Genomic DNA, 131,741 nt, shown 5'->3' on the forward strand with positions numbered 1-131,741 from the left:
TCTGTACATCTCACAGGCAGATGCAGCATGACCTGAAAGATCTGACCTGGCCCATCCTTAGATTTCCCACCTGCTCTGTGGTGAAGTAAAGCAGCAATGCTGGAGCAGAGTCCACGTATTGGTCAGGAGTTTGCAGCTCCCCACGACTGCCTTTGGAGCCCTGTGGAGCTGAGTTTGCATCATTGTAAACTAAGCTCCAGCTGAGGTCAGAGGGCAGGAGTTAATCTGTAAATGAACATTCTTCAAACTCTAGTTATGCATTGGATCTTTGAGATCAGCTCTAACAAGCGTGATGCAAACTGGATTAGTTTGTTGTATGCCACTGGGAAATTAAATGTGTCTTCCAAATTCTTGTCACTTAAAATTTGCGGTGACATTTACTGTGTTTGACAAAATGCAGGAAAAAGAGGTTCTAATTAACCAGGATATGATATGGTGTGGATAGTGCAGTTTATTTTGGAGGCATGATACTCCAAAAGGTCAGTGTCTCAGTCAGCTGACCTCAGTCGTTGGCAGCTTGGCTGTGGCTAATGAGCACTCAGCTCAGTCCATAATGGGAGCTTTATGGAGGGCAGCTCCAGATAATGGATGTTTGTGGGCAAACTGGCTCTTTCTGATAGCTGGCGAGGGGAGGGGGGGGGGGTGGGGGGGTGGGGGAGGCGAGGGGTGGATTTGCAAACCCTCTCTAACATAGGGAAAAAGGGACTGAATGCAATGTTTAAGAGCCAGGAATGCCACCACAAAGTCAATACCCTCCCACCTGAGGGGAAACTGTTGCTGTCTTAGTGCTTCTGCTTGGGCTTGTGAACTGCACAGAGCCATGTGTAACAGGATGGTGGTTTTAAGCTGGAGCAGAGTACGAGCTCCTTGGGTATGGTAAGTGGAAATGTATTGCTCCATCCACACAGTGCAGTCACTGCTGACAAAGCCTGGAGGAAAGATGGCCAAGTCTCTTGATAGGCTGTTTCTTCAGCTGCTTTAAATGTTGGTATCAATCAGTTGCAAGTAACTCATTATTTGTACCAAAATTCATGGCAGCTGCTGGCCCTTAATGTGGGCTGCTTCCAGTGTCGGCACTGGGCTGTAGTATTTCTGCCTGAAAAAACTGACAGTTTGAAAATTAGACAGTTTGGCAGAGCTTCTATAAATTATGCTGCATTTATACCAAATTGACCCCCAGCAAACTGTTAAACTGCCAGTAACCTTCCCTTTTTGCTTAAAGCTTTGGGTGTTCAGGTAAAAAATGCGTCATTTTTCTCTATCCCAGCAAAACCATGTTCTACTTAAGTTTTTAAATGCCCTGCAGCTCACAGTTTTTTTCTTCTGTTGTTAGGTGTAGCCTGGGGTAGGGCAGTGCTGGTTGGCAAGTGGTGGCTCTTGGAGGTGGTTAGCCTTAATGCAGCCCACAGATTTGAACACCCCTGGTGTTGGCTGAGTGCTTGGGAATGCCCATTTGATAGAAATGAAAAATAATTTAAAATACTGCTGGAATCTCTCTGAACTTTACTTATTTAAGAGGTAAGAATGAAAACATTCTTAATTAGATAGTCCTGCTTGTTAACGCTGTGTTTTTTTTCCTTTATTGAACTTGATTCCCTGTATCCATGGTTTCAGAGGAGTGTCCAGCATGTACCTGGAATATACTGTGCTGTGAACAAGGAATCCTCTAGGCGACCTCTAGGATTTACCTTCTCTGCTCTCTACTGGGCTCTGTTGAATTCACTGGGAGTGGAATTCCAACTTCCACTGGAGTTGGGAGAGGGGAGGAAACAGTGAGAGTACAGTGAGGGGCCTGGGAGAAAGCTTGGACTGTTGTAAGTTGGTGGCAGTAGGATCACAGGCCAGAGTAAGAATAAGATAGTTGCCTTGAATTTCTGGGAGGAAATAAAAACAAGGACTTGGAATGGTGGAGCATGATACTGTCAGGCTTTTGGCTGAAGCAGACTTCCTGAGGCACAGTGCGAAAGAAATAATTTCTCAAATTAAATAGAACTCCCTGCATAGCTGAAGTCATAGCAACCAAGTGACCTCACTGCAACTTTACTCCCCCCTCCCTGTAGTTGTTTCTTTAATTTTGTACAATATGTTATTCTTGTTGTTTGGAATCATGGGGAGGAGGGAGAGAGGGAAAACCAACCTGTGTAAAAATTAGCTTTGAGTTATTCCATCTGTGGACTCTTAATTTTGTCATGAAAACAGAGAAGCCTGGCAGGAAGCGAGCTTGTGACTGGCTCCATGTATCCTCTTGTCTGGAGCTGGGTAAGAAGTGTGGCATTTAGAATGAAAGCAAAAGCTTCATTTCTGGAACTCTGAGTGTTTGCCCAATTCTTTGACCATCTGTTTTTGTTGACAACCACCTCTTTGTGTTGTGCCAAATTTATTTTGGCTTTCATAATTTGTAGATGTGCGCGCACGCGTGTGTGTATGGTGGAGTGGTTGTGTGTGTCTCTGTGTGGATCATTAAGGTGCTGCTGACTGGGTCACACTGGGGGAAGTGGGATGTGTAAAAATAGTTATTTTGTGAGGAGTGAATTACCAGGAGAAATACAGTGAGTAATCCTGGCTTCTTTCAGAGACACTTGAGTCCTATCTGTGTTACCCTGTCAAGAGCTGCCAGCTTCTATTGGCTGTCCTTAAGTAACTTTGATTGCATCACAGCCATTTAGAGTAAGGAAGTACTTGCCTCAGAAATCACTGCTGGGATGAACAGTCCTAATGGAGAGCCTAGCAACTGACTGAATGTGGATAGCAGATGTGCTCCGTGCTGCTGGCATGGAGGTGCTCAGCCACCTTAGCCTCTCTTGAGCTGTGCTTCTCTTCCATTCTTGGTGTCAATTAGGGGGTATTATTCATTTCCTGTATCCTTCATATGCTGATTCTATCCCCAACCAGTATGGATTGGAGATACACTGGAACAGCTGATGTTGAGAACTCTAATCATGAACTGCAAAAACACTTGGAAATTCAGCCTCAAAACGTAGCATGAGACACCTTTTTGAACATATATGTATGTTTCTAAACCTGCATTTTTTCTACATTGTACTAAAATGTCTTGGTTTTCTTCTGAAAGCTATGTGACCACTGACCACTTTCTGTGCTGCTTACCACAATAAGTTTTTCCTGCAGTGCCCTCTGAACTCTTGTTGGTATGAGGGTAGGCTGGAGTAACATCTACAGCCCATGACAGCAGCAAAATGAGGCTAACAAATATCCTTCCAAGGATGCAGCATGACAGCTTCATCCATCCCGCTGCATTTGCATCAGGAGTGTGGAATGGCTTTGTGTCATGGGCCACTGCCACTGCACACAGTCATTTATTTAATAACCCATGCACAGGCATTAAAGGGGAGCCTGCAAGACATTAGTGTGGTGGAGACAAATAAGAAATTAAGAGATGGAAGCATTTAGACAAGTCTGGTTTGTGCAATTCCATCATCGTAACTTTCTGTTCAGCAGTGCTTCAGGTATAAAGTGAATGCAGATTTTATGGACAGTAGCAAGGCATGCACTGTGGTGTAGCACAGGAGATTCCTTGCATTTTTTGCTGTGTTCTGTGTTTGAGGGTGGCCTTTTCCAAAGGTAAGCTTGTTCCCTAATAAACTGTTAGAGTTAATTATGCAGCTTACATGAGATGTTTCTGGTACATGAACCAGGTAGATAAAAACTGCTTCAAATCTAGATTACTTATTTTCCTCCAGAGCATCATTAATTCCCACAAATCTGAGTCTCTTTGTTAGTCAAGATTTTTGAAAAATACCAAGTGCTGCAATTCCTTCCTGGGGAGAACTGATTTAAAGTGGAGTGCCTTGAAATCCAGCTTCTTAACCTAGAGAGAAAAATGGAGTAACTGAAACACATGGAATCAGTAGTCACTTCTGAAAATCTGTTCATAGGCATAAAATGAAAATCCTTCTGTTATTTTAGATGCTTTTTCATGGATTGCCTTCCAGTCCTGTGTTTCTGTGTGCAAACAAGGTGTCTGAGGTCTGTGAGATGTGTTGACTTGTACAAATGCTTCTGGTGAGTGCTGGTGCAGTTGGCAATGAATATGTTATCTCAGAAACAAAACTGGAGTTATGGTAAGAAGACCAGGACTGAATTTGGGTGGGGACAGTATGTCATGCTGAAAAAAGGGAACAGTGAATGTTCTGTGCATGTATAAATAGATGATGGTTTTTGTGAAAAATACCAGGCAGGTTTTTAGAGAGTAGAGTCCAGATGCAAAATTCCTAAACCCTGTGCAGGCACTTAAAATGGATGCTTTTTACTGCAGTGGGAATGAAGAGTCCTTAATTTTTCTTCAATTTTAACAGCATAAAAAAAATTTCATGTTGTCTGCTCCAAGAATAAGTCATCAGATTAAGTAGAGAGGAACACCAGAGGTTGTCAGTCCTTCTTAGCATCAGGGGTGTTTTGCTCACAGCCAGGCTAGTTCTAACCCTTCAGTTCTCGTTTGCAGAACTCACTCTGTGCAGGAAATGTCTCTTGGGTCACTTTGCTTAATAGCAGTTAAAAATAAAGGGCCTTGGAAGTGTAGTGTTCAAAGCATTTCTGTTTTTAAAAGGCTGGAGAAAAAGATGTTTTAAAAATAAAAAACGCCAAGGGCAGAACCTGTGTGGAAGAGTAGAAAAAAGGCTCAAGGAAGAGGGATGACTGTTCTTTGTGTTCTCACTGACCTAGAACCCTGTATTTCCTATGTTGTTGTTTTTACTATTATTGCTGCCACTGCAGTACAGGATGGCTGCAGAGGTTATGACTGCCTGCCTGGTAGGAGAGCGAGTGTCTCAGTCTTATCTAGAAACTGGGGTAACTCATCAGCTGCTTGTGTGCACAGCTAGAGAGAAAGGGGACCTCTTGGTGGGGAAGGGTCACCTGTCTGTGCATGCCAGACACCTGAGAGGGTTCTACTGTTGGCACGTTGCTGAAAGGTGGCACACTGGAGGCTGAACTGCAGTGTCATGTGTGTCTGCAGTCACTTGCTTGGGCTGCTTAGAAACACCAATGTGAAGAAAAACTTGCAAGCAGGGTTGGCCACTTGTGCCCTCTCCATACCTGGAATACACAGGACATAAAGAGAGCCTGCTCTGCAGCTCTAGGAGCCCATACTTCGTCATTGCTCAAGCTGTCTGTTGGTGTAAATGAATGCCACCTCATGGGTTTCAGTGGCATTATCATCCATGAAAGCAAGCAGAGGTGGCAGTGTTGGAGAAGGCATGTTACAAAAAAACCCCCAAAAACGTTCCTGTGGAATTCTGTGTAGTTTTGTGGTGTGGCCTTCTGGTGATACTTAGGGAAGACTGATATTTTAGACCGCCTGTGTGTTTTCTAGATGGCTAAATAGTTTAAAAAACAAAACAAAACAACAACAACAACAAACAACCACAGAAAAAACAAGAAAGGTGCCATATACTTGATGGACAAGAAAAAGCCTGTACTTAAAGCTATGTGTAAACGCTGAGTTCTGCTCACTAGAATAATAGTTCATTTATGTTGCAATGGCAGATTGTTTCAAGGGTCAATTTCAAAGCAGAGAGCAGCGCAGAAGGAAAGGATGAAGGGCTCTCTGCCCATCAGTCTGGGGTGATGGGTGGTGATCCAGTTTGGTGGTACACAGGACCTGCTTTTCTGACTGCAGTTTTGTGACTTTGTGGTACCCTCTTTTTTTTAGGCTGCTAATTTGGGCAAGATTTCTAGTTTTCAGCATTATCATGAGACGACTGGTAACAGCTGAGCACAGCTGATGCCTTATGGCCACTATCACTACTTGGAACTAACAAATACCTAGTTTGGAAAGTACATGGATTCAGTGAGGTACGAGTTGCTTTCATAAGATGTAATGGACTCTTCAAAGGTTTTGTTTTATGGCTCTTGGGATGTGTTTGATGCTATGACTCCAGCTTGCCTAGGAGCTGCAGTCTGGACTGTGGAATATTTCAGACCCTGATGGGTTGGTTTGTTTCTCAGTTTCTGTTCAGACTCCTTCCCATGGCTGGACTGGGTGGAAAACCTCATCTTTTTGCTTTACTTATATTGGCACCTACCCAGACTTTCCAAAGTTAATGGAAGAAGCTAATGCAAAATACTGGAATTGTAGAAGTTCTTTGGAGATACGTGGTACCATCTGATCAGAAAGAGTTAAAAGTGCAGAAAATTCTGCTTTGAAGAAGGGTGGGCTGAAAGACCCTTTTAAGCTTCCTTTCAGCTGTAATTCTTTGGATTTATTAGTCTTATTCGAAGCATTCTTTGTCACTAAGGAAGTATTGGAGACTGTTTCTAATTCTGGCCGGAAAGCTTGTTTTGGTCTGCAGAAACCTTGCCTGGCATTTGCTAGATGCTTGGTGATGTATGGGAGAGGCTGATTGTTTATCAAGGGAGACTTCAGGATTTGAAATCCAAACCCCAGTTTCTTCCAGAAGGAATAGAATGATCCCAGTGTGTGATGACCTTGATAATTTTGATGAGAATTCTACATTACAACTGTCTGATCTTGTTAGTGTAGGACTTTTTTCCCCTGTAAGTTTTAAACCTGATTTAAATGAGATTGAGTAGATAAATTGTGGCAGGCCTATCTACTGCTCAGTTCTGGAAGCTGTAGAGCACTTAAGGGAGGTGGTGTCCTTAGAGGTGTGAGTAGCTTGTTGAGTCAGGTGGGACTGTTGATGATGAGCCATACAGTGTGTCCAGCTGAGAAAAAGAGAGCAGCCAGGGAGCTCTGGGGGAAGGAGGCATTGTGGAGTTAGTTAGGAGGATGGGAGGCAGAAGGGGATGTATGAAAAACAGCAGCAGCAAAAGACAAAAGCCTATGTATTGTCTTTGACTGCATAAGACATTGATGGAGTAATCTCTAATATTTACTGTTTTGGTTCTGGGTGAGTGCTGGGTGTGTGCAGAGGAGCAAATGAAGTTAGGGGAAGGCACACAAACCCTGTTTTTAAACTTTGAACTTGTTCATGAAGCATTTTGGGTTTCTGTGCAGGTTAACAGCCTTATTGGGCAGAAAGTCTGATTTGGTGTAATTCTACTGCTAAAAAAAGCTGTCTGTTTATGCCACTGGGGCATTATGTGGTGGTTAAAATGCACTTTACTTGTAGCTCCAAAGGGGTTAAAACGGTTTGAGGTGAAACACTAGATTGGCAGTGTTTGATTAAATAAAAACAAAACAACCGGAGGGGAATATTTGTGCATGTGGATAAGTGGAAATGCTCTTTTGTTTCCTTTTTCTCATGCTTCTTAATGTGTAGAGTGGCATGGAAAAAATGCTAGATTTCTGTGATATGTGCTCATGCTCTACATCCCTTAAATCCATCTGTGGCTGCAGAGCTGTTGTTACACACAGGCTCTGAGTGCTGCTTATTTTGCAAACAGCTACACCTACTTGAAGGCAGCACGAGGCATTTGGACTGGGAGTGCCAGGCTGCTGGATGTGCTCGGAGCCCACAGGCAGTGAAATGCATCATTCCAACCTGAGTCACTGCTTTGGCTGTGTGGCATCAGAATGTCCTCCCGTGGTGGGGGCAGGGGCAGCACACTCTGTGTCTGACTGGAGAGTTTAATGGGGAAGGGTTAATGAAGTCACAAGACAGTGAGTGAAACTGCAGTGCAGGGCTCTCGCTGTGCCTGAGGGTGTGCACGGGGATGGATGGAGGCAGGTGTAAACTCAGCTTGGAGAAATCAGAGCTCTCCATCTATGCCATGTCCTATTGGAATATTTGTCTGGTTCATTCTGTCTTCCCCACCATGGATGTGTTGTAAGAGTAACTGTGCTCCGCATTCTCCCTCCCGCCCCTTCCTTTCCCCCCCCCCCCCCCCCCCACAAGCTGGAGGGCCAGAAGGTGGGGTGGTACCTCAGGATAATGGTAGCAGAAGGCGAAGGAGGCAGACAGCTGGCAAGTTCTGCCCCAATATGCTTCTCTGAAAGAGGCAAGGAAAATGCAGAAGATGTGATGCCTGAATGGCTCACTTTGCTGCAAAAAGGAAGATTAAAAGTAAAATTAGTTAACATCTTGCTCATTTCAAACCACCACACGCCATCTCTTTGCTTCCCTCCCCCCCCACTCCCCTCCATCCATTTCTCTGTGGCTTTATATTCTGAGGGAAGGAGGGAAAGGTTCCAGGCAATCCTGGGATTTTGCAGAAATCTATGTAGTGAGCAGTACTGCAAAAAGCCTGAGCTCTCCTGGTAGCCCTTGTGTTATCTCCCTGTCATCTGTATGAGCCTGGGCAGCTGGAGCAGACAGGCAGCCACAGGCCTCTGCCAGGAGCTTCTGTTCACTCTACTGACACAACAGTAAAGGAGTGTTCAAAGGCAGAGGGTGAGGATGGAGGCTGGGGTCCTGCAGTGGGTCAGTCTGGGAGGAGAGTTCCAGAAGCAGGGTGTGGATGCTCCTGAGGGAATCTGGGACCATAGAGATGTTGAGTGAGAGAGATGTTGCTGCTGTCTGCAGCTGCTAAATGGAAGGGTGAGAGAAGACAGAGTCGAATGCTCCTGGAGGTGCCCTGTGAGAGGGACAAATGGAGCAGTGGGAAATCCCATCTTGATGGAAGGGAGAAATTAATTCCCTGGAAGGGTAGTGAAGCATTTGAACAGGGGGCTGGAACTTAAATGAATGATACCTTATGCTAAAAGGTTTTTATTTCAACAGCTACTGCTGCTTTGGACCATCTGACCAGCACACTCCTTGCTGGCAGGGAGCTCCAGGTGTGTGGTGGGCTGGATATGCCAGTACTGCTGGGAACTCTGATTCAGGAGAGGATTTCCTTGTGCCTGTTGTGTATGGGATGGGTCCCAGTGATCTGAGGGTCCAATTTCTTTGTTGTGTGGTCAGCTTTTGAAGAGGTTTTTGGTCCAGCCAAACAAAACTCCATAGAATGTCATGGTGGTTGGTTTTATGTAATGCTGTTCAAGCAGAACCTGGGCCCTCAGTGAAGCAAATGGCAGCTTATTGAGCAGCCATGAGCAGAGGCTGGATATTCACTAGACTCCTCTAGCAGCAGCACTGTGGGATTTACTCCTGACACCTAACTTTGCCAATTAGTCCTGTGAAAGTTGTATCTGTGACATAAGACTGGAACAGTGGCTGTTTGGCTCTGAGTGGTTACTGATCACCAGCAGAGTCTGCAAAGTAATGGACAGGAACTGGGAAAATGATCATGTTTAATCCTTCCATCTCTACTAGGAATACTAATTAACAAGCCTTAAATGTGTACAAAACACTTCTGTAGAAACTTAGTGAAAGTTCAGCTAAATGATCGTGCAATTATTGTAGAAACATAATTTTTAATACAGTTGATGCAGTTGAGGACAATTCCTTTGGGTAAATGTTGTGGTTGGTTAATGGAACAGAAACAGATAGATGCCAGTGCAGACCCCTTTTGAAAATTCCTTTGTTACCAACACCCCAAATCCCATGTATTGCTGTTTTCAGTACAAACCAACTATGCTAGGAGTTGGAGCTGGGGAAAAGCACCTTCCAAATGCTGTTTGGTTGGTTACTGTTCATGGCAGAATTTCTCACACAGACTCCTCAACTATGTGCTCTGGCTTGCTGTTGCACATTAGTTTCTATTCCAGCTGGAATGTAACTCTCATCCTGTTTGCTGATTCTTGCACTGGACAGGAGTCCTGTGGGAAAGACAATGAACAAGGATGTTAATTTTTTTACTGGTTTTGGGGCCTAGGTCTCTGAGGTGTTTGTCATTCTAGGTGAGGGATGATGGTGCTCCTTTATGTCAGCCTGATTTCTGTTGTAGCCCAGGGGTGCTGCTTAGTCAGCACTTCTCATGGCTCTAAATGCTTTGGGCTGCTAAGCACAGTTCACACCCAGGAGTTCTTGTTCTTAAATATTCACCTGCAGCACTAGTTCATTAACTGCTTTTCTCTTTCTTAATCTCTTATTTATAGAACAGGCCCAAATTATTGGTGGCCCTAGGAAATACCTGAGATGCCTCTAGTGAGGCTTCTTGTTTATCTTGTCTGAGCAGACAGGACCTTAATTCCCTGGGTGTGACATTTTCACTGCCAGTATTCAAGTATTCCATCCCAGGTTTTCAGACCTTGTTGCTGTTTTGGTGATGACTCAAGTGATGTGTCTCAGGTTACTGTAAGCAATGGGTTTTTACTGTGATGTGTACATGACTGTTGACATCAGGATGAGTAAAAGAAAAAGCTTGTCACTTGCAGGCTACCCAACGTAGTAGAGGTGGCTTTGAAGTACCAAGTTCCTCAGCTGCATGTGTATTTTTTATATATCATATATTTGCCTGTATACCTCTAACAGGGTGAGAAAGAAAGTACAGCAATGATGGGAAGTTATTTAGTGCTGCATGGAGTTAATTGCTTCTAATCAGTGCTTACATCCGTCTGGTTTTATGGGAGACAGCAAGCCTTCGTTGGATATGCTCATTAGCCATCCTGTAAATCACAGGGGTGCTCTGGCATCTCTCGTATTGTGTGCCTGTTAGCTGGGTTGTGTTTCCATGTAGCCATGAAAAAGGAATGGTATGCACTGGGATGGGGATGGATTTGAGTCTTCACTTAAGGTACCTTGTAACAATTTGCAAGTAGAAGTTGTTTCCCTGTTGGCCATTTAAGTCTTGATGAGGGAGTTCCCTAGCTCTGATGAGTTCTGTGAGAGCAAATCAGGTGTCAGGAGCTGCTTTCCCAGCAGATGTGAAAATGGTGCTCAGAGCGGCATGGTCATTGTATTGATACGCAGTGTGAAAGTGCAGGCACTCGTCCTGGGAGCAACCCCATCCTTAAAAAGAAGTGTTTCAAAAATTCAATGCAAAGGAGCTTCTCCTTTTTGTCAAAATAAGCAAGTTGTGTCAAAGAATCTATGTTCTTTGCATGTCTTGGTAAGAACTCAGTAATGCTGGTAAGAGGTTTTGGCTCCTCTGTTCCAGGATCAAGTTAAATAATGAGCTGGAGGACCTGCCTTCTGCAGCTGCAGAGGTGCCCTGTCCCCAGGTGTGGCAGAGCCCTGCCAGGCCCTGTATGTGCTGCAGTGTGATGGATGTGTGTGGGGTGATGAATGGCATGTGTCTGGGCACCCATTAGCGCTCAGGCACTGCAGGAAGATTAATTGGGTCAGGTTGTACCGGCATCTTTCAGGGCTCAACGCATTGGACATTTATCTATCCATCCTCCACTTTAGTTACAGCACTTTGTGCTCAAGTCAAGAAACCTCCTTGTGAGTTAGAGCTGTGTGCAGTCAGAGGGGGGCTGTGGCTGTCTGCCGCAGCTCCTGCTGCCGGGGCACTGTGAGCTCACTGCAGGCAGAAAGAGCGTTAGTCTTGGATAGAAACTCAGCTGCCACATTCCGGGTAATCGTTAGTCTTTTCTCTTAAATCTCTCTACTCCCAGCTCTCTCACTAGGTGGCAGCCTCCAGCATGCCACTCTGGGATCCTGGGACGTAGGAATCTGAGCCTGGACTGTAAATCAGGACAAGAAGGAGGGGAAAAAAAATTCCAAAACTTAAGCTAGTGTCTGCTTCTGGATTTTTTAAATGTTCGGGTTTTAAAAGTTTTTCAGAAGCTGCTACCAGGAGAGTGAGCAACTTGTTGGCTTTTTATTATTATTATTATTATTATTATTTTTAATTAATAAAAAAAAATTGAAATGGCATTGGGAACAGTTTTACAATCCTGTGATTGTAGAAGCCAATGCATACAGCAAGAGTGTAGATGGCCTGCATCTCTTGAGTCTCCACTAAGTGGAGGCACAGACAGCTCTGCTCATCCCTTCAGCAGGAAGTCTGTGAGTGGAAAATTATGATATGGGTTGGGATAGGGTGGTTGAAGTATGCTGGAGACAGTGAAAATGGGAGAGCAAAAGGAAGCAGTGTCCAAGAGCAATATATTTGATAAAAAGAAAGTCACAACAAGAGAGAGAAGAGAATGAGGGTAGGGTGCAGGGAGTGGACTGCCTGGCTAATCCAGTCACCAACCAGTGAAGGTTTCCAGGGGAATGAAGAGATTAAGGAAGTAACAGCTCATTGTATTCTACATGCCTCATGGGCTTAGCTCTATCTTTATCATTGATTAGCTGCCAAAAAACATGTGTGGACAGTTGTGCTTGCTCATGTATCAGCTCTGATTACTTGGCTGATCTGGGATTGCTTAGAGCCTCAGCAACAGAGGTAAAGAAAAAGGCAGGAATCCTAAATCCAGATCTCACCTTCTTTGCTGGATGTATGGGAAGCCAACAGGTTGGTAGGGCTCTAGGAAATTATACTGTGAAGTCCATGTAAGGCTAAAGAAGATACCTAGTTTGGTTCCACATCAGGCAGCCTGAGAGAGATGTGCTTGAGAGAGAAGTGATGGAAACACAGGAGATGGTAGTAACCATTTTGGAAGAAATGGCGTTTCTAGCTTGACTGTGAAGATGTAGGGCTTGCAGGCTCACATGACAGCACCATCCAGAGGGTTCTCCCCCTGTGCTCTGAGTCCAGTGGATGTATTCACCTGTATTCACAGGTGCAAGGTTTGCCTTCCTAGCTTGGCATATAAGGATCATGTGGCCACACATAGGGAAAAACTTGTTCTTGGGATGAAAGTTTTGAGCTGCTGAACATCTTGGAAAATAAACTACTTACACAGTTGCCTTTTTAGGAAATGATTGTTGGGAAAGGTCTCTTGTGCCTAACGGAGTTCATGTGTGGGTCCATAATCCAGAGTAGGGCAGGGCAAGATGGAAAGCCGGGGCATCAAAAGTTTACAAATATTGCTGTGGCTTCTGTACCTGGATTTCCCTAGCCAAGCTCACTCTCCCAACCAAAAGCATTCAATATTAATATCTCTCCTGAGCTGCTGGGTTTAGCAAAGCTCTGGAGTTTCTTCCTCTCCAGTGTTTTGGGTCTTTTTTTTTTTTTTTTTTTTTTTTTTTTTTTTTTTTTTTTTCCCTGCCTGCCTGTCAGGCAGTCTGGACTCTTGGAGTGAATTCCTGTGCCTCTGTGTGCAGCGCTGCTAAGAGATGGCTGCCTGCACTGATGTGATGTCTCTGTCCCCTGCTCCTATTACATGCATTTACAGTTTAGTGTGGATGGCACAGTTGGTGCCAAGCCCTGCATATCTAAAGTCGTTTGGTGAAGGAGTCCATTATGCTTGTGGCTCGCAATGATAAATTCCCTGTGATGGTGGCAGCTCACAGTAGCCTCCTCTCATAATGGCATTCTGCTCCTGTTGGCAGCCTTCCCTGGGCAGGAGACACTGCCCTGAAATAGCACAAGTGATGAGAACAGAAATGGCTGTGCAACTCCGGGAGACCAAAACATGGAGCAATCAGCAATTCCTTTCCCAGGATTGCTGTGTTTAAGGGAACTTGCAGAGGAGATGGCAACCAGGCATCCAGATGTTCCCAAGGCAAAAAGCCATGGTGGATTAACCCAAGAGACCCATTCCTGAGTATGAGGGGCTGAATACAGTTCTCAAAACTAGATCAAAGGGTCCAATGTTCCCTACTGCAGTAATTTCACAGAAGAACCCTTTGGAACTTGTTTTTAAGATGTAAAGGATGGAGCAGGGGTCAGCTAGCAGTCTGGGAAGGGGACACAGGTGACACATGTGAAATAGAAGCAGCTTCAAATTATGTATTCTGTCCAAATCCTTTTGGGTTTTGTATATTGACTTTGGGAATAGCACACCAGCCCTTTGATGGATTTGTGCCCCATTGATCCCAATCTCATTAAAACAGCACTTGCTACTCAGCATGGGCCAAAGTGCAGTGGGGTCAAGTGTATGTCAGTAATTTAAGGATTTAGTTATTAGGCTGTAAAATGATAATCAAGAAAGCTGCCTCTAGTGGAAACAGTTCAGTGCAATGGGTAAAACGCTGTTGGAAGATCCTGATGTACCAGTGCTGTTACCAGAGACATTTGATACATTCTGCAAGGGATTTATACATGAGAAAGAGTTCCCAGGGAATGGCTGGAGGAGGGTTTTGTGCATGGACCAAAACAGTTGATGGAGGACTTACCTTCCTTCCTCTCCTTTCTCAAGAAGTCAGCCTGGTTATCCTAGATTCAAGCGTAGAAATCCACTTGAATTTGGGCAGGCAGGTTTTTGTTTGCAGACATGTGGACTTAGAGCTCTGTGAGGCAAATGAAAATGCAGCTTTAATAACCAGGAAATCGTTGATACTGCTGAACTCATTAGATACCAGTCACTTGTAGGGTGTTTGGCTGTCTGTTTCCTAATTGTTAATGTTAATTAGCTGCTTATCTACTTGTATGGTAGATACACAGTGGTGGGGAGCCCCTGCCACAGACCCAGGCCCCCAGCTGGGAAGGGCTGGATGGGCTAGTGTGGATGGACTGCCTAGATGGGCCAGTGTGAGGAAAATGAATTCATGGCCCGTGCCAGCCTTGAAAGAGGTAGTTTGAGTCAGTGAAGGGAGCAGTGGGTTCCTGTGCTGACCATTTTGTGCAGGCCCCTTACCTGGGCCCTGGGGTGAGGCACAAAAGAGCTACAGAAGTAAACCCACTGTCAGTTACTTTGGGGTGTTTTTAAAGGCTGTTCTGCACACAGATGCGTGCAGAGCAAGCACACTTTTTTGCTACCCAGTTTATTACTAGCGTGGGTACTTCTTTTACTGGGTTATTTGCAAGTCCCTTGCTCCTGTCATTTGCCCTTGACTGTGGTATAACCGTAAAACATTTACTGCAAGACCATGAAGAATCCATATGTCCATGTGATCTGTCAGGCCACCAAGACGCCAGGGCTTGTGGGGTAGCATAAGGATATCTGAAGGTGACACATGCTGTCATTTGATGAACAGAGATGCAGAAGGGGATTCTGGCAGCCTCTACCTTGGCCTTGACAACTTGTGATGGTGACCAGGTGGGGTGTGTTATCTTAATAGTCTGGAGCTCTTGTGAATTATTTGCTGATAGATGTAAACAGCTGTTATTCTTGGTAATGGAAAGCAATTAGAAACATCTGTACTCTTGGCGATGAGTAATGCCTCCCATCTTCACTGCTCCCAAGTGCCAATTGGAAATAACTAGATCATCAGGATGGGCTGGCAACCCTCACTGTATTATGGCCTGGTTTGTACTGAGCTGTGAAGAACAAGAGGTGAAGCACAGTGGAATGAGCCTGTATCTGAGCTTGTTTGGGTTTGTTTCCCCCTTCAGGAGGAGCAGAGGGAAGCCAGGGTGCTCCATCGCTCCCTGTCAGCCTGCAGGTAACTCAGTGTTCCAGACTTTTGGGCTGGTATGGCTTCTGGAGCTGGAAGTCTGTGATGGAACTAAGGCTATCCCTGAGGCCTCAGCCAGGCACCTATGTCCATCTCAGGGCTTGCTGACAGCTGGAATGGAGTCCTGGTTTGGAGACTCTTTAGTAAAGGAAAGACCAGGAGAAGCCCAAGAGCTTGGGATCTAGCAGCTCTGGTAAGGCTTCTCAGATATGCTCAGAAGGCCTTGGTGACAAACAACCTAGTAAAAGTGAAGTGTTTTGTGCAGAGAGGCTTGTTTTGGCCCTCAGTACCCTCTGAGGGGTGTTTTTGAAGAACATATGGCCTGGAGTCTTACAGGTTGTCTTTATTTCTCCTTGTAAATTACAGAAAACTCATTCTGTCTTCCTGTGCCTTCTGAATCACAGAATTACACCCTTGATGTCCCCAGTTGAGAGTAGATGAGTTGTACTTAACAAAACAAAAAGTTGGGATAATTTAATATAAAATCCTTATCTTTCAGGTTTTTTAGTGTGTGATTTTTATTCACAGTTTTCCAGCAGTTCTGGGAAAGATAAGAAACCAAAAAGGCCCCAGAATCTTGATGTACAGAGTATCTGCTTTAATCCTTTGGGAGCAGATCATCTTTAGGTAGGAAGGATTGTTAGCAATACTTCTGAAGTATTTGTGAGGAAAAGGGACTGACAGAGCTTGATAGTTTGGTGGTATTTGGTCTGTGATGGATTTTTTTTTTCTACTTTTAGTTGATTTTTGTTTGTCTCTGTAATTTAAAAAATAAAATTAAAAAAGGGTACATCAGACAGCACTTCCCGATTTGTTAACTGCCCAGGTTCTTTTACTTCCTGACAGTTCCTCTTGGTTTTTTTTTTCAAAGTCAGAGTTAACTTGTTTTCTGTCATTGTTTTCATTGTGCAGGAGTGCATAATTTTATGTCTTTCATGTGGTTTCAAAAAAAGAAATGCTGAATTTCCTGGTTGTAGCAGCTCTGTAGCATCCTGGTTAGTAAATTGTAGTCTGCTCTCAGAATGGGACAGATCTGTTTAGTTCCTAAATTGTAGTTTATAAGTGGAGAAGAAGCACTAGATGAGCAAAATGGATAGTAGAGGTGTATAGCAGGTTTCTTGCTGTTCATTCTCACAGGCTATGTGGGTTAATTCCCCCACCACATGAAGAAAAGCAAAGAAGTAATTAACACACGAGACAGAAAATAAGAACTGCGATTCTGTGCAGAGGCATTTCATGCTTTATTGGCTTCATGAGAAGGCCAAGGTGCCAGAACAATAATTAATATATTGAAAGAAGACAAAATAGATAAATTATGCAAGATCAGGGCATTTGTTTGCTTTGCAAGAGGGAGAATTGTACTGAAGTGTGTGGTACTTGCAGCATGGAGAAGCACTAGCTGGGCTTTTTTGCTCCCTTGGTGTGGGCTGGAGGGCTGCAGGGCTGCAGGTGTGGATGGTCTTGGAACAGGCTGTTACCCTGATGCCAATAGCTAGGCAACAGAGCAGCTCCTTTCCTGTGGCTGCTGCTGAAAGGGGTGTTTTGGAAGGACTCTGAAGTGTTGGAAAGGCCATGCTTGGAAAGGAGTACTCAAGAGATTTATACAGCACAGTCTAAATTCTAGTTAGAACATGAGTGGTTGTTGTCCCTCCACCCTCCTGGGTTCCAGTGAAATCAGAACAAGTAACTTGTGTGTGCTGCATCTCCACACACAGCAGGGTGAAATTCCCTTGTGATGCTTTGCAATGCTAAGCTGCTTACATGGGGATGTTTCAGTTCATGGTGAATCAAGTTAAAGTTTTCTTGGTTTCAGATTATCTGCAAGGAAGAAGGAAACCTTCAGCTTTCCTTGTCCTTTGGTGCCTTTGAGCTAGGTGGGTGCAGAGTTCATATCCATGTCATGGTCCCAAGTGTTCCTTGAAGTGGGAGCTAGCAGAAAGTCTTCCTTTTGTGTGACTTAATGAAAAGGAGTGAGTGGAGGAGGTGGCGTTGGCCCTTTGGGTAGGAATCTTTAAACAGCACCTGTGAGTGTCCTTTGATTAGTTTCTGGAGTGCCGCTGGCTGTGGTACCCCTGCACAATGGCATGTATGCTAATGGAGAGACCAGGTGGGTGCTGGGGAGGGCAAAAAGAACTTGAATGCTACCTCTGGCTCTCAGCTGGGTTGGAAAAATTGGGAAGCTGATGGGCAATGTTGGGGGAAGAGCACAAGTTGTATGGATTGATGTAGCTGTCCTAGGGACCAAGATTTGATCAGTACAACTGTGGTTGTATGCCAAGGACAGCTGCTGGATGAAGGATTAGGATGGACTCTGATTGCTAGGGTTTACTTTACAGATGTCATAAAAAGGCCTTCTTCAAACCTGTTCATTCCTCCAGTGCTGCTTTTCCAGATGGGAATTACAGAGCAAGATTCAGTGAAATCTGCTTCTGTGTTATTTAACAGAAAAAAATTATAGTAACCTTTTCTAATCCTTTCATTTCAGGTTTGATTTACCTGCTGTACTTTGATCAGAAATTTGTGTAGTTTTACAGGATTAGGTATTTTCATGTCCAGTTGTGGAATGAGTGTAGTGTGTAAAAAAAATTTATGGTTATTGTATTTTGAAAGCTGGGATTAACCTGTGATTCTTCATTTAAAAGATATTGTACAGGATGAGGGTGGGTACTGAAATTGTTGTTTAGCTTGTGTCCCTTCTTGTTAGGAATAAAGCAAAACTGAAGATGTTTTCCAGAAGGTATGCTAGCAGAATAGAGAAATTTGGAATTAGGGAAGGTAGAATTGTTTTTACCTATTTAAACACTTGGGGTTTCCTTGTGAACAAAAGAATGGTTGGTAACAACTAGGCCTTTGCTTACTGTGTCTAATACTGGGAGATGGCAGTGCTGAATCTGTGTCTACTCTCATGTTTTGTAGCTCTGCTGAGGGTGGCATCAACCTTCTCCAAGTCAGGGCCTTCAGTATCCAATGGAAAGCCCCTCATTAAGGCCAAAGCTGATTGGTGTTCAGCAAGCCTCAACAAAAAGGTAGGCTTGTGCAAGATGTGTTTTTCTGTCTTGGTGCAAAATGGCAGGGAAGGCAGTTCTTAAAAAAAGCCCTTAGACACAGGTGGAAGAAAAGGTGCCGTGAGGGTCAGCATTACCTGCTACTGAATGTGGGATACACAACGGCCACATGGCTGAAGGGATGGTTTGGAATCATGTGGATACAAGGAATACTTCCCTATGTGTGTTTAATATGCAAATATATTTTAAAAGCCTAAGTGTTTATATTCTACATAGAATTGTCTTCAACCTAGTAGAGAAGTGTTAGGACTGCTGTGTATATTTTACATAGAAATAAGGAATAAATCCATAAAATGTGCTCTATTTCAATTGAAATCCACCTAAAAGTATTTTTTGGTTCTGCTGCTGTTCCTCCCTTGAGTAGGGGCAAAGCAAATAGTACAGGTCTCCTTTGCTTAAAACTGTTGTAGGAATTTTGATGGCATGATAGCTTGGTGGATATCCATGGCTATATGAGGGCTGGCTTTGTTCTTGGTCACCCTTTTTAGAGAACAACCAGCATTTATGAAGGAGAAGGTTTTTGTAGGTTTGTGAATGAACAAAGGGCAGTCTTTCCTTCAAGATCAAGGCACTGCCTAGTGGAGCAGGAAGGAAAGCAGCTTTGGCTGTGGGCAGCTTGTTAAGAAGAGGGCTCTGGTGGATAGGTTTCCCTTGAAGAACAGCTTTGTGCTTTTTCTCCCCTTAAAGCTGTTGTCCAGATATTGCTGCTAACCACAGATAACACAGTCCTGTTGTGGATGCAGGAGTCAAGGGGCTAAAAACTAATTGCTTTTCTCCATGCTGGGTATGAAAGATGTGGTCCCATGAAATCCTTCATGAGAAAAACAGGAATTGAGGGCAGGCTGGAGTTGTGTGCTACCAAATGATACAATCCTGGCTGAACTGGAGCATAGTGTGCAAAATCAGAGTCTAAGTTCCAAATAGCAATTATCAGGCAGCTTGGTTAACTCTCTCTTCCCTAGGAAATCACTCTCAGGATTATATGGTCTCAGGAAAGATTAGTGAAGCTGAGGAATCTTCAGGTTGATAAATAGGAAGATTAGATGGAAGCAGTGGGAAAGCTACTTAGTACTGAAGTCTTTGCCCTTAGAGCCAAAAGAAAAGCTTTTAACTAAGCGCATTTGGAAGGAGCAAGCCTGAAATTGTAAGAAAAGATGGCATAAGGAGGCAAGATGACAGCTGGAATCCAAAGGAGTTTTATTTGCTTCTCCTTGCCATTGATGGCAACTTAACGGGAACTAGTACCAGGAACAGACAGTGCACCATAACCCCTACTGGTGCTGTAACTGAGACTATGCACAGGCTAATCCTCCATGGCACAAGGCTCTAGGGGTTAGAGGAAGGATCAAGCCTCAGCTAGACTGGAAACTGAGGGTACTGAATCATACAACCCAGATCCCTGATGCAGCAGGAGAAATGTTTCTGTTCTCTATTCATAATGGCAGCCTGTTTGCAAGGGTGTTCTGAGCAGTAAATCTTGGTAAAGCCTGTGAAAAGCAAAATTTCAGTTCAAATGAGTTTTTCAATTTGATTGCCACAAACAGTGCAGTGACGTAGTGCAAGAAATAGTTTGTGGTGAGAGCTTGGTTTGGTGTTTTAATGTTTCCAGGAAGTTAGTATATTAAAGGATTTTCTTGGGGCCATGGACTTTTCCATCCTTCATTGACAACAAGTTGTGGTGAGGCATCTATTTGTCTGCAGTCTGAGCTGCACAAGTGGAAGGCCTGTTGTTTCTCCCTGAACACTCTCTCTTTCTCGAGAGTTATGTGAGGTCAAGGTCAACTTCCCAGTTGGGCTGCAAAAGTTGAGGTGATCTGGAGCTGAGATGTCTTGCTGCCAGGACCCAGGATACCATCAGTCCCCAGGGCACTCTCCCAGGTCTGTGCCAGTTTTGCTGCCTTGCTGAGGGATGTGCTTGGATCCCTGAGGCTCTGGGATGTCACTAAAGATGGAGTTCAGGGGTGGATCGTAGCTGTGATGATCCTAAGGAGAAGTACAAGCAGAGGAGCTGGGAAATATTTTTGTCCTCCTGTATCTTTCCTTAGTACAAAGCTGGAAACAACAGGATCACTGGGGGTCTGTAAAATACTGCGTAAAACTGATAAAAAATGAACTTTTCTCACAACTGAGGAGTTTTCACTTCTGTCCACCAAATGTGAGACCAGTGGTAATTTTTAAAGGAATTCTGTTTCTCCCCTGGATTTCCACTGCTTGCTTTGTAGTTTATAGATGCTTTTTTAACTTGTTCATTTAACATTACTAGTGATCCATGGATACCTGGATATAGCAATGTGATAAAATTAATGTCTTGGAAGTGTCGTATGTTCTGTATACTTGTGCTGTCAGGAAGTAATGCAGCAGAAACATGATAACATTACACTGAATGATGTGGCAATCATCTGACTTCTTGCTGGTGATAAGCAGCCCAAATATTCCAGGGAAATATTAAAAAGGAAAAAAAAAAGTTCCAGAAGGGGAAGTTGCAAAGTGACAGAGGCCGAGTGGTAAAACCAAGTGTGAACACATTTGATGTGTAATGATAGGTGACTATTTTTAAAGTCTTGCTTATGGCACCTGAGATGGAAAAATGTGTAATTGTCCTGGTTTTATTATAAGAACAAAGTTGGACACAATGAGTTTGAAGGACAAACAGCAAAAATACAAAAAGTATTTTCATCTTGAATTTCTGTGGCTGCCTTTCAACTTTGCTGAGTGTAATCATCTCTGTCATTTTCTGAAATGATTGTGTGTCATTAAAGGAAAAAGCTCAAATCTGAGTCCCTTAATAGGGCACCTGTGCTCACATTTGTGTCTGGAGCCAGGTTTCATTATGACTTCCAGCACACTTCTCTGCTCTTTGTGTCTGTACCATTACAGAGACAGGTTCCTCGTCTTGCTGTCCCCAAAACTCTGGCCATCAGATCTGCTGTAAGTCTCTATCTAGGATTTGGCACAGGAGCATTGACATTACTAGTGCCAGTTCTCATTACTTACTGCTGTAATTGTTTTGTCTTTCATCTATTTGTGCTCCTCAAAGTCTTCTATAGGTTGGACTAATCCAAATGAGTTGCTATTATCTGCATAGATTGTCACCTCATTTCTCAGCTTCTTCTCTAAACCATGACTAATGACTGTAAATAACTCTGGTCTTAGTGTCTTGGGGCACCTCCTTGTTAATCTTGAACCATTGTATTAATTGAGTATTTGATCCTCATCTCTGCACTGCCCCTCCCATCATCCCTCAGACTAACTTGCAGCCAGAATTGTCTGTCTTTGCACAACTGCCCAATATTTTCAGAAGGCTTGATGAGATGCTCAGAGGCTCTTTGGGAGCCCAGGATAAGATGTCATCACACACATCTTGGTCTCCTGCTTTGATGCAATTGCATTATGGCATGATTTTCCACACTCTTCCCAGACTCACTGGTGATTCATTGCACCACTGTGGCAGCTGCTGCTGTTGCTTCTTTTGGTGTCTTGTTGGCTCTACAGAGGGGAGGACTGATGTGGAGAAAGAACTTGGGGAGGTGTATGTGGCAGGGAAAGGCAAACAAGCCCTTTTTCCTACTTCCTCACACAGTGTTTCTGCCAGCATGTTTCCATGTTATCTTAGAAACAAAAGTGGAAGTGAGAATTGATTTAAGTCATTCCTGATTGGAATAAAATAAAGAAACTTACTCTATAAGATCATGTACAGGTCAGTGAGACTCTCCTCTGTTATTCACTCATCATTTTGCTATAAAGCAGATTGTAAAAACTGGCTTTGCCTATTCTGTGTTTCCCAGTTGCTGCATATTGGGAAGTGGAAGGAGAAGTTTAGTGTTTCTTTTTTATCTGTCTCAGCACCAATCGGGCATGTTTTAAATGCTAAGATTCCAGGATATCTGCATAGAGAAATAAAAATCTTTTTGGCATTTCAATTTTCCCCCTGAAGATCTTGTTTTGATGCACATGTGCTGAGGAATCCTGGGAGCTTCTTTGGTTATTGCTGCCTTTATGAAAGCAACTGTTCCATCAGTGCTGTGAGTTTAGTGTAGAGGAGGAGGGTAGAGGAGTACAGATGACAGCTACTGCACTCCAGTGCTTGTGTACACTGCATGTTAGTGATGGAATAAATCCACTCCAGGGCAGTCAGTCCGTGCTGATGGCTGTGCGGCTTGGCACTGTTAGGGAAGTAGTTGCTCTGTTTGTGTGCACACCCTGTGTGACAGAGCTGCTGAGGAGATCAGTGCTCTGTTCTTGGATCCACGACTGGTCTGTCACAGTCCCACCTCACTGGTGTTTCCCTCTGTTGTTCCTGAAAGAAGAGGTGATGGAAAAATAACTGAACTCTGCAGAAAAAAAAGCAGAGTTGCCAAATGATTCTGGTTTGGATTAAGGCAAAGACTGAATGCTGGGATGGGGAGCCAGATAAATAATTTCACTGGTCTCATAGTTGTGTTAAGTGAGCGCTCAGAGAAGCCATAGGTGAGAGTCCCCATATCTCAGAGGCCAGGATTTTGACCTGGATATTAATATGCGAGAGGTTTGTAGGTGTATTGTGGATGGACCTTGCTGCGTGAAATGTTACATTGAGTCTCTTCTGCTCTTGGGTCGTTGTTGAGATTTTTTTGGTGGGGAAATTATAGATAGATGTGAAGATGGAAGACAGATGGATAGACAGAAAGACAGGATCAGATAGTAGATGAGTTACAGTTGTAGCCTAATGCATGTGCTGTCTTAATGCTGCAATATTAGCACAGCATCAGAGTCCCTCTACATCTGCCCCCCTTCCTCCAACTGTACCGATTTATATGAAAATTAAGATTACAAATTAAAACCAGGCTATCCTGGAGTTTTCCAGTTCATCAGCCATCCAATAAAAATGATGTTGAGCTTGTGTGCATAATTCCCAGAAGATTACTTTGTCCTTACAGCTAAGCTCTGTCCCTGATATAAAAGATCTCTATCCAGTTTTATTGAAATAAAGAACTAACATTATAATCTCAATATTGAGGTATAATCTTCATTATCTCCTGACCCTCTTGAGATTTTTTTTCTCCCACCCCCATTCTATCCTGATTCAGATTTATTTCATTTATAATCCCTATGTGTTTACCTTTATTCAGATAGGATTATAAACCAAATAAATAGAAACCCTTCCCCCCCAGCATGCCCTAACATACAGCAAATACCCTTCACTGAGCTCTCATTCTGTGATGTGTTGGGCTAAGCTGTGGTGCACTGGGCTCAGTTCCTGCTGACTTTGTACCTGGAGTTCCCCACAGCAGCACTGCCCATGCACCCCTGGACCTGCTCCTCGGGGCAGGGGCTGATGCTGGACCCCTCTGCTGGCAGGCATGGTGGGCACACAGTAAATGTCCATGGAGGTGCAGGCAAGTGGGCTGGCCTGTATTGGAAGGCTGGCCTGTATTGGAATGCTGCTTCTGCTGAGTGCATCTCCTCCTTAGAGTGTTCCCAAGCACTCGGTGGTACTTGAGTTTCCTTCTGTGCTGAATGCACGGCTGAGACCAGGAGTTAGAATGAGATGACAGGCATTTGGTGACTTGGCTAAAATCTCTGTTGAGCTTATACAAAGAATGGCTTTTCTTTTCCCAGACACTTTCTGGCTGCAGGCTGTGCCCTGGGCTGGTACCTGCCTTAGTGCTCAGGAAATGAGGGTCACAGTGTTGCTCAGATCAGGGCTTTTTTGAGTGCAGAGCAGTGTTTCTGTGCTGTAGGAACAGCCAAATGGTAAAGGTGAAATCTATACCTGCTTCCTTTTAGTCACACACAGCGGGGTCTGCCGATGGTCAAGTGTCTTTGTTTATGTCAGAGGGCTAATACAAAGCCTACCTCTGCCAAAAGAGAAGGAAGGCTTTTGGAGGCTGTGTTCCATAGTGGTGAGATAGTATTAAGGCAATCTCTTTGCTTACTATAATCACTGGAGTGTTTGCCTACATGGAGAAAAAGAGGAACCTCCAAAACATGAATTGGGAGAAGTGGCTTTTTGGGGTATGTGCATTGTACAGCATTGCAGCAGGTTGGAGATCCCAGAGGTGTCTTGCTGGCATTTCTTTAGGCATGTAAGGAACAGTCACCTGGATAAGAGCTGAGGAGATCAACAGTATGAGTGGGGGTCTAGTGTGGGAAAAGGACGTGCAGCTCTTGACTAGCCAGGTGGCTTTTTTGGTAGCCCCAGTATCTCCCTCAGTTTCTCAGTCTGTATGAAATGAGGTTGGAAATACTAGGGTTGGAAATAATAGGTTTCAGTGAGAAGAACTCAAAGATTCTGAGGGGAAGATGGCAGTGCAGTAGGGAATATGTGACATTAGAGGGGAGGATTTAGTTTGCTGCTGAGATATATCATGTTGCATTGCTAAAATAACTGTGAGTCTTGTCCTGGAGTAAAGTAAGTACGTACTTAAGAGGAAATCACCTAGGTAAGCTGAGGTTATTCCTTCTGTGTCTCCATCTGCTAAGCTGATAACACAGAGACATATTGATGAGGGCTCAAGGAGAACATGAAATATTTCATCAGTAAGATTATACCACACAGAGACAGATGTTAGGAAGCTGCAACATTTAAAAATAAAGAGATAAACACATGCTTGCAGGAAGGATGGAAAGATTATTGTGGGTGTTTTAGGTGTTTTTTTTGTGTTTTTTTGTCTAGCATGGTCTGAGTGGGAGGGAGGAAGGGAGAGAGAGGAAGAGGCTGTATCAGAATATAAAGCAGTTACTACCTGAGGGCAGAGTGAGGAGGTGGATGCTGCTGTCTTGGGATAAGCAGCTTTTGTGGGAGTAAAGTAGGAAAGTAAGCTTAGTCAGGTTTATGTCTCTTATATGGACCAGCCATGCTGCTACTCATGGCATATTGTGTCTAAGTCATAAATTGTAGAGCTTTACTTCTGAACTAGTCAGACCTAGGAGATAGGTGGTGCTTGACTTAGGGGTGTCAGTGAACAGGAAGCCCACTGTCTGCTACAGGTAGTGTGTGTTTGATTGCGTAATACTTGCATGTAGGTGTCAGTCAGGTGAGTCTTCTACCTTGCCTGCTGCTGCCATGGTGTGTGACAGGCATTGCCAATGTTCTCCTTTATAAAACTTCCATGAACTGTGGTGTTGTGCTGCTCTGCAGCAGCTATCCCAAGCCTTGCTGTCCTGCTGACCCTCACATGGCCCTCAGCTGCTGTGAGTCATGCCTTGAGCAACCTACGTATTATCCATGAGCCGTGTTTAACAGCTGGAAGCATTTCCACTGGGCTGGGGTGGTCCAGCCGTAGATAGAGGTAGAGGTTGGTAAAGGTGTTTCTGTAGTTCCCAGCAGGATGGATGGGGAAGGCTGTGTGTGTGTGTAATAACATGGAAGGTTTTGGCAGAAATGCTTCAATGGAATTGGATATCAGTGAGCTTGGGTATGTAGTGCCTGGGGAGGAAGAAAAGTGTCTCCATCCTTCTCTGAGGGTATGAGAGCCTGTCAGTGGCTCCTGTCTTTAGCAAAACTGGCAGTACCTTGCAGGTTTGGTGCCAAAGGAGGGTCCTACTGGCACAAATTCTTGGCTCTGTAGGTCACGGTGGTGGACCAGGCTGCTGCACTGATCCACAGTTCTCACAGAATTCTGCAGAGGTACGGCTTTGTTTAGGGCCCCACTGGACAATGACCAACTGCAGCTTCCTTGTCTCATGACAGTGCTCTTAGGCTGGGGAGCCAATGACCCTAGGCCCCCACTGACAGGTTTCCTGTGGTTGTCTGACAGTTGCACAGAGTTCCTGGGATCAGGAAACAGCACTTAGCTTCCCAGCTGAGACAAAATAGAGGCCATCAAGTAGGGATGTGCCTTCCTCTTGTCAGAGAGGGTTCTGTGAGGAGTAGATGAGGCATCTGTAAAGGTGAAATCATTCTGTCGGAGGTGGGGAGTACACTGCTTCTGCTTTCTGGGTTTGTTCTGATGATCCCCAGGCTGAGTGCTGGGAGTTTTCCATAGCTCTTGGTAAAGTACGGAGTTTGACTGCCTTGCTACCAGGGAGGGTTCCTTTGTAACTTTCTCACTTTGATTCTGTGATGGATGACACTGCCAGGGACATCCTTAATGCTGTACCTCTGAGGTTCCCTAAAGGTGATATACATCATGTGTAAATGTTGCCATCTGCAGAATGCTGCTTTATGAAGAACTTCCAACTCTGCCTTAAGTGGGAATTTGGAGTGACAAAGTGATGGTGTCACTTTGCAACTGGCCCTTGAAAGATGGTCCATTCCCTTCAGGAACCGTCTGTGTAGCCCTGTGTGCCTGATGGAATGTTTATTGTGCTTGGCTGAAATAAAGAAAAGAATCCTTCTGTTTCTTGTGCTGTGATTTTCAGGGAGTTTAAAAGCTTTCTGAAAAATTGTTCCCTTTCAGCCCAAGGACAGGTACGTTTGGAGCTGGAGCACAGGCTGAAGGTTTAGCTTTGGTGGAAGTTTTGTGAAACCCAAGTGTCACAAAGAGCAGTTGATACTGATTTCCTTCCTCCTCTGCATGGGAACCAGCCTTCTGCTTGCCTGTGATTAATCAATTTACATAGCAGGTGGGGATAGCAAATTACCTACTTAGCTATAAGCAGTAGTGGCTTTAAAGGGATGGAAACATCTGAAATAATGTTTGAAAAAAGAACTTGTGAAGTTGTGTGAGGTCAGTGGCCAGCTGTTGATAGGAGGGGTCTAAGCAGCAGCCTGCCATAGATTATCACCTTAATGATGACTGTGTGATTGCCTGGTCACTCTGGCTTGGCCAGTCCTTCATTCCCCCTTGTGTCAGCCTTCTTCCCTGAGGCTCTTGGAAAGGTTGCAAGGAGAGCAGAGATGTATGTGAGGGTGTTCTGACCTGGGCTTAGTCAGGTAATGCGTATGCACAGGTGCCCAGGTACTGGTTGGGTTCTGGTAGTTTGCAGCATCGGTGTGAGCATGTACCTGCAACTGGCTGAGAAAACATCATGGGAGTACCTGCACCTGGAACTCCTGCTGCTCCTGTGTGGCTGGTCCACAGCACTCTGGCTCTCTTTACAGTGGTGTTTTGTATCAAGTAACTTAAAAGCTTTTGCTTCTTTTAGTGTAAATGCTGTTGAAAAGGTTTAGAAAAGTGCTGAAATTCAGCCCTACTGCTTTTTATCAAGTTCCCTTAGGTTGTTTTGTTGTGGTGTTTTTTGTTGTGGGGGGTTGGAGGTTTGTTTGTTTGTTTGTTTGTTTGTGGTATTTTTGTCCTGGTTGGGGGAGGGGGTTGTTTGTCTTTTTTCCCCAATATCTATTTTTGTTATTCTGTTATTTCACATAAAGGGAGGGAAACACTGTGCAAGGCACAGAAAAGATGATGGCAACAGGGATAGACGAGGAAAGAGGGCAGCAGTGCCCATCTCAAGAGACAAGGCTAGAAAGAGCAGCGTGGTTAGTTGTGTGTGATGGCATCTGTCAGGAGTATGTCAGGGCAATGAGCTGTTGGAGCTGAGAGATGGAATGGGCACACAGGGAAATCTGTATAAACTGCTCACGGTTAGAAAAATTCCCTGTAACGCAGGAGATGGGCTCTGCTGTTCAGAGATAGCCAGGCTCAGGCAAGGGGCAGTTCATTGATGTTAGAACATTGCATTGACCCACCTGCCCTGTGCAGTTGTCCTGGGACACATGGGGGCTCTGACAGTGCTCAGTGTCAAGCTGTGTGCATCAGTAAGATGGATTCCTCAGCTGGGAACACCAAACAGCTCTGTCTGCATGTAGCATTGCAGACTGGGCTTGTCTTCTTTCCTGTCTTTCCTTCTCACCTTCCCCCTTCTGCCTGGGGTTTCTCTCTCTGGGTGATTGTCTTCAGAGCCCAGGGGCACTGGCTGTGATGCCTGTGTGTCCCTGTCCCAGCTGATGCCTGGTTGTGTCTAAGTGCTCCTAACAGCTCTTCCACCTTGGCACCTTGATCTGCTGAGTCTCAATTTTTCCAGTGGCAGTAGGGGCAAATTGATTTCCTAATTTCTCATTTTATGTGAGTGGACAGCAGGACAGCTGCATGATGCTGGTAACAGCAATGGGAATGGAAATTGCAGAGATCCGTACATGTCTTTAAGTCCTTAGCTTCTTGACTAAAATAGCTTCAAACGATTTCCATGAAATTTATTTTTCTTGCTCTAACATCATTAGAAAAATCTAGCCATAGGCTTGGGGTATTTAGAACAGTCTAAAGTAAATAGTAATGAACTGACCACTTATTTAAAACCCTAGAGTTTCATTAAACATGGTTGTGCATGGCTCTTGCAGATCTGTCACTAAGGGACATAGATTTGGCTTCATCAAGCCCCAGAGCTGACATTGGTTTAATTGGGAGGAAATAGACAAGATGGTCAGGTATAAGTATTTAAGATGCAGACATCAGGCTAAATGTCCGTAATGCAGAAACTCTTTATGTAAAAAAAGTAGTTACATGTAAGGGTAGGTGGGATATTTCATTAGGAAAGGTGGCTCACAAACAGCACTGTGCCGCCTACAGACTGGGAAAAAGTGGTGCCTACTTGAAATATTTGCCTTGTGGACCTGTTTGGTGATTGGCATCTCTCTCAGGTGTGTGTGCTGTCTGAGCTGCACCCTCAGCAGTGCAGTGGGAATGACAGTGCACAACATCCCACAGTGGGAATGGACGTGACATGCTGGTCACCACCCTCCTGCCTTACCTGGCTTATGCGGCAGAATTGCTACTTCTCATGAAGGTCAGAAGGGAGCTACTGTGCACTCTCTGGAGATGTTTGTTGGAATTGTTGACTATAATGAGAGGCGTGACGATGTGCTCAAGGAGTTTCTGCAGGCAAAAGGCCTTTGGCCGTTCAGATGGGCCCAGGTCAGGAGAGATGTCTGGAGAGGAATATTGCTGGGCAGCAGTGAAACATCTGGGGAATTTGTATGAGTAGTTCTCTGCAAGATGTGTTTGTCTAAAAAGTCTCTCAAGTTTCCTTGGAGAAGAGAAATCAGCTGTCTTCTGTGTTGACAAGAACACAAATTGAGGAAAGATTTGTCAGTGAGCAGGGCAGCAGTGCCCACCTTCATGGACAAGGACATGGGTGGAGCTGCAGGACCTGGACAGAAGGGAGCCTGAAGGGATTCTGTGTTGGCAGGTGGGAGGCTGAGGTGCACCAGCCTGGCCCATAGCCCCATTCTTTGAAGGTGTGTGAATGGAAACATCCGGAAGAGGGCTGGCTTGGAGCACTTTATTACTATCAGTGCCTTAGTAATGTTCACACTTTGTCATTGCTCACTTTTATGGGGGGGCTGGCTTCAAATACAGTATATTATGCAATGGTTTTGTCATGTATCAATGATGATATTAACAGTCTAATGCTAAACAGGTTCTGAGGAAATGAGGAGGAAAAAAAAATGACTTACTATATTTACCCTGAAACAAGATTCAATCTGCCACTGTATTTAATGCTATATTTTTCATTATCTCACAAGCATATGTTGGAACTGCTGCAGATGATGAAGTTAGCTGCTGGGCAGAGCTATCATCAATGCTTTCCATCTTTATTTTAATAAGAGGAACGAGCAAATTGTTTGTGACCTTTGTCAAGGGCTTCCTGGAAGACAAGAAACCTAGCTGCAACAGAATTGCTAGCCTGGAGCTCTGCTGAATATTCAGTGCTTGAGCCCTGCCTGAAACGTGCTGTAACAAAGCCATTGTGTCTGATGGAGCCACGTCTGCTACAAAGGCACTAGGAGCTAACAGCAAAAGTCAAACTTTTCCTTTCTTCTCCTCACACTCCTGGAACAATGTGGCAATATGCTGTTTTGTTGAACCTTATTGCAGGGCAAGAAGCTGAAAATGGTATGTCCCTGACAGCTGGCTCATCACGCATATGCTGCTGTGAAGAGAAAAAAAGTGGGCTTTTGGTTTTTTAGGAAGTAAAAAGCTGACATATGTGCTGTTGGTATGTGTCACATGAGGAGCATGTCCCCTATGGCTGCAGCACTAAAGAGTAGGGAGACGCTGTTTTGAGATACTTCACACAAAGAGAACCTTGTGTGACTTGAAGCACATGACAGTATGGAGCAAACAAGAATGCCGAGGCAGAGATGGTTGTAAAATGCATTCCTGGCATGGAAGGGGTTCCTGCAGAATCCCCTCCCTAATGCCAGAGTACCAGAACACAAAATGCCATCACCACCCCTCCACAAGAAAACCCCATCCTGAAGCATTATTCCAATCTATAGGCAAACTGGGGTGGCAGTGGCCAGTTCTGGGACTGGAATTACTTCTCAGCAGCAATGGTTTTGACATTTTCACTTGTGCAGTTCTTAACAGTTTGTGGAGATAGAGATTGTGCCAGATGCTATCTGTTGATGCAGGTGAAGGCTTTGCAGGTGACCTCGGATAAAACACTCCACTGTGGGGCTTATTTAAGCTTCCAGGCAACATTTCATATATAAGGAGAAAGAAAAGTGCAGTAGAAGTTTATTATCAACTCCTGTCTGCTAGCTTCACTTTTGGTAACTGACTCAGTGTTCACACTCCCATAACATGGTGCAAGAAGGTGATCTGTGCATCAGGTTTGTAGTGAGATGATTTTATTTTGGTATCAACTATTTATAGTTCCCTGAAGTTTTAGTACATTACTCTGATGCATTGACACTAGCATTTTGCTCACTATGGTATCCTCAAAACTTGGAGGGAAAGCCTTTGTGGTCATCTGAGGAAGTTCAGTTATCAATGCAAATTTCCTCAAGCTTTTGTGGAGCCCACGACCCTGGAGCTTGAAAATGTCATTCCAGAATTGGTATGTGGTTATTCTTGTATGGGTGTGATGGTTGTACATTAGACAAGGAACTTGCCTTTAAGTCCCCTTGCAAAATGAATGAGCAGTGATCTGGAATGGCAAAGATCTAAAGTCACCTTTAGGCACCTTCTTCTTCAGACCATTTGTTTCACCTTTGACTTGATGGTGCCATTTATCAGGATTATTTTCACATCAGAAACCTTCTGAAAACCGGCTGTACAGTGATCCCTGGCATTAATGCTTCTGTGCAAAACCATCTGGTGGAAGCTTGGACTGCTGAATGAAAGGTGTAAACCTGGATTAGCCTGGGTATGGTTCTCTGTTGCCTTTGGCTCATTCACATCTCACTGGATGTTTTCCAGGTTCCCTTGGAAGAGCCGAGGGAACATCATACAGTGTAATGGCATATGTTAAGATTCATATGACGTATTACCTAAAAGTCATAAATGATTATACTGTGTCTCTTTACAGGGCTGTGATTAGAAGTGTTTACGTAAATGCACCTTCCCAAGAAAAATGGCACATGATATTAAACAACAGCTCATGGCATCTCTGATGAGGTACTTTGACTCAGGATGTTGCCTTGAAAACAATTTGATCAGAGTACAATAAGGAATTAATGTCCTTTTTTAAATGCAGTGATCTTAAATGAGGTTTCTGCTGGCACTGACATTTCTGGGGAAGAATATGATTGAGAGACAAACGTGTAGAACACACAGCTCTGTGAATTCGGAATACCTGGCCCTAGAGTCCAGTTTGTGGTCCTGGCATTGTGCCTGTGTCACTTGACAGAAATCCGATATGTACACGAATGTATAGAGATGTCCTGTTCTCGTGTATGACTGAGAGAGGTTTCACTTCGGCTTGTACGTTGGTGCCATAAAAGTGAAAATGTTATCCCTCCCTTAAACTCTCATTTTTCTGGTGTAAGTCAGCTCATCTTGAGATCTGCCAGTGATGGAAGAGTAATAATGCCCACTTTAGTTAGTTGTAGATTTGCTTAACTGCTGCTTTAAAAACAGGTACAGAAATGCATCCAGCAAAGAGAAACAGGCCTAGAAAGCTGACCTAAGTGAGCTATCTATCTCTGTATTTTGAAAACCAAAAACAACAACAAAGTAAAAATCCTAAAAGCCCAAACAAAACAAACCAAAACCCTATCCACCATAAAAAAATGAATTGGGTGGCTCTCTTAAACATCTAAACAAAGGACATGGAACAATTTGGATGAGGCATTTGAGTAAAACAGGAAGGATTTAATGCTGAGAAGAATGTGCTTTTTTTTTGTCTGACAACAATAGATTTTTCAAACAAGATGAAGAGATCCAATCATTCTAATTAGCACCGATTCACTTTTTCTCCCAGGGGGATTATATCCATGCTCTTTGGTGGGTACAACTGCAATTTGCGCTCTCCTGTCAGTGGCTGGGACATTGGAGCAGCCCAATACAACATGATATGGGACTGACCCAAATGGACATGGTGAATCGATTAGGAATCAAAGCATTCAAGAAGCAGGGAAAAAAACCAGAAAACAGCTGGTTTGTTTTCAAGCACGTGTAAACTTGTGCAGGGCTCACACAAGTTGTCAGAGTGACTTGGACTCATCTTCATGTGGGGTGTGTGTGACACGGCCCCTCAATGGCACCTGCAGCCTAGCAGCCGTTCTGGCCTCTCCGCAGTGTGAGATGTGTGGTGCTGCTGCACGAACACTGGTGTATTTTCAGACACAGGTTTTGTACGTGGCTGTGTCTGCCTGCTCTTGTCACCCCCCCATCGGCACCACAGGCAGGTTTCCAAGGCTCAGTGTTGCCACGGGATCAGCTCTCCCATGATTATGTGAGGGATCAGCGTGATCGGCTGTCACTGATTTCACTGACATCTGTCCCCACAGCGAGACATGCTGCAACATGAATTATTGAAGACATACACGTGCAGATCTGTGTCATCATCACGCCAAACAATGTGCTTTGCCACCCTCTGGAGAGTACAGAGAGTCGTGTGGACAGCTGCTTTAACCCTTTCTGACAATCCGTTGCCAGCTTCCCAGCACAGGAACTTTGTGGAGGTCTGGGAGACTTGGGCAGCCTCAGTCCTCACTCTCCATGCTGAGCTGCTGATGCAGAATTACTGTCTGGGGAAGTTTCCTTCTCTGCAAGGCTTTGCAAAACAAGGCATTTGAATCGTGATAGGAGAGCTTGGTCTCACAATAGGTAGAGAATGCCAGACCTGATCCAGAAAAAGACCTGGTTAGTTTAACCCTCAGTGAGGAAGAGCTTGAAACCTCATCATTAAGCATGACTGAGACTTGAAAAGCTTTGGGGAGCTCCAAGTGCTTCAGTCACTGCGTGGTGGTCAAAGGAAGGGGGTTAGGAAGCAGTTTTAAGAAACAATAATGGTCTTGCTGACTTGCGTCACTGGTGGATTCCAAACGTGCTACATTACAGCCATTTATGTTTGCTTGTTTTAGCAGTGTGTATGATTAAGACAATTAGGTCCTTTTGTCAATAATAAACTAATGAATGTTTGACTCTCAAACTACCGATCCTGTCAAAAAAACTTCGAGTCAAGCTGGCTTTTGTATCTGATAGCTGAGTGAGCAACTTCTGAACCTGGGTAACTTTATGGATAGAATGAAGCCTTTTTCCTATTTATGCAATTTCAGCACAGATTTAAGTGAAGCAGACACATAAAGGCCCACTCTGCTGACCTTGGAGGTCAGGAGGGGCTGCTGTGGGATCTGAGTGCCTCTGCTCCACTGAGCTTCTGAGTGAGCTTTATAGTTCAAGGGCTATTTACAGCTGTGATTCCAACAGTATTCATCAGCGCATCTGATGAACCTTTTCTCTGCTGGTTTGAGCTTACAGAAATGAACCATATTGATGGGTTTTGCTGCCTGCTCAGTGTGGTTATGGGTTATTCTGTATTCATTTGTAATGAGTGGATTTGTTTGGATTTTTTTTTTAATCTTACTGTTTTTTGCTCCTGCACAATAGATATTGATTCAGCAAAGACTTAATATGTCTCAAACACTGTCAGAAGGGAGGATGAGCTCTCTTAAAGGGCTTAGCAGGAGTCAGATGTGGCCTTCACCTTGTTGCACAAGTAATTATAATGCAGACCCTTGGTCAGGGTCATACATCCACAGCCATGAATGTTTGGAGCTTTGGGGAAATGGATTATTTGCTCTAAATATACTCCAAGTAATTGTATAGCTCATATCCAGCAGGTCAGGATTATAAATTTCATTACAGATTTCAGAGATTGGAAGCCTTTGTACAATTACCCTAAGTCCAACTAAGAGGTAAAATCATTCCTTTGAGATGGACTAGGAGAGGGATACTGATCTGACTTTCCCTAGGCTTCAATTTCATTAGGAAAATAAGAATCCTTTTTTATTTCATCTGGGTTTGATATATCCTCAGACATATCAGGTGTGATATATGCTTGGAGCCTTTTCCCCCACATGTCTGAAACCTGTACAGATCAATATCATTTGGCCCTCTTATTCCTGAACAACTTTCTGACTGCTGGCTAAGGGGGTCAGTCCCTCATGAAAAGCCTGGTGAGGCTGGGGAAATGCTGCAGGCAAATTGTCAGAGTACGGCCTACGAGGTGGGGCTTGATATACGAGAAAGTGTTAAACACTGCTGCTGACCCAGAAACAACTGGTTTTACCTAAACACAGGCCAGTCAGTGTTTATGTCTGTGGAGCAGGGTATTGATTTTCTGCTTGGCAAAAAGAAAATAACACTTACTCTATAAAGCTAATTATGCTTAGTCCTAAGACAGAAGACTCAGAAGGGTGGGAGAGAGGAATAAATTGTGAACTCTGCAAATTGGCTTGAGGCTCAAAAGGTGTGAGCAGGAAGTAACTGGGTGCTCTGGGTGGGCTTTGACTGGGTGTGACTCAGGTGCAGCACTGAGGTGCAGGAAAAGGAGCCTGGGCACTGGTGGTCTGTGGAATCAGGGCTCGCTCACGTGGGAATTGAGATGGTGAAGTACACAGAGCCTTTTCTCTGCTGCCGTGGGCATGAGCCAAGTGGCACACAGGGTTTAAATATCAGAGATTGCTGCTGCACCATGCCTTTTTATGCACATCTGTGGCCCTCATCTTCCCTTCCTGTGGCAGAGTAGAGGATGGTGACAATGAATTCCATAAGGTGAGTGAACAGGATTGTATGTTTCCCATCAAAAGAGCAGCATCTGTTGTTTTTAGCACTTCTTGGAATCATGAGTGTCTTAAATCAAACTAACAGTACATTAAGGTTGTTTGAGGTATTAATACTCCATATTTCTGTGTGGGGTTTTTTTTTGGTTTGTTGTTGTTTGTTTGTGTTTATTTGTTTGTTTGTTTTGTTTCTTTAAATAAAAGGACCTTGCCTTTAGTATTTCAGGCTTCCCTATAGCTGGTGCTACTTTCCAAAGCAGCAGCTTACTGCTGTTGTTTTCTCACTGCCTTGCCGGTGTCACACGGGTGTTTGTTTAAAAGCAGAGCTGCACTGTAACAAGAATTGCGTGTGTGTGTGTGTGAGTGGACATACGGGGAACCTGTGGGTCGCATTCACTATTCCTGGCTGCTGTAGTCATTTCAACCTAAAACATGTTATTAGCCTTTGGCTTTGGGAAGCCATATGGCCAACAAATCTGGCCAGAAGCAGACTGAATCCAATTCACAGAAAGCTGGTAAACCTGGATTTGTTGCTGAGAGTGTCCAAATGTTGTCTTTAGTCAGCCAAGAAAATACTCACAGCCAAACTATTATGATAAAGTAAGACTGATTGTTGTGTTTTCACCTGACAAACACAGGTGATGGATGCAAGGAGTGACAGGAAGCCACCAGCATCTCTGTCAGGCAGTGCAAGTTCATAGCCACTCATTCCAAAGTGCAGCTCGGGCTCTGGTATAGTATATCAGCGTTATGCTGGCGAGGCTTTGGCTGCCATCCTCTTCTTTCTGGTACCTACTGAGAGGAGGGAAACAGGCTCAGACTTGGTGCTCAGTGCTCCACCCAAGCAAAGGAAGAACAGAGCAGACTTGGGCATCACTTCTGTTGATATTTATGGCAGCATTGCCCAGTAAACTTCATGTTCTGGGACCTGGTGGAACTGGATTGCAGTTGTTTTTCAGTTTTTTAATGAGGGAGATATAACTGTTTTTATGTGTAAATCCAACATGTTTAGCTCCACAAGGAGGGGGAGTGATTTTTATTGTCTTTCTCTTGTAAGAGTTACTTGCTTAAGAAGCTTTCAAAATATTACCCAGTCACTGAAGGTTCTTTAAGAAAAATATGACTGCTCGTGTAAACAATTAATGGTTGTTAAGCGTGGCAGTGTATATTATGACAAACAACACATGCTACATTATGCCAGCTGGTGTAATGATGTGATAATGTCTGACTCATTAACTCTGGCACACAGTTTACGATGCCCTTCTATGACAGGATTAATTGATTCACACATACATTAAAACAAAAATAACTAAACTGAAATTCAGCTGGAAGCCTGGCTTCTCATTTGTCATCAGCCCTGTTGGTGGCTGCAGCCAGTCTGGGCCCAGTGCAGAGCCAGCTGAGGTTTGTCCCTTGACCTCTGTTTTGGTCACCTCCATGAGTATCTTGTGAGAAGGGAGGAAGTGATGAGACCAGCCACCAGACTGAAGGGCCTCTGCAATGACTTTCAGGTATTCTGGGACTGTTTGGATCAAGTAATTAAGTTGAAGGGTGAAAATACCCAAGAATTCCAAAGCCCTTTTTGCCTGAGTAAGGCCACCAATGCTTGCCTGTTGTTGGCTGTCTGTACAGAGCCAAGAGCTAGTTAACATATTTGTGTCAGCACACTGAAATTAGCTGTTACTGGGGAATGTTCCCTCAAACCAGAACTTGGACACAAGGAGAAAGTGCTCAAAGTTGTCCAGGCAATAGGAAAACTGAATTGTAAACAGTTCAATAAAAAAGAAACAAACCAAATTAGCTTAAAATGGAAATTAAAAAGCTTGTGGTGATGTGATGTCTGGCTTACCTGCCTTGTGGTCTGGCACCAGTGAGGAGCCCAAAGTGTTTCTGCTGCTGACACTGAAGCCGTATTGTCACTAGGCTTAGAAAAATAATGAAATCTACATCTTCCCATTTGACAGGGAAGGAAAGAACAAGTTAATTGTTCGTACTAAGAAATCTTTACAGTTGTCTTGCTGAGTTACAGTTTGTAGGAGAAGGAAAGTCCCAGGGCCTACCTGTGTGGTCAGAGCTATCAGCAAAGGGGGACAGAAAGGAGGGAGAGCAGGGGGAGAAAGTGCAGGAACTGTATGGAAACTTGAAAGGAGCTGCAGGTGGAATTGAAAGTTTATTTCAACCTGTGGCTTATTCTGGCTTTCCAAAATGCAAAGAAGCTGGTAAAGTAAACAATATGATCTGAGAAAAAAGACTGCTACTCAAATGCCAAATAATGAAAAAGTTCTAAGCAAGAAGTGGTATTGTCCAATAAGTAGACTTCATACTATTTAAGAAATCAAGGTGGCTGAATCTGAATGTTCAGTATGTTCTTAATGTTCACATTTTAAATAGGTTCTCTTTGTTTGTGGTATGACTTCCATAAATGGATCATTCCTGCAGCATGGAGCAGAATGTGAAGAAGCTCTCTTTGGACAGAGGGATCTGTTAAAGGGGGAACAGCCCAGTGCAAATACTTGGAGTAGGTCCTTGAACTTTGCTACTGGAGGCTGGGATGTGGATAAGATCTGGGATGTGACTCAGACCTGGCTGCCCCAGCTGCTGTGTTTCACTCTTAATAAACATATGCAGCAGGCACTGAAACTCTCTGAACTCTCAAAAATAGATCCCTGGCTCCAGAGGAGTTTCCTGCCTCACGGCCTTGCTAGATCATAGAATTATACTGGCAAAGGATAATCTACAAGTGAGTCTAATAGGTAATCTCTGTTTCAGGTATTTCTATGCAAAAATGTTTCTGAGTGAAACAGGATCATGAAAAGCCTTTTCCTTCCATTGAATACTGAGGCTTGGGGTATTGTTGTTATTATTATTTGGGATGGCTTTAATAATGATATATTCCAAATTGTCTTGGAGGGCTTGAAAACGAGAGTTTATTGAGAGGCACATCCTATTATACAGTGTTTCAGTACAATGAATATTATTGGTCATTTGGAACAACACCTCTCAACTGTTTCTTACAAGTAAACAACAAGTCAGAAAAAACACCATCTGCTAACAGTCTTTCACCTTCCGAGGATTGTTTCTGATTCCTCTTTATGATCACAGTCCAGTGTGGGAAAGTAACCATTCCCACAAGCTTTGCTGCTGCTGCCTGAAACCTAGAAATTCTTCTTTGACCACTGTCAGTTCCCACATTGGGGTTTTCCCCTAGTCCTCTCGCTGAAAAATATGCATGTTTTATGTTTCATGCACCTTCCCTAGAAATTCTTCTTTGACCACTGTCAGTTCCCACATTGGGGTTTTCCCCTAGTCCTCTCGCTGAAAAATATACATGTTTTATGTTTCATGCACCTTCCCTGCCTCCAGTTTCCTCTGAAAATAGAATCTTTTGTTTGGGGCAAGTTTATTTCCTGTGCTTTTTCCAGCTGGCATCCTGGTGTGACAGCATTCTTGGTGCTGGGCTGCCAGCCTTGACCTAATAGAGCAACTGGTGATCCTTACAAATGTTTTCAGCCAGGTTCTGACCCTGTGGAGGTGGTTTGGAACATGGAGCACTGAGATTCTTTTTGAAATTAAGCATTGCTGGGGTGTCTTGGAATGGAGCTAGCTCAGGCTTTGTCTGGGGTATTTGTACTGAAGCTTTGTGCATGGAGGACCTGTCAGAGCATCCTATCTTTGTTTTGGGTTTGTTTTGGGTTTATGATTGTGGTGTCTTGCTTTCAACTGGGCAGTGTGCCAGCAGGAAGGATAATCATACTTGCTTTATGATTGTGAAGATAAATGGAATAGTAATTATAGGCAGTATTTTGGCTGTTTGAATAATGTTGGATACTGAGTAGTTTCATGTGTCCTAACTTTCCCTGCCAGTGGCTGCTGATACCTGAGGGGGTTTTCAGGTGTTCATGCCACATGCTCTGGCCTGAGCTTTAGGCACATCCACAGGGAGGTGAAATCCCCACTCAAACATGGTATTTTCCTGTGGCTTTGAGTCTTGCTCCACTCTCTCTGCAGTCATTTCCTCTTTGAAAAGCTCTACTGTGAAAGTGTGCCTCAGGTGTACCTCTCTGTCTCACTGTGGGGTGAGCCCTGACTGGCCTCAGGGTGGGCTTATGTTTGGTTTGCCGGAATTTTTTTCAGGCAAGGGGAGCACTAAGGTACTGCTGAGTTTCCAGCCTATGCTTACTGAGCTGAGAGCTGGGGCTGTGTGCTCAGCTGACATCACAGTCACCTGGTGGGACATGGGGACCATGACAGATGTGTCTTATTCTTGAGATCAACATATTCTTCTGGAGCCTTCACATTTCCTGCGCTGAACTGCTCTCTCTCTCTCTTTTTTTTTTTTTTTTTTTTTTTAAACTTAAGTATGGTAATTGTCTGACTTGAAAACCCAGTTCAGATCAAGTCCTTACAGTGTTTAAGTGCACTATGAAAATTGTTCATGCCCTAAAGAGCTTGCAGTAAAGAAAGCAGGTAAGGAAAAAAAAAAGTATTTTATCTCAAATAATTCCTGAGAGACTGCCACTGACAAAGATTCAAGATATTGTCTGTAATTGATATATCTTGAACTGGTATTTAAAAGAAAAAATTAGGTGTTTGGCCTGAAAAGTGCTGCAGTAGTCTGTGTGAACCTTGGCTGTAAGGATTTGAGTTTGGCTTATCATGAGATGTACTAGTCTCAGTGGGCTGATAAATCATGAGCTGTGCTTCTGTTTGGGGTTTAGATGACATAATTGGTTGCATGAGGTTTTCATAAGAAAGAAGAAATTATGTTGACAAAAATAAATTATAAATATTGCCTAGGTAGGGGGTGGATGCCTGTACACACACTGTACAGATTGTATGACATACCTGTACAGCGTTGCTGGTAACAGAAGTGTGCATCCTGCCTCCTGCAATCTCCTAGCGGCCAAGGATATTTTAATGGCCACCTTAAGTAAAGTATCTTCCTGTGCTTGGAGCTTGTGTCCCTTGGGCCCTGTGGTGTGCACACACAGCTCTGAGGGGGTTCCTGCCAAGGGAGCTACTGCCAAGGGAACAGTATTTCTGGAGCTTGTGGTAATGGTGGAGAGGCTGAATTTCAGCTTTAGGCAACTCTGATGATGAGGGGATGATAACAATCACCTCCAGAGGGATAATGGATTGCATAATTAGCTGCACTTAGACTTTGCTTCCTCCTGATGTGAAGTTCATGCTTAAGGTTGCTTTCATAGACCCATGGCCCTTGGCTTGAAATTTGTCAGAAGTTTCTCTCTTGTTTGCCCTGGATAAGTGTGTATAGCTAATAAAAAATAGACTGTGGAGCTGCTGGGACAGTAAGGACTGTAATGCATGCTAAACACAGGGGCCAAGCACTGCAGGCAATTCTTCCAGGTCTCCTATAAACTACCTGGTAAAGGTTTTGCTGCAAACTGGATATTTAAATATTCCTCAGGTTAAGTTTATTTGTTTTGTTTTGATTAAAACAATTGGAACAAATGGTGTGGCTCTGATTTCAGCAGGAGGTTCAAGTGGGTCACTGACTGAGTTGAGAATGTATTTAGTCCAGGCCTCAGCAGAGAAATTACTCATGGGATCTTACTGGGCTACATGATTAAAAAAAAAAACAAACCAAACAAAAAGCAATAGTAACAAATTTTCAATATCTAACATATATGGTGGCTGCATAATGTTGTTTTTAGATGGATGATAGTTTAATTTAATGTTTAGTCTTATGCATGGGCTTACTCGGGCAAACAGTTGCCTACTCCCAGGGGATTATGGGCATTAATATCAAAGTGATAACACAAGCATCACAGACGTGCTCAAACAGAGCTGGAGGATTCAAAGCAGCCTGGTCCTTACAGGAGCTGATTTGTTTGGTTAATTTCACTGTGACTTTTCCTTCTTGGGAGACAAGAGAGGGTGGAACAGCTGCAGCATTACCTGTGCCTGCAGATGAGAGGGAGCTGGGCTCCTGCAGCAGTTCCTGGTAGGATGTGCATGAGACACCTTATCCTTGAACTGCATTGAGGAGCTGCAGCTCTGGCTGTGCTCACATCCCCAGTCTGTGTTTCAGTGACTGCTCTTGTCCTTCCCACCCTGCCCTTGGTGACCCTGCTTGCTCCAACCCCCAACTTTGACTGCTTAAACTTGGGAAGAGCAGCCTGGGAAAGTGCCCAAGGCAAAGCAAGCTCCTGCTCTGCCTTGGGTGTGTGTAGGCAACACACCAGCCATCAAATGATGGCTTGGTGTCTCTGAATGGGCATGTAAGTAGTTCTGCTTAGTAGCAGTGCAGAGAAATTATTAATTAACCAGTTTGGTAATAGAATATAGAGAGGTGACAGAGCTGCCTAAAAGAGGATCAGAGGGCTGTAATTTGCTGCTATCACTTGAATTATATTATGGACATGAGCTTCAAAAACTACAGGAAAGTAGAGTCAAAAAATATGGCTGTAATGGGCTTGGGTTGTTTTTCAGTTGCTTTTTTTTCCCTGATTTGCTAATGATTATTGTATGTTCCATCCTTAAAGTAATTTGTGATGTGTCCCATGCTGAGAATTATGACCAGCAGCAAGAAATGAGAAATTAATTTGTTTTAAATGATACTGCACATTATCAGGAGAGAGGCTGCATTTTCAGCCACCAAAATGATTCCTAATGACTAAAGCTTAATCCTTCCATCAGATCCAGCTGCACAGAGTGCTGCATGTCGGCTGCTGGGTGCCAGGGTAAAGCCCAGGTTGGACAGTCTGGCTCAGTTGTTTGAACCAGTAAGTAGACATGGTGCAAAGATGCTCTACGTCATGGAGCACTCCTGCTGAGAACCTAGTAAAGAAAGAAGTGCAGAGATCAAGCTGTGTGACTAGCAAAGGTACATGTCCCTGATAGGAGTTCCTGGGGCTGTTATGGTCTGGAGCTTATACTAATCAGGCAGTGAGGAATGCAAGCCCCACCAGTGATGGTTCCCAGCACTACTGAAGGGCCTTTCATTATGAGCTGGAGCCAGGAAGGAGCTCCAGACCTAACTTCCTGGCCATTAGGTGGTTAAATGAATGAACAGGTAATGACATACAGACTTCCTTACAGAAAATCTTGTGTTTCCCTACAGAATTGAAGCCCACCTGGCTGTGAGTTTCTAGGCTGCATTTTTGGCACAGTGCAATGTATTTCTCTCCAACTTATTCTACTGAATTTTTTCCCCCAGTTTTCACCCAGCTTGGGCTTTGAGCAATACACAAATGGAGACTGGAATTGTTTAGGCTGTCATGCTGATGGCACAAGTTGCACACTGCTACTGGTGTAATGAGATTTATGAGTAGTGATGTACAGGTTGATGGAACAGTGAGTCTGGTACAAAGTATAGTTCACCTGGGTTCAGAGATCAGTGGCTCAGAGGAAGAAGCTGTCTCCTAGGTTTGAGAAGTACTGAGTCAAGGATGGCTGGCTATGGACAGAGCAGCTACAGCTGTGATCAACCCTCACCACAGTGCATGTGTTGAGCAGAGCAGTCACCTGTTGGCAGGCTCCAGTGCAGCCTTCTGTGCCTTGTGTTTTAATATCATTCTCATGTGTTTCTGTCAAAAGCCCTTGTTTGAACAGCTACGGACCTGTAAAAACTTCTTGATGAGTCTCTGAAGGTTTTCTTTAGGCTGGAAATACTGATGCACTTAGAGAATTTCCATCCATTTTTGCTTCTGAATGATATGGGAACATATTGAAGGAAGTAGTGATATTTATTATGCCGGTCATGCCTCCAGCTGTGTGCCTGGACTGCCCCAAGGTGCTGTTGTTTGTCCTTGCATGAGATGTTGGGTGCCTTGGAGTGGCGTTTTCAGAAAGAATTGTTTTACATCCTGGCAGCTGTTGGTATGGTTGTTCCCAGCTGGCCAGGGTCCAGGACTTTGCTGTGCCTAAAGCAGTCAAAACATGATAGGTGTGAGAGAAGGGGCTGTTTAAAGAGGTGTCTGAGCCTCTGAGGCTGAGTGTCCTGTGTGGGATGGAGCCTTCCTGGTGCGTGTTGGTGAGGGATCATCAGCCCAGGCTGTTTGTTTGGTGTAGCCCACAGCTGGCTGTGGAGTGTGGGCTCCTGGCTGACAAACGAATGAGTTCACCTCTCATCTTCTGAAAGCAATACTGAGACTCTCTGCATCTCGTATTTTAATTTTTTTGTCCTTCTTTGTAATTTTCCCAATGAAAATTACTGCGGCACTGATCTCAATGTTAATGTATTCCTGCTTACATTTGACTTCTGAATATGTTGTGGCTAATTATCATTACACAGGACGAGAGATCAGAGCCCTGACTGAGGTGCTCAGTGAGGGAACAAAAGGAGGCCAATACTGCGCCTTGGCTCAAGGCCCAAAAATGGTGACCGAGCATCTTGAAACTGGTAGAGTCTGGGGAGGGGGGCTTATTGGCTTGTTTTTCTCTTAGTTTCATTTTATTATTTTTTATGAACTGGGGGAGGGGCAAGGATGGGGCTAAAATTTCCCCTTGAACATGATGTCAATATGTTGGCATGTCTCCTTTTATTAAGATGCCATCCAACTGATAACAAGTCCTGCTGTGTTTTACCAACATAAAAAATTAGACTGGAGATCAGGGAGCGGCAGGTGGCTTTTGGCACCAAGAAATAATCACACTTGATGTGGAAAGTAAAGTAAAAGGAGCCATCTGTTCACTGCAGGAGGACGTGAAAAATCACATTAACATATTGTCACTAACATCATGAAATACACAGTTAATAATAAATTTAGTTATCATGGCAAGCTGCATTGGGTGCTTCCTTAGAACAGGTATTGTGTGGAAGATGTGCTTGCCCACACACCCTTGTTGAGCTGTGTCCTGGCTGCTGTGGCAGCCCAAGCTCTCCCATTTATTGCTGCTGGTGTGAGCAGACATGCCTATCTCTGCCAGGAGCAGTGACGGTGTGTCAGAGCTCCTCTCCTGTCTCTGCCTTTTCATCTGCTCTGTCTGGATCTATCCCTACCTTCTGACTGCTGGGCAAGCACACAAGATGGTTGAAAAGGAGGAACTAGAAATCTGATGGAAGGAAGGGAACGAAAAGCCTAGAAAACAAGTGGAGTCATGAGTCAGGTCTGTTTGCAGTGAGTCCCGAAGTCTGCTCCTGTGTCTGCTTCAGTCCTTGGGAAGCTGGTTTTGGATCACCGGATTTGTTGGGCATTTGGGGATGGGGCCCTGTGTTAGCTGACAGTGCTGGGTGTGCAGCCTGTCTCCTCACTGCCACTGCCTGCATTTCCCAGGGCTCCCAGGACTGTAAGCACTGATGGATCAGTCCTCATGGCTGCCCATGAAATGGGACTGAGGGATGTGCTCATTTATAAAAGATGAGGAGTGAAGCCTGGAAAGGCAAGCAACATCCACACACAGGCAGGCTGGGGCAGAAACAAGCATTGGATATAATTAATGTCAATCAACCTGGCTGTATGGAAAAGAGATCTTGTCGAATTAACTTGATACCGTTTTTGATGAGATTATGAATCTGGCTGATAGACTTCTCTTGGTACCTAATGAGATTTCAATTAAGAAACTGAAATGATACTAAGTTATCACACATCACCAGATTAAAAACTTGCTAACTGCTGAGTCTTGAAATAACTATAGCCAGGTTCTCAGTGTTGAGCATGTGTGATTGTACTGATACCCTGCAAGAGTAGCTTTAGTCCTGCACTGTTACACCTTGCAGCTTTCTGTTGCTGGCATTGAAGAAAATGCACTGTGGCTCTCAGTGAGGGCACAGAGGTGTCTGGGATGTTGTGTAGCAGGAGAGGCATTGCTAAAGATGCTACTGCAACCCTAGAACAGCACTAAGGAGTTAACAGTGAGAGGACTGAAGTGCTTCCATGCCCCTGAGGGCTTGTGACTGCCTATTTCAAGGCTGTTCTTGGTTGTGGAGCTGCCTGCTCTTGCAGTCAAGTGGAACTTAAGAGAATGTGAAGAAGACTGTAGAAAAGATGGAGAAACTGGATTATCTCTCTTCTGGGAAAGTGGTATGGTCACTATTGAAATGAAGGAGGGAGAAACCTGAGGAGAGGTTGGAATAGCAGCCAGGGGCTCTGGGACTTGGGTAATAAAAAGCTCTTCAGGAAAGAGACATAAACCTGCAATAAAAAGACCTTGTGGTAAGAGACCGTGTCTGGAAGCTGGAACAATTTTCTGTGTGCACGTGCAAGTTTTCTAGTAAAAGGAGGGGCTTGGTTTTTCATGCTTTGAGATCTTGGTAGAAAAAGTACCAAGTTACATTTTCAGTGAGGAGACAAGACCTGAAAAGTAGATTTGAATATCTTTGTTTTACTCAGTAATCCATGTTGTGACCCTTCTTGAGAGGCCATTCTGCCTCTCTTGAAACTCCTAAACAGAAACCTTTTCTTGTTGTGACAGTGAGTTGCCTGGAGTAGAGTGAAATTATGGACTTGGCAAAATGTTTGGCTGCTGACAGTTCATTTTACAAGTAAAATGTCACTTGAGGGGAAAAAGCCATAGCTATTGACAGCCTTTGTGTGTTCTGACAGGCCTTTCTAGTTTAGCTCCTTCGTTTTGTACCTGACGGACCTCTCCGGCTGTGGACGCCAAGGCAGATGGGCTCCACAGGCAGCCTGAGGGCACAGGAGGAGGGAGGGACCAGAACTCTGGAGTGCCCGGAGCTTTTTGCCTTTCATCACAGCTCTGAGGGGATCCACAGAGGCTGACAGCACTGCAGGGGCTCCAGGAGGAGCTATCGTTTCCCAGGGATAGAGGGCACAATCCCCTGTCAGGCCATATGGGCATTTTAGCGCAGGCACGGGGACTGGGCAAGAGTTGTGCCTGTATGGCCACGAGCACTTATGCTTCACGATGGATTCCAGACTTCTCTTTCCTGGCCTGCTTGTCTCCTTTCCCTACTTATCTTTTCCTTTCTCATGAACAGACATCCCTCTCCCTGCACTGGGTTCCCACCTGTGCAGTAGTCAGGGAGCAGCAGGGACTCCTTGCAGCAGTCAGGGAGTGAGCTCCTCCCAGCTGATGGTATCTTGTACAAATAAAATAAAATAGGACTCTAACGACCATTAGCTGCTAGCTGCAAGGGTCAGGTTAGTTAGTGCTTGAAGTGCCTCTGGAAGCCAGTGCTATTTGCAGAAAAGGGTTTGCTGGACTTTACAGCTTGGCAAGTTTTGTACATATAATGTCCATGCACAACTTGCAGTATGCCAGAGGTGTCGAGCCAGCTCCCTGAGATATGCCTCTTGGTGGGCTGTAGTGTTTTAAAGGACAAGAATGTTTCCATTCCTTTTTCAAAACATTGCCAGAGCCCTAACAAAGCCTTTTCAGGATGCCTTCTGCTATGGAATGGAAATAGAATTGCAAGGAAGCGTCACCATACGTGACGCTTGTGCGTTCGCAATGTGTTCATACACACTTGGATCCTTGGAGTAAGAGCAGTGTGCTATAGTGTGTTCTCATTTACATAACTAATTGGAGCACAGTCCTTATTATTTTGATGATAAGTCTGCATGATAGAAATCTCCTTAAACCCCAGTAGGAAACTGGGGAGATAAATACCTTCGAGGTTCAGTCCTGTGCTTCCTTCAGTACTGCAGCGTGCTTGAAGTGGTGCTAAAGATTTCAGAACATCTGGCAGGAGCAGGTGGCGGCTTACCTTTCAATATGTTATTTAAATGACAATTTAGTTAAGCCTGCAAATGATAATAGTCATAAAAACAGTCTCACATATACTCTTGTCTTAAAGAAGCTTTCTGAGCTGAGCTATCAAGCCCTTTTATGTTCTAGGCTCATTTTGTGCCCACTCTCTCTGTGGTGCTGAGCAGGTTCCTATGCAATGTTTGTGCTGAATGTTTTTCCTTTACTCTCTTGTCTAAAATGAACCATCAACTTGAATCAAGGTGTGAGGTCTAAAATGAACCATCTTATGAAGGTGTGACTGCAAAGACAGCTGGAGGTGTCAGCCAGGAGCTGTTGTCACATCTGAATATTCTGTTATCTCTTGTATCCCATCCCCAGAGAGAACCTCTGGTGCCTCAGACAGTGACTTAGGCCGAGTTAGTCTCTTTCTGTGTCCAAGGTGTCAGTCACTAGCATGTATAATCCTTTGGAAGTGGTGATCTTTACTCTTGGCCTCTGATAAATGCTCTCGGAGCAGGAGCAACACCTCCCTGTGTTTCTGTGCTCTGTGTTGGATCCTACCTGTTCCACAGGCATTCCTTTGTTTCATCACATCACCACTGTGACTGCTTAGCACTGAGTGGTAATGAGAGTCTGATGAGTACAAAGAGGTCCTGCTTTCTTACTTTATTAATGTGAAATGAATAATGAAATTAGAGGTCTTATTTACAGATGGAAGCTGACTGTAGCTGTAAACGTGGTGATAGAACACTGGGGCCACAGGAGATACAGAGAAGGTGATGAATAAGATGTGTTTTCTGTTGGAAAAATCAGAGGCATGGATGTAAACCTGTTTGACTCAGTAAGGTGATGGCTGCAATTTTCATTGTTCAAGAACTGATTTTCACTCTATGTTAGTGCATGAGTGTAGATTGGTGTGGTATTAATGGACATAATGCTTTTTCTTGGCTCTGGTTAGTGGCTATGAAAACAGACTGGTTTGCAGAAGAGAGAGACCATTACAAAAAAAAAATAAAAATCTGAGGATAAATCATATCATTGTTTTCTCCTCAGTGATTGCTGTGAGTGTAGGTGAGCCTGGAAAGGGTACTTCCATGATCATGGCAGTGGGACTGCACCCCCTGGAAAGATGAAAGGAACCAGGTTTTGTCAAATACTTATTTTTTGGCACTGCTTCATTACCTCTCTATAATTTATTGTGCCATATAGAGTGAGGTTGATTGCTCCTTATCTCTGTGAATGTGTGGGTTTCATTATACCTGGAGCAGGCTTTTCAGTGGGAATGGAATCACAGCTACATGGTTTCCTCATTCCAGTCCAATTAAGATGCAGCTTGAATGCTAGCTTGGTTATTGTCTAGAAGGCCTTTTTCCTTCAGTGCCTTTAACTAGGATTTCCCCTCACAGCCTTGTCCAGAAGCCCAGAGGGCTGAGAGCTGTGCACAGCACTGGGGGCAGGGCTCTGGACCTGCACACAGAAAGCAGGTGCAGTGCAAGTGCTCCCAAGTCCACCTTGTGCAGTGACAGGAGACTGGGCATGGCCCAGCTGGGGATTCTCACTTTGGACCTTCAGCTGAAGGCTTATGAGGTTGGAATCGAGTATGCCATGAGTTGGTTGCAAAACAACAACTCATTTACTTGTTTACATCTTTGTTTAGTGTTGCAAATGGTTAGGAAGTGCAGGCTTACAGGGCCTCCCAGAGAACACAGTTGTGTCTCCAGGGGTGCAGTGGGAACAGGACTGGAAATTTTTGGGCTTGCTTGCTTTCTGCTATTTATAAATCTCTTTGGTATTTAATCATTGAGAAGAGAATTAGAGGAAAGGACTTCAGAAGAAGTTGTCATTAAGTGGAACTCCATGCAGTGAAATGTCTGGTTTAACCCCGCTGGTGTGGCACGATGTAGAGTATCTTGTAAAGGCATTGCTTGGGGCCAAAGGTGCCCCAAGCTGGAGTTTGTTTTGAGAGGGAATGGCTCACTCTCACATATTGTGCAGTAGGAAACCTTCTGCCTTGCAGCTCCCAAGTGATTTATTGGAGGTGTTTAGCCAAGGACTTAAATGGGTTAGTAGACTAGCACCTTCAGGGAAGTTGCTCTTTATAATTTAACTTTGAGAGAGCAGGTTATAGTGCTCTCAAACAGTCATGTCAAAGACCCAGCGAAAATTAATGGCTCAGAACTAATGGCAAGCTTTCCAGGATGCTGCTCTGATTTATTGAGTGGTGCTAAGCTCCAGCATCCTTGTATGGAGAGCACTTGCCTCCCTCTAAGGGGGCTAATATTACCTCAAGCTGTTGTCAGTTGACTTGGTGAATTGCTGAGATGCTGCTTCGGGTGTAGGTAGCTGATAGTGATTACTCCGAAGCATACAGGGAGCAGAAACCCTGGGGAAAGGCTGATAAGCTGCCCTGGAGGATGATGTTCCAGCTGTGTAAACAAACTCCTGCCGTCTCCTGACCATAATGAGGACCAGGCCCCGGCCCCAGTGACAGAGCCCACTTTGCTCTGTGCTGCTGCATTGAAGCTGAGCAATTTGCAGGGGAAAGTGATTGGAGGCAGGCCCTGAGATGCACGTAATCCACTAATCACCACTCGGAGATTCCTGGTCCTCGGGAACAGCAGGAGGGAATTGGCTTTTATGAGCTGAAGGAGACACTGGCATATGTTGTTGAGGAGAGGGGGAGGAGGGACTGCTTAAATATTTATAGATTAAGGGTACGTTGGGATCCCTTCTGTCTTCTTGTGTGCCTGGTTCCCCTACTTCCTCCTGAGGACAGCAAGACACAGTCTCTTCAGCCTTGCCAGTGGTTTAACTGGGAAGCATCCAGTCTTTAGCCTTCTTCCAGCCCTTGTGCTTGCACTGTTGGACTGGGAATGTGTGGAGCCTTGTCACCACACATCTCACGGGGCTGGCTCAGTCTATCTCAGAAAATAACACAACTGAAGAAACTTAGGGCATGGTGGCCTGGATGCTTATGGAAAGTGAGGATGGAAGAGAAATAAAAACCAGGTTAGTGACAGGCAGAGAACATCTTCCTTCAGAAAGATCTCTGTGACACCATCCTGTGTCTTTGCCCCTGTCATCTCAGACAGAACCTGTGGAGTGGACCTCTGAGGTTCCTTCCCACCCCTGATTTCAATACAAAGGTTTGTCTTTCTGCAGACAAAAAAGGTGGCCTGTTCATTGGAATGCTCCTCCTTCAGTGATGACTTCTCATGTGTGAGTTCCCTGACCCTTTCCTAGAGGAGGGTATGTCTATGTTGTGCACAGTGGAGCAGGTGACATGTGCTGTCATGTGCAAAGTGCTCTGCTTGGTCCTCTGCTCTACCACGAAACCTATGAGGGAGACAGGAAAGGCTGAGGAAGGAGGAGCCCTCAGCTATGTCCTCCTGTTGAGTTGGAGCCACCCAATGTGGGCACAGCAGTAAAGAAACAGTGTTCCATGTAGGAGCCTGAGAGCAGAGGAGAGACACCTCTCTGCTGCCAGGGGCAGTGAGAAATACGTCGGTGAGCAAAGTGCCTGGAGGAGCCCTTCCAGTGTGGACAATAACTGTGGTACTGTACCTGAGGAGCTGTGTTTTCCCTTGCTCCAGCCTGGTGAAAGCTGCAAGGCTTTGGTTCGGGTTTTTCTGCTTTTGCTGTGCTGTAGTAAATTAGTTTCTCTGCAAGACGTGCATATTTTTCTCAAGTGCTGCTGTTTCTTCGTCAGTGCTCCTGCAGGATTTTTGAGGGGATAGAAATACCACAGCAGCCATTTCAGAGGTGCTGGCTATGATTAGAATCACTCAGAGCCACCCCATGTGATGCTAGTGCAGGCAGAGCTGAGTCCCATGTGCTCAGAGCCCAAGTGCAGAGGCCTGTCTGCTGCACTCCTTGTCTGCTACAGGTGAAATACAGAGAGAGGCTCAGAGAAATTCTGCCTGTTTTCAAAGGACCTCACAAAGCTGTGAACAAGCTGTAGTTGGTGTTTGCAGAGCAAGGTAACTTGGTTTTATGTTCGTGCACATCCTCAGATCTCTTCACTTGATTCATTCAACTGGTTCCATGTACTGTTTTGCTCTTTTGCAGGAATTGGTGCATGAGTGTCTTCTGTCCTATCCAGGTTAACAACTCTTTCAAGACCTGGTAAAACCTGTACTAATATAAATCACATATTAAATGGCTTAATATTGAATATTAAATTGCATAAATCAGTTCTAATTAGTTAAAACTGTTGCTGTAATGAAGATCTGCCCCTCAAATCCAGTGTTGTGCAGCTGGTCTGAATGCTTCCAGGAAGCTCAGCTGATGTACTGAAGGGACTGCTGGAAACAGCAACCCAAACTGGGTGTTGGAAGTGTTCCACAATGGTCCTGGACAGTGTGCAGCTCTGTGTGGTTCCATGATGGAGCTTAGGTTATTCTTCTGGTGCTTGTGGCTTTTGTGATTCATCTGGAGGCACAGAGTTAGCAGGCTACAGGTGCCACAGGGATGTTACCTTTGGCTTTGGGAGTGTGGAAGAGCTGCTGCTGGGGTGATTGAGGACCCGCTAGAGCAGGTTAAGGAGTGTTTCTGTCCAGCTGCAGCATAAATCCATAATAAGTGAATTTTAAGCCTGCTGCAGCTTTAATGTGGCTTTCAAGGGAATCATTTACAACCCAGTGTCCAAGCTTGGGTTAAAGTTTATGCTCCATCTGTGATGTTGATTCTGGCAAATTTTGGCCTGAATTTCTTCCCTGGCTGGCAGTGTGGAGCTGTTACCTGGAATCTGGTGATTGGTGCACCATTCAATCATCCAGCCTCCCAGATTACTGGCCTTTCACTTGGACTGCGCTTCTGTGGCTTTGCCAGTGGAAATACTGGAACCTTGTCTGGAACTAGTAGCCCCACTGCACTTCTTGTGTTTAGCCAATGGTGTCACTGCTGCTCCACAAAATTGTGTTTTCCTGTGGATTTGAGGAACACACAGTCAGTGGTGCTTGACATTCCAGGGGCTGGTGGCTGACATGCCCCCGGAAAGGGAGTCTGGGCAGAAGGAGAGTGGGTACTTTGTTTTCACTTTAAGCTTTCAAGATGGCTGTGAGAGTGGATGTGGTGGGTTTACTGAAAATGGCAACTACAACATCCCTGGGATTGTTGGAACTTCCAGCCACCGGCACAGAGAAAGCGGAAATGAACCCAAAGAAGCCCTCAGGCTTTGTTCATGAACTTTGGAGAGCCTCAGGCTTGTCCTGTCCTGGTTTGCCAGTACTGGTTCCCTACTTAAGTGGAAGCTGTTGTTGTTCCGACTGTTTTGTTGCTGTGTTGCTCCTGACAAAGAGCTTGACAGTGTGTCGGCAGCATGTGTGCTGGCTGTGACGGAGCTGCCAACACATGCAGTTCATATTTTTTATAAATGCCAGCTATGGGTCCAACAATAGGATGGCACCCTGCAGTGAGGTCGGAGCTGAGGGGAAAACACCTATCCACTCCTGTTGTAGGGGGAGAAAGGGAAAATCCTGTAAACTAATTAGCTCATTTGGCTCAGATGTCATTTTTGATCAAGCCACTTAGTGCTGCTCTCAGTGGCAGATCAGATGTCTTCCACATTAAAGGCCATTCAGCAGGACCCGAAAGTGTCTGAGGCACCGGGGGATGCAGTTCAGGGACATGACACAGGGCTCTGTGGGGATTCTGGGGACACAATTAACAATGGCAGAGAAACTTCTCCAGATTTAGTTCAGCCACCAGAGTTGGGTTTGTTCTGTCAAAGGGCATTTCAGTGTGGTTGATCATATGTCAGGGTTTTGTCTTGTGCCTGCTTACTGGGAATTCCCAGGGAACAGCTTTTGTCCAAGAGACAAAACTCATACAAGAGCCTGAAGGTACAGTCTTACCTGTGATGGTGGACCTTGGACTCTTCCTTACACATCCCCAGGAGCCAAGAAGCAGCTACATTAGCATGGGGCAAGGAGGCTGCATGATGCAGGACAGGAATTGAGTCCCTAAATCTGTGTTTTCTCTGCTGCAATGAGCATTAAAAGAGACTAATAAACAAGGAGGATGTGCTTTGAACAATGGATAAATAAAATCCTCATCAATTACTTACAGAGCACTCAGGGTATTTGTGAGATTCAAGTGTGTTGACGTTTGACTTGGAACAAAATGGTATAAAACCATGTGGCTCAATTTTTGCTTTTTTATCACCTTTATACTGAGGAACCATTTCTCCTTCCAGGATTTTTTCACTGTTGGTAGTGAGAAGGGTTAAAAGAATAGACAAAAATAAATGATCAAGTGAGAGGTATTATTTGGACTCTGGTCTGAGATGATTTATTTTCATTTTGGTAGTTCTTAGAGATTGCGGGTAGGTTGGCATGTGTGCTTAAAAGACCATGTGAGCCATGGGGTCACTCCACCCAGAGTCCAGTAGGTGTTTTATTGTGATAGAGGAACAATTTGGAAAGAACAGTACAGAGGTGAATTTCTCAGAAGGATGCTGAGGAGACCAGCTGCAGACTGATGTAGTGCTTGCCTAACCACTGTTGTGTGTTTCTACCAGTGCTTCTCAGACAGCTGCAGATGGAGGAGCACTGGAATGATAACATCCCATAAAGGCAGGAGAATCCCTGAAGAAATTGGTCAAAATCTAGGAAGCTCTTCATGTCCCCTGCTTGAGTGGTCTTAAGCTTTCCCAAGGGTTTCTCAGAGAACTTATAAAAGGAATATGGGATTTCCCTCTCTAAAGGCCAAAGTGCGTGTAAAACAGCCTCACTTACAACAAAGCATCCACGTGCAATTGGTGCTGAGGTGTGACAGCAAGCATGGGGTGTTGTGCAAGGGAACAGAGGGCCAGAGTTCTTCAGTGGTGTAAATTTGGCATCTTTCCAGTGATGCCAGAAGTGTTAATGCTGGCTTACACCAAATGAAAATATGGTCCAAATGATCTTCGTGAGAGAGAAGTATCATGAGCCTGGTGTTTTCCATTTTATTGCACTTTGTTATGGTTTCACACCTGTGAAAATTGGCACAGGATCAAAACGGAGGTCACTAGGGGTGGATATACACCCACAAGTGCAGAGCACTGGAGACAGAAGCCCAGTGCTAGCTGGGCTACCATCTTTCCCAGAGATAACTGCATGTTGGTGTGTCCAGGCTGAGGCACAAATTCATGGCTTTGTGTATTCCCTGTCTATCTTTGGGTACTTACAGTAACAGCATGTTGTGTACCCAGAGATAGTCTGTACTGGAAGAAGTGTCTGCAGAAGTGGTTAAGGATAAATATGACAAGAATATCGTTGCTTGAGTGACAAACTGAGTGAGCTTTGTTTGACAGTGTCGTGTCAGATCCTACGCTAGGATAAAATATGTGTAACTTGTGTCCTCATAAACATATGGTATGTGTAGTGGGGAAGGTGATTTTCTGACGCATCTACCTGTGGTATGCTTTAGTAGCGTGTGGTGGAACTGCTGGAAATCTACTTGCTTGTGCTCTCTGCAGACTTTGCAAAAGATAAATACCACTTCTCTAACCCTCCTAATTCAGATTTTGGATTCAGAAAGAGGAACAAGACTATTTTCTTGTTATCCAGTTCTTCCCCATACCTCTGGCTGGCCTGGCCCTCCCTGATGAAATTGCTCATGTTGTTCCTGCTGAGGTTACTGGAACCGGCCGAGCACTGGTCAGCAGAGGGTGGGAGGGCATTACAGGGCAGGATGTGAGCTTGGATTTAACTTGATCTTACAGCTGTGGAGTGTTGAGCTGCAAGTTGGGAAGATGTCTCTTCCTGGCACTAAGGGCCAGGTGAGCTGATGGCAGCATGACTCATGTGGAGATGTGGTGGTGGATGGCACTAGGAGAAGTGACTGGGAAACAGCCAGCAGCAGCTCCTGATCTCACCAGGAATAATGTGCTGGTGGTCAGGGCATCAGAGAAGGGTTTTTTGAACAGGACGCAGTTGGGAACCTCTGGCATTGAGGACTGGACAGGCAGGATCTGCTGCCAAACACCAAAATCTGACCTCTGGCAGTTACTGGGCAGTGTTTTATTTTTTAAAAAATAGAGGGAGGTTTGCATCTCAATATTTGAGCATGTGAGCATAATACAGTAAGAAAGGTGTCAGGATGCATTTTATCTAATACAACAGGATGCTGTAGGCAACACTTTGAAATTTGTTGAAAAGCAGGTGACAGCCACCCATGTAAAGAGTCTCACTTCCCTGAAGTGTGTAATGCTGGGCTGTTGCTATTGATTTCACAGGCTCTGCCTGTGAGTGAGGAATGAATAAGTGATGCAATGCTGCTACCTCGGCCTCGGCGGTTCCTGGGCTAGCTAAACATGTTCTGTGTAATCTACTTAATTCCATGTGTGAGCTTGTCAGAGCTTCTGGAAAAAGCAGACCAAAGATGTGCTCAGAAGTGTGTGTGGAGAGCAAACTGTGCAGTGGATTACCATGGTATATTACTGTTCTTCAGAGGTCAGAGATAGCTTTAATTCCAATCAGTGATTAGAGCAGTTGCTGCTGGACCTAAGTGTAAATTGAGTCAGTTGTGGCAGGAAGCATTCAGCTGCAACGATGAGCCATGGGACAGCAAAATGCCCAAGGTGCAGGGATGGCTCCTCAGCCCCAGCAGGAGTCCTGTGGTGGAAGTCACATTGCAACTGTCCACACTTGGCACCATTTCTACCCTTGCTTGGTTTTCTATCTCTCTGTCACAGTGACAAGGATGTGAAGTACAAGTGGAAGTAGCAGGATTGCTCAGGTGCTGATCATGTTCAGCACTGCACATAGGTCAGGCATGTGCAAACACATTGCTCCCTGCTGTAAGATGATAGCACATCCATTCCCAAAAACTCTGGAATGAGGGGATGTTTTGTGGTGTGTCAGCCTCTTCTGTACAAGCCAAGCATAGTGACTGCTACTCAACAGGCTTCAGAGTGGGCTGGTTTAGGACTTGGAAAGGCCAAACAAAGCTCAGCTCCTCATTCACATTCAATTCTCATCACTGTTGAGTTGCAATTCTGAGTTTCTTTATTTGAACTCCAGAAGCGGTAACAAGCGAAGTCACTGAGAAGGAAGTTGTGTGTTTTCAGGACCAGCTTCTTGTCTGGCTGTTGGTATAACCCTTGTGCTTTGTCCTGCCTTACTGCTGAGTTTGTAGGGGCCCACCGATTTTTACTGTGTTTGTGAAGGCTCTCTGCTAGAAGTGAGGCATTCTCAGTTCGTGCTGGCTCATCTAATGGACCTCCACAGCTTGAGAGTATTATTCCTGAAGAGACAGAATTTGCTTTGTAGCCTGGAATGTGTCAGAGGTGTGTGAAGCCTCACTTGTAAACTGTTCAGGTAACAGAAAGTAGCCAGAGATGCCTTTCAGGTTCATGAACTGCTTCACTATTGCTGCATGTCATGCTAGTTTGTCTATTCCAAATGGAGAAGTTGCTGGGGTCATTGCTGAGCTGGTTGAGCCATGTGCCATGCCTCCAGCTACTTTCCTTCCACTCTCTGGATGTTCAATGGCAAGGTTCCCACCTTCTTGTTCTTGAATTTTGACTATGAGTGGGCAGGATCAGAAAAGCTGATGTCTCACTGGAGCACATGTGGAAACCTGGATCAATGAGTGGCTTGGAAATTCTGTCCCTTGGTACTGTTTGTAATCAAGTGATTACAAACACTTTGATTTTGTGAACCCAAATCACTACATTTGAGACCAGGCTGGGATGTGTCCATCCCTCGTGGTGTGTGTGCCAAGCACCATGCTTCCCATGCTCCAGGCCTGGAATACAGCTGTCACTCTCCAGTGTGAAGAACAGGAAATTTAATTTGTTGGGTGGAAAGAGTTAAATGAACTTTAACTGAAAAGCTCTGTCTCTCCCTCTCAGGGTAGAAAATAGCCAAGGGCAACAGCGGATGACTAATGTGTAGAATATTGCAATTAGTATAGCAAGGTACTTACAGGGATCAAATTAAAAAATTCATTAACGTACGCACTTAATTAAGAAACACTTTTCAGTTTACATGATAAATTATGACACCTATTAAATCTTCTAGTACAAGCTGTAATGGCTTCTTTGCTCCTGGGCAGAGAACTATTGCCTTTGAGGTCCCCCGAGCTCCCCCAAGGTCCGTGGCACTGGTTCCTTGGGTGTCACAAACAACACTGGTGCCTGGGAGGTGCAGGCCTAGCTTGGCTGGAACTCACTGGAACTCAAGAAACCAGTGTGGGGATGAGAGATGCAGAATGAATGATCAGGTGAACAAGAGATGACCTTGAGAGTAAAGAAAGAACCAAGAGAGCAAAGTCCTGAGGAGGGCCCCAGCGAGGCAGCAGGACCCAGTGAGGAGCTGGTCCCTGGACATGTCCCTGTGTGACTGGGCTGGAATCTGCCCTTCCTGGCTGGTGGTGTTGGGAGTATGGGAGAGTTTCCCAAGGCAGGACCTGCAGCTGCTCCTTCCTACTTTGGGAATTCTTTGAAGTTTTGGGGCACAGTGACACTGGGGTGGGAACTGGACTGTTTGTTCTGTTGCACTGGGAACATGATGGGTCAAAGGGGCATTTAGGAAACTTTTTTACATTCTGAAATAGAGAAAACTTGCAATTCCCAAAGCACCTGTTACTGTAATTTGAAGGGGAGAGTCCAACTAATGGAAACCCATATTTTGGCTTTATTGTTATACAGCTTTGAAGTAAATCCAGAGTACCAGTTTAAAGCAGACTGTTTGAGAACACTCCAGTCTTTAGGAGAAGGGTGTTTTCCACTTCATTTTCATAAACCTTCTGGGCTTTTGCTTTGATTAGTCTGTGCTTTGCTCATCCAAGATTTCTCTCTAGCATTGGCCAGAGGACAGTGTGGTGTTAGAGATGTGGGCTGACCTCAGGAACACTGGAGGCTGGTACCCAGGGATCTGAGTAGGGTGGTACCCAGGAATTCCTCCATAGTTGTTAGGTGATGATCTGTCCTAGCAGAGAGGTCGTTCATGCTTTTCTTAGTTATTCCAAAACCTGCCAGGTAGATGTAGTTTCCCCCTGTAGTTGTTATTCTATTTATTTGGTTTTAGTTTAACTTGGCCTGTAATCTGCTCTTGTTTTTGGCTCTGTACAGTAACTCCTGTGGTGAGGAGCACTTCTGCAGCCAGGTGAGCATGAGACCATAGCCCAGATGTGGAATTCCACACATGCTATGATCCTTGGGAAAATAATTTTGGATTCCTGAGCAAAACCTCCAAGAACTTAAGATGCCTTCAGTCTTCTGTTTTGAATACCTCACACTGCTTAGGTGCACCTCAAGAGTGCTTGGTGTCTAGCCTCTCTCCAGCATGTCGAGCACTTCAAGTGCCCATGTTGCAGTTTCAGACTCACGTGTTTTCAGAAATTGTGTATTTAATTTTCAGGTTCTAAAATTAAACTCTTGAAAATCAGACTCTCCTATTGTCCAGAATGCTTCAGTCAGCCCGAACCTGTGTTGTGCTGCCAGGCCTTTCTGGGAGTAGAAAACATCTTTCTCTCAGACTGATGTGGATTTTGTCATAAATGAGTTTGAGTTTTGAATAAGGTTGATGAAATGCCCTCAGATTATTAACCAGAGCAATTCTAAATAGTCTAAAGATTTACTGTTCATTAGCAAATGTTTGAGTAAACTTGAAATGAGAGCAGGGCAGGAGAAGCAGGAATGATGGTTTAATTGTTACAGGTGCATAAATAGAGTTTAAAATGGAGGTGTTTCTGCAGCCCCCAAGTGCCTTGGCTTTGTTGTGGAGCTGGGCGGGGTGGATGCAGTTGGGACATATCAGCTGTTTGAGTGGAGACGTGAGACTTTAATGCTCTTTGTGTTGGTCATTTTCTTGCTGGTTGAGTTTTGACTGTTTTCCTTTGCTCTTGGCGAGCTGTGGGCTGGTAGCAGGTTTTCCACTTGCATCTTTTATCTGGGGTTCCCAGAGATGAACCCTGACCTGGAAGACTTTTGGGGAGCCGTGGGATTGTTCCAGGTCAGTGGCAGGGGGACAGGGCTCAGATGTCTCAGGAGCATCTCTGCACTCTCCATGCACCCATCCTGCCCGGGCAGGATCAGGATTCTGTTTAGCACTTGCACAGAGGTCTGCCCTTTCACTTAATTATACAGAGTGCAGTAATCTCTGGCATCCACAGTATTTTATCAACAGTGACAGGCCTGCATAAATAAATAAAAATCTTACTTTATGCAGTGAAATATCTTGTTGCTTTTTAATAAATCAGTAACTGGAGGTGACATGAGAAAAGCATCTTGAAAACAATTTCTGAGGTGATATGGAAGGCACTAGATTATCTGAAACGGCGATTTTCTTTAAAGATTGTTTGGTTTGAAAGGAGTTTCTTACTGAGTTCTCCAGAACAGCCTAGAACGGCTGGTAATCACTTGGTTTGTCAGCATTTACAGCTTTAGATCTTGCTTGAAGTACACGAGGCACCTTACATGTTCAAGACCTAGCAGTAAAAATCACTACCAAATAAATATTCTGGTCCCATTTCAGCTGACTGCATGTTTCTGTTTATGACAGAGGGGAAGAGTTGTTCTGAGCTGAGAAGAAACAGCTCAGATTTCTGACTGCAGTTTTGCACTCCTCCAGGGCTTTTTTCACAGAGTGCCAGCACTCATATTTGTGCTACCTGTGATCCTGTGTGAAAGATGTGGTACAAAGTACAGGTGGGAGTCACTGGTGACCAGGTGAAGCTCTGCCCAGAAGCCAGGGCTCTCTGAAAGCACCTGGAGCTGTCAGGCTGAGGCAGCAGACCCCAAATGGTGAAAGGAAGACCTGGGCAGCGTCACACCTTGGTTTGTTCTGATATTTCTCTCTTGTCGTGTCCCTCAGAGAAGGTACAGTGCGAGTGCTGCTGTGCGGACACACGCACCTGATCCAGCTGAGCTCAGCCTTGCCCTGTGTGTGCAGCAGGACATGTGCTTGGCCCTGTGCCTGAGGTGGTCCCTACGAGGGGCTGCTTTCCAGTCCTGTGCAGTGGGAACTTGCTCTCATGTGTGCTCTGCTCATGGCGAGGGCTCCTGCAGGCTCTGTCAGAAGGGTCATCTGGGGTACCCCTGGGATGCTGAGCGCAAGGAGGGCTTTTCAAAGAGCTCATTGCTCTGTTTGGAATGGCAGTTTTTGCCATTAGGAATCTTCCTGGAACACAGGGACACATGAAAAGGCCACATGTGTTGGCCTGCAGGGATCTTTCAGCAGAGAATGATGGGAATTTCTTCAATACTCAGCATGCACAGTCATGCAGACTGAGCGTGTGGTGCCTCAATTGCCTGCAGTTGCTGTTCCACAGGTGTGTAATGCCTTGGTTATATCGGTGTGACATTTTTTTGTCCTCTCCCCTACTGAAAGTGCAGCATTTGGTGTGGGTCTGAGCAGCTCCTGCCAAAGGGAGCACTGACGACTCGGGAGCTCCTGTGGCAGTGTGGGGCTGAGGCCTGGGGGCTGTCCCCTTTGCAGTCATGGTAATCTACATGTGACTGTGTCCCCTGCTGTGTCCTGTGTTCCCCAAAACAGGCCTTGGAAATGTGCCTTGAGCCCCGATCCAGAGGGGTGCTTGAGGCTGCTGAGCTTTTCCATTCGCACTGATGGTTGTGATGCCCTTGTCTGATGGGAATGGCTGTGTGTACTCTATTGGTGCACAGTCCTGCCTCTGGCACTGTCACATGCCACACCAGAGAGCATTCACCACAAACGCCAGGAATCCACTCCTGCTTGTCTCGGTTGCTCTCAGCTCCCTCTAACCTTCATTGGATTTCTCCCTGTCTCTCCTCTCTGGTTTGTTTCCTTCATCTCATATGCACTGGCATGGAATACTGATGAGGAAATATTTGGTCTAAAGCCAGCTAGTCAATTCTGGTTAATTAATTGGAATGGTGATTGGCAAAACCCCAGCCCAAATTTTTGTAGGTAATTTATAGTCTAGGTAATCGTTTACTCGTGGATAATTATCTCTACCTGTAGGTAGCAGAAGGTAATGGTTATGGAGATCCAGATGCATCCCTAACAAACGCAGGCTGAGGAAATTGCAAACGCTTAGTCTGAGTTATCTGTTTAATTACTAGAGCTGTGCACCAGCCCCATCCTTCTTGGATTCCTGCACCTTGGGCCAGGTGAGCAGAAGTAAGGGGGAAATGATTTACTCTTCCTGGGAAGTCAGTGTTCCTGTCTGGGCTTATGTGTTAGTTAGCACAGATGCACTGGCTCCTGGGGTATCCTAATTTACTTCATATCAGGCAGCAATAAATCCCTGCAGCTCTGCAGGATGTGTGAGGCAGTGGATGAAGGGTGATGGGAGAGAGCAGAGTGCTTTGGGTTGTAACCTCTCAGAGATCATGTTCTTGGCTAATCCAGATGTGGATGTGGGGCAGCCTTTGGCTATGTGCTTTACTCTTGGAAAGGGATAAGCTCATCAAGCAGGGGCATGGGGCACCTGCTCTAGAGTTCCCTAGTGCCAGAGTGCCAGCCTGTGCAGATATTTCTGCAGTGCTTGTGGGCCAGGAACACAATTGCTTGGTGTGCAGCACTCTTGGACCTGGTTTCCAGTGCCACATTCTGCTCTGCAAGTGACTTCCTCATACCACAGATGTAGGAGGTTTATTTTGGAGGGTCATGCCAAGTTGGTGTCACTCCCTACAGGACAAGGAGATATCTTTTGTCTGCAGTGACAGTGCTGTGCCCTCTCTTGCAGACAAGAGACAGGAACTACTGGAAAATTCCTGTTGGTGTGTTCAAGTGTTTGAAATCCCCCTTGCTACAAACATACCAGAGTTTAGAACAAAGGAGCACCATATCCCAGTGCCTGTTCAGTACTTAAAAGTGACAGCTACATGAGAGGAAAACCAACCAACTGCTGGGATTCCAGACAGCTGTTCCCTTCCACTGCGAATGGGTTGGACCTGTTTCTTTGTTTGCCTGAAGCTGCTTGTTGTGCCTGTGGAATCTGCTGAAGTTCCTGTTCCTTGCTCCAGTGTTAAGCAGAGCTCCAGTACCATCCTTCTGCAGCAGTAGGGTGAAGGGCTGTTTTTTCCCTTGTAAAGTCCTTTGAGTACATGGTGTCATTCCCAGAAGGGAGCAGGCTGGATGGCAACATGCCTTGGAATAAGAAGCAGGTCTCCATGCTGTCAGTCTAATTTTGCATTAGTGACAGTATGATTTTTCAGCTCTGCCCCTCAAGAAGAGAGCAGAGCTTCTCCAAAAAGAGGAGAGAAAACCCTTCCATTTTGCCTAGCAACAGAGCAATATATCAGTTTTGAAAACCAGATTCTACGAGTCCTGTTGGTTTTTTAGCATGCTGGCTTTTCAGTTTGGCTGCCTTGCTGAGGGAGGCAAAGGGGAGCCCAGGAGCTGGATGCTGGGGCTGGGATGAGGGCTGGTACTGCCCCCCCGAGCTGTGACCCCTGCCAGGTCTCCTTTGGTGCTCAGGGAACATACCCCCCTGGCACCCACCCCTGGTCCAGGGTGTCAGCAGTGACCCAGCAGTGCTGCTGGGCACCCAGAGCCCTTGGGATCACACACAGAGTACCACCAAGTCTGAACAAACGGATTTATGTCCAGGGTTTGGCACAGCCAATGGGATTTATATGGATTCATATCAGGCACCAAGTTGGGTCTACAGGAAAGCTGCTGGTTTGAGGGGATTGCACATGGCCCAGGAGAGCAAGGAGAATGGGAAACATATGCTTGGCACCCACAGGTGCTGCAGAACCAAGTGAGTGTGAATTGCTAAAGCGTAGTTTACATAATCTGGTCAATAATATGCACAGATGGAGCCTCAACGTATCACATGAATCAGGAGATGCTGAGCACTGTAAGGGATGGCACGGCAGCAAACTGGAACTTTGAGGGTAAATGGAGAAATTATTTTCTATTTGCTAGAGCAGGAGGAAAGAAACCCAATAGAATTAGAAGGTGTTTGCTATGGTCAGCAGCGCTGGCCAGTGATGTGCATGAAATGGGTCATGTTGGGAAATGCTGGTATAAAACCAGTTGGGGTGGGCAGTGTGCCCAGTCTGCAGAATTTCTTCACACTGCCTCTGGACTCGAATGGTTGAGGAGGTTCAATTGACAGAAATGATGCTTGCAGATATGTTTGGATGGATGGGAATTCTTCTGTCTCTTTATCTCCCAGTCAATTTTGATGAACATTGAATTAGGGCAAAGCCCTTTCCTTGGTATTGCTGATCCAGATTTGCTTTGCTTGGCTTGAAGGTGTTTCTTGTCAGAGTTGGCCTGTGACATCACCTGGATGGAAGGCAAAAATGTGTGTTAAGGCTTGGACTAGGACCATGATGACTAGAACAACCCCACTTGTTCTGGACACCTGTGCTTTTTCTAATAGAACAGTCAGATCCACAGTGCTTTTGGGGCAAACAGTTTTTAACTTGAGCAGTGTTTTGCTGCCTGCTCTGTTAGTGATTCTTGATAGCGTGGATGAAAAGGATCAGCTCCAGCCTGGTGCATGGAAAGGACTGTTGGACGCCAGCACCAGAACCACTGGTATGTTTGAGGTGCGTGGAGGGTCAGGAGTTCATCAGAAATTGAAGTAAGAGACTTTGTGTGTGCAATTCCTTGCTAACATCTCAGCAGAGATGGAAGTTGGCACATATAGAGTCTTTGCTTGGATCTTTTGTTTTTATATACTTTGCCAAAATTTAGTTTGGCTATTTTCATTTTATGTAAGTGTGAAAAATGTTATCTGTTTAAGTTGCTTCTTTGCACTTGAATAAAAAATAGCTTGAATTAAATTAGGGAAGAGCTTTGACAAGTGATTTGTCTATAATACGTACTTATGGTTTGTGGCATTTCAAAGAATAAATAACCAAGATGTTGAGGCTTAAACATTGGCTGCTGCACATGTTCTGTCATTCCTTCATGGAGAGTGAAGTGTTTTGAGTGTGGATTTAAGTTCCCATCCTGCAGATCTTGCATGTTAGGCCTCTCCTCTCCGTCAGAGATAGGGAAGGTGCCTGTCAATGACACGGGGAGGGAACTGAACTGGAAGCAGCCCAAAGGCAAGGCTAGGCAAGGCTCAGATTGCAGCTCTGTGGATCTGCAGGAGAACCAACGACAGCAGGAAACTTGGTGAACTCATGTGCGAATAAAGCCAAATAACCTTCAGAAGGCTGGAAGGAATTGCGACTTTGGAGAGACTTTGCCACAGTCCCAATGGCACATCAGGCGCAGGGAGACAGGAAAGGTGATTGGAGGAGTGGGGGAGGGAAGGAGCGGATTCAGAAGAAGAGATAATGGGTTAACAATGCCCAGCTTAAAAAGGAGAGCTTGCGAAGAAAACTGCTTTCCAGGATTATTGCTCCCGATATTTGCTTTGCCTTCTTTAGCATTTGCTTTACTTGGAAAGACAGGAAAGCCAGGAGAAGGGAAGGATCAGGTCACCTCACCCTGTTGTTTTAGTGGCTGCATTGACATCGTGGACATTGGTAAGTGCCAGCTCTGGGCTCAGAGGAGCTGAGAGAGGGTGACCTGTCCAGCTGTGGGGCCGGCCGAGAGCCTCTGACCTGGGCTGTGCAAGGAGCAGCTCTGGCAGCCGTGGGCCCAGGTCTCTGTGGTCTCTGTCAGCTGCAGCTCTGCTGGGGCACAGCCCACCCTTTTATTTATTTGTAGTTTTTCTCCCTGACTCTTTGACACCTACCACCTCCCTGCCAGCCTGGTGTGGCTGATCAAGCTGTTCAAACAACTGGAAGACATCAGAAGTTAAACACTCATTATTTTAATTTGATGCTAATCATGTGTTAATGAGACTAATCCTTGCAATGATTCAGGTAATTTGCTTAATGGCTGCACAGAGTACCGATTACAGCAATCAGTCACATCTGATAAGATGTCTATTGTGGAGGAGCCTGTCAGGCTGTCAGGTGAATGAGGTGGGAAAAGACTAAGGAGCAAGATCTGATCCGGTATAAGTCAGGAACCTTCCTGTTGGGAAGGGCATAGGAAGGGGCAAGTCCCCCTGCACAGCCAGGTTTATGACAAGCAGGGAAAAGCACCTCAAATCTCTGTGCTTCAGGGCTGTTCCATTGGGGATCTCCTGCCTGGAGAAGGACTCACACTGCCGTCTGCATTGGACACTGTTCTTGAGGACATTTGAGTCACGTCAGCCTTCGAGTGTAAGAGACACGTAACTGATCTCATGGGGTAGTCCTCTACCATAATTACAAGCCTCTGTCTTGGTTGTTTTCACTGTGGTAGATCACTTCATCATGGCTTCTGTTGGCATTGAAGCTGAAGTAGCTCTGGAAAGCTGCTCACAGCCATCCTGTGTTCCAGCAGGTCTTGGCTGGACAAAGTGAGGTTCAACAGAAATGCTTACCTGGGGTATAAAAGCAGTTGTAATTTAGGGTGAGCCAAGCCTGGATTTAAATGAGAGGATGCAGGTACCCAGTAGTGCCATTTGTGAGATGATACTTGGGTGCTTGTCAGCATAGCCCCTGTCCCTGTCCTGGTCCCTGCAGTCACATTAATCCTAAGCCTCCTCTTGCCACCTGCCCCTTCAGAGCTGCACTAGCTCAACACCCCCCACCTTCCCCCTCACCCCGAAAACACAACTGGAGACAAACTCTTATGTGGGAGATGTGAGCCCAACAGCTGCCTCTGAACTAGGGGTTGGGGTATGCACTGTCCCCTGCAGCAGCAAGATACTGTGTGATGCTTAAAATAAATAATATGATAGCTTTTAAAAACCTAGATTGAAAAAAGCTATTAATCATGTTCCTGTCTGCAGACTCAGGAATGGGAAAATGTCTTTGGCTTGTCTTCATGATGCGTGACAGAAATTACTGTTTGTTCAGTGGTATTTGGATTCCGCCATTTGTGGCAAAATACACTGGGATTTAATCAATTTGCATCTCTGCTTAAGGCCCAAATTGTTACAGGCTTTAGGGGGATGACATTGTCCTAAAGCACTCATTTAATGATTTAGAGCAAACAGATGGTTTTATTTTTTCCCATTAGAACCTTTCAGCTTTTCTAGTTACATAGAGATATAATTATTATCTCTCCCTTTGATTAAAATGCACAGTATTAATGCCTTACTCTGTCGGGTTCCAATTGCATTAGTTCTCTGTGGGTTTTTTAAGGTTTGTTGAGTCGACATCATGTCCAACACACTGTGCTGTGCGAGTCTCTGGAAGTCAGCTGACAGGGAATGCCAGGCACTTGGCATTTGGGGTGTTAGAGCAGGAGGCTGGGCTGGAGTGAGCTGGGCTGGCTGCAGGCAAGGGAGCGTTTGTCCTGTGCAGGAGGGGTTGGTAGCTGGCAATAGCTGTCAATGGTGGCTGCTGTGACACAGGCCCGTGTGGCCTGGTTTGGAAGGTGCAGGAGGTTCCATCCTTTTGGAGCAAGGCACACGATGGCAAAATGCTGAGCACACAGACTTTGTGATGTGAATTAAGCAGGAATTTGTTACATCTTGAATTTTTTTTTTAACTGATTGCTGAACAGAAATGTTAATTCTGTGTCATAGTGGGTGGAGCTGAGGCTTGAAAATCTTTTTAACAGCTCAGAGGTTTTGGCATAGGAGCACTGCAGGAACATCAGCACTGAGACATGCATAAAAAGCCCATATGGTTTATTTACAGTATGTGATGAGTGAGTGGCAGTCTGTTTGTATGTTTTATGTCTCATGCTGGGTAGTTTTATATGTTGGTCACTCAGTCTTCACTTGACCTGTCATTTTTCAGTTATTTGTGAGCACTTTAGGTTTATCAATTACTTTCCCAGGCTATAAGTTACCTTTTCTGAGCTCATAATTTGTTTATAATATATGTTTTAACAGCATGATTTGTTTTGTGTTTGTAATTAATTTTGAGCTTTGAGACTAAAATTGCATTAGAAATTGTTATGGAGAGAGCTATTATCTCAAATATTGCTGCTAAAGACTCATAATATACTGGGACTCTGTCTCTTTTATTACTGACTTGATTTTAGTGATCTTGGAACTGGGATTTAGGATGTTGCTGTGGTGCCAATGGTTTCCCTTCCTGAAAAGTAGTCGAAAGTTCCACCATGTTCCTCTGGCACAGCAGGAAGTATTTGGGGAATACTACCAGCTAACTTCTTGGCCCAGTAATTCTAACTTAATTCAGAATAGCAAAGGAGCTGCTCTGCCTGACAATGTTTTCTTACATATTGTTCCTGAAGCATTGAGCAAAGTCCTTGGAACAACACAGGCAGTGCAGGAAATGGGCTTCTTCTCAAAGACAAACAATTTTCCCTGAAAGTTTCTGTTTCCTGGAAAGACAAGGATTCGTTTGTTTTTGTTTTTTTTTTTAACCAGTACTATCCAACAAGCCCAAGGAAATACTGAAAATCACTGTTTCAAACACTTGTTTGACATGCCCAGAATTATGACATTTTCCAATGACACTCCATAGAGCTGAAAACTTTTTTTTCTGTGGTGGGGATGACTTGAGGGAGGCTCATAAATGGGAGTCTTTGTGAAGGGCTTTGTGAAAAGGGTGAAAGATGGCAAAATTGAATTTCAAGTTAAGTACTTAAAAATGTGATGGTTGTTTTCTGCTTGAAAACATAAAAACCTTTTTGAAGTAGAACTGGCATGGAAAGCTTTGCTTCATGTGGTGTTTTAGGTAAGTTCTGCACAGAAAGTAGCAATTTCAAACAAAAATGGACGTTGTTAACAAAGGCATATTTGGAGGCAGTGTCTGTGCTGTGAAATTAGTGTCTGTAAGACAAAGCTGAAGACAGGCAGCTTGATTAAAAGCATTCATAGATATATATTTTGGGTTTAACATTCTGAGCAATGCTGTAGGTAGATATGTGGCCTAAAGAGCCAGAAGATCTGGTGTCTTCTTTCTGTGCATTGATGCAGTTTGCCGCTACCAGATGAAGGTAACATGAATTGCAGAACTTCTCTATAAAAGGACTTGAGGTTTTCATTAATTTCATGATCTACCTTTCGTTTGACAGTACCTTAATTTGCTGGGATCATTTCCCAAGGCCACTGGGGCTTCATGGAAGTGGGAGTTGCAGATTGTTATGGTTTGTCCTCAACTTCTGAGGTAGATTTTCCACTAACTTGTGTTTGGAAAAGCACACATTTGGAATGTTTGTGTAATGTCAACTATTATCCCTCTAATTCCCTGTCCATCTGTGGGCAAACGTTTAGGCTGTGTGCAAACTATACCAAGTCTATATCATCCGTAATGTATGACTGTATATGAGAATGTGCCACCAATGTCAATTTTTATTTTATTAAATATAAGCTGCTCTCCCATCTGCGCATTGGAGACCCCATACATTGTTTGCCAAAAAAACAAGGAAAAAAGGCACCATTTCCAAGCATTTGATAATTTTGCGTGGAACGATATGGAATGCCTCAGTTTCTTCTCTCCCTTACATTGATAGAACTCCTTGAGTTTTCATGCCTTGTTGCTGGTTGTTCCTTGCTGTGTAGGTGTCAGAGTCCAGGGCATCCCTCTGGGCACCCTGGAGGGTCAGAGACCTTGGCAGAGATGTCTGGGACCCGAGCAAGAGGGTTTGAATCCTGGACAGGGGAGTGTGGAGCCAGTCCAGGGGAGTTGGAGACCTGGCACAGAGCCCAGGAGGACACTGGCTTTGATTTTAGCCCGTGGGAGAGGCTTCCAACATTGAGAGAGGAATTACAAACCACAAAGGTGTGAAAACACTAGTTTAGCATAGCACAGGGTGGAAAATTTTGTAGTTTGGGGGTTCTTAGAATGGAGGTAAATGGGGGACAAGATGGAGGATTTAGGGTGGCACCCTAGGTTCTTCTTGTTCTCCTTTGGCATCCATCTTCTATAGTGATGGTGGGACAAAGTAGTTTAAGGGGATTGGGTCAAAGTAGAAATGACCCTTTTAGTATAGGTAATAGGCATTATTGTAAATAATAGACACGTAATTATTTGTATAAGAGAGCAGCGACCTCCCACTGGAGGGCAGTCACCTTGTGTCCTCGCCGCTGTTCAGATCTCAGATGGGTGCGGAGAAAATTGTGAGATATGAAATAATAAACAATACGGGAAACCTTGAAAAACAAGACCTTGAAGACTCCACTTCTTTCTTGCATTGTGGCTCAGGTCTTTCAGAGGCAAAAGGCTCTTAACCACCTGAATCTCGGATGAAAAACCAAACCCGAGATGTAGGAGCAGTGCCCTGACCGCTGAGCAGCCGCGTAGGCTCAGCCCGGTTCACCTGCCAGAGGCACCCTCTGTCCTCCCTCCCAAGCCTTCTCCCACCATGACCCAGCACTCCAGCCACCACAAGGCCTTCAAATGAGCAAGGAGACGAATGTTTGCTGTAGCTTTTTATGCTCCGGCAGATGAGCTGCTGGGACCTTTAGTTGGCACCTCTCTGTGGTTCCAAAGGAGCCAACCTTGTCACGGCTGCCTTCTTCCCTTTTTTCTCATTACAGGGATCTCGCACTGTATGTATGTGTAAGAGCCTGAGTGTCTGTGTGGCTCGTGATACCCCACAACAGAGATTGACAGGAACCAGAAGCCAGGTTCATCAAAGGCACAGATTTCTGATCCAGAATTGCAGTGACTGATCTGTGCCAACACAGACCTAGACTGGCCAGATAGTCGGAACAGGAGGAAAATGCAATGCCAAAAAGGAAGAAACTGAAACCTAATTAATCAGAAACAAATAAATCATCCTAATGGCAGCACAGAAGTGGTACCAATTTAATTGGAGAGTACCCTATGTTCCATGAGGATGACACTGTGCAGCAGTTCCACTGCCAGTTACTGCCATCACAAGTACTGAGTAGTGAGAACCGAGTGAGTTAGTGCCTCAAATGGGCTGGATTCTGTTCATTTCAGTTCAAGCTCACGGGGGCTGGAAGTTCAAATCCTACTTACAGATTTTGGCCTCTTTTTGTCCGGGTGTGGCATCCAGATCACGAGGCCCTCTCAAATCCATCAGTCCTCTGCATTGTTTAGAATAAAGGGAGTGGTTTTCAAGGGAATGAGATGTGATGGCATGATAATGAGGCGTGTTCACCAGGTAAACAGGATGGGAGCTGGCTGCTGTCTTAGGCACACCTCAGAAATTTGGGGCATGACAGGAGCTGAAAGCAGGTGCTTTTTCACCACAGAAGGGGAGGAGGTTTGTGAAGCATGAGAACAAGTCACCAAAGGTCCCAGTGAAAAGGAGATGAGAGGAGTGTCTGTCTGCTGTCTGTGTGGGTCTGGCAGTGTTCCTCACTCATGCCGTTCTGTGCTCAGCAGCTGCAGCAAATGGGGCAGCTGGAGCTAGGAACAGGGGCTGGGAGGATCCGTGCTTTCAGTGTGCAGGAGATTAGTCCCACCCAGGACTTGGAGAATGCTAACCAAGAGGAATACCATGCAGAAGTGGCACAAGCTGCTGTTTTAGGCCAGTGGAGTTACATTGGTTTGGCATGAGGAGCAGCGTCAGGCTGGGACAGCATAACAGGACTCCTTTGCTATTCCTCTGGATTTGCCATAAGCCCTTTGTTACTGCCTTGGAGAAAGGTGTTTAAAAGGGACAGAGAGATTCTGAAAAAATCAGTGCAGATATCATGGCTAGGAGGGCAGTAACCAAGCCCATGGCTACCAGGTATCCATTTACTGAAAGTACATGAGCAGTTCCATGTTCAGGTTATTCTGAGGGACTGTGACAGTGTGTTGTATCATTGGAGACAGGTGCTGTGTCCTGCTTGGGAGCAGCAGGTAATTAGAGATAGCACTGCCTGGGAGAGCTTGGACTTGAAACGCTTAGGTAGCAAACATGGGAGAGGGCAGACATAGGTGCGGGATAAAGGTAAAGAAAGGAGACTGGTGTCCTGCTGCTGTGTCTGGAATGCTGACTTTCTCTGGATGAAATTTGGCACTCCGTTTTCAACAGCTATTAGACCCCACAGATTTAGAAAACCCAACCCTTAAGAGAAAATGGATGTTGGATGAGAGAGAAAAATCACTTCTGTTTCCTTGGTTACAGAAGAACATGAATAAATTATATGGGGGAAAAAAAAAGCCTCAGTACATTTTAAGTGGACATTTATGACAACTGGTCCTATGAGTGTTTGCACTTAGGAGGAAGAAGCAAGAGCACTTCCTCTCTGGAATGGGCCCTGTGTACAGTGTGCAAGGCTAGACAGCTCCCCATCTGTGGCAGCCAGGCTGGCTAGGCCACTGCTGGGGGCAGGGAAGGTGAGGGACCCCTGCCGCTGGCAGGGGAAGAGGCTCTGGGACCCCATGTCACACCTCAGCTCTAGTCAAGTGAAGCCTGCATATCAAGCTCAAATTTCAATGAGTTTAGGTCTCTAGCCTGATCCACAGACCACCTAATTTCCTGCTGACTGGGTTTGCAGAGCCTGTGTGTGACTTGGGTATTTCCATATGGAACTGTTTTACCAAGACGAGGTGTGAATTTAAAGTGCCCTCTAGGAACATTATCTTCTGGAGTATGTTATTTTCACTGAAAAATACTTTCTTTGCAATCCAGTTGATGTCACTTTAGAAATTGGTTGAACGATGCCAGCAGGCTATTCTTAGTGTAGAATAAGGGATCCTTCTGGATAGCTGTGCCTGTTTAATGGTCTGTGTTTATCATGGACATGCACTGGTGACCTTCATCCAATTCAGGAGAATTATGGATGTCTGGGTACCAAACTTGCTTTGGAAATGGGTCTTGGAATCTGTTTGCTTTGGATTTTCCCAAGCCTCAGTCCTGTCTCCATTCTAAAGGAGCTATTCTCCTACAAAGCTGGGTGTGATTTCCTGCTGGATTACCTTCAGAGGCTTGTGGGCAGAAGCTGTTGGTGATCCTACTCTACTTGTGCAGAATGCTTTCCATCCTGGAGGAGAGTTTTCCTGTATGTAAAGCTTCTGCTCTGGAGCCTGGGATAAAGGTCATCCTTTTCAGGATTGTGATCTCAGGTGTGGCACGTGTAGAGGATTGCTTTAACCTTGTTCATGACTGTATCCCATGAACAATCTCAGAGTGTTTGGAAGATTCTTTAAATGGGATACCATGAAGCTCCTGCAGTAAGTGTCTGGCAGGCCCAAGGGCCCCCAGGCAGCAAAGGCTGTGAGAGGGTTCACTTTTCAGTGACTTCTGGATAGTGAACGAGGGGTCATTGTTCTGAGAATGGAATCAGCAGCGAGGATTCCTTCCAGAAACAGAGGCAGTTCTTCATTGTGGTGCCACAGCAAACCCAGGCATGCTGTCCTACAGCAGTGGCCTTAGGGTCCTCTCCAGTAAGGAATGGCCGGGGAGAGTGGGATGGACTGCAACAGCCTGGTCTGTGGCATCCTCTGCCATGGGAATGGGAAGCTTCTTGGAACCCTTGGGCAGGCAGCAGAGCTCACATAGCTCTAGGCTGGGCATGCCATATTCCAGTGTCAGGGCCAGTTGTTCCTGACTCCCACTGTCTGTGTGGGTCCAGCAGCTCCCTCACTTACACCGGGCTGTGCTCAGCAGCTGCAGCAAATGGGGCGGCTGGGGCTGGGAGGATCCCTGCCTTCAGTTCTGCCATTTACAATTCTGAGATAAGAAAAGTTAACACACTTTGGAAGTTATTTTTTCTTTTTTTTTTTTTTTGGCACTTACAAGTTCAGCACGCTTTTGTGCATTCCAAGCAGTCCTGCCCAGATCGACCACCTGTTCCCTAATTCTGGGTATAGGCAGGCTATAGTTCTTTTCCATATGGGCAGTGTAATTCCATTAAGTAGCAATCCAGCACTCTTTTTTTAACATTAAACCTCGAGAGTTAATCATCCATCTGTGTGTAATCATTGATTCCATTAAGCCTTATGGCCTTGTCAGATTATCAAACATTTTAAACAGCACTTTTTTCTTTTTTCCTTACTCGACAGCAAAAGCATTTGTTGGGGGCACGCTTTAAGTGAAGTTTTCAAGCCATACCCCAATCTTGGAGACATTTCCATCTCCTAAATCTCCCTGTTCCCAAACACAGAGCTGGCCTACCTGGGGTCATTTGTATCACATACTAGGTCATTCAGGTGTTCCTTGACAGGCAATGCCAAGATGTTTACTTGATGTTGACAACTCCCCCACCCCCAAGAAACCAATAAAGCAACACAAGACCCAACAAAAACACCCAAACAACTCCCACACATGCTTTTTTCCCTGTTTATTCAATGCTCAGGGCCTACTCACATCACCTTGAATTTGAGGGAGTTATGGTACTTGTGCTGCAGTCAGAACAGCCCCTCAGACTGATGGATGCATCTGAGCCTTATTTTTCTAAGAACCGAGCAACCTGTTGTGCGACTGCACATAGAATTTTCTGTATGCAAACAGAACCAAAAGCTGTTTCTCCCACACAGGATTTGAAAAATAAGGACATGACATTCCTGGAATTAACCGTGTTCTCAAGTGATTTCCTAAATGTGACAGTGTAACTTTGCATAAGCATGTAATTACAGCCTGCTTATTGTCCAGAAATTCCTGAAATCAGAGCTCAGTGGTAGGTCTGTTGGATGAAGAGGAAGGAGATGCTTCAGAGCTGCTTACAAAATCCTGAGCCAAGAGGATGGTGGGTCGCTATGGTGACAGGTAACAGGTGACGGGTTAATGGCAGGAAGCACAGTTTTTTCCTTCAGACTTTTCCTTCCTTACATATTCGGTTCCCTTATGTCCAGGAAATTCTTTTCCCGGACCGGCTGGAGGGGAGGGGCCATTTGGGTTTGCCCTCCTGAGGAACCCCATTCGGAGGTTTCCTCCCAAATTTGCCCTAAACCAGGACACCTTAATTGCATTTAGTGTCATTCTGAGCCAGAAATGCCTGTTGCCCCAGTCCCAGGCACTGGTGGCTGTTTCATCTGGGTGGAAAAGCAGAGGGGGATTTTTTTTTTTTGCTGAAGACCCATCTCCTGCAGCTGAAAAGCCTTCTCAAATCTTTTGATAAAAGCTACTGAAACAGAGTGCTGAAACCTAATGGTACAAGGCATGCCGGTAATTTTTGGGTTTGGGCCTGGATTACATTTGCCCTATGCTTGTGTCAGATAATTTATCCTATGAAAAGTACGTATTTCAGCTGGGGTTTTGATGACACTGTTTACTCAAATCTTTTTTTAATGAAGACTCTGTGAAGATACTAAGCGGATTTGAGAGGTGAAGAGAAGATATGATCAGAGAAGTGGTGGGGTTTTGATTTTGAAATATTCTGTGAATTTCAGAATCTGTGAAATGCTGGCAAAGAATCCAAATACCATGTCTGATTCCAACCAAACCACTGTGATTACTACTGAACCTGATTTAAAACCCTACAAAAATAGCAAGGGGGGGGTGGGGGTGGGGGGGGGAGATGGTTTCTTAGTTCCTTGTTAATTGCATTCATTTGTTTTTGGTTTTTTTTTTTTTGGAAAAATATTAGAGTGATAATTAGGCCACGCATCATGTGTGGTTGGATAAATACTAGTTCCATGTTGAGAAAGGGGGCAGAAAATTGTATCTAATGAAAGGAACTGGTGCCAAATAGTATAGAGATTTGTGTTTGTCTTGGATAAATGCCGTGCATTCACCTCGGTTGAAGGAGGAAGGGTTGTACAGAGCACAACGTGCCCACAAAGCTCTGGCAGAGGCTGGGGACCATTCCACTCAAACAGGTCACCAGCTCGGCTCTGGGTAGCACAATGGCTGTTCTGCAAGCAGTATCTTTGGGAATGTGTGAGTAGGGGTGTCAATTCTTGTACTTCCTACAAACCTTAGGTCTGCTGTTCTCAGCCCTGGGCTGCACTCAGCCTTCTTGAGGCACAAGGCCTCTGGAGTGGGATGAGGGCTGACTTACCTGGGAACAAACAGGAGTATATAGGACAAAAGCCCAGTGTTCCTGCTGTGACTGCATGGTTTTGGTGGAGCTTTTGTGTGCTCTGGAGATTGTGTCCAGCCTGGCCCCAGGGCCACCGATGGCAACACTGCAGCTGGCATGAGGGAAATCACTGAGCTAGGTGTGCAGGTGTCTGGAAACTCAGCATATTGTGAGTTCTGCATGGAATTTCTTGTGCTTGTGCATCACTCAACTGGAGCAACGTGAGGCAATGCCTGGTAAGATGAAATGAGGGGTGTTGGGGCGTGCCAGACAGTCCTAGAGAGTTCAATGTGGTGACTTCTGGCCTACTGGGAAGCTTGATACTTTGGCTTTGTGGATAACTTAGGCAGCAGCTTTATACATATTAAGTCCGAAATTGTAAAAATTAGGAAGTGCTCGATGTTGCAGTTAAGAAAATTGATAATTACATCAGTGAGCTGTCTGGCTATGGGATTTATTAAAAATGTCTTGAGCCCTCAATTTTAAAATTTCTAACTTTTCCCCTGGAATTTCAAAAGTACAAGAGGAGAAGCAAGTTGAATTGCTGTTTTCTTGCATTTCTCTTGAGTTGATAGAAGGTACTTGAAAAAAAAATTTAGTGGGCTTTCCCTTGCTTTGAATCATGCCATAAATGTTAGGTTATATGGTGATAAAGTAAATACAACACACAGTACATGTGAATTAGGAAAAGCTGTCCAGCTTGTTTATGCCCAAAATCTGTGGTGGGCCCTCCTCTATATGTTGTAGAGCTGGGGTTTCCTTGTGCCAGTTCGACTGAGGGCAGAGCCACCCAGTCCTGTTTGGAGCAATTAGAAAAGTTGCAGTTCTCCAATCAAAGAGAGATATCAGAAAAATGAATGGGAGTAATTAAATCTAATTTAGTCATGTAAATGAGTTTAATTAAAAGAAATCTACCCTTTAATAACTTGAGGGGGAAAGGTGCTCCGCATGGAGTTTGGAGTTTAGTTAAGCTAACGAGACACAATAGCTGAGCTGATGAGCCCATGCTGTTGTCACATGCCGTGTGCCCAGAGGGTTTGGGGGGCCAGGCCTTGAGGTGGGCACCTTGGGAGCAACAGCTCTTCCTTTGGCCTTGGAGTCCCACCTACTGACATTTGTCATACTTAAGGAATTTGCAGAGAAAATCTTCCAATGATTTTGGATAAGAATTGGCACACAGGTTGAGGTATGGCATTTTGGGAAAAGAATCCTTGAGCTGCTTAGCTGCTCCCCTATGTTACGTCCTGCAAGACCTTTCTGTATGAAGCTGTATTCCTTAAATGCCTAATCATTGGCCATAAGCTTTTACTGCTTATCAGTGAATCCATAAGTAGAGAAGCAGTGTGGGGAATGGTGCCAAGGGAGCTTCCAGTTTTCCAGGAGTGGCTCTGTGAGCCATGTGGCTCCATCTTGGCAGCCTGACCTCATTTTCCATTGCTTGGAGGGTGCTGCTGCCAAGGGGTATCATTTGTGGCCCTTCCTGACAGAGGAGCCAGGTGTGGCCTTGGGGTGTTCTGGAGCCAGACAGGGGCACAGAGATGAGGAGGGCCATGGGGGGAAGATTTCTGCTCCCAGCAAGGTGTCATCTTCTGCCTTGGAGAGCAGCTGCCCATCCCCTACAAGTTGTTTCTGAGTGTAACACTTGGAGCTTTGACCTTTATTCCTTGTGGTGAATGGGAAGTAATTTTATTTGCCATATCATTTTGCAGTGCAGCACTGCTGGCCAGGACTATGGAGGAGTTGTTTGTTCCCTTGTATAACAAGGGGACTGACAAAGAGAACTGAGGCCTTGTGCTTTCCACCTGGAAAATGCCAAGGTGTGTGAGAGCATCAGGAAGGGCTGGAGCTGATAAATGCAGGACAAATGCTGGATGCTAAGTGCCATGGAGGCTGCTCAGAAGCTGGGTGGCCCTCTTCTCCCATCTGGAATTCCTGAGCATTACAGAGAACATGTTGAGCCCAAGGCCTCACAGCTTTGGAAGCTGGGCCTATGGTTGGCTAGGACAGAGCAGCCTGCTACATCCACTTCCTCTGGAAACAAATAATTCTGGTGAGATCATTCCTTCAGAGTCATTGATGCTGTCTGTGTGTCTCTGCAGGAACTATGATTAACAGGCCAGAGGCAAGTTAGAAAAATGAATCCAAACAGCAGCTGAATGGAGCTGAGCAGAGGTAAGGAAGAGAGGAGTAGGGGTTGGTTCCAGCTCCCTGCCCATATCTGGTCCTAGTTCACTAAGATTCACTGAGATTGTTAAAATCATTTGGTTTTATGTTGTTGCCCTGTCCAAAGCATGACACACACTGCACAGAGCTGACTCTGCCAGGGAATGCTACTGACTGGGTTGACTTGGGGATGTGGGCAGGTGTCTGGAAGGGCTGCATCAAACAGGCTCCTCAGAAAAACCCGTGAGAGCTGCGGCTCCTGTTGGCAGAGCTGGCAAGTTCTTCCATTCCAGAGGCTTGTCGATTTGTGTGTTTATTTTTCTGACTTAATATACACCAGTTGGGTCATATTTGGCCATTAGTTTCTGTTACCCCGTGCCTGTTGAGGAACTCTGACTAAATGATACTCTTTATCATTTTGGCTTTATGCAGAGCAGTTGTCTTGTGCTTAGTCTCCCTTGAACCTGGTAATGTGCACTGTGTGGAGGGATTTTATATGTAGATCAGTTGTGTGGCTAAAAATTATTTCAGTAAGCCCAACTGTATGTACCAGCTATAGCCACTAAGTGATTTTTAAATTTCTGTTTTTCCTTTGAATATAGCTTTTTGACAACAGCTGGCAACTGCAGCATCCAATCATATGTTTTCTCTTTCATGGTCTTTCGATTTTCTGAAAGTAGTCTCATAAAACACTTCATTTCTTCTTCAATAATAGTGAGCATTCTGCAGCTGGAATTTCAAGTATTGGTTCAGATGAGCATGTACATTTTGATGGGATGAAGCAGCTTCTAAAGAGTTGGCATGTGATTTTAATAACCAGTGCTTGGGTTCAGCTCCACTCACAATGGCATATGCTGAATTTCTTTTCCCTTATGGGCAAATCCTTGTCCAGGTGGACACTTCCACCACCTAAATCCCCTCATAGCCAGCTGCAGAGACTCTGTTTAAAGCAAAGAAAATTAAATAGATGAAAATCTAAAAGCCTAGTTTGGGTTGAGCAAGGGGGAGAGTGGTTGCTATTGCAGGTACTCACCAAAAAAATTACTGAATTTGGATTCCTCTCTTCCTCCCCTTCTCTTTGCCTTGTATCAAAGCAGTTTTTTTATGAATTACTGTTTTGAAGACTAAATTAAATTCAGACAACTTTGTTAATGATGCCCTGCACTGGTTATTTGCTTTGACTTGGCTGAAATTAAAACTTCTTTCCTCTGCAAGTTATTTGCTTCTTCAGGGTTTTTTCCAAGCTGGTTCATCAGCACAGCAAAAGCAGTTTGAGCTGTCAGTGCTCCACTGGATTTACCCAGGTTTGCCAGCCTGAAAGAAATGCAGCCAAGCCATCCAAGTAAAGTTAAAAGAAAAACTTGGGAACCAAGGTACTGGAATCCGTTTCAAGGAAGAGTTGTCTGAAGGTAAGCTGTGGGACTCAGCAGGCTTTTGTAGGCATTGTGCTGCATGGTGTATTGATCTCAACCTCTTCTGGTGGCTGGATTGGTGCTGGAAATGCAGGAGCAGTTCTCTGCAGCACCCAAGGAGCTGCTGGAATGGGGCTTTGCCAAAAGTACCTGGAAACTGCGTGGAAATGTGCATGGACGTTCCTCACGCTTGTGTCCATCTTGAGCTCTTTTGCTCTTTGTCAGGAGGCCAAACCCTCAGCAGCCAGGGAGCAGGGCATGCACATTTCCAGGTGGTGTCTGCTGCAGGGTTCAGCACCGCCATTGATGTTGTTTCTCTTGAAGTATCCTCCATCCTGGGCAGCAGTGCCTGCTGCAAGAGCTGCCTGCAGCTGCCCTGGCCTTGCTGAACATTGTAGGGTGTGGGAGCTGCCCTGGGATTCTCCAAGAACAGCCATGACTGTGGATACAGAGATGGATGGGCACCAGCTTTGGCTCTGCTGGTTCTGAGAGCTGCCTCCTTCCTCCCAGCTGCTGAGTGCTTCTTTCAGGCACCACGTGTGTGTAAAGGCAGAGTTGGACAGAGATGGCAGCAGCCACAGAAGGCTATAAAATGAGACTGAAGCAAGAAATATTATTTCTGTAATTGCTGGGGGGGGGAAAGTCAAATTGCTGTTATTTACACCTGCTGTAACAGGGATTAAATCCCATAATGAACTGCACTACTCTGGATTGACACCAGAGAGCAAAATTTATCCTGCTAACTGGGTGTCCCTCAGATTCCATCAGACTTTGCCGGCTCACTGATGACAGAGGGCTCTGAGCTTTGCTGTTCCTCAGCCTGTGCACTGCCTGCCTGACACTGAGGCTGCCAGAGCCCTGTGGGGCCCCTGCTCGGGGCTGTGCATGGCAGGCGGGGGGAAGGACCCTCCTGTGTGCTCCCAGGACTTGTGGGCGCATCCAGAACATCTTTGGGGACACTGGGGTTTGGCAGTGAGCCCTGCTCCCCCCTCTTTCCACTCACTGAGGCATTGGTGGAGCGGTGTGCTGGAGTGGATGATGTGTATTAGAGCATGGCTGTAATCCGAGTGTGCTTGGGGTACAGAATATCCTTATGTACGCACAGGGTTTGTGTGTTAATGTGCTTTTCCTTCATGCAGGCCTGGTTCCATTAGGAAGGGAGGTATTGTGTAATGTAATAGACATGATTAACTTTAATTGCACTTCTTTGTTGGGAAAATAGTCATGTAATTAAAAACCTGATATGCGTTGTACTTTTTTTCTCTAACAATTTACTCGCTGGCATGTCTTCAAGCGGATATTCTGCAAGGTCCTCACCACTTACTCGTGGACGTCTGCACAAGTCCAATTGTGTTTCCAACTCTGGTGCCTGATGCCCAGACTCAGCTGGCTAGTTAGCACATCCTGCTGGTCATTCCCTCCTTTCCCAAGAGAAAAAGATCTGTGGGTCCTAAAAATGCTGCTCATTTTGTGGGATAATTTGGAGTATTGATTTACTGGAAAATGATATGCTCTTCATCTTCTCACTGCTGAGGAATGTGCCCAGTTCTTGCTCAGAGTCTCCCGTCCACAGAAGGTGAGGTGTGGCTCAGGCTAGACTTCGGTTGTACCAGTTAAATCATAATTCTGGTTTGTCTGGAGTCCAAACTCCTTTTCCAGAGTCACTTCTGTGTGTGCTGGGAAGATTTTTCAGGGTTTTGTAGTACCAATCTCATGTCCCAGGGAAAAAAGAGGAAGTTTAGATAGCCCTAGCCAGGAAGTGTTACCCACAGCTGATTTTAGTCCTCTGGCAGAGTCTTTTCCCTTCAGAAATTCCTGTCTCTTTTTCCTGCTCGGGTCCTTAAGACAATGCTGAGTTACTGGACTGAAATGTTGTACCCTGTATCTGTGCCATGGCTGAAATGGAGTGATGTGGAGCCACGTGGGTCCCTTTGCCTGGCAGCACAAGGACAGATGTGAAAACCTGAGATGATCTCACCTACCAAACACCTCTGGGTGGGTATGGAGCACTGCTCAACCTTACAGGGGCAGAGGAACAGACTCCTAGCACTTGGGTTGTAGGGCATGGTTAAACACTTTGGCTGTTGTCCAGGGACACTGTGCACACAGGGCAAACTCCAGCAGAGATCCTCCAGGAGAGCTTGGGAAATGTGTTGGTCGCCATGTTCCTTTAGCTGGGCTGCGCTGCGGTCTTGACGAAATTCCTGTTCTCCTGGAAGACACTGTTGCTGTGTTGAGGATTTGTGCTCAGCTGTTCCCAGCCTCTGGGAAGGTGGGGTTTTATGGACCCCTCATTCCATTTGTTCTGTTTATCTCTGCCACGCTTTATTTTGTCCATCTTTCCATGGTCTGTGTTGTTTTCTGGTTCTTTTATTGTGATTATTCAAAACATGAATAGAAGTGAATATCCTCTAAGTTATGAATGTAATCAATTTTGAGTCTTTAATTGTAATTTTTTTTCCATAAAATTCTTTTAATTTAGTCTAATATAATGGCACATCAAGCAGTAATGGGTACATTAAATTGAATCATGATGTTCATATACACATTTTATGACACAATCAAATATCCCAATGCATTAATTCATGTCAATCAGTTAATAAAATTAAATAGGAAACATTTCTCTAGTGCTGTTAACTGCGTTTCTCCCATTCGGAGGGTGACAAGATGGTGAGAGCCTCTATATCTTGCCTAGTTCGTGTTTTCTTGGCTGTATTGGCGTCAATACATTTATTTATTTGGTGAGTACAAAGCAAGTTCCCATGGCCCCCCACCAAAATCCAGTAATGGGGAGCACAAGGTCCCACCTTTACCTTGTCCTACCCTAGTTCTGTTGGTACAATCCTGTCCCCAGAGATTCCCCTAAATAAGAAAGGAATATCAGCTGTGAACTTGAGGGATAACTTGTCTTTAAAGATGCCTTCCCTTCTGACGTTGGCCTTCAAGGACAAAGAGCTGCAGCAAGTATACTGCACACTGTTGTGAGGAAGGAAAAAAGGAAATTTCCTTCCTTAGCAGTTGGCATTGGAGCAGTTCTTTGGGTTTCTCCTCTGCTGCATTTCCAGGCTGGGGCCCAGGCAGAGTCCAGAGGGTGCTGAATCTGCAGTACATCTCTTTCCATTCTTTGCTTGTAAGCACAAGTTTGTATTCTAGTAACCGTGTTCCTTTGCCTTGCTAATAGCCTGCTGACAGGTGTTTTACCTTGGCTATACAGTGCTGGATGGAAAATGGACTTTTTGTGCTGCAGTTACTTCCATGCATCAAGAATGGACTGTAACAGAAGCAATGAAGATACAAGCCTTATGGACTCTCCACATCCTAGGCTGGGGTAGTAGAATGTAGGTGGTAGCAGCTCCTCCTTCTTGTGTAAAGGACTCATGTCGATAAGCAGCTGAGTAGCTGAATGAATTGTGTCTGATACCCCAGCGAGTGTTCCAGAACTGACATTCCCAGCCCACATTTGGATAGGGTTTGCTGGAGCTGTTTCCTCTATGCTGCCTAAAAAGTTTATTTCTTTGGTTTTTATTTCCCATTGTTTTATGCCTGCATGCAGGGCTCCTAAGTATCATGTCTGATGTCAGAGTGAGAGCCATGATATGGCAACCAAAAGGAGATTTCTGGCTTGAGGGAAAGGGTCTGGCTGTGATTTTATGATTTTATCAAAAATTCATTCTCTTCATTTATGGTGCTTTGAGCAAAGGCTGAAGGTGTGCATAGCAGCTAACCTGAACACTAACAGCTGAGTGTTCACCAAGGCGATTGAGTTTCGGAAATCAGGAGTGGGGTTGTAGGGATACATTTAACTCACTGACATTGGTTGGAGAGAACTCCCCATTGGTTGGCCATTTATTGCCCTCCAGCTCCTTGTCCCTCATAATTCTGTGTGTTGCAGACACCATTTGTGTTGAGAAGGAAATGGGAGAAGAAAGCACTGCTGTCTGCACCCTGTCTGTTAACAGCAGTGTCAGGGCATCTCTCAAACTTGCCAGGCACAAGCTGTGCCAGAGGGCTGGAACAGCTGCTTTGGGGCATGGTCCTTGTAACCTCAAGGCTTGTGCCCAGTGCCTGTACCCTCTGTGGAATTAGAAACTGGCCAGGCTCACTGGCAAGGATTTGTGAAGAGGACATTTATTGCTTGCTGCTTAATTCTGCTTGACTTGTCATTGGAGCCTGACTCAATGTGTGCTGAGCTTGGATTCCTGCTCTTCAGTACCTCTGATGTTGTTAGTAAGTAGTAGAGTAGCCACTGTGGAAATGCAAATGAGAGTGTAATTGGGAGATAAAAATAAGCAAAGTCTGAGACTTACCAATGACAGGGAATGTTGAAGGCAGCTGTAGTAGTCCAAGGTGTGAAATATCTGTAAGCACACAGCATTTGGACACCCCTTTTTCTGCTGAGTGGGTTGAAGTCCTCCAAGCCCTTGTGTTTTGATATCATCTGATATTATGGTTGGTTTAAGAATAAGGAGGAATGACAGCATCATGCATCTAGATCCATGTGAGTGTGTGTGAGCAGGGAAGGGAAGGCCTGGGTTGCACTGGTGTGCTGGCAGGAGTGTGGGGGTTCTCTGCTGATGGCACCAGCAGTCCCCAGAGAGTATTTGCTTTTTTTTCTCTTCCCTCCCCATAACATTATATGAGGGAAGGATTTTAAGGAATGCTGGTCTACAACATAGGTGGAAGCACTAGATTAAGTTTAAACTCAAAGACTGGCCCATGATGGTCCCCCCGCTCTGTGCTGTGCCTGTTGGGGTGAAGGTGCTTTCAGAGCAGGATAAAATTCCTTCTAAATAAATAGAAGGAATATTTATATCCTTCCCTGTATAGTGTCTATGAGGAATGGTACCAGTGGTGGCATCTTGGTAGGGACAGCTCTGTTAGGCCGTTTCGTGGCCTTGTGGTGTCCCTGGAGTCATGTCAGCTGTGGGAAGGAATCAGCACCTCTGGCTTGTCATCCCGGCAGTGTCTGCAGGCTGATGGCTCAGCACATTTCCCAGGTGAGCTCTGCCTGATGCAGGAGAAAACGTTTAATCGGCAGAAACAGAGCACAGTTCACGGGCTGTTGTGTTTTATTCCACGCACCACAGTATTTGTTTGCAGGATTGTCACAAACCCAAGAAATCTGTTGGAGGTGCACGCTGTCACAGGGCATTTCAGAACTATCTGTTTCTGTACAGCTGGAGTTGTGCTCCATGCTCCACTCTACCTTTGTGCTAGAGTTGTATGGGGGAACTTTTGAGAAGGGCTCAGATACCCTTCACTGGAGACCCAAACTGGTTCCATAATCAGGAGAGGGACTAGAGGCCTGGGAGGAAGAGTGGCAGGTGGAAGGGGCTGAGGGACAGGCCTGGCCTGTGCAATGCTCCAGCTGGGTGGGATTTTGGAGGAGAACACAGCCAAGAGCAGGCAGTGAAAACCCTCTAAGCTGAAGCTGCAGGGAGAAATTTGGCTGAGGGAAGGAGATTGCTGGTTTTATTTGTTCAGGTAACACTGCGGGTATGTAAGTGATGTAGAAGAGATGGTCCAAGGCGTTGGGTAAACCCTGAGACCAAGCAAAGTCGGGCTGTTCTGGAAGCAGGTGCTGCTGCTGCTGCCTTGATCAAAAACTCATGAAGAGGGATGAGGGTTGGGGGAAGGGAACTGAATTGGTTCATAAAAGGTCTCTGTTTCTCCATCCCCATTGCAACATCCCTGCCTGTGCAGGGTGGAGGCAGGATGGATCGCAGGAGTGCTAGAGGGGGAGGGATGCAGAAAGGGACCAAGTGTCTGAGTTCGACAGGAGGGCTGGGAGGTCCCTGCTCTCAGAAGTCTCTTTCCAGAGCACAGACAGATGCCGCTGGGTTTGTGCTGCATGCGTTTGGAGTACAATTCCCAGCCAAGGTCCCCTTGGCAATGGAGTGGAGGTTGTGGAGGCAGGAATAGCAGTCCTTCCACATCTATGGAGCAGATAAACAGCTGCCATGGGGGCTGGGCAGAGCTTTTTGCCTCAGGCTTGGACCCGTCAGGCATTTTGTGGGAGTGTGCCAGCATCCGCATTTGACAAGGCAGTGGGTTGAGGTGCTTTCCCTTCCTGGTTCTCCCTCCTCACTGCCCCTGGACTTAAAATATTTAAGGAGCTGCATTGCCCTCCCTGGGCGGGATGAAAAGGCAGAGATGGGTTTGTTGGCAGTGGTGGTGCCAGGAACAAGACGTGACTCTGCAGGCCCATTCCCTCACGTTCCAGCGGCTCCATTTGGGGCTCCGGGTCTGACCACAGCCCCACGGCAGCGGGAGTGACTGGGAGCAGAGCACAGCATTGCACCTCTGGCTCTGACAGCCCTGTCAGCCCTTCTCCAGGGGTGTAAGGGAGCCTGGTGGTGACAGGTCTGTCAGTCCGTCTCTGGGTGTGCAAGGGGAGCCCTTTTAACGGAAAGCCTTGCCCGAGATGCAAAATGCTTAAAAAAACACATCCATTTCTGCCTGTAACACAAATTCACAGCCTGTGGGGTGTCTGCAGCAGGAGAATGGGCCCATCTTCTCTCCCCTTCTGTGATCACCAAGAGCAGCTTTTTCTTCCTCCTGCTTTCTCCTCTGGCAGTGGGGACTGTGAATAGGCACCACACAGAGCTCTGGTGACTCTGGCTTTGGGAGCCAAGGACTGGAACACTCCTTTTCTTGGTGTCTGCCTCCGAGCTTTGCAGAGGCTTTGAACTGATGACAAAAGAATATTGTGATTAACAGGTGCTTACTACGTGCCATCTTTTCTACTTTCCAGCTCACCTTGAGATCGTGAAGACCAAACTGAAAAGGTTTCAGAGACAGTCCCTTCTTTCTTTCTTGGCATGGCATTATGGCCGTCATTCACGCAGTGGTAGATAAGCTTAGTATCAAGGTTATAACATCAGTAAGGCACAACCTCCAGGGCCATCATTCCTCTGTAGACTGAAGCTGAGGTTCCTCTTGTCTCTGCTCAAACCTAAACTTTATGGCGTGATTAGTACATGTTTTTTTGTTGTTAAAATCTGTGGGTTAATGGGAAAGAAGCCAACCCAAGGCACAGTGAAGGCACTCTGGATCCAGACCTTCTGTATTTGAACTGAAATGCCTTCAGGACAAAATTAGTTATTTTCTAAGCAGCATCTCTGAAAATAGTTGAGGAAAAAATTGAAATGATCTGCCTTTGAAAGGAAGAGATGAGGTGAGGTGAAGAGTTCCAGCCTAGCTGCGGGGTCTTTCTTTAGGGTCTTTCAATTTTATCTCTGGCTTCCCATGAAGAACAGGATCCCTTGGCACCAAAGTTAGGGAGCGTTTCCCTCACAGTATCCGTCATGGTGTGGGGGGGGGTGGGGTGGGGTGTGTGGGGAATGCTGAGGAAGGAGGGGCATCTCCAAAGGCATCACTAATGAAAATATTCGTTCTAAGCGAGAGAAAGGGTTCTAATCAGTCTGCCTCATTTTAGGTTATTAATGTAATTGAAAGCACAGTCTACCTAAATCATGCAAATTATATGCAGGGTGAGGAATTTTTTCTGCTATCATAATGATAATCTAAATAAAATGTGGGTTGTAAGTGGAGTTGTGAAATACTGGATCTGAGATTAATATGAAATGCAAAGATTAAAAAAAGATAGGCATAGTGTAGAGCTGCAACTCTGCTTTTATGACATTTGAAACCCTGATTTATGATCATTGTAACCAGGTTTTTAACTGTATGGAAAATGGAATGAGGTTAAACTTCTTCATATTAGCATTAGAGTTACAATCACAACACATTACAATGGACTAATAAATGTGACTTTTTGAGTAATGAAATTGCCATCAAGGCCCCGTTAAGTGGAATAAGGTTGTAATTGGAGTTGAGCTGTACAGGGGTGGGCAGAGGCTGCCAGAGCGCCTACAGAATCCCAGACCACATGGGCAGTCCTGGCTCCAGTCTCTACCTATGGAGTGCTCCCATAACACCTGAGGACACGCAGTTCTGTTGCAAAGTCCCATGAAGCCAGAGCAGCCTGGAATCATTAGTTCAAGTTGTCTAAGATCTTTTGGGAAGTAGATATGGATTGTGTGTGAAGAGGCCCAGGACAGAGCTTAGATAAAACACTTAGATAAACCTTAGATAACCTTAGATATCCTTAAATAGGACAGAAAAAAAAGGACAGAAATTGTTTGGCATTGTAATAAATAAAATGGGCGGAGATAATATTAATCTCCTTAAAATGCCTTTATTAATCAGCTCTTACAATGGTTGCTCGAGGGGTTTTTTGCTGCCCGCTGCGCCGTGGAGGAGGAGGGTGCTGGTCAGCTCTGCTGCAGGGAGTTGAGCAGGGCTGGTGAACTCTTCCCTCGCTGGGAGTGTTCCCGGAGTTCTGTATTTCTTTTGTTTTTTTCGGGGTCTCACTTCTGGCTTGGCACTCTCAAGTCACAGCGAGTCACAGAAACTGGAAAAATCAGTTCCCCTGATACTCCAGGGTCCACACGGCCCAGCATTGGTTTCTGTGTGTTTCAACTCCACTTAGCTTTATTTTTATAAGGGGTTTTTGGTGTTAAAAGAGTCCTGAGATGCACCTGGGGTTTCTGATTTTCATGTGGGGTCGGCCGGGGCGGGCAGCTCGGGAGCTTGTGGACGCGCCATCCAGCGGCGGCGGCTAGCTGCCCGGTGGCCGCGCCACGTGGTGATTTTGCGGGCTTTGGGGCTTTCCGCGCTGGGGATCGGGCTGGGCGACCGACTGCTCGGCGGCTGGAGCCGCGCCGGGGGTGGCCGTGCCGGGGGTGGCCGCGCCAGGGCGGGCGGCTTGGCGGGGACACTGGGAGCCAGCCCTGCGGTGGCGGCGGGGGTCGGGGCCAGACGGCCCCGCTCACTGGGGTCCCCGCTGTGGGCAGGGAGAAGCGGCCGGTTCTGTTCGCTCTCGCCCCAGGCCACCGCCGCCACGCCGCAGCATGACGCCGGCGGGGACGAGCTCTGCCCCAGCGGCTCGCTCCGGGAGCGGGGAGCTCGCAGGCAGCTGCCCGAATGGGGGGGGAGACCGGGGCCGAGGCCCGCGCCTCGCCTTTCTTCGAAGCCCTTTCTCTCGGTCTTTGGCGGCGGCAGCGCCGACTGCTCCGGTGGTCCCTCTCGCTCCATCGTTGGGGGTGGGGGAGCCACGGTGCCGGGCTTCTCTGAATGGAGCTCTCGAGGTTCGTTTTTAAGGTGGTCTGGGGGGAGGTGCCACGGAGGTGGCCCCTCACTGCTACATTACAAGATAAACATTCCAAATTTCATTTTTATCAGTATTCCAAATTCTTTTCTTCAGGACCATTTCTTTGTGTGCATAGGATATTGCTCTTCAGACTAATGTCATGGCTTCTGTTATGGGTGGAGGCTGGTAGCTATTTCCACATGACTTCTCTACTTCTAAAAACATTTGCTCTACAAAGAGTTTGAAGGCTGTGTATAAAATGCAGCCAAAATTGTCTTCACATACAGATCAGCCTGGCTGCATTGATGTCAGTGCTGCTGGTCCAGCCTGCTGAGCACTGCATCCTCACAGTGGATCCACAACTTTGCTCCCAGAAAAGACTTTCCCCCAGGAGTCCATTGTATTCCTAATTCTTTCCTCCAGCAGCTCTGTGGGGAGGAGTGGTGTCACAGTGCACTGGATGGCCAGCCAGGCCTGGGAAGAGGCCATGGGAGCATGTGGAGGATGAAGAGTAGTGTGTAGCACCCCCAGGTTCTTAGAGGTCTTTCCCGGAAAACAAACATCCAACCCTGAGTTACAGGAAGAAGCAGCATATTGCTCTCCCTGTCTTATGTGGTTTCACTGTCCCTGAATTAATAACAAAGACTCTAAATTTCCTCTCAGCTTGGCTCCCTTTGGTTCCCATACTGGCTCCTATTATGTTTGGAAGAGCTGAATTGACTTCTAGTGCAAGGAATTACTCCTGCCATGGAGGGTGGACTTTGTCCTGCAGCTCGTCCTTGCTGCATGGCCCCCTGCCCTGTGTCACCCTCAGCTGTAATGTCATGCTTCTGGCATTCATGGATGCATCTGAGGGTCACAGACCAGGGGGACTCTGGCTCCACCAAAGGCAGAGGATGTTGGGCTTCTGTCTCTCCTGAATTTTTTTGCTAGATGTTGGGGTCCCTGAGAGTTGCCTAACACTAATCAGGACTGAACTTCTGACTTATTAGAATCAAAGGAAGTAGTTTAATCCACTGCTGCTGTTTGGTGCTCATCTCTGTGTCCTTTCTCTGGGTTTTTCTGAATGAATGTCTTTTACAGGCATGTCAGAAATGAGCATTTTGTGGGTAATCATTTTGATATCTCCATCAGAGTATTGGTACCCTGTTCCCATTCCTATGGACAACTCCTAAATGGTGGTTGGTTTGTTTTTTTCAGAAATGCTATTAATTTACTTTGCAGTTGCCCTTCTAGATCAGCATCAGGATGCTAAATTAGATCTGACCACATAGAGATTTTCTTTAATCCTTTTGCTCTCTGTTTTCTCCACAAACGGAAGTAATTGGTGCCCTTTGTTCACGTGGGGTTGGCTGTTTTATAGGAAACAAGGCAGGTATCTTACATAAACCAGAGCTGCTTCTTCCTGCCTTTGTGTGTTACAGAGCAAGTAGTCCACACACCTGACAAAATTCTGCTCCTGTCTAGTTGCAAACAGAGTCACTTCCTGGTGGTACCAGGGGTCAAAAGGAGATGGTTCCCTGTATCAGTATTTCCCCTGAACAGATGCAGAAGTGAATGTCTGAACCAGGATGGCACTTGGTACCCCTTCTCCCTGTAGCCCGGACTTGCCTTGGCAATGCAGTCTGGTGAGGCTGGTGTGGCACTCCGTGCACACAGGCAGGAGGAGCAGGCTTTGTTTGCTCGGGGGGTTCTCCTGGGCATCTGGCACTCCCCGTGTCATGCTTGCTGCCTCCCTGGCTCTGCTGCTGCTGCCGCTCTCACTGGAGGTCACTGCTGGCCACTGAGCCTGGCTCTTTGTCACTTCCACTCTTCAGGCAGAGCCTGATGCACTGCTCACAGGGAGCAGCCTCTCCTGACAGCCAAGTGCTGCTCCCTTTGGACAGGTGATTGATTTCTCTGTAATACTCTTAAATGGGAGCTGTATTGGGATCCAGGGCCATCTCCGGATCAGACAGACAAGGTCTTTAGCAGTAATTGGGCCACCCTGTGTCAGGTGAACTGCCCTGCTTATGGGCCAAATGCAGATGTCACTTGGTGTCACTGTTGGAGGGGATGAGTGCAGCCATGAGAGCGTCACTGCTTTGTGGCACAGGTTCCAGCCCCATGCCTGGGAGAGCAGATCGTGGCAGCAGTGCTGAAATCATCACTTGTGACACTGGTGGTCACAGATAATCAGGGCTCACAGACAGCAGTGTGGGCATTTTTTTTTGTTGCTGTGCTCTGGAAGGTGCAGGACCCCCTAGATTCCTGGCTCTGGTGGCTCTGCCCATGGAGGAGCACGATAGGTGCTCTAGTGGCAGCCCTGACCTGGCTCTCACATGGCCACACTGCAGTCTAAGGTACAGCAGCCTTTTAGTGGTATTTATCCTTTTAATAAGTGTTCCACTAAGTGACAAGTGACAACAAGAGGATGTTGTGAGGTGGAGGCACTGCTGACACTGGGAGGGGCACTGGGTTTTGGGTATGGTGGCTTGGCAGTGTTTTGGGGTTTGGTTTGCACCAAGGACTTGTCCCTGCAGCCCTGTGCTGCAGCCCCATGGGATATGCTGCCATAGAAACCTTCCCCAGATGTCTGTGTCCAAGACTTCTGAGCTGGCTAGTCACCCTGACTGGCTGAGTTTGGTGTATCTGTGCGTATGTGAGTGTAGTTATCTCTGCCTGCATACAGAGTGACATAAATCCATTACAGGATCTCATATACTAGTCTGAGGAATACACTTTTCTGGCTTTTCTGGTGGGTGCTTCTGGTCACTGTAAAATCTTACTACAGTCAGTCTAGGCTGAACTCCTGGGACTGATGAACTTTCTTCCCCCTAAGCCCAGGATAGTCCCAAAATCCTGCTTTGTTTTTCTTATCTGAAAGTCTTCTGACCCAGAACTAAAACAAACATCTGACTCATGGAAATAGAGGGCTCTGACCTTGGCATGTGCTTCGGTGTGATGATGTACCCAAAGCAGATTTGTGTGGTTTAAGTGGTTTGTTAGGGCATGATGATAACTATTTATACAGAGGCTTTTAAAATGATTCGTAGTTAGGTCCCAGGAGCTGTTCATCCAGGCTCTGGTTCATCCAGTCAAAAAATAAATCCTCTTGCTTTCCAGCTTCTCAGGAAAGTGCTCAGTTATTCTCACCTGCTCCTGCCCTACCCTTCCTCCTTGTTGTTTACCCACTGCATCATCCCCTTATCCGTTATTATCCACACTGCTCTCTCTTCTCTGGATCCATCCACCAAGGTCTCTCAGGGCTTGCCTGCTGCACATGTTGCGCACACTCAGATACTGGAGCCGTTTACTCCCATCCCTGCTTTGCCAGTTGTGGTGATTTATTCAGCTCCTCTCACGGCTGATGGGCTGAGCCTCTGTCAGTTCAGGGATGAGTGTGACATAGATGGTGCAAATGGTACTAATGAGGGGAAGTCCTCATCATCTGGAGCTCTGATGCTCTCTGGTCACTTGTTCCTTGGGCTGTAGGCAAAGCCAGTAAATAAAGTACACCTTGGAGCCAGGTTCTGCCATGGCTGGCATTCCAAGTGCTTCCCTCTGAGGCCTGGGAGCACTCTCCTAGCCGCCCCACTGGGTGGGCAGCAGGCTCCCAGTGAGCACACTTGCTGCTCTGGGCATTCCTGGCACCCTCCCTGGGCCTTGGCTGCCCTTCCCAGGGGCAGCAGGCTCTGGAGCACTCGAGTAATCCTCTTGAGCTGACAGACACCTGATCAGTGGGTCCAGGGGGTTTTTATGCAGGCTTATATCCGATGAAATCTCCCAGTTTTACTTTAATTGCTGTTGGCAACATGTGGTCTCTGATAAAAAACATATTTTCTGTCGAGATTGCATTCATCAGTTGGGCTAATTTTTCCTGGCCCTCCACCCATCAGAGCTTCTTTGGAAAGGGAAACAGCAGCTTGTGGGTTAGCGAATGCCAGGCAACTGAACAAAAAGAGAGAGAGGGAGAGGGGGGAAAAGCAGCTCCGCGCCTGCTGCAGAGCGTTTGCACGGAAAGCCCTGGAAGGGTTCCTGTTTCCTGGAGCCCAGCTGATCTGCTGCATGCTCGGGTGGCAGGATAGGGAGCGTGTGGCCTGTGGGCCCCGTGGCCGGCACGGACCTGCACCCGGAGCTGGGAGGCCCGTCGGGAGCCACTGCGCAGACAGCTTGCATGCCTGACACACTGCCAGCACCAGAAGCTCGCCGGGTATTTCTGTCTTGGCAGATGCACATTCTGTTGTAAAGGTCTGTTCAACTTGTGCCTGCCTTGTTTCCAGGTAATGCTCAGCACAGGCTTGCAGCAGGATTTTCACAGCTTGTACTACAGGGCCTTTCCTTGACACCAGGGAAAAAAAAAAAAAGGAGGGGGGGAGGGAGCGGGGGGGCGAAACTGGTGTATGATGCAACTCTGGGTGGATTGCTGTCAGGATGTGCTTTTCCAGATGTGCTGATCCCGGCTCTCCATGCCAGCAGCTCCCAGGCTCTTGTGGGAATGCTGTGGGTGACCCTGTGTCTGCATGTGATTAAATAAAGACAAGAGGAAGAATGTTTGGTGGGCAGGCACCCTGCCACTTGCTGAGGATTGCTGTGTTGGCTTAAACTACCCCCCAGATTTTTGGGAACTCGCTCCAGAGGTAGAAGTGGGAGGGGGGGGGAAGAAGTTTAAAAAAATGCATTAGTTTTGAAGCAAAGCTGAAATGTTTGCAGGGTTTGCATGCTGGTCTCCATATGTCTCTTTTCAATTGCATGTACTGGAAGAAAAAATGGCAACGTGTAAAGGGATCTGTTAAAGTGGAGAAAGGGAAGCACCATGTGCTCCGAGGCTGCAGGAGAGAGCAGGGACCACCCAGCCCTTCTCTCTGAGGAAAATGTATGTCATTCCGAAGTCCCTAACTTGGGAGTAATGGCTGTTGGTTTCATGTGAAGCAGCATTTCTGTGCTTTCCCCTGCCCGAGGAATGGAGAAGCAGAGTATTGTAGCTGTCTTCTCCCCAGCCCCACACGCTGCCCAGACCATTCAGCAAGGAGCTGGGAGACAAATAGCAGCCTGCTCCCTTCAGGGGATGGCTCCCACAGCCCTGCCTGCCTGTTTTTCCAATGTTTTTCATTCCTAGATGCAGACTGACTCAGCCTAGTGCTAATAAAGGCCCCTTTCTGCCCAAATGCAGGCTTCCATCGTGTGCAGGGGATGGCAGTGCTCCCGCTGACTCTGGGGAGGGCAGGCCTGGGCCATCTGTCCCTGCCGCTCCCAGAGCCGTGCACACAGCACATCCCGCATATCCCTCCCACAAACCCGTGCCTCTCCGTACAGCAGTGTCTGCGTTTCCTGAATGGATTTATAATCCATCCAATACGGTACATTCGGAATGTGTTACAAAAAGGACAGATTTACAGGAGACAATCTGCCTTCATGATGATTGCATATTGTGGCATTTCTAGTCCATATGGATCAGTAAGACTTGGATAGCAGGCATTTGACCTTCAAAATCATGCAAATGTGAAACCAGACTTCAATTTTTTACAGCTGGGAAAGTCACAGTGTAGCTTCTTCATCTGATTTGGGAGGCATTGATTAAAATACAGTTTGACTTCAGAAATTACTGAGATTTTCATACTGCCTTTTTGCAAAATCGTGGCTCCAGATCTTTCTTCCTGCTTCCTCACCCCTGCTGGCTAAGCCTGACTCATTAACGCCTGTGACTCAATTGATCATTTCAGAGAGAAGTTGCTAATTTAGAGCCACAGGCTAACTCCTGTTAAACTAAACAAGACTTTAAACCTTTTTTGCTCCCGCCATAGTTAATCTGTGATAATAACTCCTGAGAGCCTCTGAAAAGGTCTGAGTGTGCCTTTCTGTCAACAGCATTAGCGAGCTGTACGTTTTCTTACTGAGAAACCTTGGCCATGCCAGATCCAATCAGGGTGTAGGGAGCAGCACTAGCCTCCTGGTTTGCAGAAGAGCTCCCTGTGTCACAGGGAGGTTCTGTTGGGACTTTAGGGTGGTATTGTCTGGGCTTGCAATGCTTGTGTTGCCTTCATGGTTTGATGAGCTAGGCTGGAAAGGAAAGGCTCTTGGCTCTGCCCAGTTTAAGCCCCATGTGCCCAGCCTGTGCAGGGTTGCTGTATTTGCCTGCTTTCACCACCCCTGCACCTGTAAGCTTTGTCTTGCTGGTGGTGTATTCTCACAGGAAATCCTATCCAAACTCCTTCATTGGAGTTGTTAGGTTTGCCCAGTTCCTCCTTTATCAAGTTAAAAAACCCAAACCCAAGACATCTTATCTTTCACAGTATTTTGGCTAGAGCCTGAAGACACAATTTACTTGTACCACATGCTTCCACAGAGCTGTCTTGCGCACTCCAGAAGGAATGTGTTCAGGCTGAGGTGAGGAGAATCTAACCTGGCACAGGGCAAAGGGAGAACCAGAGATGCCCAAAACATGTGTGGCTTTAGTTTGTCTGATTCTCCAGTCATTCTGTGGGTTTGGATTGGTAAACCTGTGAGTCCCCTTTTGTGATGTCTCCTTTTTTTTTTTTTTCCAGTTTCTCCCTAGTCTTGATTAATCTACAGAACTTTATGCCAATTATATACGCTTTACACCCTTGTACAGGGACAGCCATGGCAGGGATGGTTCTGCAGCCCAGGAGAGAGTGTGTCCAAAGCTAGGGAAAGAAGGAAGGATTTTATGTGGTCTGGTGTAGTAGGTTTTTTTAAAAAAATCTGTTTCTTCAGTTTTAAAATTAACTCATGGACAGAAGTTTCTGAAGTTTCAGTAATTTAGTGGCCATATGCCACAGAACTGTTCCCTACTGTGAAATCTGTCATGGACAAAGAATTGAAAACAGAAGGAAAACCTACACTAATATCACCAGCTCTGTGGAGAAGAAAGGAGGAGTCCTAGGCTCTGGACATTGGCAGTCCAAAGCAGTATTTGAGGACCAGTGACTGCCTTTATCAGTAAAGGAGCAGTTGTAGGAAACGTCTTTCCCCAGCAGCAGAGGGTCCAGATACTGCTGTCAGCTGGTTGTTCCCCACAAACGGAATCACTGTAGTTCAGGGTACACCCTGCAGTAAGGGCAGCAGTACCTACGGCAAGTGTACTTCCCTGGCCTAAGCAGACCTGGGGATTTCCGCTGCTTCTCGAGCTGCCTTGACACAGTCTTGGCAAATTAAAAGGAAGAGATTCCCTCGAGATGATGCAGTCTTTATCACAGCACTCATTTACCTGGATTTAACTTGCTTTGTGTCCTTAACAACAGACTTGCTTTTCCTTTTGTCTAAACAATTCTGACAAAAGTAGTTGGAGGAGGTTGGGGTTGATGGATTTTCTCTTTTTTTTGTCTTTCTGTAAAATCTCCTTTTTAGAAGAATCTACCAGGGGTATGACTGCACAGAAATTAGAAAATTATAGCATCATTTTCCTCTGCATTTTTTTAGTTCTGTCACATTTTGAATGGCGCAATCTATTTTTTGTCATGGATTGAAGCAAACGGTTGATTTTTTTTCTTAGTTCTGCCTGTGAGCTGGCAAGTGCCACCATGTCGTGCTCTCTGTTCCTGCCTCTAGGGTTCTGGTCTGGCACTACCAGGAGGGACTGGTTTGCCTGGCACCAGAGCCTGGGAAGCCTTTGCCCAGCTCATCAGGGCAGAACAGGGAGCTGGCAGCTCCTGGTCCTCTCCACTGAGCTTCAAATGGGGGGGTAAAACCAGGGGTGGGGAGCCAGCCCAGGCCCCCTGTGCCTCCCCAGCGGGGCAGCTGGGTGGGGAGTGTCTGTCTTCCCATTCCTGCAGCACAGGCAAATGGGTTGGGCATTCAGCTTGGTCATTGTGAGAGAGCAAGTAAATCAGGGTTTTTACAGGGAATATTCTATCCTCAGTCACTCGCTCTTGTGGTGTCTGTTGTTATCAGCTACTGCTGACTGGTAAAGCAACAGACCTTAAAGATCAGGATATTTGCTGGAACGTGTTTGTCAGGCAGCCAGCTCTCCTCTTACAGCGGCTTTTATTCTCCCTAAAGCACTACTCATGCTTAACTCCTGCTGCTCCTGCTCTCCCAGAGCTGTTCCCATTCCCACAAGCCCCTGCCTCAGTGTCACACAACAAAACTGGCAAAGCTGGGCCGGGCTGGAGGAGTCCTGCAAACAACCTTTCCAAAAGCTGGGGCCAAGTGGACATGCCAAGTGCTGTGTCTCTTAGTCATAGGAGTTGCTGGTTGCCGTGTTTGTTCAATACACGTATCAGCTTTTACAGGAAGAAGTGTTTGGATACCTGATGACATTTACTGAAATCCTGCAAACAGAAACTTGACTTTATTCTCCCTCTGTGTCTGCCTCTTACACACTCACAGAGATGCACCTATTTTGGGGCTCTCAGCAGGCTGTGGCTCAGTCACTGCTGTTACATGGCTCTCAGCAGGCTGTGAGTTGGTTCCTGCCCTTTTGGGACTCTCGGCTGGCCATGGGTCAGTTACTGCCATTTTGGGGCTCTCAGCAGTCTGTAGTTCAATCTGCCATTTTGGGGCTCAGCAGTCTGTGGTTTGGTTCCCAACGTTCTGGGCCTCTCTGCAGGCTGTGGATCACTTTCTGCCATTTTGGGGCCAGCCATGGGTGAGCCACTGAGGGAGAGGAAAGCAGATGTGAAAATCCAGCAGTGGAACGGGGTGGAGTGTGGCGTAGATCTCAAGCTGCAAACAGTGACAGGTACTGCAAACTGAGCACCTGTGAAACTGTGCATAATCAGGTACGTTTCTTGTTTGTTACCACATCAGGCTGGCTGCCTGTCCCCTTTTCCATGGTAAACATATCACACTTCTTAAGCTGTCCTATGTATCTGTTGTCAGGAGAGCTGCTCTCTGTCACGGCAGCAGTGAAATCTGATCTAGCTCTTCAGCTGGAATTTTGGCTTTTGTTTCCTCTGAAAACCTGCTCTATCTCTCTCCCAGCTCTCTTCAGGATCCAAACATTCTTCTAAGTACAGTGGAAAAGGGATTCTTTGAGAAGAGTTCTCTGGGCTGTGATTCTCTGGAGGAGTATTGTTGGCACTGTTTTCTATACTCGTACCAGCACACATCCAATTGGCATCCTCACAGTGCTGGGGAATGTTTAGAGACAGAATTTTCTCAGGGGGAGAAACTGAGGTGCTGATGTGGATAGAGATTGACCTTTGGGTTAGTGTAGTGTCTGGATCATGTTGGGGGGAAAAACCAGTAATTTTCTTCAGTGCTTAACTGCCTTCTGCTGGGCAAAATCTACCTTGGCAGATTCTGACTACTTCTGGTTTCACAAGTGTATGTACATTTTGGGTGCTCGAGTTTCCATGGAAATTCAGTGCACCCATCAGCTTCTGAAATGGTTCCACGTGCAGTCTGGATTTGAGAGCAATTGTTAGCTTGTCTTTTTTTTTTTTTTTTTTTTTTTTTTTTTTTTTTTTTTTTTTTTTTTTTTATTCTACCTTTTGATAGAATTAGCCCATTCTCCTTGTAAATTGAGGAACAACAGTTTCCTAAACAAGCAGACTCTAGAGGTATCTGCTCTCCACACAGATATATTTACAGGCATCATAAAAGTCACTGTGGGAGAAGCTGCAGGACTTCAGGGTTGGCAATGTGGGGCGCTTCCAAGTGTTCATGTGTGTTTCTGAGCAGCTCCAGAGTAGTTGTTCAGTTCTAGGGTCAATAATCTGCATTTTTAGAAGAACCTTAACGTATATTTACATAATCTGCCTTTTAACAAGTCCTTAATTGTGTATTTATGTGACAGATCATAAAAGCATCAAAGGAGCCATTATTGTCTGCTTTGTCACTCCTAATAGACTTCCATGAGGGATATTTTCCTGCTTCAGGTTGGTGATTGTGCATCTGAAAGTGAAGGGACCAGTGGTGGGGCTTTCAGTACAGGCAAGAACACTGCACCAGAGCTAGGCAAGAAAGGGCTTCTCCTCCTCCCCCTGGCTGTGCAGAGCTGTTGTGCATGTGGATCATTCAGTGCAATTCATCAGAGACCAGGGAGGGCCAACATGTGCAAAGAGACTATTTACAAGAGCATGTAGTAACAGGGCAAGGGGGAATGGCTTTAAGCAGAAAGAGAATAGGTTTAGATTAGATGTTAGGAATAAATATTTTACTGTGAGGGTGGTGACGCCCTGGCACAGGTTGCCTGGAGAAGCTGTGGATGCCTCATCCCTGGAACTGTCCAAGGCCAGGTTGGATGGGACTTGGAGCAACCTGGGCTAGTGGAAGATGTCCCTGACCATGGCAGGGAGTTGAGATGAGATGATCTGCAAGGTCCCTTCAACATAAACCATTCTGTGATTCTACATGGGGAAGAATGAGTTAAACAAAATCAGGACTTTAAGTAGCAGACTGCCATGGGGCTGACTAGCAAAAGCTTGCAGTTATATTTCTACCAGGACAAGATTAGTCTTGTAGATTTTTATTGGATCAACAATTACTATGAAAGACATTAAAGGTCAAAATGGATAAATATCAAGTTATAAAAAGCCTATCTTTAGCTAACAGCAATTTGGAAGGTTGTGTTGTTTTAGTAACAGTTCATTGTACAAAAGCTGCTGAAAATGTATCACAGAGTTCTTGTAGAAAGAAGTTGTCTGCTTGTCTTGAACCAGCCCTTGCTGCTGGGTTGGACTTGAGATGGTCTGGGCTGTTCTGCTGGAGCCAGGCAGGGCCAGGGCTGTGTCACTGGGGGTTAAAGCCCATCCTGTGAGGACCCCCCTTCCCAGGCCTCATTCCCTGTTCTCCTGCCTATTACCTACTAAGCATTGTAATAACTCGGGTAAACTGCCGGGACAACAACGCTGTCTGGAGATCCTGCATCTGCCTGACTTAATCAGCTTCCTCTCTTGAACAGGAATTTAAATAATGAGTCAATTAATGTTCTCAAATGCCAATGAGATGCAAAAGAGATGGGTGGAGGTGGGAGCAGTGTAAGCTGTTCCAGCACTGGATTTTATGAGGAGTCACACACTAGAGCACCCAACCGATTATGTGTCCCACACAGATGTACTGACCTGGCACTGCTCCTGCTCCCCATTCCTGGCTCACCAGAAAAGGCCTCTTTTCCAGAGGGATGTAAACCTTTCTGCACAGGGCAGATTTGTCACACACCCACAGGCAGCCAGATAGATGGTCTTTCCATAGGGCATAGTAGCTTTGCTTTTTAGTGGGGGCCTTAAAAATGGAAAAGAAAGCCTAACCTCTGTATCCTCAATTCTGCTTCCTCCATGCTGAGGATCATTCAATTCATCCCTGAAACTTGCACAGATTATTTTGGCAAGTGCCTAATCTTTTGTTCGTTGCTTTGACTTCATCTGTGATCAGGCAGCTCTTCAACTCTTCTTACCACACGTTGCTTATTCTGAACAGCAGCACTAACTAATAATAAATAAATCAGCACCGTAACTTGTTAATAAAATTTCCTTTTATTTCACAAACAAATGCAGGCTGGTAGGGCTGAAAAGTGATCTGATCTATAAAAATGGCTAGAAGGAAAAGAATGGTCCCTAAATTTTAGACATTAACCTTTTAGTTCCTCCTCTACCTCTCTTTTTCCACAGAAGTAATTTTGGTTGCTTTTTGTCCTGCAGAGGATTTACGTAGTTTGTAATCCTGTCTCCAGCAGAACCACACAGGTAGTGTGGAAAACACTGTGATGTTTTCCATGCTCGTCTGACTTGCTATTTTGCACACTTTATTGCTGTAGCAGTGCCTGATGGGCCAAGTAATGTCCTTAATGTCCTGAATAGTGGAGCTGTGCTGGCTATAAACACTGCTGGAGTATTCTGTGGCTGGGAGATTTGCCATCCCAAAAGAAGAGAGGATGGCTGTTCACCTGCCTTTGGTGGGAGCCTCCCATGCTGGATGAGTCTGAGATCAGCCTCACTTGTGACAGGAGCAGGAGCTGCATGAGCACCTGGCACACAGGGGTGAGCCACATTTTGGTCAGTAATTCCTGTTGACCCCCAAAAAGAGTCTGCTGGTGGGATGCTGTTAAATCCGAAACCTCCTTCACCCCTGTATCCGTGCAGAGAGACTGTGACTAAAGGCTGTTCTAGGATGCACAGAGGTAAAGGACAGGGGATGGAGCTGTGCATCGTGGCTGCTCCGTCAGATCCCAGCAAACTTCCCCTTCAATTATTCCTTTGTTGGTGACTTAGAGAAGCCCAGTGCAGAGTTATTCCACCTGACAGCAGAGCATCCAGGTAAATAAAGATCACAGCCTGGTTGAGAAATGAAGTTGGACCTCAGTCAGATCTAATCAGGGTTAGCTCACGTAGAAACTTACCTGTCAGTGGACTTGGATACTTTACCTCCTCCTGGTGAATTGTGAGCAAGGGTGTGAGGCTTTGGTCAGGGCTTGGATGGGGATTTGCTGCTGTGCAGAGTTGCAGTGGGGACAGTCCCTTCAGAGGAGGCCCTCCCTGAGTCTGTGGGAGAAACAGAGACACATCAGGGCCTCCAGCCCTTGGCCCCAGGTTTATTGGTATCCAATGGCTTGTGAAAGCACAGACCTTCCCAGCTTCCCCTCTAGTAAGTAACAACCTGTATGTGGAACACATTATCCCTGTCTGTCAGGAGCCCTGCCTAATTGCAGTGGGAAATGTAACGTTATCCTTTAATTTCCCATTTGTGAAGCAATTTGCAGTGGAAATGGGGACTGTGTGATGGCCTTTCAGAAAGGAGCTGAAAATGCACACAATTTAACAACTGACACATCCAATTGTGAGGCAGAGGAGGAGCACTGGTTAAAATATTCCCTCATTTGCTTGATCTGTTTGTAGAATATGCTGTTGGTTGTTACTGCAGCCTTTGAACTCATAGGGCAGATGAAACCCAGGGTGCCACAGCAGCTCTGTGAAAGAGCCTGGTTACAGCAGAGAGAGGCAAATTGCTCTGGCTTGGATATTTGTGTTTAGTCTGAAATGTGTTCAAAGAAGGCAGGGCTCGTTTCTAGAGTAGAGTAGAGTAGAATCAAATTGAATTGAATCCTGATGAAGGCCGGAGGAGCCAAGCATGCCCTTGGGTTGGTTGATCAGGCTGCCTCAAGGCAGTGAGCTGGGCTGTGTGCTCTGCACTGGAAACATGGAGCTCCTCTAGGACTTCCAGTGCCACTTCCTGAGCAGAAAATGCCAGGTGGATTTCTGCAGGTGGGCAAAGCAGAGTGCTTTGGTTCTGGTCAGCAGAGATGGACTGGCTAGCCTGGGAGTCCTGAGAGCCTGTGGGGTTGATGACCTGCTAACATTTGTGCCTTTGCACTTTGTCCACATGTTTTCCATCCTGGTCAGCATTTCCTGTTAAAGGAATTGGCCATTATAGGAGTTGAACATCGCTGTGAAGCTGCTAGACATGTGGTGCTTTTGCCTTACCTATCTGCTTCACTCTCGTGGTAGCTCAGCTTTCGTGCCTCCCTTGCTTATCTCAATCATTTGTGGATGATTTGAGGCTTTCAGAAATGCACTTTCCACAGCTGGTAGCCAGAGGTGTTATTTCTACCAGGATAGATTTTCTGTCTCTTTTTCCCTTTGTCTCCATATGTCATTCCAAGGCAGAGTGAGTGATACACTGTGCCACAGCTCGGTGGATTAGTCGCTGACCTTTTGCTGGAGGATTCTCTCTGATGTAGCCTCAGTTCACAATGGAAGTGCAGCCGCTTCCCTGCCCGCAAGTGAGTGCAGGAGCTGACAGATTCCTGACGAGTTTTCATGTACCCTTCTGGGGATCTCTGCTCTTTATCTGTGGCCTTGGGTCTGCATTTTAAATAAGTGTTGGGGTTGCTGAGGCAGGGTGAGGGCAGGAGGCTGCTGCTGGGATCACAGGGAGCGGTGTTGGGAGAGGAGGGGCTGGTTTGGTTAGGAGTTACTGAGCTCTGCTGCTCTGCTTCAGTCATTGGCACTGCACTGTCAGTGACAGCCCAGGGCATTGGGCTGCACGTGACAAGGTAATTCTCTGCAGCTCCAAGTCCTGCTGGCCAGGGAATCTGAGTCTCTTGAGGAGCAAGGGATGCACTTCAGTGTCGCCCCTGACTTTCTTGCTTTTGAGTGTTTGAACTTTTGCATCACTGTTCATGCTGCTTCGCATAAACAATATTGTATTCTTAGAATTTATCTGTATGTTTTGCATAGTTGCTCTCTGAGAATTTGACTGATGGTCATAATGACCAATGGAGTCAGGAGGTTGTAACCTCCTTGGGCCAATCTGGGCCCTTTGTAAAAAGTGCATATAAGTAGAATTGGAGTCAGATAATAAGGAGCCTTCCATGTTTGACCCTGCTGCTGCCTGCTGTCCTCTGTGAGGGTCCACACCCACATCACAACATGTTGCCCCTCAAAGTGCAGGGGTAACATCTGGTGACCCCTTCGTGTCTAGATCACATCTGGTGACCCCTTCGTGTCTGAACGGCACATCTGGTGACCCCTTTGTGTCTGGATCACACTTCAGCACTGTCAGATGCAATTAGAATAACCTCCCTTATTGTGCAGCTTTTCTTTCCTTCATTCAGAGGCTTAGGATAAACCTTGGAAGAAGTAAACATGAAAGCCATGTTCTTGAGTGTAGGCTTTGGGGGTGTTGCTATGCTTGTGTGGCTTTTCTATTGTTTTGTCACTGCAAAGGAATGTTTGGAAGAATCTACCTGTCTCACCGAAGTCAAGTGAAAAAGTTGGCACAAGTTCCCTGTGGGATTCAAAGAGAAGAAAGGAGGGCTGTAGTGAAGAACTTGTTGCCAGAGGGTGGACATCCATCACCAAACCAAACTCTTGTGCTCTGTAGTGTCAGTGTTGCTGCACAGGACAGGCCAGTGCTGGGCTTCACTCCCATAGCCTTAGGGCAGGAGATACCGAATTCACGAGCCTGATGGGGAGGGTGGCATGGGGCTGGCTTGGCCTGCTGCCTTTGTGGAATGTCACTGGGGTCCTGGAAACCAGAAACAAACCCAGCAGCATCTGCAGGAGTCTTGAGGTGCAGCTCTCTGTTTCCTGTTGAAATACAGCATAAATTAGATGCAAACTTCCTGGACTTTTCTTCAGGGTGGTTTGGGAATGATGTGTTCCTGTGGCTGTCCAATAAGTTTTTAATTAGCCATATATATCCATAGTGATATGTACAAAAGCTTTTTGTGAATTGAAAATACATCTCTCACTGGCTGCCTAAATCACATAAACATTTTGCAAATATCTCCCAAAATAATTTTTGAGCGTCTCTTCCAAAGGGAAGTTGAGCATGATTTGCTCCCTTTGAGGAGGGGCTGCTGGCAGTGTGATTTATGGACTGTGTCTCTTAGAGTCCAGGGATCAGGAGAACACTTGAGAGGTGAGAGGTGGAAAGACAGGAGCAGAGGGCAAGCCTGACTGTCAGGTGCATTAATGGAGGGCAGTCTATCATGTCACTAATGATGGGAGTGACACTTCATTATGCTGCTGTAGTACCTATGGCTGGTACTGAGGGAGGAGATGCTCTTCAATGTGTAACCTCTGTGCCACAGTGCTCTCAGGGTACCTCACTTACCTGAGAACACAGGATTTTCCCCTGAACATTGGCCCTTCCTTTGCTGATTTGGGTTGGGTTTTTTTCACCCTTGTGGCTTAGACAACTGCAGGCATTAAAGGACAATTAAAATTAAATAAGGTTCAGCTAGCTGAAGGGGCCTTTGGAAAACTGGGACAAGCAAGAGGAAGCTGGGAGTCCCTGTCAGCTGGCAACAGCACAGACTGCAGAGCCAAGGTTGAGTCTCTGCACCAGTGGAAGAGGTTGCGTGGCATCAGGAACCGGAGTCCTGTGTCTACCTATGCCCATGGGCTCGCAAGTCCTAGGGGCTGCTGTGCTTCTGGAAAACCTGCATAGAAGATCCTGGTGCTGGGAGTAAATAGGGCAGCTGGATTAGCTGTATAACAGTTACGACAACAAATGTATCTCAGGTAAGCTGCTGGAGATCTGCAGGTACTGGAAGTGTCCTTTTGTCATGGCTTGGTTACCATATGCACTTCAGTAAGGGCACAGTTGGTGTGCTGGCAAGGTGGAGGGTATGGAATGAAGAAGTGACAGTGACTGGGGTCCTGGCTTTCCATGTCCTGTGTTATCTGCCCTCTTGATGAGACATTCTATCTGCAGTAGTACTGAAGGTACAGGTGTGCCCCCATCTCTTACTCTTTCTGCACCCCTTGCTGTTGATCCTATTCAGGAATTAGTTTTTAAACAGGGCAGAACCACATACTCCTTTTGCTTTCCAAAGAGGACTTCTGATTAATGGTGCTTTATGGTTATTAATAGTAAATTAATATTGTTTACTTCAGCAGGCTTGACTTCTTTTTACTACCTGACACTATTTTGGTAGGAGAGCTTAGGTCAGTAACAGGTGAAGATTGACTGCCTCAAAGGGAATGGTTTAGAAACCCCTCAGATGCTGAAATGGTGGATATGTGAGAAAGCTGCACGAGAGTCAGAGCAGCCTGATGCATCCCTGGCTGGTGAGCTCCAGCTCCACATTGTCCCCTGTCCCTCTCATGGCTGGTGAGCTCCAGCTGTGTGTCCAGCTCTGTCCCCTGGCTGGTGTCACGAGTTGCTGTTGGGCTGACCAAGAGCTCCATCACTGCTGTGCTCAGCTTTGGGCTCCAGGAATGTGCTGATGGTCTGGCTGGGTCCAATTGTAGCATTCAGCTGAAATCCAAGGGAACAGCCTGGCTCATGCTTGGCTTGCTGTGTTTCCTTTTCTCTGCAGATATCTGTGCAGTCAGGTTTCATGTTGTTTGTCTGCTCCATGCCCCTGAGCTGAGACCTGGGCTCTCTGTCCCGCTCGAAGTCAGCCCGTGCGGGCAGATTTACCCGGGAGCTCTCCCAAGCTGGGGTGTTTGAAGTTTTACTGTCCCCTTTGGCTGCTTGTCTCATGTGTGATATGTGGAGGGGCATATAAAGACTGGAGATTAAAAAAGGAAAAAAGTTGCCATTTCTGTGTGGGAATAAATCCAGAGACAAGTGCTCCTGGTGTGTGGGAGGAGGGCGGGGCCAGGTGGGCAACAGGAGCCACAGTGCTGAGGGGAGCAGGGCTGCCCTCCCCGCTCGGGAATGCAGCATCAATGGACCATAAGTGCTCCTGCAATGGCACTGGATCCGTGGCAGCTGTTTGTTCAATGTTTCATGCTTTTAGCCACATCTGTTCCAAATGAGTGTTAATATTGCAGTGCCATCCACTAAGGATGGGCTCTGTCAGCTCTGCTGAGCGTCAGGCTGACCCTGGTGACAAGGAATGAGCAGTTCAGCCCACGGTGCTCCCTCTCCCTCCACCCCCTGTATCCATCTTGCCTGGCTCCGCTCCATCAGAATGCCTTTCCCCCCACTGAGGGGAGAAAAGAAAAGGGAAAGCTAAGGCAGTGATTCTCAAGGAGAAAGATTGCATTTATTCCTAGCACCCTGTCCAGCAATGTCAGATAACAGTTTATTCATCCCCTGGCCCCTGTATGACATTGAAGCATATCAACAGTGACAAAAGTATATTGAATAATTATCTTGAAATTAATACATTATCCCAAACTTAAATAAATGTCATCTGATCAATATATCTTGGAATGGAAAGGGAAGAGAATGTGAAGGGCATCGCTTCATTATTCATTAATTTTAGAGTAATGTAGGCAGATGAAATGGTTATTTCAGAGCACTGCTATTATACTCACTGGCATTTTAAATAACTCCCAAGATTTAACAGTATATATTCCCTTGTCGAGGCAGCCCAAACTTGTTAACACTGTGGGTTCCAGATTTCTCTGGTTGACAGTGCCAGAAAAGACCAGAAATACTGTTCCAACCCCATTCTTTTTGTTTGATTGGGGTTTTTTTCCTTTACCCTTTCTGTTCCTTGCATGGTTTAAGAGATCCAGTTCCACCCTCACCAGTACAGCACATGCTGGGATGAATCCAGCTGAAACATCTGAGCATGGATGTTGAATTCCTGGGAATGAGAGGTGACCCCATTTCATCTGTATATATGGCTCTGGCTCAAAATCAAGCTGCTGGCTGCAGATTTCTCTGCAAGGAGAAAATGGAAGCAATCTTGTGCCTCCTGGAATCAGGATCAGTTGTTTGGGCTCTGGCTGGCTTTCCCCAGGAGCAGGCAAGGTGATGTCCTCCCATGTGGCCTCACATGGGTCAGACAGGGCTGGTGCTCACCCATGGATGTGGCCAGGTGCCTGTCTCTGGCCTTTTCCTCTTTCAGGGGCCACTGCAGAGCTACAGGGACCAGCAGGAGCCAGTCCAGAGGACACATGTGCAGGATTATTACCAAGAAACCACATTGGCAGCTGCTATGAAACTGCTTGACAGAGTTGAGTTGATTAACTGAGATATGCCCCAGCTGAGAATCCAGCCTGGTAGGGTGTCGTGCCTGTGCTGGCATGTGCAGAGCACAGACAGGACGTGGTTTTGGTTGGAAATTGTGTGTATTTGGGCACGGTAGGGTTTGGATGACAGAGTCTTAGTAATGTGAGAGGAGAGACCACAGGCAACCCCAAGTCTGTGCTTAACTCAGGCACCTGTGTGTCACAGCTCTGCCAACCCCAGTTCCGTGTGGGATTTTCTCCTGGCCACAAAGGCCAGAACATCACAAAGACCATCTTCGATCAGTGTGATGAAAGCCCCAGCCACGCTGGTGCCTCCTTCCTGTGTTGGTGCTGCATTTACACTTGCCATGAGCATTTTCCCCTGCTATGCAGCCTTTCTCCCACCCCATGTGGGCTGCAGTGCTGGGTGCACACAGGTTGTGCAGGAGCAGATTTGAATTGTGCCCCACTTCTGCCTCACACCAACAAATGGCGTCTCCTGTAGTGCCAGGGACAAGCACGGCACTTAATGACTCCTAATGAGGTCTGCAGTGCCAAATGAACCGGGTGGACCACCTCAGAGATTCTGGGAATGGATTATCTGTGCCCAGCTCATGGGTACTGGAAATGCATAATCCAGTGTCTCAGGCTCACAGCTTGGAGTGGGGCTGGGAGAAGAATGCTCTCTGTCAGTAATTTATTTCACAAGTTTAACCTTTCAGTGTATTTAGAATAAATCTTCACAAGTGTCCTGGGTGTCACACACCCAGTTATGATTTTGAAGTACTCAGTTAACTTCTCTGTGTTTCTCCTTCCTTCATCTGTGGCTGATTTTATGCAATTTTTCAGGCAAATTCACAACTGAATATGCTGGAAATTCCAGCTGTTGCATGGTTTAGGGGAATCACCTCTGTGACTGGTGGTTTATTTCCCCCATGCACGTCTGTGGAGGGGAATCACCTTGTTCACCCTCCAGCAGAATAAACCCTTTTTTCTCTTTTTACCCCTATGACTTCAGTTGATCTTTGATCTAGCCAACATAAGTATTTTTTCCACCAGGAAATAGTAACTATTTTTTCTCTAGGAAATTAGTAAAACAGAGTGTAAAGTTGAGAGGTGCCATAGTGTGTGTGCTTGTGCTCGTGCAGGTGTGTGTGTGCACCTGCAGAACATTCCAGGAACTTGCATGCTATACTTAGAATGTTCCTGTGTGTGAAAGGAGAGAAAATTATTTGTTTCTGTGGTGAGCAGAGCAAGGGGAGAATGGAAACAATTGCAGTGATACATCGAAGTGGGGCCTGAGATGCTGATAAATTGGGACCTTTTGGAAACATGGAGTGCCTGTGTCACTGAGATGTGCCAGGCCCAAGAGTACGCTAAGCTGTTCTGAGTGTTTCAGGACAGAATATCCAGGAACAAATAGAGTGAAGAGCAGAGCAGATGAGGCCCAAGAGCAGGATGTGTTCTCTGTGTTACTCACAGCACTGTGAATGCCATGGTGGGTGCAGAGCAGCAGTAGAGCCTGCTTCCCAAAGCCCTTGCTTTGCCTGGCCCTGCCTGGGAGCTGCAGTCACTGCTGGAACATCTGTGTTTATTTTGCATGACAAACTTGTTCCTGGGCTCTGACAAAACGCGTGGTGGTCTGGGACTGGGGTTTGAGCTCCTCAGCAGGGCTGTGCCGTAGTGCACGGCTGGCCTTGTGCTGCTCTATAATACATATTACATTACTTCATCCATAGTTAATGACAAGTGTGCTATATTTTTAATCTTTATAGCTTTATTGTGTGCAAGTGGTTTTAATAATTGGTGCTGCAGGATGGTTACTTCCCAGAATTACCCTGCAAAATTGCTGTGTGTTTTCAGCCTTCAGTCGCGCAAGTTGTAAATTATAAACTTGGGTAGTAATAAACTTGGCTCTCTCTCACTGCTCTGTGGAGATGCCAACCTGTAACAACACCAAAAAGATACATGCTGGCAAAAATTCCTCCCTGAAGCTATTCTCATCCTGTCTGCATGGCCGGTGGGGTAAGGAGGCCCTCTGGTAACCCTTGCTTATGCTTTGTGTTTGTGACCATGAGCAGGAAAATGACTTCAGACAGGGATAGTGGTAAGAAGCAAAGGGGCTTGGGGGTCCCTGAACCCCCCATCTCCTCCAAGACATTCCTCAGTTCTCCTACCCACGTGGAGCATGAGCACTTCTGCCAGAATTGTGATAAACAAGGCGTGTAGTATCCAAATGCCTCTGTTGGTGTCCTGAGCCTTCACATCCCTGAACTGAGGCTCTGGAGTGGGGCTGGTGCTGGGACTGCAGCCTCATCTCTTGTGGAGTCTCTGCTCATCCCATCTGAGGACTGAGCTTAGGCTGCTGCCCACCAGTATTTGCAACACAAATACTGTAAAGCCTGGGGCAAGCAGAACATTTTTATTTAAGAAAAAGAAAATAAAGAACGCAAAACTGAGTGAAGGTGTTCTGGAGGCTTCCTGTTTTAGCTGATTTGTTTTGTTTGTCATTTCTCAGTTCTCTTTTTCTGGGCGTGTCCCCAGCAGGATGATGTCAGTTCCTCCCCTTCCCCTGTGCACTTGGGGTGATGAAGACTGCGCCCCTCCCTCGTGTGCTGCCTTGGCTCCCGGTTTCCACCCCAGAGAGCTGCGGCCCCAGGTGCTGGGGCAGCCCCTAAGCCCCATGCACAGACAGTCCCCAGCATTCCCGAGGAACGCTGTGAACACAGCAAATACACAGCGTCTCTCTGGAGGGGCAGCGCTGGGATGGCCTCAGGCAACAGCAGCTCCTTTGATCGGGCTTGTTGCCTTCAGCCGCCAGCTGCCGGCGACGTTCGGCTACCTCTGAAACCCTGTTCACCCGTGGGCAATATCCACCTGCTGCAGTCCTCAGAGCCCGGCAGGGGATGTGAAATGTGCTCTTGGAGGGCCTGCAGGAGTTACTGGAATAGCTGATGATCAGCCTGCAGGAAGCTGGGAGTCTGGGGGAGGTTGTTAAGGGCCAGGCAGCATTTACAGCAACCACACAGCCTGCAGAGCTGAACAGTCCTCAGCTGGGGGCAGGCTCAAGTCCTACCAGCCAGCTCTGCTTTAAGGCAACGCAAAGACCTCCCTTGAATTACTGAGTTTCTTTTATTTTGGCTTGGGGTGAAACTCAGTGTCATTGTCAGTGACATTTTTAAGCCTAATATGGACACAATTAAGTATTAATAGTGTAGCAACACCTAAAGAGAGAATTCATAGCAAATAAATTACATTATGATTTAAACTTCTTTCCTTCACCCGGAAACACTGACAACACCTGAGGTTCCTAATAATAACATATATCTTTAGGTCCCCAGGTAATAATGGATGGAAACATGTTTCATTAGTTCCTGAGCTTTGAGATGCCAACATTTGCTTTTCACCCTTCACTCTGTGCGGGAATGGTCAATCTCTAATTGCTGGAAAGTGGCTGGCTTTGTGGGTGGCTGTGCATTTCCTGGGTACTTGTCCTCCGTGGATACAAGTGAATTGGGGAATCTTTATTGTTTGACCAAGGTGCTTCAGCACATGTTTAACTTATGTCTTCGGAGGCTCAGACATATGTTGATTGAAAACTTTTTCATTATTGTCCTGGATTTGTGAGATAAGAATGTATTCTATTTGCCATCTGTTGGAGGTGGGGGGCAGTTATCTTATCTCTTCCAAGAACAATGTCTCCCTCCGGGGAGATGTCTCCTGCTAATGGGCCATTAAGTGACTCACTGCATGACTGATAAGGTACATCATCCCATTGTGAGATGCTCCACCCAGAAGGAGGAACCAAGCATTCCTACCTGCATAAAATAAGCTTGGTCTAAGCCATCGGCCCAGTTTTCTTCACTGGATTCCCAGAGGAGCAGCCATCTTCGCTGGATTCCCAGAGAAGCAGCTTCTTCCCTGCTGGATTCCCAGAGGAGGACCAGGCCCATCTACTCTATCACCAGACCTTCACAGAGAACTATACCCTTCTACAGGATCTCTGCTTCAGCAGCATTTCATCTGCCACTGCAGGAGGCACAGCCACCATCCAACTGGACTTTTACCAACACCCTGACTCCTCAGGGTGTCAGGTTTTTCTGACTGTATCAGTAGTTTTGTTTGTACTAATTACATTTGTTGTTCTTTTTTTTTTATTTTAGTTTTTTCTAGTAAATAACTATTATTCCCATTCCCATACCTTTGCCTGAGAGCTGGTTTTTTTTATTTTGAAATTGTGGTAATTCGGAGGGAGGGGGTTTACCTTTTCCACTTCACAGGAGGCTTTTGCCTTCCTTTACAGACTCCTGTCTTTTCAAACTAAGACAATTATGAAATGTTTGAGCATTTTCCTGTGGCCTGGCTAACCCTGCACCATCCTTTTGCAGGCTTTGCAGTGTCCTGTAGCCCAGCTGTCTCCTCTGGATCTCTGGTAACCCGGCACAGCCATGGCAGACCTGCCAGGTGACCACTGTGAGGCACAGCAGGAGATGGAGGCTAAGGTAGGAGATGTTCCAGTCTTATTTACACATTAAACACATTGAAAAACAGATTACCACTGAAGCACACAAACACACATTAACACTGACTGAAGCACACAAACAGATGCAAACACTGTGATTCCAAGGGTATTCCAGGACATCCACCTTTCTTCTGATAGCTGGAACAGAACAGCGCTCCCATTTGAGTTGAACTGAAGAAATTAAGGTAAGAGGGAGGAGATTTTAAAAAAATAAAGCAGCTTTTTTCTGTGCACGTGCATTTGTCAGCTCCTTTTGGATGCTGTGTTTTCCATTTTACTTTGTGTCTGTTACCAGCTGTGCAGAGCCCTGGTTCACTGTGAGCACTTGTTGCATTGTGTGTAATTTCTGACTGATGGTGTCCAGTTTGTTTCAGATAACATATTTGTGGGCAAAGATTTCATTCAGATGTGTGTTCAAGACCACCTGATTTGATAAAGGCTTTGAGCAGGGTTTAATCTGCCTTGTAGAACATGTTTAGGGGTGTCATGCTGGGTGGGGAGGTGGGCTGTGCCCATGCTGTGCTCAGCCAAGAGCTGCTCTGCTGAAGGCTTTGAGGGAATTCTCCTCACTAACTATAGTAACTTTTTCTGAAACAAATAAGATTATTACTACTTTTTGTTAAAATTTAAAATCCTAGTATGGCTGTGCTTGATCAACAGTCCTTGTTTACACTGTTCAAGTGTTCACTTTCACACAAGCTGTTGTGTGTTTTAAAATCAGTGTCTTAATGCTATGTGTGCCTCACTCCCCTGAGAGCAGCTGCAGTGCCTGCTTCAGCCAGCTCACAGTGTTCCTGGAACTGGGACCTCTTTGTGGTATGGGTGGTTTGGACCCCACACCCTGTAGGCTTGTGACAGTCCTTCTAACAGTCTGTCCTTCTAACAGTCTGTGTGGGTGCAGTGTCTGGGAGAGGATGCCTTGGAAAATGCCTCTTGGGAAATGCCTGCTGCTGTTATTGAGGTGCTGAGTCATACAGGGGGATTGTGCAGGCTTGAGGTACCCCAGTTCTGGGCAGATGTGGGGCAGGGGCACAGCCTGAGCACGGGCTGTTGGGCAGCTGAATGTGCTGAGCTCGGGGCAGGGCTGTGGCACGTGCTGGGCTGCCTAAATCAGGTGTCAACGTCTCATTTACCTTTTGCAAAGAGTGTAAAGAGACAGAGCTGTAACAAGGTCTTCCTAAAGGGGGGATGTATCAGCTTACCCCAAAATCAGCCATGAAGTGAATCTCATCTCAAATACTGGGACACCACAAAGCATTGTTCTTAGAAAATGCACTTTTCCTCTGACAGAATGCAAATTAGTTAATAGTTTCCAGCGACCAAAAATGTACTAAAGCATGATTTGGGCAGGAAGGAAGCCATCAGCAGTGCTGCTACCTCTTTGACAGCTCTTCTAATCACCATAGCTTTATCAAGAAGTGTTAAGTTGTATTTTTTTATTGATATTTAAGAATAAATTCTTACAACATCATCTCTATAAAAGGTTCATCACAGACCAAATACCACTCTAACCTTTTAAGCTTCTACAGTAAAAACTGTCGTCTTTATTTATCTAAGTTTGGGAGAGATACAAATGTAATCATAATCCCCAAGGCAAAATTTTATGGCAGTTTTCAGAACTCCTCTCTATAAAAACTACTTAAAGCTACCAACATAAAAGCTCCCAATAAAATTTGCTTTAGATCCTAGTCATAAAACACAATTTTTTTTCCCCCAGTCCTGGAGCTACAGGTGTCCAATTGGCAGTGCCCGTCACTGCCGCATCCCCTGGAAATGCCAGGCTCCATGTACCTGCTGTGTCAGATGGGCAAGGAGGGGCTGCTGCACCCTGAGCTGTGCCTTGGCTCATCCCAGCACAGCCTCTGGGTGCCTGGTGCTGTGCTTGGTGGCAAGCATGGGCACAGGAGATGTGGTTAGACCGTGGCTGGAGCAGTTCTGGAAGTGAGGAAAATCTTTGGGTATGCAAAGAACTCTAACAAAAGCAACTGGAAAAAGAACATTGCAGGCAGTAATGTAGAACATGGAACTCTTTCCTCTGTTGTTTGGCTGTTCAAACATTGGGGATCTGCACTTGTTTGCAAGATTGGTGGCCCTCCAGGTCTTAATTTGGCAACACAGGAATCCATGCATCAGAGGTTGTCTTAATTAAAGATTCCTTACTGTTATTTGCATGTAGAGTGTTAGCAGTGAGTAGAAACTCCTTTAATTACATTTGGCTGAGAAACCTAATCCGGACCTGTATGCCATGAGGTTGGGCTGGGCTGGGCTGGGCTGAGCTGGAGGGAACCAGGTTGGGTTGGGGGGACCTAAGCCAACTGTGTTCTTGAAATGCAGAGCAGGAATGAATCTCTGCAGGCTTTAGTGGATTCCTGGCAACTAAAGGCTCATGCTTTATCAACCTAGATTAATTTGCTTTTACTGTGCAGGATGGATTTAACCCTGTTACCTCACACTGGATGGTTTCTGTCCAGAGACCTGAACCTGTTCTTCTGACTGCGATTAGGAGGAAAACAAACATAGCACAAAGCTGCTGCTGGTAAAGGAGAGCAGAGACAATTCCCAGATGTGAACTAAAAAGCACAGCCACCTTCTTTGGGGTACATGCCTCAAAGCACCCAGAAATGTCATGATGAGTAAGAAAACTTGGTGTAAAACTGTGCTTGGATGCAAGTATTTTTCTGAGGCAAAAATACTAGTATGTTGATTAGTAAAGCTCTTTTCTTCAGGGACTGCAGGAGGCTTGAGGTGACCCAGAAAGCCTCCACCTGGTGGCCCATGTCTTCTGTTTGCCGGCCTTGGCCTTGCTTGTCATTCCAAGCACCCGCCACGCACTCCAACTAGTCTAGCTGGGAAACATTAAGCGGTTGCTGGTCTCAACTGATGGTCCTTATGAGGAGGGTGGGAAGCCCAGAGCCCCATCTTTTGTTAAGTTTCTTGCGCATGGAGCTTCCCAAGGACTTTTTGCTCCTGACTCCATGTGCTCTTCTGCAGATGTCCTTGGGAGCTGTCGGACTGCCAGGAAGGGGCAGTCAGAGAAATCAGGTAGATCCAATAATTCCATAACATGTGTAATAAAAGCTATGATTCCTGACAGGGCTTTTCTGTTTATCTTAAAGTAGACTTAAATTACAAATCTGCCTTCCCAGTTGTGTGTGATGTCAGGAATTGGCTCTGGGAGCATTCCCAAGCCCCTGTCTCCTTGTCTTTGCTCAGTTGGAGAGGCTGCTGGGTGCTTCCTGTCTGCTGGGTCTGTGATCACTGGTTAATTCTGCTTTTTGGGCATAATCTGACACAGGAACTTCCCCCCAGTGCCCATCCTGACATATCACTCAGCTTAGGGCTGTTGGGTCTTTGCTATGTCCCAGCTAAAAAAAGCTGTATTTAGTGTTTGTTGGTAAGCAAGGTTCAGAGAAAGGATGATGTTTTTCCTTGTCTGAAGGACAGACAAACTGATACCTTCTCTGGCTGCATAGGCAAAACTACACAGCAGCCACCAGCTCTTCCTTGACTCCCTTCTTCCTGACAGTCCTGAGGGAGCTGAAAGCATAGAGTATCCCCTGAGTCCTAAATGGCCTTCAACAGCTATGTCCTGATGAAGCCATGTCCTGACAAAGAAGTTAAAAATACTAAATTTATGAGACTGTTCGTAGTAGTGGCAACCATTCATACACTCCCTCTTATGGTACCTTTTAATTATTATTACTAATGGTAGAGGGTTTGGCTAGAGGGTTTGCTGTTGGAAAGGAGCAAACCAGAAAACTTGTTTCTCCTAGAAACAGGCATTCCAAGCTCCAGAGGCCCAGGCTCAGAGGGCACAGGAGATACAGGGTTCTTTGGCTGGTGCAGTTTGGGGACCCAGGGCTGTGTTGACTCTGTGTTTTGTTGATAACCAGAGCCATTCATTCCCTGTGCCTTTGTACCTATTCCCTCTCATGAGCTCCAAAGGCATTTTATTTTCCCTCAGTTTTAGCATGGGATCAGAGGGTGGCTCTCTGCCTCTGATCTAGGTAAAATAGTCATGATTTGAGGTAGGCGCTGTTTGCATTATTCATCGCTCCTGGAAAAACAAATGTTGCTCTTAAAATATGGCCATTAATATTTTGATGATGTATTGAAGCCACCTGGATTTTGGGCAGAGCCATGCTGCTGGGTGAGGGGCCTGGTAGCTCACAGACCCAGGCAATGAGGCCCAGTGATGGCAGGTGAGACTCCACAGCGGCATTCCCAGCCTGAAAGGTGGAAGTGAAAGTGGATTGTCACCATCTATATCCTGTTCAGTTGCTGCTCAAGGGAGAGTGGCAAGGTCCCAGCCCCAGGTGCTCCTGGACAGAAGCAGGTCTTTAATGTTTTTGATTTCTCTTGTGAAAATAAGTGTATTTGTAGCAGAGTAGGTGGTGGGCATTTATCCTCACAAGATTGGGGAAAGGGAGGAAGAAGCTGTTGTCAGTCTGTGCTTGAACTGAGTAGAGGTATCTGTGTGAGACTTCTGCAGCTGTTGATGGCCTGAGCTCCCTGTATCTCTGCTCTACACAGGGCTGTCAGGCACCTTTTGTGAAGGCTTGACAGCATCATCAATACTGGCATTAGAGCTCCTTGTCCAGTGTATGAGGATGGGATGGGTGTGATGGATATGGAGCCATGTGAGAAATTGGGCGAGGTCACTGCCATTTTTTTCCTTGCTTTCATGGAGGCCGTGTTTGCTTCCCCGAGTTCTCACACAGGGACATGAATTGATTGGTGCTGCTGTGAGTCAGTTGGCAGGATGAGTCAGGAACCCTCAGGGGCTCTGCCAGGTGGATGGATCGGGATGGGTACAAATGGAACTCTGGGACTGCTGGGTTATCGGAGCTTAGATGCAGGAAACTCCTTTGAAGGCAGTCTCTGGGGATAGACACCCTGTGTCCATGTGCTCTGTGAGGTGGAATGGTCTGACAAATTGTAGTGTCCACACAGGGCATTTCAGAAAATGTACTGTTCTGCCTGTTCTCTGATCTCTAGTTTCATTTTTCTTCGCTGCTGCTGCTTCTGGCTGTGGGAACAGAAAAGGATCCTTCCCCAAATGTCTCCCAGGTGCCACCTGGAACTCATGAAGTTTATCCAGATCCTCATACTGCTCTCAGAGCCTGGCTAGAGCTGAGGAGAGAGGCTGTATGGCCGCTGGTTGAGGGGCTGCACCAGTGCACTCATGGGGCACTAAGAGTGGAGTGAGCAACCATATTGCAACTCCCAGAGTCTCTGTGGCTCCCTCACTGCTCCAGCTGGGAAATAATCTACACCAGACTTGTTTCCTGGCACCAGCCAGCTTCCTTGTGCCAGCTCCAATGTGTAGGCTGGCACGTTGCAGGAACAGGGAATGTGTGTGTGGGGCAAAAGAAGTGGAAACAGTCCTGGCTCCATCACCTCTGTTCTGACCTGCCCGGGCCCCTGATGGCCCTGGCTCCATGGCGTGGAAAAACATCCAGTACAAGACATCTCTTTTTCCTCTTGGTTAACACCATTTCCTCCTACTCTCTTTACTGATGGTGCTTACGGGCCCAGATTCCACCATGTCTCAGGTTAAATCCAAATTATTCCCATTCTGCCAAGGATGGTTCATACCAGAAGTGGGAAGTTCCTTCCACTGAGCTGTCTGTGAAATACCCCCCAGCTCCAGTTGGGAAGAGACAGTTTTATGCAGGTTAGATTTGGCTTCTGGTCCTCACAAGCTAGTGGAGGTGCAGCAGCATGTGCAGAGCTGAGGCTGCCACAGGGACCTGACATGGGAGTGAATTCCTGTGCTTGTTTTGCAGTAAAGGCTGGCTTGGTGCTGCTCCACATGTGAAATGGGATTGGCTTGAGCTGTGTTTTTAGCAGCTCTCAGACTTTAAAGTTCTGGGGCTGTCCTGCAGCAGGATGGTGAGCTTGTGGGAAATGGCCTTTTGCAAAATATTTCCACAAGGTTTTTTGATGCTCCCACTCTTTCCAAATGTGCCTTGGTTGACCTGAGGCACAAGATAGGCAGCAGCCACAAGGATGGTGTTAAAGTGGGATGTTCCCACTGCACCAGAGCTGGGCTGTCTGCCACAGAGAGGAGGTGGGCTCATGCCTTATCCTATTAACTGTGGAACCTTCTACCTGGAGATGAAAGCACAAAAGCCTGGGCAGACAATTACAGCTTCAGCTTCAGAAGCAGAGTTAATGAATTTTAACATGCCTCAATTAATAACTAATTGGGTTTTGCACCTTGGCTGTGAGTGGGACTGGAGGGGTGTCCAGGAAAAAAATGGTCCAAAGATGAGAGATTTTAATTGAAATACTGTAGGATTCTTGTACAGGGAAATGGTTCCTGGTTCCTGATTAATGGTATTTTACAGTTTGAATGCAGAGGGAAATTAAAGGGGAAATTGTTTCCAAGAGAAAACAAGTGGCAGCATTACAGTGACAACAAGACACATTATTGTGTCACCTGTAGTGTACAGTTTGGAGAGTCCCCAGTTCCTGGCATTACTGTTTCACCTGTAGTGTGCAGTTTGGAGAGTCCTCTATTCACAGCATTATTATGCCACAGAGAAATGGGTCCTGCAGGCACACCAGGATGTTCTACCTCAGAGTTCCAGAAGTCAGAGAATTTAGGTAGAAAGAAATGATACGTAACATAAATTTTTTTATACTCTAGACTGGAATGTGCCTGGTAGTGCTATTGGTCTAATGAGATATTTTATGTCTATTTATGTGGAAAGTGGATTATTTTTAAGCCTACAGTTAGGAGAATGTCTAGTGTTTTGCTGTGATTAGCATTAATTCAGGCTGTGGTGGGCCAAGGGAAATGACCAGAGGAAAAGGTAGCAAAGGTTAAATTGTGTTCGGAGTAGCTTAAAAGAGCAATAAATCCTGGAGAGTGTAAAAATAGAGGAACACTCTGCATCTCAAGCAGCAGAAAATTGTTGTCTTTTGAATTTGATGCTCTGAGTGTGAAGGAAGAAAGGAAAATATATCTATATGCCATTTCCTTCTTCAGTACCATTTCCAGGGAATATTTATCAGCAACCTCAGCCACCAGGCAGGAAAACACCCAGAAGCCAAAGTGCAGATTTAGTTTGTTTTGTTTTACTCTTTTCATTTTTCTGGCTGTATTCAAACCCTCTCAGAGAGAACATGTAGTAATAAGAAAAAGAAAAGAAATTAATTTATTCAATGCAGCATTGTCAGGCACCGACCCTCCACCGATGACTATTTACGCCACGCTGCTCATCATGCCCTTCACAACTGCTGCACAATAAATAATAAAAGATTAAAACCTTAAACCTGGAAAACTTAGGAAAAAAATATTAGAAAATTTTATTTCGGATTATAAAAATCCGTGAATGATTTACTTTAAGGGACAATTTCATTGCTGCCATGTGCAGGAACTAATGATCACGGAGGGCTCTGGATTGGTGAGGAGACTGCTTGGGAAACATAGTCATGGGTAGGTGATAAAGTCACCTTGCTCCCTCACTGTCACCGCAGTGGCTTTCTCCATTTGTTACAAGAAAATGATGGTCCATGTACATATTTATATGCGGATGGCAATAACATTGGCAATAACCCTCCCTGAGCAAGCAACCTTGTTTTAGGGGGCCCAGCTCGCTTCCTGGTGGCAGCAGCCCTTGGTCAGCATGTGGGGAAGTGAATGGAGCTTGGGTGATGTACGTTTGCAATGGCAACTACTCTTTGTCATTAAGGATGTTGCTTAAACTGGGAGCAAGTGCCAAGTATGACAGGTTCCTCCCAGGTGCTCCGATGGCACCCCCTTAGTGAGGATGTGGGTCTGTAAGAGCCTTGCAGTCTGCTCCATAGAGCAGATGTCTCCTGGAATTTGGGTGGCTGGAGTGTGCCTGGCTGGGCATTTCCCATGTGAAAGTGGGTTTGTGCTGGCTATGGGGAAAGGCTGCTGGATGCAGAGCTGGTTCAGCAGGGAACCATTGCTTGAGTTTTATTTTGTGTTTTTAAATACCCATACACACTGTGCAATTAGCATATTTGTGTCCAAGCTGTTGTTGGGCAAAGCTATCCAATGGAGCAGCAATTGATGGTGCCAAAGCCTAGGAAAAATACAATTAAATACAAAATTACAAAAATACAATTAAAAACAAAAGACAGTATAGGGTGCAGAAGGCAACTGGCTGTGCTTTTGGGCACAGAGGGAGACACTTGTGCTGGTGAATGGAGGCACCTGAGAGGTTTGGTAAGCCTCATTTGGAAAACTTCTCTGTGTGTCCCAGCCCTCTGCCTTGTTTATGTCTTGCTGCTTTTATTCAGTCTAGCATATGCTATTCTTAATCTTTGCTCCAAATTCAGTGTTTGCCTTGATTTCAAGCCTTTGCCATGTTTTACCCCAGTCTTTCTGTGTCCAATGGCAAAGTTCCTTGGTTTTGGTGACTTATTAGAGTGTGCAGTTCTGGCTATGGTGCCTTCTTGCCTTTTCTCTAGGCCTCATGATCAGGAGGCTGCTGAAACCTTTCTGGTTCTTCACTACCACCTTCTGTTGAAAAAAAATCAGTGTGAAATGGTAGGAAAGAGGTTATGAACTTGATGCTACTGTGATAAGTGAGTTCCTTCCGTGGGGTGAAGTGACAGCAGGTGGAGGTGTTGGGAGACAGTCTGGTAGCCCACAGGCTCTGGTGCAGCCCAGTTCCACCTTCCCCTCACCCTCTGAAGCACGTGCAGGCTGAGCAGCATTTTGGCACCTGCCTGTGGCTGCACAGAAGGGGCTGGGAGCAGAGCCTGCCAAGTCCCGTGCCCTGGAGGAGCTGCCAGCCTGAGTCCCACAGGTCACCAGCCATGCATGCACAGCGCCTGCTCCCTGTGCATGTTCATCTTCATGTCTCACAGCCCAGCTCCTGGCCGGCGTCCCCGTTCCACATGCTTCCTCCTGAGGGGGCTACAGCCAGAGTACAGTGGCAAGGTCACGGCCACTGTGGGTTTGTCAGGCATGAGGGGACCGGGCTGGCTCGGCCCTCCAGAGCCATGGGAGACCATGTGAGGGAGGTGTCACAGCATGCTGGCTCCTGATCCTGGAGCAGCAGCATTTGCACTTGGAGGGGTGCGAAGTGCCGCTTGGGAACCTGTGATTTTCTGCATGGCTCTGGCTGGTGCTCCTCACACTCTGGAGGTGACCGTGTTAAAAATGGGCGGAGATAATATTTTTCTCCTTAAAATGCCTTTATTAATCAGCTCTTACAATGGTTGCTCGAGGGGTTTTGCCAAACCAGTGCGCTGTGGAGGAGGAAGGTCCTTGTCAGCTCTTCTGCAGGAAGTTCAGCAGGGCTAGAGAACTCTTCCCTCATCGGGAGTGCTCCCGGAGTTCTGAATTCCCTTTGTTTGCCTCGGGGTCTCACTCCTGGTTTGGTACTTTTAAGTCACAGTGAGTCACAAAAACTGGAAAAATCAGTTCCACTGATCCTCTAGGGTTCACACGGCCTAGTATTGGTTTTTGTGGGTTTAAATGTCACTTTGGTTTATTTTTATAAGGGGTTTTTGGTGTTACAAGGGTCCCGAGATGCACCTGGGATTTTTAATTTGCATGTACGGGGTCATTCCGGGAAGCAGGGGCTGCAGGCTCTAATGACCGCATGGCAGTTTCGCAATCAGATATGGCGTCTCGGAGGTCTTGATGGTGGCGGGGCCGTGGCTGTGAGGTGGGGACAGAGCGTGGCGGGCGCGGGTTCTTTTTTTGGAGTGGGGCAGTGGTCTGGCGGCCCGGGGACACGGCACAGGAGCCCGGGGACGCGCCGTCTAGCAGCGGCAGCTGGCCGCCCAGCGGCGGGGGCGCCCGGCCCCGCAGCTGCCGGGGAACGGGCAGTTTTATCGGCGCGGCTGCGGGATGAGGCTGTGGTGGGAACGAAGTGCGGCGGGCTACTCTTATCGGCTGTGCCGCGCTGGAGCGGTTTTGGAGCCGGGATCGGCGGCAACTGCAGGAACACACGGCATTGCTCCAGCAGCGGCGGCTGGCTGCCCGGCGGGGACTGCGGGGGCGCTGGGAGCCAGACCCTGTGGCGGCGGGAGCGGGGGCCGGGTGGCCCCGCTCACTTTTCAGGTTTTTTCAGCGACTGGTGTCCCCGCGGTGAGCACGGGGGAGCGGCCGCGCCACGGAGCCAAGTGAGAGCCATGTGGCACGCTTATCAGCCACGGGGGCTCTCTTGTGGCCTCAGTGGCGGGCGGGCAAGCTTCCTCTTCTCCAGCTCCAGCGGCGGGAGCGCCCGGCGTCGAGGGTGGGGGTGGGGAGCCGCGGTGCTGGGCTTCTTTGAAGGGAGAGGGCTCGCCCGCTCCCGAGGTCTGTTTTTAAGGTGGTCCGGGGTCTGGTGGGGATTGCCGGCTCTCTCTCTCTTTTAAGGCGGCAGGCAGTCCACTCTGGGTTAGAGAGAGGGTGCCTGCGGGTGGTTTCTAAGTGACCAAGCAACTCCCCCTTCACTGCCCCCCCCCCCCCCCCCCCGGGGGGGTTGGGGGCCACGGAGGTGGCTTTTTACTGTTACATTACAAAATAAACATTTAAGATATTAATACACTTATTACATAACAATCAAGGGTTTCAATTCTCCAAATTTCATTCTTTTCAACCGGGCCATGGGGAAGGGCAGACAGGGGTGATGGGCACAGCCCAGCGGAGTTTGGCTGTCACACTGAGGAAGCCAGAACAGTGCACCGTGGCCACCGTGCTTGTCACTGGAGCCTGCCAGTGCCCTTGATTTCAGGGCCAGATCATCACGGGCAGGTTCCTCTTGGGAAGCACACACAAATTCAGGGCTGAGGCAAAAGGCTAAAAGAATCTCAAAACATGCGGGATTAAGGATGGCTGCATTAGGAGACACTGCTACTTTGTCTTGAAATGAGTAAAGTAGAGGGTGAGACCCTTCCCTTGGCCTGCTGGCCACACACAAATTGCATGCAGAAGGATCTAAATTTTGGTTGGGAATTGTTTGTGACATGGCTTGTGTTTCTGCTGGTCTTAATGAATCAGCACTGACTTAATTTATCAGTGTTAAATGCTTGTTTCTCGTTTGGAAGTTGGATGTGAGAATTTAAGGTCAGCTTTCTGTGTTTTCTTGAAGCAGGGCTCCACATCTGCATTCACAGGGAGTAAACATGTAAGGTCCTTTCATGTAGCCAAACTGCAAATGGCATAAAGAGCCAAGGCAATATGCAGTGTATTTTTGTCCACATTTCTTCTGCTTCACTTAACACCTGCCAAACACTTCAGGTGAGGCCTTTGGTCAGATCAAACAATTCCTTGTAGGCCACCAAGTATCCTTCCCTGTCAGTTGCTGGCCAAACCCTCCATCCCAGTGCCACCCCACAGTCCCCCCAAACCACTCACCCTTGTGGTTACCTGCAGAGTTGGCAGCTGAATGTTCTATGCCTCTGCCAGCATAGCGAGGTTTTGTGCTTCTGTCTTTCCTTTAAAGCTGCCCTTCTCTCACCTACACTGGTGGCTTTCCCTCACAGTCTCTGGCTGAGTGAGCTGCTGCTGGTATGGACACCTTGCACTAAATCACAAGGCAGGGCTGGTATAAAGTGATTTCATTGTATCCCACTCTGGTGGAAAAACTCCTGGGGATTTAAGCTGTATTTGACATGAACTGAAGTGGATTTTGAATCACCCGTATAGACACTTCCAGCAGTTTAACCAGCTCAGTTTCCCAAGTGGTTTTAGGGTGTGGGGTCTCAGGCACAGCTGGGGGAGATAGGAAAGGGAGGGGAGGCTGTGGTGGCTGAGGAGTCTGGAGGTGACAGCCCATGAAAGGGATGGTGCAGGTACCTGGGTGCCATGTCCAGCATAGCTGGCAGGTGCTTATCACAGCCCAGCTTTCCTGAGAGGAATTTAGGGCTGTCCCTGCACCCTGGGGTGGGCCAGCACACTCAATGCTCAAAGTGCAGCAAATGGGAATATTCTTCCTAAAGCACTTTAGGTTCTTCATGTTGTTATTGCTCTGATACTGAGCAGAGATTTATGAGGTACTCCGAGGTGGTGATTGAATGTATCTGTGCTTCAGGACCTAATCATGTAAGCAGGAATTAAAAAGGGGATTTTTAAGAGGAATGCCAACTCCCCAGCATTTGCCACAGTTGTTGTGGATTCTACCAAAGCCTACAGCTGAGCTGCATTTATTTCATTTTGATATCCAAGTCTACTTAGGGAAGGAAATGAGTTAGATAAAATATTTATAAAAGAGAAACTGGAGAAAAGATGTGCAAGTTCCCCACCCCAAGAAAGATATTATATTGGATGTAACAAGAGTTCCTGGGGTATTCTGTGTTTTATTCCCCTGTCTCATTCCTGCTCTGTGCAGAAAGAATTTCTGTGTATATGTCAGGAGGGTGACAAGCCAAAAATGCCATTAGTGCCTGTGGGGACAGAGAGAGAGAGAGAGAGGAGACTGGTCAGCATTTCCCAGCATGGGGAATTCCAGTGAATAGGATTGGGTTAAAGACAGGAACAACGTTCTGTACCTACTAGCAGGAGGCAGGGCTTTATTGCACGTTGATGAATACCCGGAGCTAGAACAGTTTGTAAACGATGAGGAAGGCACTGCTATTGCTGCTTCTGTTTCCTGTCTGGAGTAAAATGAGTGGGTGACTTGGAGCCCCCACAGAAGCCCTTCAGATGTGGGATTCCCCTGTGTGTCACTCAAATATGACCTCTGTTTCTCTAATTCTGGTGGGATTCTCCTTGTGGAATCAGAGCTCAGGTCTGATGTCAGAGCTCTCCCTCCATTCATGGCCATGTTTTTGGCTTTCCCAGGACAGCTCTCCTTCCACAGCCCCTTGGAAAGGAGAGAGCTGGAGTGTTGCTGTCTTGCCAGGGCCAAAGAACACATGGGGTGACTGCCAAAGCCAGACATGTGTCACTATCCCCTCTCGCAGCATGTCCCATCCATCCCCTGCCCCTGGAACAGAGGGAGATGGGAGTGGGGAGCAACAGAGCATGAACTTCTCCCTAGGAGCCCCCCTGCACCCAGGACAGAAGCTGTTGAGATGTGGGCTGTACCACTACCATGTTGTTCCTTTTTACAGAGCATATCTCCAGTCCTGCTGCCACTGTTGCCTCTTGGGAAGGGGAGCACTTTTTTGGATCTGTGAGCTGGGAATTCTCTTTGTAGAGGTGCTTTTGACTTACAGTTCAAAACACTTCACAGTACATTTCCCATTGCCATTTCTCAGCATCTTGGCACCAGTTTTATTAGCACCAGTTTTAAGAGCAGCAACTTTCATATAGGCATGAGTTAGAATTGGGTTTTGCTAAAGGCTGTAGGGAGACATCCCATTCCTTCCCGTCATTCCGTGTATACTTTGAAGAGCTGTGCTAATTGCTCCCTTTCTAGAGTCAAATCTCTGAACTTCTGAACCACCACTTTCCTGCTGTCATGCCAAAAGCACTGCCAGATCTACGTCTCCCAAGCTTTCCTGACCACAGACTGCTAAGCAGGTGTTCATGTTCCATGTTGAGTTATTCAGGCATTACAAGCTTCAAAATGTGGGTGTGGAGGCCAGTTTCTGGGTGCAAGTCAGATGTAACCCTGGGTGTAGTAACTGCTGCATAACCCCATATGGAGTGTAGCCACTGCTTGGCTCTCTGGGTGATCCCAGAGCTGGCTCCAAGCTTGTGGCTACAACTCAGTACAAGCTTGGAGCCAAACTGCAAGTCCAGCAAACTGGAGGAGTTTTCAGGCAAGGTTCCTGCTTGGCCTGGCTGACCAATAAAGTTGTTTCAGCTTTTCTCTTAAGACTGCTCCACAGTCTCTTAAGCTGGAACCAAAACCCAGGAGCAAAGGAGAAAGGTGTTTGGGTCACGTATGAGGGGCAGCTCCTCAAAAAGCAGAGTGGCTGCGTTGTCTCAGTGCTGTGCTAGCAGCTGCTGCTGGGCTCTGCAGAGAGTTTACACAAGGTCCCTGCGTGCGGCACTGACTCACTGCAGCCACAAGCCTCTGGAGCAGGAACAGCTGGAGCAATTTCCAGCCTAGAGTTTTCCAAAGTATAATGTTTGCGAAAGGAAAAACGACACTGAGGGTTTTTAAGGATTTGGTTTTGTAAAAAACATTTGGAGTAGGAAGTTTGTGTTACCTCATAAGCATCTGTATGTTTCATGTGCTGGTATTTCACTGTATCACCTACCTGGCTCCGTCTTTGTGTTTGGATTTCTCTCCCACATGCCTTCATCCTTGTCCCTTTTTTACCAAGCTTTCAGCTTTCCAGAAGGAAAAACTGTTTGTAGCCTTTGCAAGCACCCTTAAATGTCCCCCACCTCCTCCCAGCTGCTCCATTCTATTTTGGCTCATCTTTAGGGATGTTTTGGAGGAGCTAGGAGATAGGACCTTGTAGGAGGAGTTACAGGCAAATAAGCTCTGTGCAGAGATGCCCTTTTCGACAGAGGTGGAAAAGAGCAGCCTCCTTGCCTGGAGGTGGGAGGAAACAAATCCCAACTTTCAGCAGGATCCTAAAAAAAATCCCGAGGAACTTCCATCAAACCAATGCCACTGGCTTTTCTCTCATGCCTGTTCCTGAGAATGATTAAGTGTCATAAGAAACCAGTTCTTTGAAAGGCAGGCTGTAGTAATGTACTGGTATTCTTTGTGCTGAGCACAACTCAGGGCATGACATCACCGCTGGTGACATGCAGGAATTCATTGACTGCAGCTGTAATCCACTATGTGCCAGCCAAAATCCCAGCCTGGCAGCAGCCCCCTGCTTTCTATCATGGAGGGCCAAGGATGGAAGGAACCAAACCTGCTGCATCCATTTCCCACAGGAGCTGGTCATTAACAGAGCCCAGCTCTGGTGATTAACACAGCACAGCACTGGTGCGGGGTCTGATACAAATAAAAGGTCTTTGCAGTTGTAATGAGATATTCATGCATGGCAGCTCTAGGTATAAATTCAGCTGTTATTGTGTGCTTAGCTATGGGAAATGGAGCAAAACAGGGCTGAACTCATTGCGTCCCACCTCAGCTGCATCTCACAAATAATGGCCTTGAACACCCTCATCAGCAAGTCCATTTCCTGTGGCTGCTGGCAGCAGTTCCCAGGCCAGGTGTCCTCTGCACAGACAGGTGAGCCAGGGGTGTCATGGCACAGTGGGGAGCAGTTGTTAAGTATTCATATAGCCTGTTCATAGGAATGTTGATGGTGACAAGGCCGTAACGAATGTCTCACACTTTTTGTCCCTGCCGAGGAGGGGAGCTCTGGGAGTGGAGGCTGTAGTGTGCTGGAGATGGGCAAACTGAGGCATCCTGTGACCAAAGCCATTGTATGTCCTGCAGCAGAGTTTGGAGCCCCCAGGAAGCCATGGCAGGGGAAGAGAAGAGGAAGGCTGGATAGTACCTGGTGGTGTTTGCCCCAGCCTCACTGTATGACTAGTGGGAAATGGGGGGCTGAAGGCCAGTGCTCACATCAGAGACACCAGACGAGGGAGGGTGACAGCCTTGTGATACCTGCAAACACCCTCACGTTTGCAGGTAACATCCCTCAGACCTCCCCGACTCACTGACTTGCAGCTCCTTCTGGTGTCTGTCCAAACTTTTCTGATGTTTCTTGGGGTGTGGGGTGGATGTGAGGCACAGTAAGTTCATTTTCCAGCTGAATTTACGGCACAGAACCTGACATCTTCCACACCATTTTCCTGCTGGAATCCCTTGCAGACTGAAGAGTCCTGAAAGGCTGGATGCTTGGGCACCGCTTCTGTTAGATAAAGCTAGAGGTTTGCTGCTGATAATCCTGCCACAGATTCAGAATTAATCACAGCATAATGCAATTTGGTAGTGCTGGTTGTTAATTCTCTATTGAGTCTGCATTCCCATGTTTGTTCTCATTTGTTCTGATCAGGGCCATTGTCTCTAATATTGCTGCATAAAGGGTAAGAAATAAATCAGCGGTGTTTAGCTTTCCTAACCATCTGCTCTGGCTCCCATCCCAAACTCAGTTTTTAAGTTGGGCACAGTTTGTGTGATTTTGCCTTGTGACAGAGAATATCTCCTGGGAAAGGAGGAAGTGACTCCTGATCTCACTGCAGGGATCGATCATTCCAGGGATACTGCACTTGAACTCACCAGGTTTTTGTTTTCATGACTGCCATTAGTCTGAGATTTGGCAAAGGTGCTGAAAGGAACTTCTTTGTCTCTGGAATAATGCTTTTAACAGCAGTGCGTTACTTGGAGGTGTAAAGCACTTGGTTTGGCCATGGAATTTATGTGCTTCAGTGGCGTTCAGTCCCAACAAGGTCAGTCTCCAACATGTGTACACTGTGATGCACCCCTTGGGACGTAACTGAACCTTCCTGTGGAGTACAGCCAGTTGGTTTTAAGAGGTGTCGTTAGTGCAGTGAAATTCAGGGCATTTGGGAGCTGCTGCATTGTCACAGATGGGACATACATCTTGTAAACTATAAATTTTTTAAAATTATTTAGCATCTCTGTTGCTGTGTGGGCCGTGTGGCAGCAAGCATGGGATAATTCCACAGCTTTCATTAGAGCACACATCAAACATTTAAAGTCCACGGGTGGTGTTTTCAGGAACTATTATAATAATTAGGAAAGGAGAATGGGTTTAATAAGAGTTGTAAACAGTGATCGGCAGCCAGACCCCGTCCCTCCCTGCAGACCCATCTGCACAGCACATCTGGGCACATGGAGCAGGGAGCAGCATGTTCCATCCCACCTGCCCTGAGTCTGAAGGAAGGTGTGGGAGGTCTGGGGTCACTCTGGGGCACAGCAGTGACAAATTTGAGGAGAAAAATCCGTGAAATACATAGAAAAGCCCAGTCATACCCTTGCAGTAGACACTTGTGCTCAGTCTCTTGGCAGCTGTCGCTGGGTGCTCAGAGCTCACAGGCACAGAGCCTTGCAGGCCCTGGGCTGTCCTGGGTGGGCAAAAAGGGATGTCCCCACCAGCAAGGACCTGGGGCCAGAGCTGGCAGCCAGTGGGCCATGGCCTCATCCTTCTCAGGGACCTGGACACAGGATGCCTGAGGCAGGCTCTTGCAGTTAGGCACTGCTGCACCTCTGGAGCCTAACAGATAGAGGTCTGCAGTTTTTTGGTGCATTTCAGCTGTCAAGATGAGACATGAGAGGTAAAACATGAACTCTTACTTGAAAGTTATAATGGGCGCTGTAATCTACTTAATTGTGCCGAGCAGTGCAATCCCTAGGAGCAGCTCCTTGCAGTGGGGTACATTGTAGTGTGGAGGGAAGCTCCAACAGCTGTAAATCCAGTCAGGCTATGTTAGTCATGAGGCATCTTCTAAGTGATGAGAAGTCCCAAATTACACCCAGCAGAGGAATATTCTGGAAAGGAGGTTTCCATGACTGAAATTTGATATTCCACACACAGCAGCCCTAGTCAGGATTGCTTCCTGTCCATATGGGGTAGTTTGGGGTGCTTGTGCTCAACCACTGGTCCCCATACCCTGGAGCTCTCCACAGACCTTTGGAATTCCCTGGTGAAATGCAGTGGCTTTGTTGGAGGTGATAGAGGTCCTTGTGTAAGGTACTGTGGAGGGGAAGGACCATTCCAGTGCACCAGCAAAAAAGCTGTTGAATAATTAGCAGCTAGCTGCAGCTACATTGTGTGTCCTGCCAGGTGTTAAATGGGCAATGCTCAAGTCAGCAGATCTGTTATGACATTTCATGTTCTGTGCAAGTTCAGGCTCTTGAGAAAGCAGCCAAGGTGCTGGCCTGGGAGCCACAGGCTGGCTTTGAGCACCTCTGGGCTGGATAACCCCTCCCCTAGGAAAGGCCCTGGTTCAGGTGGTCCTTCCAGCTGTCCTTTTTTTCCTTGAGCACATCCTTCTCTGGGACAGGGACACAGAAACACAGCTGTGGTGACCTGCCACTCACTGGCCACCTTCTGGACAGGCCACCAGCCAGGTCTCAGCAGGGAGCTCTGCTGGAGCCACCACTGGCTGTCACCGTGCTCTCCCAAGGCACAGTGCCCAGCCAGGGTTGCCATGGGATGGGGGAAGCTCCCTCTCTTTGGCTTTGAGCTGAGGGCCCCTCACTGGGCATGGCAGCCAGGCTCCTGATCTGAGGAAGCCATATGGTCTCACCTGCCCCACAGAAGGGCCAAGCCCCAACCATGGGGGCAGACACCCATGGCTGGGGCCCCTCTGTCTGTGTCCCCCACAGCCAGCCCAGCTCTCCAGCCTGGCATGGGGCAGCTCTTGTCCACTGACCTAAATTGAGGCTGAGCAAAGAGAGCAAGCAACTACCCCACTGCTGCTGCTCTGTTTTCAGCACGGCTCAAGCTTCCCTAATCCCCTTGGATTTTGTATCTACCAAAACAGCTTGGGCCCATCAGTAAATTGCAGTGGCATATGGTCCAGGTTTATGAGTAATCTGGCACACACTGAAGGCAAGGAGGACGTCATCCTTCAGCAAATACAGAAAATATGGGGGGGACGCGACGACTATGACTGTATTTAATATAGTTGATGAGAAAGCTGTGAGAAATGTTTACCTTTGAAGCCAGTCCTATTTCAACTTCAGCTGCTGGGAGAAGCTGTTGTGTAACAGAAAACAAATAGAAGTAACAGGGAAGTCTCGTTGTCCTGCAAAGTTTTTGTCACTTAAACTGATCTCATGGGTGTGTGGAGGGTTGGAGGGGAAAGCAGGCAGCTGATGCCACCAGCCACTCTGTATACAACCAGTGCCACATCAGCCACTTGGAATAGTCCTCATCACCTCCCTACAGGCGAAGTTCCTCTAGCTGGGGCACATGCCAGAGGAACAGCTTCATCCCTGAAGAGAGAAGGAAAGTGCAGTTTTAGTACCTCTGGGAGGAGGAGCCTGATGGTGGACACTTCGGTGGGCCTGACCTTGTTGTAGTGGCAATGGATGTCCCAGCATGCTTTCCAGATCTTCTGTGAGGACACAAGAATCACCTTCCAGTGTCAATGTACTCAGCATTGGCTTCATCAGTGCAATTCACCTGAGGAATGTCCAGGTCCTGGTCGAGGAACCGTCTGTGCAGTGCTGTCCTGGCAGGAAGATGAAGCTGTGAATGGTTTAAGCTGCACCAGCCAGTGTTACAGCTCTTCTGTAAGGGCTGGGGACATCCCTGAGAGCAGGGGTTGGAGGAGACATCCCCTCAGCTGACATCCCCCAGAGAAATCTGTGTCAGAACTGGGACATCTCTGGGAGCAGAAGGACATGGAGTTTGGAAGGGAATGTGTTGGATAAAATGCTGCTGCAGCATTGTGAGAGCTTTTCCTGGGACCCTGATTGCTCTCTGTGGCTCAGACCAGTAATGCTGCTTTTCCCTTCAGCTGGGATGAGAGCTAATAGTTTCTCTTCTCCGTAGTCAGCTGCTGTGGGCTCTGGAGCTCCATTCTACAGAGGGCTTGAACTTCCTTTCACTCTTCCCAAAATCCCCATTTCCTCAGTATGTTTGGAAGTTCAGCTACAGGAACCTCACTCTCTCACAGCCTCCATACATTGTGTAATGCTTTGGCAGCACAACGTGTTATCTTTGGTTGCATAGATTTGGCAGTGGCTGTGACATTCAAGGGGGACTCATCTCCAAGAGGACATGCATATATCCTGTCCTGTGACCTGGTCAGCAGCATGGAGAAGGAGAACACAGTTGGCTCTGAGTGCCACTCTTCTCTTGCTGCCAGCTGCTACTTGGAAACACCCCAAGCTTCAAGGAAGGTTTCACCTCTTTAGTCCAAGAAAAGGCCTCAAACAGCTCACAAATAACTTAAGCCTTGGGCTTTTAAAATTTTAAACAGAGCCTTTGGGACCGTATTTGTTCAAATCTTATGTATCTTGGTGGCTCAGATTTTTAGCCTTTGCTGCAAGCTTTGAAGCAACACAGTGTGCAGTTTAAAGGGAGCTTTGCTTTTTAAGTGGGAACTGGTTTTTTAAGGCTGGGAATTGTGCATTTTCTGCCTTTTTTGCATAGTCCAATTTCGCATTCTAAAAATTAAAGAAAATATTATCTGTTAAAGGGTGGAATGCAGACCATGTGATCTCAGCAGGGAGATGGAGCAGGGTGCATTGTCCCAGTGGGCGTGGTGTCATCTGTGGGACCATGCTGAGACATTCTGCCACTGCTGGGGCAAGTTGCTGGAGCCAGGAGCTGAAGTTTCCTCCAGTCCCTGGAAATCCAAGGGCATCTGCTCACAATTCTTATTTTAAGTGTGTGTTGACAGGATCTTCATGTGCTCCATTGCTTTGCTACTGGTGGCATGTGTGTGCTCAGATGGATCAGGGACAAGTTCCCCTTGCCCCTCCAAGTGGCCCTGGTACAGCAAAGGCCCTTGTTGCCCCTGCCCTGCTTGGTGCCAGGGACAAGGGCATCTTGGGATCCCATGACAGTCCATGCCTGGGAATGCCGAGCTGCATGTTATGCCTGGAAAACAGGCCCCACAGTGTCCTCTCATGCTGCCACTGTCATGAAGGGAGGGCATGCTCCCAAGAGGGGCTTGCTGGGATTCTCCAAAGCAGTCTGGGGAAGGGCTGAGCCCCAGATGTGCAGCAGAACTGTGGTCTGCAATTGGCCCTGCAATTCTCTTCTGCTTTCATGCAGGTGGGACACCACCAGGTGATCTTTCCAGCAGTGATGACAGGACATCTCCAGTGTTTCCTCTTCAAGATGTGGCAGTGAGTGGTGGTGACTCAGTCTGCATTTGTAGCCATGCAGAGGCAGTGTCCTGGTGTCTGTCTGCTGTTGCAGGACATGCAACATTGCAACATTGCAGGCCCTGAGAGCCGAAGGCGTTAAACTGCTTCCAAATAGGCTTCTTCATGCTAATAAAGTACCTTGGAGCTGGTCCAGCAGGCAGACACCTGGGTATTATCTAAGCATTTGACACCCCTAGAGAACCAGAGCCTGGATGAGCTTTGTACACTCTCAGATATCTTGGAGAAGAAAGGATGCTTTCCATAGAAAATGGATTTTCAGGGCCAGCTGAAGGACATGACGTTCAAGATCATTGCTTTAAAATAATTTCAGCTGCAGTTAATGTGAAGCAAAGAAGAAAAGAAGACCCAAGACAGTGAAAGGATAATTAATTCTGAGTTGGAGCTGCAATTTGGAAGGGCTGCATTGTGAATTGATCCTTTTACAAATGATACCTGCACTGGCTCTTCCGGGAGAGCCCTTTGCAGTGAAATGTTGTATTGTTTTACTTTGATACTGTATGTTTGTTCTCCTCTGGTGTTAACAGAGTGACCTTGAGTTCAGCCTTTCAGAGCAGGGCCCAGCGTAGGGAGGAGGTTCTGCAGGGAGCCCTGGCACAGGCTGGGCTGAGCAGAGTCCTCTGGGGACAGCCCCCTGTTCTGTGTCATGGCAGGATGGCGCCTGGCTGTACCCTGGGCTTATGGCACTCTGCCATCCATCCTGCTTTGTTCCTCTTTTCTCTCCAAACCACTACAGCATGCACCCTCATCAAGAGTAGTTCTGCAGAAACCCTTTTAGGACCATGGAGTATCCCTTTGGAGGGGCACAATGTCCCTACACCTAGGGTCTCACTCCACAGAGCTCTAAGGGAACTTGGATCAATGGATCACCCTCTCTGGCTCCAACCTCCTCTCGCTGGTGCATCTCCTCCGTTCCTAGCACGTTGTACTGAATTTCTCCAGAAGCTTAGTGATGCTTTTTATGAGGAGC

General features: G+C 46.3%; 1 long non-coding RNA gene across 1 annotated transcript; it reads left to right on the plus strand.

Moving 5' to 3' along the window:
• Positions 1-705: 705 nt before the first annotated feature.
• Positions 706-110,095, plus strand: LOC310909730. Its single transcript, XR_014590168.1, has 3 exons — positions 706-876; positions 18,111-18,220; positions 109,987-110,095. It is a non-coding gene; the product is annotated as an uncharacterized lncRNA (long non-coding RNA).
• Positions 110,096-131,741: the final 21,646 nt, after the last annotated feature.

This window comes from Zosterops lateralis, assembly GCF_965231275.1.
Source record: "Zosterops lateralis genome assembly, chromosome: 5".
Classification (NCBI taxonomy): domain Eukaryota; kingdom Metazoa; phylum Chordata; class Aves; order Passeriformes; family Zosteropidae; genus Zosterops; species Zosterops lateralis.